Below are 130,184 nucleotides of genomic sequence, written 5' to 3'. Positions count from 1 at the left end.
CTGACTGGTCGCTGTTACTGGGAGATCGAGTGGAGAGGAAGCGTTTATATATCAGTGAGTTACAGAAGCATCAGAAGGAAAGGAGGCAGTAATGACTGTGTGTTTGGATACAATGATCAGTCCTGGAGTCTGTACTGCTCTGATGATGGTCCTCGTCGTGTCTGGCACAATAAGAGACTAACATCCATCTCCTCCTCCTCCTCCTCCTCTGTCTCTAACAGAGCAGCAGTGTATGTGGACTGTCCTGCTGGCACTCTGTCCTTCTACAGAGTCTCCTCTGACACTCTGATCCACCTCCACACCTTCAACACCACATTCACTCAAACTCTTTATCCTGGGTTTATGGTCTCTCCTGGTTGCTCAGTGTCCCTGTGCTGAGTGGAGTGTAAAGAGTGTCTCCTGTTACAGAAACACTCTGACTGTTGAACAGATAGTTCAGTCTGTACATGTCTGTCTCTTTCACTCACAAACACGTTTTCAGATTCATGGATTCAATCAGTTGATGTTTGAAACTCTTCTCAATGATTCCTTGTAAACTTCTTCCTCTTCAGTCACAAACAAACAGGAAGTGATGTCACATGTGTTCCTGTCCACACAGCAGAATGAGTCTATTGCTGACAGTGATGTACAAACAGAGTGAGCATTTCTGAGGCCCAAAATAAACTGAGTAGTTCACTGAATGAACAATGGACTGTGAGCTCAGTTCCTTCATCATTAGTATGGATTATATATGTATATGTATTATATTAGTATCATATATATCAGGTGCTGCTGCTTTCAGTCATTGTGCAAATGTGCTGTTTGTAAGGTTGTAAAGCTGCAGTCAGCTGAGACTGAAGAAGTCACCTGATCAGTGAGCAAACGTTTCTGAAAACGTCCAGATGAACAGAATCAACCTTTGGGATAATCTGTTACACACATCCATGTTTCACTTACTGCATTATATTTCCTCATTGCTGTGCACACAGGCCTGTGGCTTATAACCAACTCCAAGTTCAGACTCAGAGGCTGCTGAAGCTGTTTTCTGGAACAGAGACGTGTTGGATATAAAACCAACTCTTCTTTATGTGTCAGCACTGAGGAAAGGAGCAGCTTCGTTTCTAAGTGTATGAAGGACTGTAGCAGTGTGTGTGTGAGGTTTATTTCACAGACAGAACCATGTCAAAAACACAACTTCAGGTAAAAACAATACAAAATCAAAGAGTCTGATCAGAAGGATTAAACAGAGGAGTGTGGGACTGTTTTTAACAGACAGCAGGTTAAGCCAGGCTGGAGGAGTAAACTGAGCCTCGGTGTGAGCAGCAGTGTGTTTGACAGGAAGCTGAGATAAACAGTCTGGAGCCCATTTAGTGCTTCATATGAAAGTGTGAGGATTTTAAAGCAAATCTAAAATCAAGCAGGAGTCAGTGTGAGAATGATTTGTGCTTTTCCTCAGTCAGATGCTGGGAGTTTCAGTTCATCCATGTTCAGCGTGCTGTGCTTTGTGTAACAGGAGAATATGACAGTATAAATCAAGTCTTCATGTCACTGAAAGCCTCCACAGTCTGCTATGGAGGTGCATCAGTTTGGATTTACAAGAATAACATTTCTTAAACCTGCCACAAGATGGCGCTCCAACAGAAGGGATGTCCACAGTGTAACACAGACACACACATACTGTGTGAATGTGTGAGTGAATGGGCTTTCAACACAAGGCTTCTGCTGCTACCTTTAATTACATAATTAGCTAACAAGAACAAACTGTTAATTACCACCAAAGAACGGCTCCAGATTTTAGCTGCTGACCATTTTGTGAAACGTTGATTACATCAGCTTATTGTTGATTTTTCAACCTTAATATCAGCTGCTTTAAAGGAGCCTCGTTCTCTCGCAGTAACACTTTTCTTCACTAGATGCAGTGCAGGCACAGTCTGTGTTTCTAAACTACACACTAATGTTCATTGTTGTGCAGCTAAATCCTCCCTCTGGATGGGAAGAATCCCTGTCAGGCTTCAAACACCTGGCTTGGTGTTCTGGAGCTAATGTGTCACCTGTGAGGACTCTGAGATGAACACACAGCAGACACTTCAGTTCTCCGTCTGTGTGTCCTCAGTTTCCCAGCATGCCTTGGCTGTGGTGGTGGAGGTGAATGAGGGGGAACATGCTGCTCTGTCAGCACTCAGGTTTCATACCTGGTGATCTCAGAGGACAAAGCGGCGTTACAGCAGCGCACGTTGATGAGACCTGATGCTCTGAACAGTTCAGACTTCAGCCTCGCTCTGAGAAAACAAACGACTGACTGTCAGCAGCAACTACACCTGCTCCATCAGTGACGGAGAGAAGAACTGAGACTGAGAGACATACAGCTGCAGGTCAAAGGTCAGAAACGCCCGCTCTTTGTACGGGTCAGGAGTTAGTACTGCAGAGGTCAGCTTGCTGACAAACCATTTGAAACAGTTTGGAGCTAAAAGCACAACAGCAGAGGAAAGAAGAGACACTGCAGAGATGATGCAAAATATTGTGTTTTGTTCTCAGCTGTCAAAAAGTGTAACACACGTGTTCCAGCACAGCCTTTGTGTACTTTCACTTCTCCATACTGTCCATTGGAAATCCTGTTTGTTAGTTTTTGATTTCAGTCCATGTGTCCAAAGCAAACTTCTGTCCCACACTTTCTCTGCTGACTCTTCACCGATGCTCAGATGATCTCAGATGATTTCACCAGAACTCATCAAAATTCGGGCTCCACAGAAACCCAGACGTCACTAAACAAGCGTAACAAGCAAAGTGAAAACTGGTCGTTCAGCTTTATTGACCAAAGATAAGCTCACATGTCACCTCATGACACAGACACTTATTTCCACAGCATGCATGAGGACTGACAATAAGTGTCTATAAAGCCACTTCTATCTGCCACACCTGTGCTTCTGTCATGGTTGCTCTCCTCTCACTCTGTCATTTATCCACAGTCTGCCTCCCTCTGCTCCGTCAGCTGACGTCCTCTCTACACCACCTGCTGTGTTTTATCCTGCAAAAACACATTTAAGAAGCGTTGCACCGAGTAACGGGAGTAACTGGTATAAAATACATTTAAAGGAGGTGGTGCTGAGTGCTGTGACTGGGGTCCCACCACTGACATCACGGGTGGAGGACATGTTGGAAAACTGCTACAAAGTGCTGTGCAGCCAGCAGAGCTTACAGTCTGTCCTGTGTGTCATACAGGCTCTCACACTTAGTGTTTCTGTGACACATTGAAGAGAAGTTTGTGTTGTTCACAGTTGTGCTTGTACTGAGTGACAGCTGACATGACCTAACAGGAATAATGTGTCTGTGCTGAATGAGAAGTAACACACAATGAAGTCTTGATGCATCTCAATCATCCAGGAAAGTGAGTCTGTTGCTTCTGTTCATCTGGACGCAGCGTTTTGTGGGAGAAACGTGTCGTCATCATCAGGTGACGTCTTCAGTCTCAGCTGCAGGTTTCAGTCTTACAAACAGGACATTTGCATAAAGACTGAAAGCAGCTGCAGGAACGATGGGCTGGGAGCTCCGTTCCTTCATCTTAATTATGCAGATTCTCAGGACCATTGATCAACAACCACTGATCCATGTCCATGAGTCCCATTCACAGAGATGTGGGAATGGCTGCAGTCACAGCATGTAAGATGGAAATAAATGAGAAGTATTTAGCTGAAGTGGATTTGATTTATGTTAGTTCTTTTTTAACTTGTAGTTCTACATTGGAAGATTATTGTGATATTGAAATATAAAAATACATTTATATTCTATTATTTTCTCAAAATAAGCGTCACACTCGTGGAAGCCGGTGTAGCCGCCGAAACGCCTGCATTTATGGAGACTTTCAGCCCCAGGTAGGCCAGTTATGGATCTTCGGATCCACATTATGTTAGCAGCTCCACCGTGAACTGTGTTAAAGCAAACACGCTCACGCCTCACAGACGACAGCTTACAGTCCTGTAGAGATAAAGTGACTTCGTACAGCCCCGACCTGCAGACGCTGTGCGCAGAGGTTCAGGAGCAGAAGTCCCGTTGTAAACATATCACGGCAGACCCGACGATGTTTGCATGAACGCGCTTTTCAGCATCTCTTTATTGACCACTTTACACACACGGTTGCTGTGCGCACACAGCCGGCTGTAGCTTTGCAGCGCACAGCCCGACACACACCAACAACAGCAGAGAGAGCAGAGACTTTAAGGCAGCGAGGCGTGATTGCGGGTGCCGCTCAGGTGCGTCCGCCTCCCCTGCAGCGGCGCTGCAGACCACGCCCGCCACACGCAGTAACCAGGTAAAATACATACTTGGGCAGAATTTTGCAAACATCTATTTTTCATTTTGTAGCAGCATAGAGCTTTTTTCCAATTATTTTTTAAAAGTCAGGTCAAGGCTCCAAAAGCCCAAAGGCGATATAACAGTTTGTGTTTGCTACATGGATCATTGTAGTTCAGCTTTCCTTTGTTATATTTCTTTAAGAGCTCAAAATGTGTTCATTACATAAATAAAATGTAATTTTCTCTGTAGCACTTCATGGATTTCATAAGCAACACACTGTAGTTGTTCACACAAAGCATAAAGGTAAAAACAATATACACAGTGTTATCTTCATTTTAGATGTTACAAAGTATTTGCGGCTCCCAGTGTTTTCCCGAACCCTGACCCTTTGTGTGGAAACCGGGTCCAAAAGGCTCTTTGGGTGTTAAAGGTTGCTGACCCCTGCACTAGGCCCAACTGACACATATATTTGATTCCAAATACAAAAAATAATGTGTAACCTGCTGGAAGAATGTAGGAGGTTGAGACAGGATCTCAACACTTGGTGTCTGCAACAAAAGACAACAATATGTGGGGCGATCGTGGCTCAAGAGTTGGCAGCTCGTCTTGTAATCGGAAGGTTGCCGGTTCGAGCCCCGGCTTGGACAGTCTCGGTCGTTGTGTCCTTGGGCGAGACACTTCACCCGTTGCCTACTGGTGGTGGTCAGAGGGCCCGGTGGCGCCAGTGTCCGGCAGCCTCGCCTCTGTCGGTGCGCCCCAGGGTGGCTGTGGCTACAAGCTTGCCATCACCAGTGTGTGAATGGGTGGATGACTGGATGTGTAAAGCACTTTGGGGTCCTTAGGGACGAGTAAAGCGCTCTACAAATACAGGCCATGTAATGGCAGAAACATTCTCTAGTGTAAATCCTGACTAGTTCATTAACTACAGATCAGTTTCAGTGAACATTATTCACAGAGGGATCTGAGTTCCTTATACCAGACTCTACAGAAACTGTAACACTGTGCAGCTCTGCGACTCAACAATATGACAACAATGTAACACACACTAGAATCATCAAATAAAGCCCCACCACTAGAACTAGAACTAACTAACTAGCACTGGACACTTGCATATTAGAGATTTCTACCACCATAGGAGGCGAGATATCATCCTTGAACCAGAGCATCCAGCCCTCAATTTCGGACATCAAAAGCGACGTGGCCAGGCATGATAACACTTTGACTGAACTACAGGACTGTGCCTTGAACCACTCTGACACCATCGCCACTCTCCAGGCCACTGTGGAGCGTTTGTCTGCGGAGGTAAAGAAGTTAGATGAGAGATGTGGAGCTCTTGAGGCACTCCAGGAGGAATAATTTAAGAACTGCAGGAATACCAGAAGGCACAGAGGGACCCAAGATGACTGAGTTGGTTCACACCTGTTGGCGGAGGCGCTATCTCTCGAGGAGAAGCCACTCATCGATCGAGCACATAGAGTGAATCGCCAGCGTCCCAAACAAAGTCATCTTCCTCGGCCCATCATCTTGAGATTGCACTACTACCACATTGGTGAGGAAATTCTGCTGAAAGCTGCAGAGAACAAGAACCTGATGTATAAGGGTTTTTAAAATAAACATCCTCCCAGATTTCCCTCCCTCTGTTGGAAACGCAGAGCCGCATTTGCAAATATGAGAGGAAGACTACGTGGGATGACCGGCGTCAGGTACAGACTGCTATACCCTGCAAAGCTGTTAGTGACCCATGGTGACGTGAGGAAAAGCTTTACCGATCCCAAAGAGACCGTAGACTACATAATTAATTATGTAACCATAATTAAATGGTCACATCCATCGTTAAACGTCCACACTGATGAAGCAACGACAGGTTTGAAGCCTCTGTGTTTAACATCACTGGGGCTGCGCTGTGACCATGATCATATCCTATCGTCCTGCACACCTCTGTTGCTTGTGAAGCTCGCACACAAGAATTTCGCTCACATGTGATGTACCAGTGTACCTGCACATGTGATGTGACAATAAAAGTGATTTGATTTGATAAACATCTATATCACAACAATTTGACATTTTCTGTGACTTTTCTGAATCTCGGGCAGATGAACTTCCCTGAAGTGTTTCCAGCTGGGCGTCGAGTGTTTGACCGACGCATGAAACGACACGTTTGTGAGTATTTGTGAGTATTTATCACACGGCGTGCTGCGGGGAAAAGCCTGTTGTAACATTCATGTTTTTACGTAACATTTTTGTTTTATCACACAAACACCTCCAACACCTACAGGTCAGCAGGTCCACTGCTGTCTCTGATGGGCCCAAACTTTGCTTGTTCAGCGTTTGCTGCTGCTGACTTTGAAAATCACACCAAACATGGAATCAAATATATCGACTCAGCTTAGACTACAGAGAAGCTGCCCACAAAACTCAAACACAAAAGGCTTTTTAAAGACAACAATCACTTTGACAGACACACAAACACGACTGAGTACAGAGGAGCTGCTGGTTTGAAGCCACAGAAATGTTCAAATGTTTAAACACACTGCAGCGTTGCAGCCGTGATGCATTTGTGCTGCTAAGGCCACACACATCAGCTGCCTTACATTTTAGCACCAGTTCATCTCTGACCATGGCAGCACAGTCTTTCCAGTACAGTGATGTTGGTGGGGACAGTGGGGACTGATTGTTCATTGGCTGTAAGCCGGTCACATGGACGTTTAACTGGTGCTTTGATTGCTCTGTAGTCTGTTGTGCCTGTGAGCTGCTCCTAAAATGAGACAGATTATAATTGTCACCATTCTGTTAATGACTCTTATTATGTGCGCTCTCCTCCACTGTCACACTAAACACATTAAACCTTTATTTTTGTGTAAAGTCAGGATTTATTGGCTCTTCTTAAAAGCGTCATGAAGTGCAAAACTCAGCAAACATTATACAAAAGTAGATTTAGAAGCTGAACAGAACTGAAAACATTTAAAGTGACAGTCAGCACAAATCCAGCTGACATCTCCATCCAACCCAAGTCTTCATTTAAAGTCATTATAACTGTGACACACGTTTGTTACAGTATTAATCCTGCCTGATGCTGCAGGGCCAACATCATGAAACAGGCTCAGCATTTATTTCCATTATGAAACTTTATCATTAAAAACAAACCATTGTTCTGCAGTCGTCCCAGGACTGTCGGTCAAACGTTCTCTCCACATGTTTAAGGCTGAGCTCACTTTATCGTCTGCCTGAAGGAGGGAAGCAGATGTTACTAAACATCACAATAAAACATATGAAATGTGTGCACATGAGGAACGTCTGCACTGTTAAAGCCATGCAAACATCTTCACACATGAAGCAGCAACACCTCTCAGTTTAGCAGCAGCTGGTAAAAGCCACAGTGATCCTGGAGCCTCCCTGAAGGACTCGTTCATCAGTAACTGTCAGGAGGACGATTAAACCTTCTGCACACGTCCTGTAGTTACACACTCGGGAGGAAAGACGACGTCCTCGCTCTGCAACATGATCTGTGTTTCATCCAGGACGCTCAAACACAGACTGGTTTCCAAATATTAGACGCACTGGTTCTTCATGCGTTTCTACCTGAGCACTCAGAGTCATTTCTACAACAGGCCTCCTTCACCTGCTGGTGCCTCTGTTTCTGTGTTTGGCTGTTTCCATCAGTGCCTGATGTTTGTGATCTTTGATCTGTTCTGAAGTCTCTCTTTGTAACACAAATGTTGTTTGGCTTCTTTTGCAAACAAGGCAAAAGAACTTTAATGGATTCATTTGCTGATCTTATTTTCTGATGCAAAGCCGTCCTTTCAACGCTTTAGAAAGAAAACCAAACAATGTTTTTAAAACTTTCCCAAAATGTAAAAGCTATTAAAACCATAAACTTCTGCTCCTTGATCATGTGATTCTTCTTCTAGACTGTCTGTAATTGTTATTGCTGATTGTCAATAAAGTTGTTTTTTATAAGTTATGTTGTAAAGGAAGCTTGTGGCGAGGGAGGAGGGGCGACTAAAAGCAGGTTCATATAGTGGGAAAGTCCTCAGGTCATGTGAGGATATTTACTGATGCGTCAACACTGTCAGATAAAAGAACGGCTGCTGCATTTGTTCTCCCACAAATAAGTTTGGTGATGAGTAAAAGAATTACAGATGATGTGGCAGTTTATACTGGGAGCTGGTAGTGATGTTACTGGCTTTAACTGGGTGGAGGACGCACTAATATGGAGGTATGTGGTTTGCTGGGACTCTAGCAGCGTGCTAGTGAGCACAGGTGATATGTCTTCAGACTCTAGGCAACATATTGTTTTTGATATACTTCATTTACTGTATAGAATCAAACACAGAGGGATAGAAGTGGATTTCTTATGGCTCCCTGTGAATATCGGTGTTGATGCAATGAACAGGACGATGAGTTTAAAAAGGTGCAGCAAGAAGAAGTCGTGCAGGTTTGACTATAAAATACAGTGAAAGTGAGGTGAAGAGTATAATGAAGGTAAAGATGAAGGACGAGTGGCAGGCACACTGGGACAGAGACGGGAAAGGCAGATATTATTATACAGAAAACAGTCGTGTAGAAGAAGCTGCAGCAGAGACCAGGATGTAATCTGGAGAGTCAGAGTTGGTCACACAGGCTTGAATAGCACACTTAAAAAGGTAAACATGACACAGGAAGTGTGACTTCTGTGGACCAGAGGAGACGTTTGACGGGTTGTTAGCGTAGTCAGGATGCTGGATGGAAACGCTGTGCCTGATAGGATGATTACAGGCTGGACTTTGTCTTCCTGTTACAGATGGATCCAGGCCCTGGATGACTGCTGGACACACATGACCCACACTAGGCTGCCTTCATCCATCCTTTCCTCCTTCACTGAGACTCAGAATCAGCATGTATGTAACAGGGTGGGTACCTACAACTACCTGGATGGTGGCAGTAACAGCTACAGTATGTTCAACCCTGATTCTTTTGTCCCCAAACAGAGAAAACCGACTCATAGTGTGTTAAAATATTGATATTTCTTTTTATTCAATCATCTTCCAGAAGAGAGAGACCTCTGCACAGCTCAAACGCCAGTTGCAAGAGCTCTAACATTAGAATCATAAACTGTGCCTCATACAGGTTTTATTTTGGTACTTTACACGTCACACAGTCTCAAACATTGCTTAAATGGCAAGTTCCTCATTTCAGTGTCTTATCTATTAATATGGCTGTGCACTAAAACTTCCTGTTCTTCAGTCTGGCTGAGCACTTAGTTTGTGAGTCAAAAGTGGCCTTGCTCTACAAGCCTTCATTATTAAAGTACATAAAACAATCTAATGAGCAGATACACATTAAAAATATTTCTCTTATCCCTAACAAGTATTAATCAAAGAAGTGAAGTTGTTCATTTTTTAAATCACATTTTAATGAAGATTTGACAAAACAAGGATGAAGTTTGTGTTTTATTAGTTTGATCAGTGATTTGAATCCTTTCATTACAGAGTGAAGTTAAAGTAGACGTGTGAACAAACTAATAAATACAAAGGGACACAACTACTACTCCATGATGGAAAGCTGAAGTATGACACAGCTTTATGAACCTCCTGTTATCCTGGTAGACGAGTACAGCAATAAATCTTTTACTTGAACATCTTCTGGCTCCAATAAGCTTTGAAATGTGACCATGAAGTTAGAGACACACTGACTGAAACCCACAGCTGTGACTGTGGATCACATCCACACACAGTGTAGCTGCTGTCTCTGTGTGAGCCTTTGCACTGCTGCTCGCAGCACCGTTATATCACTCAGCGCTCGCTGCTGTTATTGAATCCACTTTTTACTGTCCGTGCAATCAAGCTCCTCTGCAGAGCTAGAAAATATCTTAGAACCAGTTTATGTGTTAGGGGATCCTTTGCAGTTGTGACTGTTGCCTCTGTTTTTGTCCTTTGGTTCCTGGGAGCCTTTTACATTTCCATCAGCAACAAATATCTGAACAGGCTTTATTGTAGGAAATACAGGATTAAATAGTTGTCATTATTTATTAGATGTTGTTAAAGATGATCAGATGTTTGTTTAGTTTAATGCTGTGGCTTCAGTCAGCATCACTGTGCTGTATAGTTTTATTTTTCTGATCCTTCTGTTAAAGTTGCTGAATAAAAGCACCTCACCGCTGCCTCGAGCCTCCTTCTTTAAAGCAGCAGAGGCTCTTCATTCAGTTATCACAGCTCGAGTTGTTCTGCAGGAGACCGAGAGTACTGTGCTTGGTCCATAATGACATTAATCCTCAAAAATAGTTCTGGCATAATAATTGTGCACACAGTGTAAAACTGAAGAAGCTTCTCAGATGAAATGTCTTCAAGAAACTTAAAAAAGTCCAGACACTTTTGTTTCTGAGCTTCTTAATTCAATTCAATTTTATTTATATAAATCACAACAACAGTCGCCTCAAGGCGCTTTATATTGTACAGTAGATCGCACAATTATAGATACAGAGAAAAACCCAACAATCATATGACCCCCTATGAGCAGCACTTTGGTGACAGTGGGAAGGAAAAACTCCCTTTTAACAGGAAGAAACCTCCGGGACAACTATAGTGTCTGTTTCCTGAAAACTGAACTTTTCACCACACCATTAAGTAGCTCCCTCCACTGACGCTGATCCGCTGCAGGTGTGTGGCATCCTCCTTGGGCCTGGCCAGTCGTCCACAGGCCTGACGGTGCCTGTAGCCCAGCCTCTGGCCACAACCCCAGACACACACACTAGAAATAATAGTCCACACCCCAAGTCCCCGAAACCGGGTTCGTGACAGGTTTGCTATTTTCAGTTTATTTAATATAAACTTTTAGTTATGTCATTTCTTCAAGTAACGATTCAAGACAAAGAGAAGGTAATAAGGCAAAGACGTGGTATTGGCCACTAGTGAAGTGTGTGACTGTCAGGCTGCCAAACAAACCTCTTCTCCAGCACGTCACACTTGTGGAGCTTCCTGGAAACTGTGACTGTAACAAGAGCAGAGATCAGATGTGGAAAGGGGTAATTCAAGTTTAATTCAAATGTATCTGCACCTTTATCTTTAACTTTACCTGCACCAAGTCTGATCTGTTTGATCATTCACATGATCTGATAGCAACTTAAAATTCAAATATAGATCTTGGGCAAGAAACACTGACTCCACATTCATAGGAGACTGAAGACATAAAAATAAAAGAAATAGCCAGTTGAGCAGTGTGCTTATCTGAGGAACTGTTTAATATTAAACTTCGACAACATCATTCATAGAACAGCTTCCAGCTTCTTTTGCTCGGCTACAGTTTGGATGGATTTGCATTTAAAGATGCAACAAGACTAAAATGGTTAGGGTCAGGAGGTCAAAGGTCAGGGCTCCTGTGGGTCTGAGGGCGGCCTCACGCTGGAGAAGGATGAAGGAGTCTGACCTGATCCAGTGTTTGACATGAACACATCAGCACTGCTGTCAGTGAGCCTAACGTCAGCCGTTAGCATCATTTCAGTGTTTCAGTCATAAAAACACTTCCTGTCACTGTGGTGGTTACAGTGACATCATGCAGTTTGTGCTTTGACCTCCAGAGGGCGACAAATCAGCACAGACAGAGAGCTCCATTCAAACTTTGCTGCCATCAGGAATAATGCTTCAAATATCATCATCAGTGTTTGAGCAGCTATGATATCAGGGACAATCTAGACATGTGTGACAATACTGAACATGTCACATGACACACCTCAAACATCATGTGATCCACTGTCAGTCTGCACTTTCATTCATGACTTCAACAGGTTGAAATGAGCTTTGAAGAAACATCAGTGAAATAAATCTTTCATGGATTCATGTGAGCACCAGATGAACTTTGTACCAACAACATCTTCAATAACAGAGTCTGAATGAAGCTCAGGTGTTGATGCTGCTCACTGATTGGACGCTTGGTTTCAGCTCTGCTCTCAGTCTTTACTGCACACGTGAAGGTAGAAAGTGTGACTGGATCTATAGACTGGAAACAGAGAAACATGCTGAACATTTGAAGCTTTGCAGCAGAAATGTTCATGTTACAAACACAGCAGAGCTGATCTGGGATCAGTGTGTTCACACCTGCAGCTACAACAAGGTTTCATGTCTCCACACGTCAGCATGTGAACTTTACTCTGACTCAGTCTGAGCAGTCAGACGGCATATTTTTAAAGTTAACACATCAGCACACACAGAGCTGAGCCCCTCCCACCTGTGCTGAGTTTCAGGTGGAGCCCCGCCTCCTTCCAGGAAGCAGCTCACCTGTGTGTCCGTGTTTAGTGTCCAGGGCCCTATTTCAGGAAGCCGGTTTAGTGGAAAAACTGAGTAAGTATACCCTGAGTTAACGAAAACTCTGGGTTTTCGGTTTCACAAAGCGAGTTCAGATGAAGCCTGAGTGAGTCACTATGACGACACACTCCGTGAAGCTAACCTGCCCCCTAGCAGGTTTACTTCAACTAACCCTGACTGTCTCCGCCCCTTTGTCGGAAACCTGACTGTAGGAAGTGTCAGACATGGCGTGCCCCTTCCTTGAAGAGCCAGTAGATGTTGAAGCCCAAATTCTCCGCAGAGCTCTCCGCCGGGAGAGAGTGATTAGAGCGCGTTTGGACATTTTATCATTTCCTGATGATTTCCTGTGTGAACGTTACCGTTTTTCAGCACAATCTATAATTTATTTGAATAACATCCTCAGGCCTAATATTGCTCATGTGACACATCGCGGACATCCTCTCAGTTCTGTACATATTATTTGTATTGCACTTCGGTTTTCTGCAAACGGGAGCTTTCTGTATAATATTGGTGACGCTGAGCACGTTTCCAAGGCTACCGTCTGTCGGGCAGTCAGGAATGTTACAGTTGCACTGAAACGTCTCCTGTACTCGTTTGTAGTGTTCCCCGGTCATAGACCCACAAGATTTATCAAAGAGGGATTCCACAAAATTGCAGGTAGCAGGATGAACGAAACTTAATTCATGATGTGGTGATACTTGAACTACTACTTAAATTTTACATTTATTTTCACGGTTCCCAGGCGTGATTGGCTGTATAGATGGCACTCACATTCCAATCATTGCTCCTTCAGTAAATGAAGGAGACTATGTGAACAGGAAGTCTTTCCACAGCATTAATGTACAGGTACATAGTTCCCTGTAGCATTTCAAACTAACAAATTATTTCATTATAGTAATGGATGCTAATTTGTGTTCTCTGCACTGTGAAGATCATATGTGATGCTGCCAACATTATCACAAATGTGGAAGCCAAGTGGCCAGGCTCTGTGAGTGGTGGTGGTGGAGGACCCCCACCTGTTTTTCGGGCCTCCGCTTTTTTTCTAGTGGCCATAACGGGTCACATTTGAGCATACAGAGTAAGCAGATATGTACTTGTAATGTGCTCAGATAATTTCAATAAGTGCTTACAGAGGGGAAATTAATGTAGCCTCTAACTGCAATTGATTTACATCGGACAAACAGACAAAGCACTATGGCTCATAATACAATTACACCTTACCTGTTTGGACTATATTTTTATATTTCATTTTTACTTGCTGCCAGGAACGTTTGGGGCCTGTTGGGTTGCACCTGCGCTCACATCACGTCACAAAATAAAATGTATAAAATAAAAAATAAAATATAATAAATAACGTGTTAAATGGGTGGAAATCCCTAGATCAATGTTTAAATTAACACTCACGCATTGACTCTGTCAGCTATGTTTTGCCATGCATGCTCCCTTTCTTTTGCAGCTGAGGCTGTGTTACTTTTTTTCCGCAAAATTTGCATGTTATCGGCATATGCTGCCATCAGAATTTCGGCCTCAAGCGCTGTAAAATACATTGACCGCGCCTTCTTTCCCTCCGTCTCCATGGTGACTCGTTTAATCTGTGCTCCACTAATCAGGGCTTTATGTATCCTCGTGCGTGCGCTTAACTTGGGGTTAAAGCAACTCCACGTTGACTGCACTAATTGTTATCAGCCTTTCTGAAACCGAATATTCCGAGTTGGACAGTTCGGGGTTACTCAACCCTGAGTATCGTTTTTCACTCTGAGTTTTCTAAACTGGCTTCCTGAAATAGGGCCCAGGCGCGATCAATGTATTTCACAGCGCTTGAGGCCGAAATTCTGATGGCAGCATATGCCGATAACATGCACATTTTGCGGAAAAAAAGTAACACAGCCTCAGCTGCAAAAGAAAGGGAGCATGCATGGCAAAACATAGCTGACAGAGTCAATGCGTGAGTGTTAATTTAAACATTGATCTAGGGATTTCCACCCATTTAACACATTATTTTATTATATTTTATTTTATTTTATTTTTTATACATTTTATTTTGTGATGTGAGCGCAGGTGCAACCCAACAGGCCCCAAACGTTCCTGGCAGCAAGTAAAAATGAAATATAAAAATATAGTCCAAACAGGTAAGGTGTAATTGTATTATGAGCCATAGTGCTTGGTCTGTTTGTCCCATGTAAATCAATTGCAGTTAGAGGCTACATTAATTTCCTTTCTGTAAGCACTTATTGAAATTATCTGAGCACATTACAAGTACATATTTGCTTACTCTGTATGCTCAAATGTGACCCGTTATAGCCAACAGAAAAAAAGCGGAGGCCCGAAAAACAGGTGGGGGTCCTCCACCACCACCACTCACAGAGGCTGAGCAGTTGGCCCTCAGCCAAAACAGTGGGCGCCCTGTGGCCGAAGGCATCTCTGCGGGGACATCCTCTGAGTCAATAACCCCGCAAGACACAAGTGCCTACATAGGGGGTAAATTCAAAATAATACATGATGTGCATACATCCTTTCTGCACAGTCACCTTTGCAGTGCTGCTCATTCATTTGATAAACTCTTCACCATAATGAATGTGTTTGTAGTGAAGTTATTTTCCTACTGATTTTGCCTTCCCTCAGTCTTGGTTGTCTTTGAGAGCATAATGACAATGAAGTGTAAGGTGATTGGTATGTTTGTTAATTGCCATTTGGTCCCTTGTAAGTTATAAGTGACCTGTATAAACCTCATATTCTATCAGTTGATGGTGGTGGTGTACTGCATCTGGTGCAGCCTCCTGTTGAGCCAGACCAACATGCAGTTGTGAGTAATACTCCACAGATTATATGAGTTTACAGTAGAACAGCAATGTTGTCTATTTCTTTACTACAGGAAAATAATGAAGAAACATTGACAGCTGTTACAGAGGAGGAAGCAACAGAGACACTTTATGAAGTTTACATCTTTTAATACTTTGTGTACAGGAAACACAGGCGACCAATAAAGCCAGTTGAACAAAAAATCTGTTTATTCGTCTTTCAACATGTTGAGGTGATGGGTCAAAGGAAATGATTGTGACATATGGTGTCTCTGACTGCGCTTCCATCTTGTATGTCCGTGGGAGGGTCAGGATGTTCATGGTTTGTATCACTGCTGATGTTTGGTTCAGAAGGACAGTGTTCTCCTCTAATTGTGGCAATGTTGTGAAGAATCACACATGCCACAATAATGTCACATGCCCTTTCTGGGGTGACCCTGAGTCTTTGAAGGCACTGGAACCGGGCCTTAAGCATTCCGATAGTCATTTCAATTCTGGCTCTTGTCCTGCAATTAGCCAGATTATATCGCTGCTGTGGGCCCGGTTCAGGGTCAGGGTAAGGGGTAAGCAAATAGGGTAAACATGGATACCCCCTATCACCAAGCAAGTAGCCAGTGAACTCTCCTAAGACAGAAGGATACACTTCAGTTCAAATGTCCCTGAAGCAATTGGTCTTTATATATTTTAAAGTATTCTCAACTCACCATGTCCAAATTTTGTGCTCAGTGTACATTCACGGAATATTTGTGAGTCATGGACAGAGCCTGGCCACTTGGCTTCCACATTTGTGATAATGTTGGCAGCATCACATATGATCTTCACAGTGCAGAGAACACAAATTAGCATCCATTACTGTAATGAAATAATTTGTTAGTTTGAAATGCTACAGGGAACTATGTACCTGTACATTGATGCTGTGGAAAGACTTCCTGTTCACATAGTCTCCTTCATTTACTGAAGGAGCAATGATTGGAATGTGAGTGCCATCTATACAGCCAATCACACCTGGGGACCCTGAAAATAAATGTAATATTTAAGTAGTAGTTCAAGTATCACCACATCATGAATTAAGTTTTGTTCATCCTGATACCTGCAATTTTGTGGCATCCCTCTTTGATAAATCTTGTGGGTCTGTGACCGGGGAACACAAACGAGTACAGGAGACGTTTCAGTGCAACTGTAACATTCCTGACTGCCCGACAGACGGTAGCCTTGGAAACGTGCTCAGCATCACCAATATTATACAGAAAGCTCCCGTTTGCAAAAAACCGAAGTGCAATACAAATAATATGTACAGAACTGAGAGGATGTCCGCGATGTGTCACATGCGTAATATATGGCCTGAGGATGTTATTCAAATAACTTATAGATTGTGCTGAGAAACGGTAACGTTCGCACAGAAAATCATCAGGAAATGATAAAATGTCCGAACGCGCTCTAATCACTCTCTCCCGGCGGAGAGCTCTGTGGAGAATTTGGGCTTCACGATCTACTGGCTCTTCAAGGAAGGAGCACGCCATGTCCGACACTTCCTACTGTCAGGTTTCCGACAAAGGGGCGGAGACAGTCAGGGTTAGTTGTAGTAAACCTGCTAGGGGGCAGGTTAGCTTCACGGCGTGTGTCGTCATAGTGACTCACTCAGGCTTCAGCTGAACTCGCTTTGTGAAACCGAAAACCCAGAGTTTTCGTTAACTCGGGGTATACTTACTCAGTTTTTCCACTAAACCGGCTTCCTGGAACAGGGCCCTAAGCTCCAAAAACCAAACTAAACGATCAGGCAGATGGCGGGAACAGTAGGAATTGGAAAATAAAGAGCTTGGTATGTTCTAAGAAAAAGAAGGTTATTTTAGAAATCCACAAAAGATCACAAGATCAAGAAATCACAAGAGATAATAAAGGTTCCAATAAAAAACGCTGATGAATTTTAAAGTATAGTCACATATTCTTTTGGTCAGATTTGGTCATATCCTGCAAAATAGCACTTGTACAGAAGAACAGTTAACTAAAATATACTGAAATGTATGTGAAGTCAAAATGAAAGACAGAGAGATCCACAAAGAAGCGGTTGTAAAGGCCTCGCAAAATATCATCAAGGAGGAAATCTGCTTTTTTATGTTCGTGGATTCCAGACTTTAGGGCAGTCATTGCCTGCAAACGATTCTTGAGTATCTGCACTTTAGTTGAATTTGCCATCTGTGTTGACATAGAAAGCTGAAAATATAACAAGTTGTGCCTCTATGTGATGTATAACTTATCACTGTAAGTTGGGCTGCTGTAAATCACAAAAATAAATCACCACTTTACTGAACCGAAGAAAGGGAGTGTTGTTCGTCAAGCAAAACAGCCGAGAAATGAATGTAGGCGGAAGGAAGGCTGCGTGGAAAAAAATAAATCACTGTCATTAGCTCCTCTTCCTGTCCTGAGTAGTGTAAATAGTTTTGTCAGCACCTTTAACACCACTACTGGGACAAAGAAATGACTCGGAAAAGATAAAATTACCCTTTTAATTTTGGCAGCTACTTTTTCTTGACATCGCTGCCAGATGGAGATATGCAGTGAGCGTCTTCTTAAAATGAGTCAACAGTTGGACAGGTTAGAGGCCAGTTTTATAATTATAATTCTCACTGAGGCACGGCTGTCAGAACCTACAGTGTTACATAATGGCATGTTTCAAAACCGTTTGAGGGAAGTTTTCATGTAGTTGCTCTTGAATCTTAATGAGTGGAAGTGTGTTTTTTTTTTTTTTTTTTAAATCTAAAACAAGGATTCCTTGATCAACTGAAAAGTTGGTATTATGTAATGTTAAAATAGAAAGTGCACCCTCTTTCAAGGTTTATCCATCATCATCAAATTAATCCGACCCTTACTTGGGTCTAAAATAATTTAAGTCCAACCTTAGTAAGTTTAATATTACGTTTATTGAACAACAACAGGTCTGGGGATATTGGGTTTGGTTGATGTTGACTGGACCATTGGATCTCTTTGATTCTTTTTCTGATGGAGATTTGATGGTTTGCTCAGGATAGTTATCCTGTTGCACAGCCCAATATAGGTCAAGCTTTAGTTGTTGGTCAGATTGGCCAATCACACTGTCTTGCATCCAATCACATTTGGTTAGAGAATACTTTGATAATACAGAAAGGTTCATGGTCCACTCAATGCAAAGCGCCCAGGGTGCAAGACAAGCCCATATCATTATCCCTCCACCACCATGCTTCACAGTTGTTATGAGGAGTTTGTGCTTTGTTTTTTGCCAAATGTTGGATTGTGCACTGTGGCCAGACATCTCCACCTTGGTCTTGTCTGGCCAAAGGACATTGTTCTATAGGGCTGCTCGATTATGGCAAAAATGATAATCACGATTATTTTCACTGAAATTGAGATGACGATTATTTGACGATATTTATTTAACTCTTTAAGACCTACTATAGAACCAAGTCCACCAGAGCTTATATTATTTTTTTACATGCTGTAGTGCCATTTGTGGGAGCATTTCAAGTTGCTATACATCAATACAACTGTTATAGCCCATATTTTAATAATATGTATGCATTAAGTGCATAGTAATTACATAAATTGCAAAAAAGTGCAATAAACTACAAAAAAAATTGAAAATCGCTTTTGTTTTGTTTACATATATTTCTACTTGGAGAAATTTAAGAGGTTTATCCCTCAAAACTTTAAATACAATAAAGTTGCAAAAAATAGTTTCCCACCACAGGAATTTTATTTTGAGTGTCTTCATAGTTTTATTTTGGAGATACAGCAATTTTTATACACTGCAGGAAAAACAAAAAACAATCCTATGATGCAAATTTGCAAAGAAAACAGCATGTGCATCATTTCACTGTGGGAAGTGTTACGAACAGCTGATAGGAACGGCAAAGCGTGTTTCTGGAATATTATGTTTTTGTTCCTGCAAGCGCTTTTTATGCAATTTTTGCAAAGCTATATGTGGAACAAAACCGTGACCGAGGACAAGCTGATGGCATCAGATGTAAGTACAACTCCTCCGGTTTCATATGCAAAACAAATTATTGCGCTAGCTTACACGGTTCAGGTTCTACAGGGATTTAAAAATAGTTACGGAAAACGGAGCGTGCTGCTCTGACCGGCTTTAAAGGGTTAACAATGACTTTAAAAAAATAATATAAAATAGTGTGCAACACCACTGAAGTTTTTTTTTTAAACTCTCTTTTCAACCAACGGCAGTCACTCTCCAAATAACTTCTGCTTAGCTTTCCGAGCTTCCCTCGGGTCCTCTTAATCAGTGGTCTCCAACCTTTTTTGCGCCACGGACCGGTTTATGCCCGACAATATTTTCACGGACCGGCCTTTAAGGTGTCGCGGATAAATGAGGGAGGGGCTAATAATCGGCTCAGTCATTTTTAATGATCGTTGAAAGCCCAGATCGTAATCGTGATTAAAATTCGATTAATTGAGCAGCCCTATTGTTCTATAAGTCTTGTGGTTTGTTCAGATGCAGACTATGCTGTGCTTCCATTTTCGTTTGCTTCTGGCTGCACTTCCAGACAAGCTATACTTTTTTTGGTCTTTTTCTAATTGTACTCAGATTGTAGCTCTTGGGTTTTTAGCTGCTGTTTACCCTCTTAATTACTATGGGAGAAGTAAGGGTGTACTTGCTTATATATTTTGGCTTAGTTATTGTGTTTTTGTTCATCTGATGTATTTAGCTAATAAGAACAGAATAATAATAATTATTATTATTATCATTATTTCCTGATAATGAAATATGGTATCTATATCACATATATGCACCAGTGCGTTTCTTTACATTCAGAGATTCAGAGCTTTCCTTGCTCTTGATATAGTCTCTATTTGTATCACTTCAGGCTGTTTAGATTTCATTTGGACTTTTTATGTGTCCAGATGCATTTGCTGCTGCAGTGATTCATCTCTCAGCATGGATATATGCATGCTGGACAAATTCAAGCACACGCCCAAAATCCAACTGGAAAATTTAGCGCAGCCCTGATAAAGACCTGTAGACATTTGGTGAATTTCCTTTGCCAGTCTGTTTAAACATATATAATTGAGCTATTGGGAGATACAGTGCCTGACTTTGTGTTTGCAAAAGCTCTATTAAAACCTCTACTTGGTGTGATTATGAAAAATGGAACCCAACAGGGAAATTATGTAAACAGACTGTTTGATTTGAATTGAAGGTCGAGCTGATTTCTGTTGTTTGTGGCCTGACAAATGGCTATTATGTAGCCCTCCTGCTTGTCCAAACATCCCAAGTGCTTTTAGCATTCATGTGTTTTGAAAGACTCTGATTACACCTTCTATAACATCCAGTGCTTCCAATGCGTCAGGAGACAACAGACCCTTTTCATGACTGCAGATTCCAGAGTGAGGTAATTTTTCAAGGATGAAACCTTGGTGCTTTTGATACTTGAGATATTTTGCGAGCAGTTCATTCTAAAGCTTCTTTTGTGCAGAAAGGTTTTCATCACCTCGGTCATGAATAAGGTGAACAACAGATGCATTTGTTGAATTTTAATCTACTAAGTTGCTTTCAATTCTCAAGAATTCTTTTCTTTTTTTCCTCTTTTTTTTTTTTTTTTTTTTTAGCTTTACAGAGTCAGTTTTAGTCCTCACATCGTTGGAGGTTGATTATTCTGTTGGTAGGAGAAATGAACCAATGATGCAGTTCCCTTATTCTGTACATGTGAGTCCATGCGCCTGTATGACTGGGAAATTACTGCCCAGTTATTTACATCCTCACACTGTCATCTATCTGTACACATTAACACAAGGATCAATCCTGCTCCCCCCCCTGCTCCCCCGCAGCCGTAGTTTACCAAGGCTGCTAATGGGCCTCTATCAAAGCTCAATCATAATGAAACAAAAGGAAATCACATTAGAGCTTCTGTGATTCGGCTAACCAGATTGACACACACAAGGATGATTTCCTAACTGAGATTAATAGTCCCAATCATTCCATTAATATGTATGTTCCGGTGTTGTTATAGATACTAGATTTGCCATGTACGCTGGAAGAGACTGGCGTCAAAGCAGAGGAATGAGGCCAATTATGTACAGTCTGGTTAGCACAAATAGGAAACAAAGCATTACAGGTGCTTGGTTTGTTTCCCTGGAACTGCTCATTAAGATGACGCCAGTGGGGTTATGGTGTGAGGTTAAATAAAGCTGCGGGTGGATCATAGACACTTCACTGAGATCATCCCACTGATCAGCCCACCCACTTTCATCTTTAAATACCTGTGCCTTTGTTTGAGTGCCATTACATTAACTTTTTATTTTCACCAGATTATGAAAGGTTGAAAAAAATTAATTTCAGTTTTACAAAGTCACAGTTGATGGGCTTAGATGGCTTTTTACTAATAGATGTTTGACATAATTGCTTGAAAACTGATTTGATAGTTAACTGAAAAATTGTAGCAAGGCTTTTTTTTTCAGTCTCAATTATTTTCTCCATTACAATTTGCTGTGTTTCATTAAAGAAAACTATAAAAATAAATCAGTTTCCTATAGAGGAAAAATCTCTGGATTGCTCTTTTTATGTAGCTTTTTATTAGAGCTTTGTGTTTTAAAAATCTCAGAAAATATTATTTCTGAGTAGAAGAATTTTTTTTTCCAACCAAAGAAATAAAAACAGTTTTAGCTTCTCAAATGTGATAATTTGTTGCTTTTTTGGTCTTACATGTTTTTGCCGAGCAAGACAAAACATTTGGTATAACAGCTTCTGTTTGCGTTTCAAGAGCAAAGTAATAATAATTAAGAAAATAACAAGTAAATTAAAGGACATTGAAAGCCACCAAGTCTCAAAGTTTTTATGCCTCCAATAAAACAGCAGATCAAGCGTCAGGATGCTGGCTTATCAAACCCATGACTTTTAATGATACTTTAAACTGAATTACTTTACTTGTACCTTCTGCATTAAGTAAATGCACAACATGCCAGCAAACCCTTTGTGAATTATTTAAGTGTATCTAAGGTCAATTAAACCATGTTTTTATGATGGTTTTAAATCCACACAGTACAAAATGTACTGCACAGCTCTGCAACTGTGAGCCACAGAACATGTTCCACAGTTCCTTAATATAGTAACTGAGGCCACATTTGCTATTCAGTAATCCAAATTTTATCATGTCAGAATTTCTAATACGTCTTTAGTAAACAGTAAGTAGGGTCAGTTGACAGCTGCTCCTCTGAGCTCTTTAATTTCCTGCCTAATAGCCACTTCAAACAGAATACATACTCACCCTGTATCGCGCCGAGCGAACACAATGCTCCAGCATTAAACGGGCATGTGGCCAAGTGTTTGATAGGTTGTTTTTCTTTGACTTCGTCTTCAGTTTGGCAGAGTTGGCTCTGTAGATCTTCCCTTTGACTGTTTGCCTCACACTTTCTCTTGTTGGCTTTCTCTTCCCCTCTCCTGTTCTCTCTCGTTGACTTTTTTCCTCTGTGCTCTTCTCTCCAACGAGGTGAAAAACACATTTGCCAAATATAGGTAGGTCATCACACTGTCTCGCATCCTCATCAGTTGCTAAGTACAAAGCACTTCGATGCAAACAGACCGGTCAGCATCATCGGTGCAGTAGGCTCTAGCTCCTCAATATTCCAGCTTCGTTCTGAGAAAAGATGGTAAATGCAACAGCTGTTTGGCGTCAACGTCCATGTGACAAAACTGCTGAGGTGCCTCGATGCTGTTCAGACATTTTTCACAGAGAATGACTGAAAAAGAGCTCCTCGTTATCACGAACAATGATCAGCCGAAGGTCTCTTCGAAGAGTCTTCTCTTTCACTGAAGATGAACTTGTGAGCTCGAAAATCTTCTGAAAAATCAAAGGGAATTTCTTAGCTCCTGACACTTTCTGCAAAGTTATAGCAACTCCACTGGCAATGGAAGTAAGTAAAGCTTCTTCAGTGCTCAGGGCTGCGCAGACAGACTTTTTCCCTCCCAACAGTCTCCTGCTTGCTGCTTCTGAAAACCCTGCTTGGATGCAGGCTGCGCTGTCATCCTCTCTGACACGCAGATTCAGCCGTGAGCAACTACTAGGAAAAATTCCCGCATAGGTTGAAGCCTCCTGTATCAGAGCACTAGGCAATATGTAAGACAAGGGAGGAGGAGGAGGTGAGGAGGTGGAAGAGGTGGAGTAGTAGGATGAAACATAGGGGGAGGAGCCAGAGGAGGAGCTCACATGTCTCAGTAGCAGTTCAGCATAAGCTGAATGTTTGCCTTTGCAATGGCAGACCTGTATGTCTTCATCACAGAGAAATGGCTCGCTTCTCAATCAGCTACACATGTCCCACTTCACGATGGTGTTTGGTAGTCCTGAAAGCCTTTTGACCATGTGCCTCTTGTAGGATTTTTAAATTGCTTTCTCTGTTTGTTTTGTGGGTTTTTTGGAATGAGCTTCCTTTTGCAGATAAGGTTCTTGCTGTAGTTACAAAGTAAAGAGTGCAAACATTGTTTCCTTCTCAAGGAAATGTTTTTTTGTTTTGTTTTTTGAGATGAAAGTCAACTTGCTTAGAGTCTCACTCTATCCTCTGCGAGCCATGGATTAAATCTGAGTAAAAGTTCAACAAAATCTTTTTTACATTTATTGTGACTAAGAAAATAATTATATGTGGATCTAAATAACATTTCTCTTATTTCATGGTATGCTATGAATCATCTCCTTATCAATCAAAATCAAACATAAATAATGCTGATTCAGTAACAGGAACATTTTAAAATAGACAGGCAGTTATAAAGATTCTAGGGTTTTTTTTCAATAACTGCTTAACAAGATTTAGGTCAGTGTTTTTGGCTTAAATTTTGGTTGTGGCTGAAATCTACCTTTTTAGTCTGTTGTTGATAAGGCCATGCAGAAATATCTGTTTGCTGCATTGATTCCCAAGCAGCTCTTCATATTAGTAAGCAGGGCCCACTTAAAAGGGGAGAACTTCTGTGTCTGCTGCTGACATAATGAAACAAACACATTGATGTAAATTGTATCGCATGTTGTCAGCACCAGTCACGCGTGTAACAAGTTGAAGCAACATACTAGTGAACAACAAGGATCTTTGTGGTACTAGATGTTATTTGTGCTGTATTTGTACTTATCTTCAGTATCTATGTACACAGGCTCTGAAGTTGCACTCTGACTTTTTAGAGCTAGGAACAATCACAGTGCAACTGTTATAACAGCTTAATGCACCAAATGACACAGATGCAGATCTTCTCATCATAGCTTTTATCACGCAACTGTTTCTGTTGCCAATGTCAACAAATAATACTAGGTCAGATATGACGTATAACCGCTCAGTGTTTTAGTGACGATATCGGCAGTTAAAAAGATACCTCCATGTTTACTTATTGGGAACAGTCCCTTTTATTCTTTTTACGTGTAATCCAGGCTAAATCCCTAAATTCTTTTCATCCCAGACATAAAAACATTTGTAAGTTATTGCCGGATTTGTTTTCAGCAGCACGAATAGGTCCTAGTCGAGCAAGTGGAAATGATATATTTCAGACCTAATTAAAACGAAAAACAAAATTTTGGCTTGACGAAGAGTTGCAGAAACTTGGTTGGAACCCTGCTGCTTAATTAAACACTAACTGAAAAAGGACATTACGAACTCTAGAGTTAATACAGTAATGTTTATCCAAGTTGTGGAAAAAATGAAGTCACTTGGTGCATAATAAATTCCCGTGCTGGCATAGATGAATCTTTTTCACAATAAAAATAAAGGAATTAGTTTTGAAAATGATTGCTGAATTATGCTTTTATGAAAATGGAGGCCTTTTTTCCTATTATTCATCACCCTGTTGCCCCAGTCAGCCTCCAGACCCACTCACTGAAAGCGCATACAGTGGGGCAAAAAAGTATTTAGTCAGCCACCGATTGTGCAAGTTCCCCCACCTAAAATGATGACAGAGGTCAGTAATTTGCACCAGAGGTACACTTCAACTGTGAGAGACAGAATGTGAAAAAAAAATCCATGAATCCACATGGTAGGATTTGTAAAGAATTTATTCGTAAATCAGGGTGGAAAATCACACCTGAATGACATTCTGTCATTCAGGCTGTGTGTCTGAGGCTGCGCGCCCAGACACACAGCCTCGGGCGCGCGCGGGCGCGCGCACACACACACTGACCCGCCACCAGATGGCGTTTTTTGAGCATTAAAAAAAATTTTTTTTTAATTGCTTAAAGAAATAAAAGAATGCTATTTTGATATATAAGAAACTTTATAAATAATCAATTATATTTTTACGAATATCATATTTTTACGAATATCATATTTTTATGAATATCATATTTTTACGAATATCATATTTTTATTACTTAATTACTTCCTACTTCCGGAGCTCATGAATAATTTAATTACTTCCGGAATAATTAATGACCTGTCAGTTTGACAAGAGGGGTATAATATCACTCTCTCTTATTATTATTGGTCTTGGTGAGGCTCTGTGGCTCTTTTATACATTTTGAACCAATTTGAAATCAGTTCTAGCAGTGCACCCAGCTGAGTGGGATTAGTGTATAAGTAGAACGAAATACCTTGTTGCAGGAACATTTTGTATTGCTTTGTTTTGCAAGACAATACTACCATTTTTAACACATCCGGTGGCTCCATACCTGGACTGGCCATCGGGCGTACCGGGCACTTGCCCGGTGGGCCGCTGGCGATTTTTTGTTTTTATGGGCCGATGGATTATTTTTTTAGGAAGGGTATATATAATGAAAGGTGTTGGATTGGCCAATTGGTCATGATCGACTCTGGGCTGGACCAATTACAGCCGAGGAGGCCGGATGCAACCGCCCCCTTGTTTAGCAATCACGTGATTTTCGCGCATTGCATGCCGGGAACTCGTGGCAAAACAATCCAAGTACCGCATCAAATGCAAGCATTTGCAGCACCGCAAAACGTTCATTCTCCGGTTCCAATACCTTCTTGTTTTTTCTTTCTTGCATTTTTCTTTGCTGCACAAAAAAGGAATGTACAAAACAAAAGGAGAACAATGCCGGTCGGTACAAAGACAGACTCGACGAAAAGACAAAGAAAAGATACGAGGAAAAAATCAAAGGAGTGAAAGGGTCAGACCCTTATGAGCGCACAGAGTGGACAAAAGACGTCAGTGTGCTGCCCAACTTTCACCACGCTCAGATTTATAATTACACGGTTCTTGGAGTGAGTGCATACACTCGTGAAGTTTAGTAACTTCAGGTCACTGCAACAAGTCCAGGTACAGTTTACCGACGGATGGGTACAGGACCTTGAAATGCACCGTGTAGAACGAAAGACCATCGTACGAACAAAGGTAAGTTTACCAGTCTCACAAATCGTCGTCATAAATACACACTCGTTAACCGTTTTGTTGGAGGTTCCATTCTTTAGGGCAGAAATACCGGGGTAACTCGCATATCTCACGGAGGAATAAACCATACACACGTTGTTTAGAGTTTTACATCAGAGGGGCACACCTTCCTCTGCACCACCATTTATTACACACACACTTCCGTATTGATACCTTTCAGGTTAAGAGCACATACATATATGACAGGGCAACACGTTTATTAATATATAACCTTTGAGCTCAACGGTAATTAATTAGTAGTGGAAATAATTTCTGGTAGCATCACAGAAATGTAGCAGTGACAATAATATTGTAATGACCTGGCTGGGGTTGTTAGCCAGGTGCATTCTGGGTATTGTGTTGTCTGTGTTTTCTATCGTTCTGCTAGTTCCTATGTGTTTGATTCGCATGTTGTGTTAGTGTTATGTTAATGTAAGCCACAGTGAAGTTGATGTGTGTTCTGTGGAGTGGGTTGAATTGGCATGGTTGGCTGACACCGCGACTCTATGTGGTGGGAGCATGATAGGGGTTTGGTGTCAGCAGCGTTACGTTGTTGTAGAAAAACATGGTAAATAAACGATTGATGTGAGCCACTACAGCCTCCTGCTGGATCATTTGGGGATTATCAGTCTGCTGCTGAGACGCTCGGGGTTGTGCGGTGTATGACGACGAGTGCTCTCCATTCGTTGCGAAATTTAGCGATAGCTGCTAGAGCCCCGCTAGCCGTTTTAGCTAGTGAGCAGTTTAGTCAGTTCAGCTCCACTAACCCGCGGTTGTTACAATATTGTATGCTGTAATCGTACTGGACAATTAGTGATACAAAACAACTGTTTTACCCTGTGAATAAAAGTATATGTTTTTGTCAATGTACCATGGTAATAACAGAAGTGAAACGCAATATTGTGTCAGGACAATTCACTATTTATGCACAATAAACAAAGGAGCATAGCGCGACAATTTCTGTTCAGCGCCAGATTTGCTTGTAACCTATATCACTAATTATGTTAAGAAAAATGACGTATTAATACTACAAAACTCTGACCTTTGTGGGAATGCTTGGAGCAGACTAACATGTGAGCTGGAGTGTTCTGAGACGTTTTGGTATATCCAGACCATCCGTCAGCTCTTACTTCGGAAACATGGCTTAAAAATTTCTCTTCAACTACGTAATCCGATTAAAAAAAAAAACTATCTCTTTACCCGTCGGCTTCCCGTGGCTGTCATGTGACCGGTGTTCCAGATCTACTGGCGTTTAGATCAACTGGCGTTGGTCGAACAGATGTGTGGCAGTCTTGCGTTTCAGTAGCTCCTACCGACAAACCAGCAAAAAAAACACCAAATGTGTCATCTGTGACACTTGTGAGGTTATCTCAAACACACTCCGTCAGTCTTGATGCTGTTGAACAACAAAATGTTTAAAAATGTGGCGAGTTTACCTGGTGATATCCTCATGCGCGACGCGATCGCGAAAACAGCAAACAAGTAACACCACGCCGATGTTGTTCACGGGACAGCAAGAGTAAACGATCGGGAGACTCTTGTCGTCGTTATCGTTCCCCTCGCACGGTTTATTTCTCCGAATTCAGCGTTTTTGCTTCACAACTACAGCGTGCAGTTTACTTTGTGCACTAACATGAAGTCGAGTCAACCAGCGCCACCTCTGGCCAAGTGCCACAGCCTACAGCCAGATCAGCCTGTGACACACATCTGCACCACGTTTGAATTCGTGTCATGCACATTTGTACCTTTCAATTGTGTCTGTTTGTGCGTCATGCAAATAAACCTTTGGAAAGAATGAAATGATATCATATATTCCTTATTGGCCTACATTTGTACAAAATTCCAAATTATATACACAAAGTCATAGACATCACCACTCCAATTGGTCATCATGATTTTAATATTCTCTTTTTCCATAACAATGAAATACACCTTGGACAAATATGACACATCAATATTTCATTAGTGTTGTCACATCACATCCTGTAAGCATCGTCTGTCTGTGTCTTTTCCCTGAAAATGAATATTTCCAGCCAATATAGGCAATCCATCAACATGGCTGGAGTTATATACAGTCTGTATAAGTGTGGTTAATCTAATGAACATTTGTAAGGAGACGGCAGTTACTGTGAATTCACAGCAGTTACACAGTGATTAGTAATAAACAGCCAGTGAGAGTGAGTGGATATGACTGTTCCCACCACTAACACATGACCATAGCCTACTACTAGATTAACTTGTGACACATCTGCAGCTGCTGCTATGATCACATTGAGTAGAGGCTGAGTGGCTGCACTTACCCCTGGTACATCCAAATCTACCCACAAACATGTTGAAAGATGCAATGCCAGCAATGTGGATTGTCAACACTAAAAACAATCGGTAAGCAAAGACAACAGGGATCAATTTTTTCTGTTTATTTAGCACCCACAACATTTGTAGTCGCCTTCTGCACAGGGGAAGTCCACACACACCGTGTGGTACCACTTTCCACCTTCTGCACAGGGGAAGTCCACACACACCGTGTGGTACCACTTTTCACAGAAGGTGCAATCTGCAAGATTGAATGAGATTGTCAGGGTCATTGTCTGACTGTTTATTACTAATCACCTGCTGTACATTCACAGTAACTGCCATCTCCTTATAAATGTTTATTAGATTGACCACACTTATGCAGACTGTATATAACAACCAACTCTAACATGTTTGTTTGCAGAGGGAAGACACAGGCAGACTACGCTAACGACATGTGATGTTACAACACTGGTGAAATATTAGTGTGTTCACGACATTTTTCGTATGGGCAAAAGTATTGATATCAGGATGGTGATTCTTATGTGTATGTCATTTGGCATTTTGTACAAATGTAGGCTGATAATAAATACATGATATCATTTCATTCATTTCAAAGGTTTATTTGCATGACGCACAAACAGACACAATTGAAAGGTACAAATGTGCATGACACGAATTCAAACGTGGTGCAGATGTGTGTCACAGGCTGATCTGGCTGTAGGCTGTGGCACTTGGCCAGAGGTGGCGCTGGTTGACTCGACTTCATGTTAGTGCACAAAGTAAACTGCACGCTGTAGTTGTGAAGCAAAAACGCTGAATTCGGAGAAATAAACCGTGCGAGGGGAACGATAACGACGACAAGAGTCTCCCGATCGTTTACTCTTGCTGTCCCGTGAACAACATCGGCGTGGTGTTACTTGTTTGCTGTTTTCGCGATCGCGTCGCGCATGAGGATATCACCAGGTAAACTCGCCACATTTTTAAACATTTTGTTGTTCAACAGCATCAAGACTGACGGAGTGTGTTTGAGATAACCTCACAAGTGTCACAGATGACACATTTGGCGTTTTTTTTGCTGGTTTGTCGGTAGGAGCTCCTGAAACGCAAGACTGCCACACATCTGTTCGACCAACGCCAGTTGATCTAAACGCCAGTAGATCTGGAACACCGGCTATTGCAGTTAATAATACAACAGCTTCTTGCCATTTTTTGGGTTTCTTTTTATCGCTGTGTAACTGAGTTCAATTGAACGCCTGCGTGCGCTAGTACCTCTTGCCACAAGTTCCCAGAATCCTTTGCGGTTTTACCCCTGAATGACGTCACATTTTCAATCTTTGACCTGGTGGGCCGGTCTGTAGTCAAAATGCCCGGGGCGATTTTTTTGTCCCAGTCCAGCCCTGGGTGGCTCTAAAGACATTCCCCGGCCAGTTTGATTTACCAGAATCACAGCTACCAAAGACATGATGCATGGTGCTTTTTTATCAAGAATGAAAAAAGTGAATGGAAGTTAATTAAGTTGTGGTTAAAAAGAACAAACTCTCAGAGGGGAAGCAAATTAGAGAGCTCATTTGTCACATTACTAAAGCTGAGTAAAAACTGATAAAATGTAAAACCCTCCTAAACACCAACAAACTGAATAAGTACACATTTGCAGCCTTTGTTCAGTATTCTTCTTAAGTTAGCAGATCTTGTATAATCACGATACCAGCATGTTTGGTTGATTGATTAAACTAAACATATTGACTATTGATGTTTGCCCTTCGGTTCAAGTGTATTGTTGCCCCCAGCTATTCCCCAAGCAGTATCGAAGTTGAAGTTATGGATTTTGAAACGTGTTGGCTGCAGCGGTAGGGCGAAATTTTTACTTTCAGGGTGAAAGTTCTTCAATCCGATTTCACCTTTTTCACTGGTACCTACATAACTCAACTCAATTTTTAGAGGTTTCCATTAGGTGATAATACCTGGTACCAAGTGCTTATTTAATTTTTTTAGGACCTTCTGTGCCAATCTGAAAATGGGTCATTTACAGACTGCATGCCACAGATTGGCCGGTCCATGGCATCGCTCAATGAGTCATGAGAATGTCTCCTTCACAGAAATCAAATGAGGCAAATGGCTGCAAACAAACAACACTGGTTCAATGATCACCATACCATCACCTTGATGTCATCCATTGTTGTGGCATGTGTCGCATCCAAATGACATCATGCGACTTTCGGCCATATTGCTATAATGACCCTAAGCACACTGAGGTGGTCCTCAATTGTAATGGAAAATGATCAAAGCCATCAATAGAGTGGAGCTGAGTAGGTACAAGTGAAAGAGTGGCACTTCATCAACCATTTGCCAACCTTTAGGGGAATTTACATTTTACTCTTGTGACTGGTGGTTGGCAGATTGTCACCGACCAGTCTCTAAGCTTGCTCAACTGGGGCCTAATTCAGCACCACTGCTAATGGAGCTACAAGCTAGGGACTCATTCCTTGTTTGAGTTTGAGTTGAGAGTTGTGCAATAGAACATGTAGAAGTTTCCACTCCTGTGTCCAACACATTTGTCGTGAGCTACCTACTGCATTTTATTATTCTCTGATTCCGCCACACTTTCCCCCTCGTTTGTTTGGTTTGCCTTCCTGATTGTTTTGCTTGCCAGTTTTGGCAGTGTACAGGTGTTGGAATGAAAATTTTAACATTGTGCCAAACCTTAGATACCACTGTTACCATGGGCAACTATCACGATATTGTGACATGATGTTTTTTCCCCACTTCTGCTACAGAAGTAATGATTCACCTCTGTGGCAGGATATAATTTGTCATGTTGCATTATGCAGTAAGCCTACCCTCACCGATATCTGTGGACAAAATACCTGCCACTGAACATTATGACCTTCATGGAAGATAATGTATTGCTAAGTGGATGTTTTATCAGAGTATACTTTTTTCCCTTGTTTTTAGCACAACTTCACCAATTTCCCAAAGCGCATGAAGGACAAAAGTGCTACATTAGAGTTACTGAAATGATCCGTCTGTCCTAAAAAGGAGATTTTCTTTACAGATTATAAAACATACTCAATCTCCTCAAATACAGCTACAACGTCTTGTAAGCATGTGAATGTATAGAGTGGTTATGAGACTGAAATGTCCTACAGGAGAACAATCCTGTGTGTTCTCCAACTGCATCCACATTTTATAAAAATATGAAAAAAACAGCACTTACTGTTACCTAATAACGTCCATGAAAGAAAGTGATGGGATAATTAAACTAGATTCACATCAAATGCTAAATGTGATTGATGAGTTTTGCAGAGAAGTGCTCGAGCTTGAGCCTCTTACCTCCAAACAAGCCAAAGAAAATGCATTCCTAATGAGAACGAAGCCTCGAGTGGATTGGAGCTCTTCTGATATGACTTTGACATAAACACAGCCTCACACAATAACCATTAAAAGTTAAGAGTAAATAGCTTCGGCCCTCTTTATTGTCTCGCCTGGTTTGCTCGGGATTTTAATTGCAATTAGCGCAGACAGTGATTTATCGACGCGTAGTTGGGTTTCAGCGCCATGTCATGTTGGGCTAATTGGTTTGGTTAAAAAGGCGTGACAGGGAGCATGCTGGAGGTGCTGGGGCTCTCAGAAAGACAATCAGCTTCACACATCGCAAATTGGAGTTTCTCTAAACGGTATTTCCTGCACATTTTCTGTAATCTGTGCATCTCATTTTTCACCCTTTTAGATGTCATTTTTTCCTCTTCCTTCAGCCCTCTTCTCTCATTTCTTTACTTAGATTTCCCATTCTGTCTGTCTCCCTTAGCACTGTCAAAGACATATCACATGGGATTTGTCACTGTTATAATAATAACAACACTCAGTTGCTCTTAAGTTTTTTTATCAGTTGCCTTGCTTTATCTCCTCTCTTATCAAGTGAGGATCTGCCACGACAGCCAGTTTAAAAGAGAAGTAATCATTCACTGATCACACTACATTACTCTCGTAGCAAATGGAGGCAGAAGGGCGAGCAGGGGATGTGTGTATTCCTCTTCCAGTCACATAAAATGTCAACATTTCACTGCAAGTGTTAGTGGAGACTGAACAGTGGTATTGCATCTCCTTACATATCCCTCCTGTTTCTGTTCAGCCAGTCACTGCTCCAGCAAAGAAGAGTAATCAAGGTTAAGGTGGGACCGCAGTTTTATACAGTGAGCCGATTTTGGTTGGTGAAGAGGATTATATACATAAGGTGTGGTCCTGTTAACAAGGGTGTGAGTGTTTTGCGTGTCATCTGGTAGGATACCTTGGCTTGCTTAGGCAGATGAGGTAACATCTGGAGGGCCCCACAGAAATCAATACAAGCCAGGACATTTGTGGGCTGTCAACGGGTAGAAGGGATACTGATTATCCCTTAATGCTAGACCACGTTTTAGAATCAGAATCAGAATGGGTTTTATTGCGAAATGTTGAGCAGGTTTACAACATTAGGAAATTGCTGCGGTGCTTAGTGCAAATATACTGTCATATAACGCTTAAATAGACATGAAAATAAAAATAAGAATAAGAATTAAAAGTGCTAAGTAGATAGATATATTCATGAGTGCAGTTGGTGATCAGTGCCAAACATGGAATGATGCAGTGAACACAGCGTAGGGTCATGTGTTAGTGGTGGGAACAGTCATACGGTTATTGTTCATGTGTTCAACAGCAGAGGGGAAGAAACTGTTCTTGTGGCGAGAGGTTCTGGTGCGAATGGACCGGAGCCTCCTGCCTGAGGGGAGCAGGTCAAACAGACTGTGTCCAGGGTGAGAAGGGTCAGCTGAGATCCGAGCTGCACGCCGCAGTGTCCTGGAGGTGTACAGGTCCTGCAAAGATGGGAGTCTGCAGCCAATCACCTTCTCAGCAGAGCGCACAACACGCTGCAGTCTCTGTTTGTCCCTGATAGTGGCTCCAGCGTACCACACGGTGATGGAGGAGGTGAGGATGGACTCGATGATTGCAGTGTAGAACTGCATCATCGTCCGTGTTGGCAGGTTGAATTTCTTCAGCTGCCTCAGGAAATACATCCTATGCCTAGTTTGATGATTGTCTGTATCTGTGATATTAGTAGCAAGTACTTGGTAACCAGCTACAGAGGATCTGTACAGGTTTCAGCATGAAAATATCTTTCAAGTCAGTTCCTTTCGCACTTCTTCTTGTGGTACCCAATCTTGGATCACATTAAAAATGTGAATAATATGCATCACAAAACCAACCACAGTAACCTTGAACATAAAAAAAACATGTTAAGAGTTCAGTTCCAGTTTAACGGGGATCATGGAAATGCCTTCAAATAGTTTGTTTTGCTTAGGCTGTGTGTATCAAGAATACACTTAATATAAAATCATATAAAAGAGAATAAAGAAACAGATTGGAGAAGCTACAAACTAAATGAATAAAGAAATACATTTCAAAGTCCTAAAACACCACTCTCTGATGTGACTTTTAGGTTAGAAAAGCTGCAGTCTTGTTACAGTTTATACAAATTTCTTCAATTCCTCATTGTGCTTATAACCAGGTGGCAGAGAACCAGCGTAGCCTGTCTTTATCATGACTGTACCAAAGCTCGACTGTCACACTGAGCATATCTCAGGAGATGGGTGAAGATGAATAGCGGCGAGGTGAAAGCAGAGTGGCGTTGAGTAGAGCAGGAAAAGAGCAGAGTGGAACAGAAAGGCAGGAGCTAAGCCAACGACAGCGAACAACACATCCCAGATATAAAAGATGAGAGTGGGCCATAGATAGCTCAGCAAAGCTGCGGTTGCGAGCAGAAAACCTCATTTGTTAAAATGGGGTTCAGCCAGCAAGATGTCAAGAGACAGGATACCACATTATACAAAAAGTTACACAATGCCAGTTAAGCCACTTAGCACACGGCATGAGTGAAGCAGTGTTTATTCTCTGAGAATAACTCACCGAGGTTTACTGGCCAGACTTACACACTTAGACAATCATTTAAACTTTGAATTGATCTTTTATCATTTGTGTATAGTGAGGGTATATGTGCTGGCATGGGTTAGGTTCATGGCATTTAACAGAATTTCCACACAGTATGATGAAAAGGTTCCAAAGTTAAATTTATCTTTCACCGATTAAATATAACACAGTAAAACATATCTGGAAAAATAAAACATTGAAGCTGACTAAAAATGTCCTGCAGCTCATTTAATATTTACTCTTGGTTCCCAACAATCACATGGCTATACTTAAATTATTATTATTATTATTTTTTAATGTAACCGTAGACCTCCAAATCACGTAAGTGATCACACGTACCGGTAAGTCCTACCAGAGTTCAACAGAAGTATTAACCGTTTTCATACCGTAATAATAGTAGTTATCACTTTTTTGAAAGAATAACTGTAAATACATAAATAAATAAAAGTGTTACACAATCAAAAATAACAATCACATTTATATAAATTTACTGGGTTTGCTTTAGAGGACGGACAATTACCGCACCTCTACTTTCATAAATGAATCTACACAGCAAATTCAAAAGTGTTAAATGTTTTGGTGTTAATAGTCTTCTTGCAAAAGTAGAGTTAATTTTACTCTAAGCAGAGTCACATTCTTTTAATGTAACTCTGAGGTGTAAAATGATAGTAGTTAAAATCGAGTGTTAAAAATGAGTGTTTCTCTGTCAAATCTGGAGGTGTTACAATGGAAACATTAACTCTTGACCTCTTAACTCTGAACTCCTAGAGGGGCTATGACACCAACAGAGTAAATTCACAGATTCCGCGCCCAGCACGGCTCCAATCGAAGCTGAAGTGAAGCCGTTTCAGAACATTTTGCTCTACATATTTGAGTTGTTTGCCATGCTTGGTAAGTCATTTTTTTCAAAGATTGTTTCAATTATTATTATGAGCTTTTACTTCTGTGGCTCTTTGGAGTTGAGACAAAGCTGTGTGAAAGGCATTAGCCATGTTGCTCGCTGATAGCATAATATTCTGTTTTAGCTAGCTGAAAGGTATTGTTTGCGGGCCAATACCACAGCCTTGAAAAAAGCTTGCATGTGAATTTTCAGTCAAACTTTTGGTCAAATACACCTAAAACAATGTCTAGAATGTGATTTGTTGGTATAATGGTGCTACTTGAAGCCTGAAAACGATCGCCCATAAAAAACACGAGCAAACAGCAGTAGCAGGCGTCCTGACTGGGTTCTACGTTAGCATAGATCCCTCCAGAGTTTTGTGCACACGGTTTAGGTAAAAATGAAAAAGGTTGAGGTTTTACATTTAGTTCAGTATTACCTGTTGCCTGTGTCCTTGTCTTTTGGGAAAATACTTTACACAAGTAATGGCTCAAAGAGGATTCCTTTTTTTTTTTTTACTGTGCTGCAATTGTTTACTGGATTATTTGTGCCATTAATTAGTGTCAACTAATTTTTATTCAATCTCCGCACAGGATATGCTTGTGAAGATGGAATATGAGGGAGAGCAGAAGTGCGTTGAAGTTCCACAAAGGGATGAATGAAGGACATGCATATTGTATTGAAGAAATAAGTGATGAGATGCTGTTATTTGCATTTACCAGCTCACATATGTCAGACCTTTTGATAAACAAAATTCTAATGAAAGTGAGAACATGTATACTGTTACATCTTTCAGAAAATGTTTTGAAATTGTGGTGCACAGTTCAGAATAAATGTTTTTCAAGAACCATTGCATCTTTTTAGTAAATGTTTATTTCCAAAAGAAATTTCTAGAAGTTCAGAACAGTAAAATTCCTGCTTTTTAGAATTAATTAGAAGATAACTCTTATGTAGTTAAACTAAAATACTCTTTGAGAGTTAATATATAAACTCTAAACACCAAGTGTTAAATTATCAACTCCAGACAGATTTGGTGTTTAACACTAAATCAGAGTTAACGTACCAACTCTCCAAAAAGAGTTAAATTAACACTCTCTGGTGTGGACCCATATAGACACTTTAATAGTGTTGAAATCAAATCTGACAGTGTTAATTTGGACATGCTGGATTTGCTGTGTACTTTACAGATTAGAAGAAAGCAGAAATCTGATAGAAAAGTGTTACATTAAAGCTAATTCATTTTGCCTAAATTAAGTTTTTAAAATCCTTAATGCTGTAAGTTAAAAAAAAAAACCTAAAACCTCACATAGGCATTTATAAAACATAACAAACGAAAAGTAGCTAATGCTCAATCAAGCCAGAGCTCAGAGCTGGCGACCAACCGGCAGCCTCGGTATCAGCAAACAAAACTATTATGAGGAAAATCATTTATTTATTTAGAGTGTAAAAAGAAAAAAAAAAGGTAGATATATAAACATACTGGTAAATGATCTAACTTATTGCAATTTGGGGGAAAGTAAAGTTTAATAATATATTTTAATATGAAAATAACATTTTAAATTTAGGAAAAAGTTAATTTTTGTTTGTATATGCTGTCAGTTACAGGCAGGGGGAAAAAGGAAACTGGCCTACAAAATTGCAATCAGTGCATCTCTGTAAGTAGCTTTTAGAGTGAACAGCAACATATAGGTTTGGTATATTACTTTAGTTGTTTAATCTGAAAAGAAAATTAAATTAAAAAAAAAAAGCTTCATGAAGTTTGGTTGATCAGAAATACTTTCTCCGTCTGGAACCTGAAAGGTCCTTTTCCTCTCTGAAAACGTCAAAACTCAAACCGTTTACAGCACTGAGTTTGAGAAACAGTTAATTAAATGCATTTTTTACTATTGATTATTTGAACTTAGTTAAGCCTTTAAAGCATGTTTTCAAGCAAAACTGACTAAATGTTTCCTATTTGTGGATTTTCACTTCTGAAAATACTAAAAAGGCAAAATAATTAATTGACTAATCAATAATTAAGCTCACTGTGGCAGCTTTAGTACAGCTAAACATTTTCAAATGAAGCCCAGATATTATTGTTATATGTGAACTAAATCATAGTACCAGTATTTAGTAAAATACCAGCCATGTTTTTCACACTGCTGGGTGACACATCTGAGGCGGCACATTCCCTGTAGATGTTAGACTCGACTCTGAAAACATCATCAGGGTACTGAAGTTGAGCAGAAAGGAAAAGTCTGCCTTTTTCATTCTCTTCGTTGTCTCGCTTATATGTCCTCCTCCTCTCTTTTTGTGTCTTATGGAGGTTTGACAGAAGTTTCTCTCATCCCTGCTGGCAGCAGTTGCCATGGTTGTATCAGTGCCTCTGAATTACATGCAATGATATTTCCATGGACACAGATCAGGAGGACACTGGGCTTTGAGATGTAGGAGGGAGGCAGCTTACCAATGTCAGCAGATCTCTGTGTTGGACTGAAGGAGACTGAGTGAACGGGATGTTAAACAGAGAGGAGTAGGAAACAGAAAAGGAGGGAGAGTGCTAACCAGGGACAGTTTTATGTTTTAGTACAAATTTAGCTTTTCAGTTCACCTAAGTTTAGTTTATGCAACAGCCACCTGAAGGTATGGTGGGGTCTCCACAATAATATAGAGAAACCCAATGAGCTGCACTTGGCAAAAGTGGAAAGGTAGAGCTCCCTTTTAACAGGAAGAAACCTTCAGCAGATCAGAGCTCAGGGAGCAGCAGCCATTTCTATGGTGGGGATGGATATTTCCAACTAAGATTACAAGCTTATATGTATATATATCACACACGCACGCACACACACACACACACACACACACACACACACACACACACACACACACACACACACACACACACACACACACACTTAAATGATACTGGCTCCTTAAATTTTACTGGCATCAGCCCTAAAAACCGTGATGAAAACCTTAAATGATAGGAAAAAATTAAATAATTGGAAATATCTGTGTGTGGCAGACTGACACAAGTACAAGTACACAAGACCACAGTCTGTGTACTTGAGGCCAGTATCACCTGATTCATTTTCAATATCATACTTTTGTGGTCAACTGATGATTATTGATGATATGTATATAATTTTTTAAATTTTTTTAGAAGTTGCTGAAAACTTCCAGGATCCCAGGGTTGCTTGATTTATCTGTCAATGATTTCAAATGATTTACAAAATTAAGATTTACTATTTCATAACTACACAGAAAAAATATTGTAAAGAAAAGGTCCAACTACAAGCACCACAGTGGCCATAATGCAAGACAGACCCCACTCTTAAGAGCTGTTCTCAAATGCTTTTTACTTCTTAATTAGACATAGGTGTAAAAAACAAAACAAAATACAAATAATTTATATCCTTAGTTTTTCTATTTGTTAGGTGTGTAAAAATTGTCATCACAATTGCGTTTTGAGGCTTGGAGGTCCGTGTACTTTTCGGTATTTGAAGTTTTGTTTCAGAAACCAAAACGAAAAAACGATATTTAAAAGAATTTTCATTTTTAAAATTTTTGATAAAGAATAAAATGGGCGAAAATAACTTGTTTTTTCATTCGGTGGTAACAAATAGCCGTCATACACTTAAAATTAGACGTGCTTTTTTGGATTTCTTCGTGATTCAAATAATGAAAGTATACTAGCGCAAAAACAAAAAAATAGACGCATTTTCAATGTCTGAAACGGGAAGTACTTCTTCTGCGCGCTTTTTTTATGGCGCGCGCACACCGTCCCCCACACAAGAGATCGACGGCCTTAAAGTTACACTGGAATAAACAGAGGATGGACCATTACGTTGTTTTTAGGAAAACTAAGAGAGTGACACTCCGGGACGAAGACATGACTGCAGAAAAACTGGGTCGCATCTTTCAGGTAGATATGTAAACTTCGCAAACTTTGCTTTCAGCAGTTTTTTTATGAACGTTATTGTTCTTCCTTACTGCGGAACGGCTAACGTTAACATTTGGTGATTTCATGTAGGCCTACTTTTACTAATACTATGTCTAGCCGTCTTCATTGTGCTAATATGTGAATTGTGCACATGTGCTAATGTGTAAATAGTTATTCATTGACTTTTACCGGCTACTAGCTAATAAGTAAGCCTTTAGAGCCTATTAACCGTGTGCACAGGAGTAACACGTTAGCAGAGCAACGTGATTTACGGAAACTTTTCTTAAACAGGTATCCGCGCATACTCTGTACATCACGGATGATTCAAACGTGGCTATGTTCCCCGGTGCGGTCTCTGGTGTTTTCAGCGCATTAGACCTTACACCCAGAGGTCACTATGAAGTCCACGGAGAAGACATGGAGTCAATTCCAACAGCAGGTTCCAGCGGGCAGCGTTTTGCATTTATGCGAGCACCAGCTGTGGCAGCGTCTGCACCTTCACGTTCACAGCAGGCTACTTCAAGTTCCCCTATGTCCTCCAAAACATTTCAGAGGTAGGATGAGTCTGTGTTCTTGAATATTAAATTACAGAACAGGCAAAATAAAAAGAAACATAAGGTGCATGGATAGTTGAATTGTTAAGAATAGCAAAGCTGTTTTAGTACAATTTGCCTATAGCAATCACTGAATGGATTTGTGGCCTGCTGTCTTTTACAAGATATGTAAAATTATTATGTTTTGTTTTACAGATCAGTGTACTTTGCAGATGTAGTTGGTGGGAGGTTGATTCCCAATAGAATGGTGGTTGTACGATTCCTGGAGTCTGAGGCTACGCTTCAAGGGATAGTAGGAAAAGTGCAAGATGCCATTGGTAATTACAACCCAATAATTTTGACAGATGCACAGGGCAATGCAATTCTGGAGTCGGAGGGCACAACAGGTGAGCCATAATATTACAGCTAAAGCCCATATCTTATGGAGAGACATGTCTTACCAGACTCTTTGTAATATTTATTGGGTAATATGGTATTGGCTTCTAAACAGGTTTCTTTGGTTTTGTTTTTCATCTGTAGGGTCACAGTACTGGAGACAAAATGCACGAAAAATTCTTGCTGTGCCTGAACAAGACTTTAATTGCCTCCAGGGAACAAAGAGGAAGAAACTGAGGTATGTGAATAAATATGTATATACTATAGGATGAACATCAATATAGAAGAATTAATTTGATTTAAATCCTATAATAGCAGTAAGACATCACTACATAAATCATCATCTATCAGTAAGTGATGTGATGTTTCTTTAAGCCAGTAAGTAGCTTTGACATCTGATTATCCATTTTTATTTGTAGCAGCCGTAAAGATGATGACAGTGCCAGTTTGGGAGAAGTGAGTGACAAAATAGAAGAGTTGGTGTTGGCATCTCAAAGTCTGCCAGCTGTCACAGCAGCAATCAAAGAGCTCACTGATCTTGCAGTTGCCCAGAAAGTCACAACCCCCAAGCTGCAGACACTCAAGGAGGGATTTAGCTGCGTGGTTTGTATGAGTATGTTCAAATGTTGCTTAGTAAATACATTACATCTACACTAACATTTTAATTACAATTAAAACAATGTCAAACCACATTCAATCATTACTTTGGACAAACATTTTTTTACCAAACATAGGCTCTTTATTCAGCAGTGTCCATTTAAATACTTAGGCACAGACAATCAAGATGCAGGTCTACTGTAACATAACATTCAAAAGTTTACATGCACATTTAATTTGGGTTCTCCTTGCAATCTTGACTATGAAAGTATAGCTTTTCAAATTGATTACAATGTCAGTATGGGTGACGGTACACTGTTCACAGTAATGTAAAACTAAAAAGTTCACATTTAAAATGGGACTGTAGTTGCATATATTGAATCAAGTACCTGTAACTTTTTCATTTTTCTTGCTTGCTAATTGAGAAAATGTACTGATTTTGCCCCTCATCAATTATAGACAAAAATATAGACAGGGACTTTCTCAGAACAGCGTGAACAAGAGGAATTACAGAATAACCAAAAATATTCTGCATGCTGTCTGTAAATTTATGTCAAGACTGACTTTGAACCTATAGTTTGAACTAAATTCAACATAAATGGATAACAGTCTCACTTATCTGATTTACTTTTGCAGACATCATTGAGGATCCAGTGTTCTCACTGTGCTGCAGAAGCATTATTGGCTGCAAGACATGTGTGGAACAGTGGCAAGAGACATCACAGCACTGTGCAAAATGCAGGGAGAGTAACAACGGAGTTCTACAAATTACTGGTCTAACAGCTGCATTTTCTGTATTGAAATCTTTTTTTGCAGAGGAGTAATGTAGTGTGTACACACAAATGTTTACAGTCAGTTGATTTTTTTTTTTGTCTGTTCTGTACAGTTTACAGATGCAGTGGTTCATACATTTCTCTGAGTTATGTTTATGAGACAGAGCAGAGCTTCTTTGTATGGCATAAAGTCACCATTTACGGCTCTAAAAAACAAATGTGAAATATCAGGATATTTTTCTGCAAAATGACTCTCTGTTCTAAGTTTGTCCTGTTCGGTTGTGAAGGGATCAACTCCAAAAGTCGAATATTCTTTGAGTGCAGATCCCAAGTGCTGCCTGTAAAGGTCTGCTGCTTCAAGTGCATTTGGCAAGAGCTCTGGAGAAATTCTTCTTTTACACCCATGTTCTGCAAAGTGATTTGGTATGCCTTTTCCTGTAAAAAATAGAGGAGGTGTTTAAATGTTCATTATCAGGGTTGTAAGCAATCTGACTTTTTTTTTTTTTTTTTTTTACCTGGGATTCTATGAGCATTCCATGATTCTACCACACTTGCAAGACCAATGTTACACAGCTGACAGGTTAGATTGGACACACAGTATCGCACAAGGTTATCCTCCATATCTATCTCCTCCTGGTCCATCAGCTGGAGTAGGGCAGTTTTTAGTGGGTAGTTGACACGGTTGTTGATTTCAGGCCAAATCCTTTCAACTGTGTGGTTCTAAAAGAGTTAAAAGAAACATGTCTTAAATGTACGTAGTAGTACACGTAATAGTATAAGAATTTCAGCTGATGTTAATGGTACTTAAATCTTACTCTTGTGGATGAGGTCTGTAAATAAGGCAGTCTCTCCTGATTGAAGCGATGATGTGACAGCATCTCTTGCATGAACAGTGTTAAATAAAATTCCTTTCCATGGTCTACTCGCACCTGGTCCCACATACCATAGGTGATCACTGCAGGTCTGGTACAGGAAAAATAAAGAACATTTATTAACTATTTTGCTTTAAGACCAGCAAAGGTGTTATTATTTTGAATGTATTCATTCATGTTTTTTTTGGGTAATATTTTAGTTGTAGTAGGACAACATATATTTCTTAAGTTTCTTTGCAATGTCACTGTCATGCTCAGACTTTAGATGTATGTCAGAACAATTGAAAGATATGTGGAAATCCAAGAACCTTGTTCCATTCATAAATGAACACTGATTAATTGCAATAAAGTAGTTAAATGATTCATGTGCAATTCCATTTTATTTATTTTTACATTAATAGAAAATGTTGATCAAAATGTTTGGTAAGTTCTTAATATATTATATTCAGGAACATAACCAGACCCATCTGTTGCATGTCTAATTTAAATTCAAATATTGTAAATTTGGGTGCAGCTCATGTCCAATATGACTAACATGTCCATCAAAACACTTAAGATGAAATAAATGGTTTGAGAGGTTGTATTACCTGAAAACATATTCATAGATGCTCAAGTTGTTTTTGATTGGCATTGTGGAATGACTCACAATCTTTTTACTGAATCCATCTACAGCTAAAACATGGGTGACTCCAAACATTACAAGTTTCTCGTTTTGGTCCAGGTGAACCTTGTGCCCCATGCATTCAGCATGGTACGGTGTGGGATTAAGATTCCGAGCTCCCTTACAAAAAAATCACAAAAATAAATGACAGCTGACTGGATAAAGGCAGATTTGATCATACGTTTGAGGAAGAGTCAAGTAACTGTTAAAGCAGGGCGTACATCTGTTAAACAGAATTAGGCCCTACCATTACATGATGTATATCACAAATATGACAAAGAACATTGGAATACAGTTCTAGTGGAAGATTAAATAACATAGGCTACCTGGCGTCTTGCTTCATGATAAGGTTGATGCACCTCTCTTAAAATTGACCCAATTCGTCCCTCTGCAGCATGTACCCCTTTTGTGGACAGATAGCCCTTCATCATTTTGCGGCCATATGTTGGGCCCACCTGTTTAAAATAAAAGATCATGCTACTACTAGAACAACAAATGTAAAGTAGCTTATTCTGAAAGCAAATGTGTAAAGCTAAAGTATTGTGCTAATTAACTGTACAAATACCAGTGAGAGACATCTTTAAAATAACTAACGTTACCCACCACCCGCAAGACGCTAAAACGCGCGGGCGCGCGCACACAGTCTAGACTAACCCCCTTACAACCCAGTTAAGACAACCATACACAGTCATAAGGTGAAGGAAGAAAGTACCTTACCTCATTTATAGCTTGTGTCACCTCAAGCTCCAACCGTGTGTCCGAGAGTCGACAGCTAGTGATTTGCTCAGCACAAAACTTTCTAACATTTCTCGCAGAAAATCCTCTCACTTCCCCGTGTTCATATGACAGACGCTCTGATATAATTTCCGATGACAGGCCTTGTTTTGCCATCTCCATGATCACGTCTGAGTATTTTTCCAACGTCATGATGTCCACACTACAGTGTTTGCCATAAGTTTGCGCATCACTTGTACAGGTTGTTGACCTACTAAAACTTCCGGTTCAGACAAAATAAATAAAGGGCCCTTTCTCGTTCTTTTTTCTTGGGTTTTTCGTTTCTGATGTGCGAAAGGACAAAATGAAAAAAACAATTGTTTTACGTTTTTCATTTTAGCTTTTTAAGTTGAGAATTAAATAAGTGTCTCATTTTCTTTTTTAAATTATACTTTCTGAAACGAAACTTCAAATACCGAAAAGTACACGGACCCTTGGATGGTGTTTATTGAAACGTTAGTCTTGTGGACCACAGTCTACAAGGCTGCATGGCAACTGCTTCCAAAAAGGTCTGTTTTTATTGTAATACCTATACTGATTTCTTAAATCTTGTCTCCAGTGACGGAGCCCAGTGCCCATAAAATGATACTTATGCACAAAAAACTAAACTAAAACTAAACATTTTCAAAGAATAAAAACTAAACTAAAAGAAGCAAACGTACTTACTGCAACTTACTGAAATTGAAATTTCAAAATAAAGAAATAAAAATAGAAATAAATAAGAAAATACAAAACCTTAATCATTATTTAACAGATGGAAAATATGGGTAATTGCTAATAATTAAACAGCTAATGTTAAGGGTGTACAACATTTATGATTGTTTAATACTGAAATACTTTTGTTGTTGAAATAGAGCTTTACTGACCTCAGAAATATTTTTATTTTTATTTTATGAAGCCCTGGGTTTCAGGCTTTAAGATGTTTTGCCAAGCTTGTTGTGCTGCTGTTCATGTGTTCAGCTGCTAGTGGTGGGAGGGGCTTGAAGCATGCCTGTCTGCAGGGGTGCTCTGTTTTTGTAGCTGTAACATGTTAGTTAGCAACAAGTTGCTGCCAGGTTAACTGCTTCCTTTTCCTCCTTTTACTGTGTATGCTAAGTTGGCTGATTGTATCCTGGTTGCAATGCTTTTAAATGGACATTTACAGGTAAAAAACAGTTGCGTACACAGGAGCCTGCCAGTTGTGCTACTTTTGCATGAAACCTTTTTTTGCTAGCAACCAAGCATATTTTAATCTGTCATCCAGTTCATTTTTTAGCCAGTATGTAAACTTAAAAGGGTAAAAAGACAAAAAATATGACGTGTTCTGTTATACCATACTCCCCTCAGCATTCATCCTGTCCCTAATATCTTCTCTGAATAATAATGTGTACAATAAATCAGACAGAACTCTCTCCAAGACCTCTCTCTATAATTTTTAACACTAAAATCTCTAGCAGGTGTCTAACCTTGAATTTTCCTTTAAGTGGAATAAAGTTAAAACAAAAACTCCAGAGGGTATAAAGAAGTCTAGTTTAACTTTATTTTTTGATGGTTTTAGCACTTTTTTTTTCATTGATTAATTGATGTGTCCTAGTTCTGCTAAGTGTTGCGTTATCTCAGATGAGCTGTTCCTTTTAGGTTATCCCCACATTCTTTACTTCACAAAGGAAGGATGAAAATGTTGTGGGATTTAAGAATATTTAGATTTCAGTTAGAATAAAGAAAGACTTCCATTTTGTAGTGTAAAAATTTCTACAAGCGACCTGTTATTCCAGCAAAATGACATCCTCCTGGAACATTGTGGAAATAACCACATGCAAAAATGAGGAGCTGTAAGAGTGGTGCTTCACATCTGACATGTTCTGGATGCTGTTTTTTGACTCAGGTGCTCCTCACGCGCTGTGCTACACTCAAACAACAAGTTTCATCTTGACGGTTTTCTCATTTGTTCATCTGTCTGCTGAGTGTGTGGCACCGCTGCTGTGCGCTTATTAATAATACATCCTCAGTGTCTTTGTAGTGACAAGAGCCCTCAGACCGGTAATGTTGCGAAAGCAGACTAGCTCTGCTGTAACGCTCAAACTGATCAAGAGTTTACACAAAGCTTTTGCCTTCCAGAGAAAAACATCGTAGACATTGTGGACATGAAGGCCACTCTGTTGGTTTGTACAAGCTCTGCAGAGGCAGGAGCTGTGTTTGTGTGAAAAAAATACTAAAGTGAATGTGTCTGTGAGTTTTAGCTTTAACAGATAGTTTGGGGATTACACTGCTGTGGTCATAACGCCAAAACGTTTTGTTTCTGTGCATCGTTTTCTCACAGGGGATTCGTTCACGCATTTCCGGTTTGCAGAAGAAAAAGAATGGGAGATGGACCAGCTTGATATCAGTCAGGTAAAATTATATCACCACCGCTCCTTTTTAAAATTGATTTATGGAGTTTTAAGTCTTTAAAATACACAGCAGTTACAGTTATAAAGAATATTCCGATTAAGATATCAGATTCATACTGTTGTTGTAGTACAGTGTTCATGTGCTTAATGTTGGACAAAAGTTCATCCATTTACTATGAAGACTTTGAATCTGATAGTGCTCTCACTCACCTAAACTCTGTAGATACAAACATTTGTTTGCAGTCTGTGTTCTCATTTGTTCTCCAGATGGCAGGGATTGTTTTGGACCTCCCAGCTCTTACCCAGATTCTTCAAGAAGTGCCTTTGCATCAGAAACTCGACCTGGAGCCCGAGCTGATTCAGGCAAGTGTTAGCTGATGCCCAGCACACTGTGGTTGGGTGTTGTTCAGGAGAAAATGCAAATTACGCAAGAAGGAAACAGAGTTGCTTAGGTAAACTTTAACCACAAATGTTTATATGGAGGAATTAGGTTTTCTGTGTTCTGTGAACAAAATATTTTATTTGCAAATCATTGCATTCATGTATTACATTTTACACAGCATCCCAACTTTTTGGGATTTAGGGTTGCAAGATATAGCATGGAGGCATGTCAGGTTAAATTAAGTATATATAAAAATAAAACAATAGACTGACCTTTTAGTATTTATTGATACATGTCTGGTTATTGTCACCCAGTAGATTAATACACTGTGTTGATTACCTTCTGAGAAAAAAGAAAATATGGCTTCTGTATCTTTGTGTTTTTCTCAGAGACATGCATGACAAGAGCTGTTTTTTGTTTTTTTTTACTTTACCTGATGTTTCAGGTCTCAGCACCAGTAGAGCTGCCCAGTATGACTCTAGCACCTAAACAGGAAGTGCCAAAAATGTCCAAATTCACACCTCCATCCACAGCTTCAAAAAGCCTCAGCATCAGCCAGAAAGTCCCCGTGGATGCAAACCCAGTGGGGGGCTCAGGCTCACAGCTTTCTTCCTCAGCTGCTGCTACTGAGACTCTGGTGGATGATGCTGATGAAGAGCTGGACAACCTGCTCAACTTACAGAAACCAGTGTCAGGTGATGTAGGAAACGAGCCTGTCAGTGGTGCAGAAATGGAGAGCGCTGTTAAAGAGAAGGGCAAGTATATTTAATGATAGTCTGTCCCTGCACGTTGAGCGATGTGGGATAGCCTGGGGGAAATATAGAAGATTAATGTCGCTCTTGTCTTGTCTGTGTGGAGAATAGTAAGCTTCAGTTAGCTTAGTGTAAAGAAAGAAATTCATTAATAATATTATACTGTATATTTACTTTGTCATGCACAACATATATCTTTTTGACAGTTGTGTGAGATCATAATCTTTTAACTGGAAAGAGTAAACAAAACATGGCATGCTAGCAGTTTAACCTTAAAAGTGGCCATTGTGAAACTTTGGGACCTAAAGATTCGATAGCTATAGATCTTAAGAGTTATTATTTTTTATTATTTTGGATTGACTAGTTTTTGTTTTTATGTCATTTGATATTTTGGGTTTTTTTAAATTCAGTTTAGTTTCAGCTAATTTGCAGAGTGGATTTTTGTTTTTTATTGTTGAAATTGTTTGGTTTTAGTTTAGATTATTGGGCTCATTTTAGCGTTTTTAGTTATTATTGTATGACGGTCATGTGTTGTAGGCAACATTTGGAAAAATCAGTACAGGTATTACAAGAAAAACTGCTTTTTGAAAGCATTTGACTCACCGACATTCAGAGTCTCAATAGACAGCCATCAATGGCTCATTAGGCAAGATGTAATAAAATTGTACCCAACTAAAAAATACTAACACTAAGGATCTTTCCTACATATTTTTATTTTAATTAGTTTTTACCCCTCAGCCGTAAAAAACTGATCGCTTATTATCTTTACCCTGCCAGGCGGTCAGGCAACGTGGACCTAAGCATGTAAATACATTTATTTTTTTTAAGTATTTCTTTTTAACAAAAAACAAAACAAAACAAAACAACCTACAATTTTAGGATTTTTTTCCCCCCCACACACGTGGTGTTAGATTAACTACTAGAGAGATAAGATAAGCTACCAAGGATGTTAACTTCCACCTTTTGTGCTGACAAGTTACTTTGGGCAATGTTTAAAGCCTAATGTTAACGCAAAAAAAATTGAAGACTAAGCAGATTGTACTTTACATATAGAAAAATATCCAGCTATTTGCAGTAATAGCTGGATATTTATTAAGCAGCAAATTAAGACATTTTCTTGAAAGCAAATTTTTCAGTTGCACTGAACACTTACCGGCTCATAACTCTGAAACAGAGATTCATACCACAGAAGTATTAATTTTTTTAACACTTAGTATTTTAAATATAATAATGTTACTGAGTTTTAGAGACGCTGGATGGTTGTTGATTTTCTGCTTTGCATGATTGCAATATTCACATGTGGTGTAATCAAAGCACAGATAATAAAGTTAAAATTACTTAGCAGAAGGCAAGTTTAGAGGAAAGACTAAAAATATGTCTCCCATCATGTTATTAACCTGCAGAATGTGAGGAAGTGAAAGACGTGACAGCAAAGCCAATAGAAGAGAAGATGATGGAGGTGATGAAGGACAAAGACATCGCACCTCCACAGTCTGCGCCCAGCAAACAGGAAATGACTGAGGAAGACCTGGAGGACTGGCTCGACAGCATGATCTCCTGACCCTCAGGGAACGTGGTCATGGCAGTTCAATCGCTTCAACTTCCATCCTTTGAAAAATTACGTCCACCTGGAAGTTTATGATGCTAAAGTTTGATGCTTCCTCGTTTCACACGGACCTGCCCCCCCCCCCTCGTGCTGTAAGAGAGGCAATATGTTTTGTTTTGGAGGTGTAAAGGTTGGGACAGTACATCTCGAACATTTGTGAGTGTATGTCAAAACGTTCCTGGAGCACACCCTGTTTCAGAGAGAATTCTCTGTTCCCTGTGAAAGTTTTGACTCTGGAGTGTTTTGCTTCAGAGGATTGGTGACAGACGGGTAGTGAAAGAGGTCACAGACGACACGTTTGGTTCACTGCGTCACTTACTTTATTCATTTTCTTCCCCATTTTCTTCCCCTCATCAAAAAATTTCCCAGAGGAACCCACCCGAGGGATTAATAAAGTTCTATCTAATCTAATCTAATCTAATCTAAAAAAGAAGTGCAGTTTACCAAAGCTACTACATACATATAAATGGCCAGACAAGAGCGGGTAACCAGTTTGTCGTCAATAAATTCTCAACCCAAGTTTTGCTGTTTAATTGTCCGTTTGTTGTGGGGTTCCTCTACTGTAGAAACAAGTGCAGGTGGGCAGGACACCACAGTTCAGGAACAAAACCAAACTAAGCAACATTTACACAAGGATCATCTAGATATTATACAACAAATATTTCTTTTTCTTTTCTTTTTTTTTTAAATGTAAAAGCCCAAAACTAGCTTTACCTAATGTTACAGGAAAAATGATTCTATGTTTCTTTACCTTCTTTTAAATGTACAAAGATGCCTTTTGTCTGCCCTTTGCCTATGGTTAGATTAGTTTAGAATTATCTTTTAGACTTTCTCAGCAAAGACATACTGTTTTGGGACATATTGTTTTAAATTGTTTTATCTCTCACAGCCTTCTCCCAGCTCTCTGCTGACGAGACTAGCGCCACATATGGAGTTGTTTATTTTATTTGTTTTGTATTTTCTTATCCTGTTCTCACTGTCTTTCCTATAAAAATTACCAAGCCACTGTGCATGGTGTGAGTTGTTCTTAGCAGCTCACCCGTGTACACGTTTGATAAAGAAAGTAACTTTGTCTCATTGTGTCTTTATTTCTCCTGGGTTTTTTACAGAGTTTTCCCCCAACATTTCTTGGTCCTTCGGAGCCGGAGCGCCTCCATCGTGTCCCATCTCCGTGACCAGTCCACGTTGTTCGTCTGTCGACAGCCCACACACTAGGTGTGTGGTCAAAGACCAAGGGCGTTAAATTCGAGTCTTGGCCAACGTTCTTAGAAAGCGACCCACGGTGGTGGGGCCCGATCGAGGTGGACCAGACCCGGCGACACTGACCAGGTAGATACAGACACACTGACACAATCTTGCGTAAAAACGTATTTTAAATTCAGGGAATTTAAAATAGCGAAAGTAGCTCGTCTCGACTGGAAGCTCCCCACTTCTGTGGGTTTAAAGTAGCTCGTCGGCTGGTAGCTTGGAGCTCGTCGACTGGAAGCTCCCCACTCTTGTGGGTTAGGTTTGGAGCTCTGGGTAGCTCCCCCAGCTGGGTCAAGGGAATAAGTAGCTCGTCTACAGAAAGACTGGCAGCTCCCCTTTATTATAAGGGTTCCGATCGCGCGAATAAGTGTGAATGTGAATGTATGTGTGTATTGTTTTAATTAACGGAGCAAGCTGAATTTTCACGGTCCAATAAGAGACTGAGCTGCTCCTCCTGTGTTTTTTCTTTTACTGCTGTTCACTGACGTGCTGGTGAGTTGAGAGAACGGTCGAGTTCCGTCTCGTAAAGTTCACACCGCTTTTGGAAATAGTCCGAAAGTAGAAGGGCGTGTGAGCAACCACTCTCGTCTCTAATACCAGCGAAGGTGATAGCAGCTGTATTGTGTATATATTACTTAAACAAAAATAAGTAAATACATAAATAAGATGGGTAATCAAGCAAGTGAAATTAAAACTCACTCCTGACGAGCAGTGGTGAGAAAAGAAAAGTCCAGACGCCGGACAAAAACAGTGTCTGTAAACTGAGAGATTTAAGAAAACAAAATATAAACAGTCAGAAGAACAGAACTCAACTGCCAGTTTAGTAAAACCAGAAGACGAGACACTGTGCAGTGCCCACAACCCTTTTAGAAAGCCATCACTCATTCCTGCAGCCGCATCTGCAGCACCACCCATATCAGGAAGAACTTAATAATCCCTTATTAAGTGAAAACTAGAGATCAAAGTAGTTTGAAGTAGTTTAAAAGGGTTGAAAACAGACCCCACTGAGTAGATATAAATATAAAAAGTACGAAATAAAGATGAAGGGAAAATTACAGTAGAAATTATCTTTAGAGTATTTGAAATTAATAATAGCAAGGATAACAACCTGTAAAGTGATATTAACAATGAAACACAGTTGGCATGATGACCATGCCCAGCATGTATAAAATGAATATAAAGCAAATAATTCACACGAAAATATTTTAATAAAATAAATAAGGTATATTAAGGCTGTGTCACTGTTCAGCCAAGGACAGTGTGTGAAAAGGTAACTGTCTCCACCTTGGGAAAAGGATGATTCTGCAGGTCATCTGAAGCCCTTGATGGATACAAAATAAAATATAAATAATACATTATAATAGAACTGCCTGGTCCGCCATGCAACAGAGAGAACAAATGTGACCGCAGATTGGATGAATTCTAAATTATCTGTTTGCTGAATAAGATGATCCTAACTAACAAATTGGCTCAGTAGTAGTATAGTGGTACACACTGATAAAATATTATAATATGCTATTGCTGTCATATAAGACAAAGAGGATAATATTAACAATGACATAATATTAATATGAAGAGGCACCTTAATCGGTTATGATGTGAGGTGGATAATTGTTAAGCAGTAGTCTGCATCAAGCTTAAGGTTTGCTGAAACTCAGTGTAATGACATGTGAGATGAAGACAATACAGAGAATAACTAAACTAATGAAGTGCATAGAGGCACTTGACCAGCTTGAAACTTATCATTCTAGAATGACACATTGCTGAGATATAGAGCACACCTATAATAACAACCAATAAGCAAAACCCTGTAGACAACAGCTAAAACTACAGGATTGAGAAGCTGAATTAAATATGTAGACACTGCTAAGCTGATGAGCATGTTCCACATTTTCTTTTCTTTTTATTTATTTGTTTCTTTTAGAGCAGAAGCTGCTATTCTGCCCAAAGAAAGACTCTAGGTCTGACCAACCGTTTCAGTCATGGGCAAAAAGATGTCAGTCAATAAAATTCTAAAAGATAATTTATTGACGAAAAATATATCAAGAGATAAAAGATAAAACAGTCCAGTGTCCCACTTATGAATTGTATAAAAACACACAGTCCCAAGGCCAGAGCCAGCTATGCCACACGGCCAAGTTGCACCCCACATGTTGCCTTTAACAGGGTTAGAAGTTGTCCTTGGAGACCCACCACCCTGCAAGCATATAGTCAGTGGTCACTCAAGCCTCTGGAACTCTGCTGCCTTTAGGCTGTGGCATATAATAGGCCCTGGACTGCACAGAGAGACAAAACAACACAGCAGTGTTTGTAGTGTGGGCTATATGTAGACCAGTGTATCAGTGCAATCAAGTACACCTGCCTCTAATTAGTCCAACCCCATTCCAGCCATTGGCTCACCAAAAATGTGACACACACAAAACCACTCCCAACCCAGTGCAACTTCACACAATAATATGGAGCTGAATTAACACAGGCACATTAGTCTACCATGTTACAAGCTGCATGCTATTACAAGCCAACATATGCAGACTTCTGCCTTGTACGGGTGGCAGCATTTTTCTTTTTCTTTTGTGTCCTGACACGTTTATGTTTTTTGTTTTTGTTTGATTATTTTGTTGGTTTTGGAAACGAATTTAAACGAACTTGTGACCATACTTGAGAATCACAGTGACACATAGTGATTAGGCATATGATTGAAAAATGCCTAGGTTTAGAGCTGTGAGCTATGAGCTGTGAGCAATGCAAAGTTAAATATATATATATTTGTATAAATGGGAAACAACCCTAACTTGAAAGTTTGAAATGTGTGAGATCCATGACTTGTTTGAAGAACTAGAAATTATCTAAAAATGCCTTAAGTGAAAATGTAGAGTTGCATCTATTCTCCCAAACCAAAAAAAAAAAAAAAAAAAAAAAAAAAAAAAAAAAAAAAGGAGAAGAAGCATTCTGTAACTTAGAAATAAGGCTGACGTGTTGACAACAGACTAAAACACTAATTCGCAGGTGGCTATCAGGAACAGAGAGGTGAGCAAAGTCACAAACACCAAGGCTGCAGACAGCCACGCAGCAACAGCAGATAACATAGAGACAACGCCTGCTAGAACCGTTTTGAAACCTCAGCAAAACAATTTGTCAGAACGTGCATGACGTGTCAAAAATATAATGCTCAGGGAAACCTGAGACCACACAATCCATTTGGACTTTATTGAGCTAAATGAATGCCAAGGGTAAAAATACACCCTAGTGGTTATAGATGTATTCTCAAAGTGGCCAGAAATCTACCCAGTGAAAAAGGCAGATACAATTTCAGTAGCAAAATGTATGTCTAAGTTGTAGGAAAATAAAGAGATGATTGTAAATGACGAAGAATGTAATGATGTCTATCAAGTGTCTTGCAGATCACAGCCCGGTGACTGGGTTCTGATCAAAGTGCTCCAAAGGAAAAACTGGAGCTTGCAAAATTGCGGAACGACCATCCTGGATCCATCAGAGTCACTGCAGGCGAGTCAGTGAAGCCATCTAAACACAGCTGACGGCAGGCTTGCCCACTTGTTGTGATCTCGCCCGGTGGAGGGGTCAGCTTTCCTGGCCGGGGGGTCTACTCGCGACAGGAGGGTGTGTCCCGTCGTCATGAGGTGGTGGCTCTTAATAACTGCAGTGGCCCTGACCATGGCCGGGCTCCTCATCTTTGCTTCCGTGAGGGACAATAAGTCACGCTACATGGAGAAAAGGCAGACACTGTATGACAAAGGAAAGTACACCAAGTTTCCCCATGGCTATGCCACTAATTTCTGGTGGCAGTTTATGAACACTACAGCTTACTTGAATAATAAAACTGACTGCTATGCAAATACATATACACTTTCTGCCCACCAAGGAACGAGAGGAAGTGTATGGACTGTTCACTCAACGAAACCTGTGCCAGTAACGCGACACTGATGAGCCTCAACTGTCGCTCCAACTACAGCTACCGAATGATACTACAAACAAAGACTCATTACCAGACAGGATGTGCACGGACGGCACCAAGCAGTAAAGGAACCAGAGTTTCGCATCTGAGGAGGAGTGAAATTCTTACAGAGCTTGATCCCCGGCATTGGAGTTGCCGAGGTGCGGGATCATGTGGAAATCAACCGATATGCTCTGCTACGACACATCAACTTGACTAAGACCCTGGGAACCGCCTTAGCAGGAGAACAGCAGGCCATCAGAACGATGGTGCTGCAGAACAGACTGACTCTAGACCTGCTAACAGCATCACAAGGAGGAGTTTGTAAGCGGAGACATTTATGAAGCTTTGCAGAATTTGACCATTCTGCAGAAATATGTCACTGACCACACATCTGGAGCAGCTACACCGCCATGTCTAAGAGTAATGATTTCAAAGATGATAACAACTACAATGACTGCTTATGTTGCCATGCCTCAAGAAGAACAGCATCCCGTTGCAATTCTGTTAGAGGAGAACTTGTAATAACTGCTAATGAATGACGTGGTGATTAAAAATGACTTGTCAAGTGATCACGCACTGATTAAAACATTAGTAGGTTATGCAGGTTTTCATCCTTTTATTTTTTGAAGTTTTCATCCTTGTATTTTTTGAAGTTTTCATTTTACATATTAGGTTTTCATCATTTTTAAATACAAAGTTTTCATTTTAGTTTTTATCCTTTATTTTTTGTAGTTTTAGTTTTATTATTTTTTCTTGTTTATTCCACTTGTTATTTCATTTACTATGATTTTCATTTACTATGTTTTTCTTTTTATTATTTTCTTTTGTTTTATTCTTTAGACCAAATGACTTCCATTTCTGCTATGCTGACATTTTGAAAATTAAAAAATTGCTTAAGATACTTAATAAATAACCTTCACAGACAATTGTTGTATACATTTAAAATAAGTTAAACAGGGGGGAATGTTACAGGAAAAATGATTCTATGTTTCTTTACCTTCTTTTAAATGTACAAAGATGCCTTTTGTCTGCCCTTTGCCTATGGTTAGATTAGTTTAGAATTATCTTTTAGACTTTCTCAGCAAAGACATACTGTTTTGGGACATATTGTTTTAAATTGTTTTATCTCTCACAGCCTTCTCCCAGCTCTCTGCTGACGAGACTAGCGCCACATATGGAGTTGTTTATTTTATTTGTTTTGTATTTTCTTATCCTGTTCTCACTGTCTTTCCTATAAAAATTACCAAGCCACTGTGCATGGTGTGAGTTGTTCTTAGCAGCTCACCCGTGTACACGTTTGATAAAGAAAGTAACTTTGTCTCATTGTGTCTTTATTTCTCCTGGGTTTTTTACAGAGTTTTCCCCCAACACCTAAATTTGCTTATAGCTAATCCAGAACAGAGCACTGCTTGTGTTAGGAGGGGCAAAAATGATATTTTTTCTCTTTTGCATAGATTTTTTTTTTTCCATAAGGCACATCGGCACTTGATAAACACCTAAAGTGAGAGTTGTCTCTGGTCCTGGAAGAACCATCTTCATGTCATCAGACAGGTTTGAACCAGCTTTGAAAGGCAAATCAGGTCTCACTCTTTGGATGTTAACTAGATCATTACTAGCAGCATACATCCATTCACTTGTGGTTTGGGTAGGAAGTGACAGTAACATCCTGGCGCTAATCTAGAAATTGTGCATATTCCGACATTCAGTTGTCATGCTGTAACCCTTCACAATTATCAGATGTCTACAAACAACAAATTGTGCAGCAGGTTGGGGTTAAGCATGTGAAAAAAGGCAATGTGAATCAGAATTAAAAGAATTATTTGCATAAAAGAGGCGTAGTGGCAGGAGACTATTTCAGTAACAACGAAGAACACGCAAACCCGAAATGTCCAATCGTCAGTTGTAAATTTTAGAGTCGTTGTGTTTTGCGTTTGTGTCAGAATTCAGATTTTTTTTTTCCTCTTTACATTTTTCGACACTATGACGGTGTGTGTTCTGGTAACAGGGTGAAGTCAAGTTCAATGTCTTTTTTCCAGGTAGAAGCAAAGTGGAGATTGGGGTTCAGAGCCGCAGACGAGGCGACCCGCTCTAACCCAGCTGGTCCTCATATTGCTTACGGAAGCAGTCTCCAGTGGGGAAGAAGTCCCAGCATCTCTCCTGGTACATCTTCCACACGTATGACTCCTGAAAAGGGAAGGGAATGATTTAAAGGGTCCACGGCTGCACATAGTTTTGGTTATACTCATTCACAGATCTTTTTGTACTGTTCGGTCTTGCTGACCTCTGTCCTCAGAAAACTGTTAGGGCCAGATTTACCTACAATCTGCGTCATCACAAAAACCTCCTTTGGCTTTAAGAAGCTACTGTCGTGCTTTTACTAAAGAGGCGCAGAGTCACCTTTGCAAGTCAAAGACGTGGACACAGGTGTTTCTGTGGCTTGCGTTATTGCATGCATGCATGCCAACGTAGAAAAAAGCACATCTTATTTTGAACTTGATGTGGTTGTGATAGTTGCCGCAAGGACTGTTCATTTATTTGAAATGAGAATGGGAGAGTGGGAGAGACTGGGTGCGTATCTTGCTCAGGTGGATGCCTCAGAGCTCGGAGTGCAGTGCCAGAATTTCTCCTGGAACTCTGGGTCCCACATGAAATGGATTAACTAATAATCCCAATACAAGACACATAGATGCATCTTGTTTTAGAGGGAGTGGAGCGGTTTTCAGTGCTTTAAGCTTGGTCACTTTTCTACATAGAGATCAATATATTATACAGACATCTGTTTGTCTTTTATCAACAGTGTACACTTTTATTTAGACTCCTATATACTCCTACACACCATATTGAAGTATTAATATATTAAAGTGTGTTAGTTTGTTTGATTAATGTCTAAATGTTACGATATGTAATATTGGCTATAGTAATTATCTACAGTGTCTGTCTACACCCTGTCTCATATCAGTGGGTCAGCCCGATGTTGATGGTTTAATAGTGTGGGAGATATTTTGTTAACACACTTTGGGCCCCTTAAACCAACTAATTTGACCACCACAGCATGCCAGAGTATTAGTGTTAACCATGTCTGCCCCCCCCAATGTGTCACTGACCACAGTGTACTCGTCTTCTAATGGCTGCTATCTAACAGCACATCATGCCATGTCTCAACATCATTTTGAGCTGATTTCTTGAATGTAACAGTGAGTCTAATGTACTAAAATGACCTCTAATGTTATCAGGTCTCAATCTAATCCGGAACTGAGAATTTGAGATTCATATCATGGGCGTGTAGCTGATGCCATCAAGTCAATATGGAACAAAATCTGTTGGCAAAGGAGGGTCCACCTTGGTACTATCAATGTGTACCTAATAAATAGTCTGTGTTCATTGTTATAACAGCAGATCGGCCGTTACGCAGATTACATTTTTATACAGTAGAACAGGATCATGACGCAGCCCTCCTCTTGATGAATCCTGTGCGCCACCTGAGTCTCAGACCTCAGGACCAAACGCAGGCGGCAGTAATTTCTGGCAGAAGATTTCTCCCTTATATGAAAGACGTTCAGTTTGTCTTATTTATTTATTTCTTTTTTTTAAGAGAGGAACGCGTGTCTGTGTTTATGCAGTACTTTTGTTAGCACATTAGTCACTCGCTCATGCTCCCTCATCAGGTCTGTCTGTTCTTGGCCCATGAATAGACTGACTGCATTCTTGTTTATAAATCGGTGGCTTGTAAGCAGATTAGCCTCAGAACTTTTCCTTCCCATCATTACGTTTTTGCAATTGCACTATCATGGTAATAAGCCTTGCATAGTAAATCTGGCCCTTTGTGTCACAAATTTCAGATGGTCTGACTGCAAACGATAGAACACTTGTTTAGTTGCATTAATACTATGATGATATATGATGTTGTGAAATAGTTTCATCCCATCTGCAGTGACTATATATCCCGTCAGTAGACAGATTAAGGATGTAGCTCAACGGCATGTCAGTGATTACACTGTTTTTGTGACTTATTCACTCCTAGTAGCTGAATGCGGTCCTTTGCAGCATAAAGGAATAACAACTGCAAGCTTTCTATTTCTTTGCTAAATTTGTATCTTAAGAAAAAGTACACGAACATCAAACAGAAAACCAAGTTGAATCTCAGGTGCACAACAATAACAACTTAATATCAGAAGTCAAAGGAAGCCCACGCATTGCTTCTTTCTCCAGCAAAGCTGTACCTTGTGCAACATTTCAACCCACTCGATATGTTGCATAAGTAAACCTACTGAAGTTAGAGTCTGTTACATTCCAGTTTTTCCTTTTGTTCTTTTGAGATTGGCCACAGACGGCAGATTATGCATATCGTGTTTAAAATGACCAAATACTACAGACTGGTGTTCGCTCACATACCTAACCCGTATGCTCAGTCTCATCCTTGTTAATCAGATACATCAGGAAGAACCTGCAGACAGGAGGCACAAGTGTTAAAGGGGGAAAACTTCAGTCACATTACGTTTGGTCATATTTCTGTACTTACAGGTAGTTGGCTAGGTTGTGTTCTTGTAAGGTGTGAGTTTCAAAGCCATGAGGCGTCCGGTCAAAGTAATCATTCCCAATTCCACAGATGAAACATTTGGTCTGGAAGACAAATGAGTGGGGATTGAAAATTAGTGATGACTGTCATCATCCTATTTGAACCTGCCAATTAGATTTCTGCTAATCAGTTTTTTTCTTGTGAAATATGTTAAAAGAACAATAATTTGAATTATTGAAAGCTAAAATGGAAACAAATGCAAATAGATGCAAAACAAGAAAAAAGTTTGCCATACATTCTGGTCAAGTCACCTTATCAACATTTAAAAACAAGTATTGACCAAAGTGTCGTACAACTGAGAGAATAAAACAATTGGAGCAATAAAACATTATATTACAGACAAATAGGAGAAAAATGCCTAAATTAATTATTGCCTGCAGTTATTTGTAATATTTATTCTCAGTTAATTTATCAGCACATTTATTTATTTGTGCCAGTTTTGTTCCTCTGCACAGTGTGGCTCACAGGAATAGACAATTAAGTTAGTCTGTGGCACAAAGGGATAAACTAACTAATGAAGAAAACACTCAAAAACAATTCGAGTTGGATTGACTGACTACAGGATTCAGAGGTGTGGACTCGAGTCACATGACTTGGACTCGAGTCAGACTCGAGTCATTAATTTTATGACTTTAGACTTGACTTGAAAAAATGTTCTAAGACTTGTGACTTGACTTGGACTTTTACACCAATGACTTGGGACTTGAATTGGACTTGAACTGGTTTACTTGAAAAGACTTGATATTTTACCCCAAATATAAAATTTAACATGCATATTATATAGAGATTGAAAATGTGACGTCATTCAGGGGTAAAACCGCAAAGGATTCTGGGAACTCGTGGCAAGAGGTACTAGCGCACGCAGGCTTTCAATTGAAATCAGTCATACAGCGATAACAAGAAACACAAAAATGTCAAGAAGCTGTTGTATTATTAACTGCAATAGCCGGTCGCATGACAGCCACGGGAAGCCGACGGGTAAAGAGATCGGTTGTTATCGGATTACGTCGTTGAAGAGAAATTGTTCGAGCCATGTTTCCGAAGTAACAAAGAGGCGACTGGATTGCAGCCATTCAAAGATCAAATATAACGTCCTAGAACACTCCAGCTCACAGGTTAGTCTGCTCCAAGCATTTACGCGAAGGTCAGTGTTTTTTAGTAGTTAATACGTCATTTTTCTTAACATAACTGGTGATATAGGTTACAAGCAAGTCTGGCGCTGAACAGAAATTGTCGCGCTATGCTCCTTTATTTATTGTGCATAAATAGTGAATTGTCCTGACACAATATTGCGTTTCGCTTCTGTTATTATGGTACATTGACAAAAACATATACTTTTATTCACAGGATAAAACAGTTGTTTTGTATCACTAATTGTCCAGTACGATTACAGCATACAATATTATTGTCACTGCTACATTTCTACCAGAAATTATTTCCACTACTAATTAATTACCGTTGAGCTCAAAGGTTATATTAATAAACGGTTAACGAATGTGTATTTATGAAGACGATTTGTGAGATTGGTAAACTTATGATACGTACGATGGTCTTTCGTTCTACACGGTGCATTTCAAGGTCCTGCACCCATCCGTCGGTAAACTGTACCTGGACTTGTTGCAGTGACCGGAAGTTACTAAACTTCATGAGTGTATGCACTCACTCCAAGAACCGTATGATTATAAATATGCATATAAATATGCTACGATGAGATAGCTGACTTCATCTAACTAGCAAATGTTGTCCAGGCTACGTTGGTGATACAGTTTTTTTTAATGTGTATGATATTTTTGTCATGCGATTTTAAAGCTGGTCCTACAACCGCATCCAAGAATAACATGCAGCGTATTTTCGGTGAAAATTATTCTTGGAGCTAAGTTTAATTGAGCTGCATTTTAAAGAGGTGCAATTTCACAATTTAATGTTAGTGGAAAATGATTCTATGTTTCTTTACCTTCTTTTAAATGTACAAAGATGCCTTTTCTCTGCCCTTTGTCTATGGTTAGATTAGTTTAGAATTATCCTTTTAGACTTTCCCAGCGAAGACATATTGTTTTGGGACATATTGTTTTAGATTGTCTTATCTCTCACAGCTTTCTCCCAGCTCTCTGCTGACGAGACTAGCGCCACATATGGAGTTGTTTATTTTATCTGTTTATTATTTTCTTATCCTGTTCTCACTGTCTTTCCTATAAAAAGTGCCAAGCCTCTGTTCACGACGTGAGTTGTTCTCAGCAGCTCACCCGTGTACACGTTTAGCAAAGAAAGTAACTTTGTCTCATTGTGTCTTTATTTCTCCTGGGTTTTTTACAGAGTTTTCCCCCAACATTTCTTGGTCCTTCGAGCCGGATCGCCTCCATCGTGTCCCATCTCCGTGACCAGTCCACGTTGTTCGCCTGTCGACAGCTCACACACCAGGTGTGTGATAAAAGACCAAGAGCGTTAAATTCGGGTCTTGGCCAATGTCTTAGAAAGCGACCCACGGTGGTGGGGCCCGATCGAGGTGGACCAGACCCGGCGACACTGACCAGGTAGATACAGACACACTGACACAATCTTGCGTAAAAGCGTATTTTAAATTCAGGGAATTTAAAATAGCGGAAGTAGCTCGTCGACTGGTAGCTTGGAGCTCGTCGACTGGAAGCTCCCCACCTCTGTGGGTTAGGTTTAAAGTAGCTCGTCGGCTGGTAGCTTGGAGCTCGTCGACTGGAAGCTCCCCACTTCTGTGGGTTAGGTTTGGAGCTCTGGGTAGCTCCCCCAGCTGGGTCTAGACAGGGTCTAGGGAATAAGTAGCTCGTCTACAGAAAGACTGATAAGGGTTCCGATCGCGCGAATAGGTGTGAATGTGTGTGTGTGTGTGTGTGTGTGTGTGTGTGTGTGTGTGTGTGTATTGTTTTAATTAACGGAGCAAGCTGACTTTTCACGGTCCAATAAGAGACTGAGCTGCTCCTACTGTGTTTTTCTTTTACTGCTATTCACTGACGTGCTGGTGAGTTGAGAGAACGGTCGAGTTCCGTCTCGTAAAGTTCACACCGCTTTCGGAACTAGTCCGAAAGTCGAAGGGCGTGTGAGCAACCACTCTCATTTCTAATACCAGCGAAGGTGATAGCAGCTGTATCGTGTATATATTACTTAAACAAAAAATAAGTAAATACATAAATGAGATGGGTAATCAAGCAAGTGAAATTAAAACTCACTCCTGCTGACGAGCAGTGGTGAGAAAAGAAAAGTCCAGACGCCGGACAAAAACAGTGTCTGTAAATCGAGAGATTTAAGAAAACAAAATATAAACAGTCAGAAGAACAGAACTCAACTGCCAGTTTAGTAAAACCAGAAGACGAGACACTGTGCAGTCCCCACAATCCTTTTAGTAAACCAACACTCATTTCTGCAGCCGCATCTGCAGCAACACCCATATCAGGAAGAACATAATAATCCCTTATTAAGTGAAAACTAGAGATCAAAGTAGTTTGAAGTAGTTTAAAAGGGTTGAAAACAGACTCCACTGAGTAGATATAAATATAGAAAGTACGAAATAAAGATAAACAAAGGGAAAATTACAGTAGAAATGATCTTTAGAGTATTTGAAATTAATAATAGCAAGGATAACAACCTGTAAAGTGATATTAACAATGAAACACAGTTGGCATGATGACCATGCCCACAATGTATAAAATGGATATAAAGCAAATAATTCACACGAAAATATTTTAATAACATAAATAAGGTATATTAAGGCTGTGTCACTGTTCAGCCAAGGACAGTGTGTGAAAAGGTAACTGTCTCCATCCTGGGAAAAGGATGATACTGCAGGTCATCTGAAGCCCTTGATGGATACAAAATAAAATATAAATAATATAATAGAACTGCCTGGTCCACCATGCAACAGAGAGAACAAATGTGACCGCAGATTGGATGAATTCTAAATTATCTGTTTGCTGAATAAGATGATCCTAACTAACAAATTGGCTCAGTAGTAGTATAGTGGTACACACTGATAAAATATTATAATATGCTATTGCTGTTATATAAGACAAAGAGGATAATATTAACAATGACATCATATTAATATGAAGAGGCACCTTACTCGGTTATGATGTGAGGTGGATAACTGTTAAGCAGTAGTCTGCATCAAGCTTAAGGTTTGCTGAAACTCAGTGTAATGACATGTGAGATGAAGACAATACAGAGAATAACTAAACTAATGAAGTGCATAGAGGCACTTGACCAGCTTGAAACCTATCATCCTAGAATGACACATTGCTGAGATATAGAGCACACCTATAATAACAACCAATAAGCAAAACCCTGTAGACAACAGCTAAAACTACAGGATTGAGAAGCTGAATTAAATATGTAGACACTGCTAAGCCGATGAGCATGTTACACATTTTCTTTTCTTTTTATTTATTTGTTTCTTTTAGAGCAGAAGCTGCTGTAACACACCCAAAGAAAGACTCTAGGTCTGACCAACCGTTTCAGTCATGGGCAAAAAGATGTCAGTCAATAAAATTCTAAAAGATAATTTATTGACGAAAAATATATCAAGAGATAAAAGATAAAACAGTCCAGTGTCCCACTTAAGAATTGTATAAAAACACAGAGTCCCAAGGCCAGAGCCAGCTATGCCACACAGCCAAGTTACACTCCACATGTTGCCTTTAACAGGGTTAGAAGTTGTCCTTGGAGACCCACCACCCTGCAAGCATATAGTCAGTGGTCACTCAAGCCTCTGCAACCCTGCTGCCTTTAGGCTGTGGCATATAATAGGCCCTGGACTGCGCAGAGAGACAAAACGACACACTTAATATAAAATTCATAGCGCAAAACCCATCCATCCCAAACATATCTGATTTCATCACAATACATACCTGCACAGAGAGACAAAACGACACAGCAGTGTTTGTAGTGTGGGCTATAAGTAGACCAGTGTGTCAGTGCAATCAAGTACACCTGCCTCTAATTAGTCCAACCCCATTCCAGCCATTGGCTCACCAAAAATGTGACAACCACAAAACCACTCCCAACCCAGTGCAACTTCACACAATAATATGGGGCTGAATTGACACAGGCACATTAGTCTACCATGTTACAAGCTGCATGCTATTAAAAGCCAACATATGCAGATTCTGCCTTGTTCGGGTGGCAGCATTTTTCTTTTTTCTTTTGTATTCTGACATGTTTATGTTTTTGTTTGATTATTTTGTTGGTTTTGGAAACGAATTTAAACGAACTTGTGACAATACTTGAGAGTCACAGTGACACATACTGATTAGGCATATGATTGAAAAATGCCTAGGTTTAGAGCTGTGAGCTATGAGCTGTGAGCAATGCAAAGTTAAATATATATATTTGTATAAATGGGAAACAACCCTAACTTGAAAGTTTGAAATGTGAGAGATCCATGATTTGTTTGAAACACTAGAAATTATTTAAAACTGCCTTAAGTGAAAATGTAGTGTTGCATCTATTCTCCCAAACCAAGACAAAAAAAAGAAGAAGCATTCTGTAACTTAAAAATAAGGCTGACGTATTGACAATAGACTAAAGCACTAATCCGCAGGTGGCTATCAGGAACAGAGAGGCGAGCAAAGTCACAAACACCAAGGCTGCAGACAGCCACGCAGAAACAGCAGATAACATAGAGACAACGTCTGCTAGAACCGTGGAGAGGAAGGTCACTTCACACGAGATTGTAGGAGTAGGCCACAGAGAAATAATGCAAAACAGTTTTGAGGCAGCCACTTAAGAACTTACAGTTTTCAAAGGACAAATTAGTTGTAAAGTCAGCTGCAGGCCACACAACTGTACAACAATTAACTGCCCCTTTAGAACTAGTACATACAGCAAGTGGCCGCAGGTGCTTTATTAAATGCATATGACCCGTTGTGTCCAGTAAATTTGCTAGGTAGAGACGCTCTGACAAAACTTAAGATAGCAGTCATGCCATTCTTTTCTGGTATTACACCTGAGTGCATGCTAAATGACACCCGCCACATCCACTTTCCAGAAACCGACCGAGTATCACAACATTCTGAGATTTAAACAAACTCCAGGCCCAGATCCACCTTATGATCAGCAAGTGTGGAAGCTAGGAGAACAGCATTTGACCTTACAGCACAGGCCGAAATTGTGTAGGTTACGCAGTAACCACAGATAGTAAAATAATAGAAGCAAAACCACTCTCTTCTTCATGTTCTGCACAGAGCGCTGAGCTGTTAGCTGTGATTTGCGCATGTGAAATACACAAAGATAAACAAATAACCATTTATATAGACAGCCAGTATGTTTTCTCTGCTGTGCATCATTTTGCAAAAAATTTGGAAAACCAGAGGAATGATTACACCAACCGGAAAACCAGTTCAGCATGCCAACCTCTTACAACGCCTCTTGCATTGCTACAGGCAATAACTTTGCTGACAGAGCAGCAAAACAGGCGGCACAAAAGACAAACATCACATTGATGGCAGTAAACACACATCAGATTCCACTGGATGTGTTGAAAAATGAACAAAAAGCAGCAAGCACAGCAGAGCAGGCAAAATGGCTAAAACACGGAGCAGTTCTGACAAACGACTTAATGATGTGTTTTGGCAAGCCAGTGTTGCCAAAATTCCTCCACAAAATGGCGGCATTAGTGACTCATGGCTGTACGCATTTGTCAACGGGGGGACTGACCAGTATTGTCAACTCTCATTTCTACACTGTAAATTCTACACTGTAAATTTTGAAACATCAGCAAAACAATTTGTCAGAACGTGCATGACGTGTCAAAACAATCCACATGAGCTAAATGAATGCCAAGGGTAAAAATACGCCCTAGTGGTTATAGATGTATTCTCAAAGTGGCCAGAAATCTACCCAGTGAAAAAGGCAGATACAATTTCAGTAGCAAAATGTATGTCTAAGTTGTAGGAAAATAAAGAGATGATCGTAAATAACGAAGAATGTAATGATGTCTATCAAGTGTCTTGCAGATTACAGCCCGGTGTCTGGGTTCTGATCAAGGTGCTCCAAAGGAAAAACTGGAGCGCACCCAGGTGGGAGGGACCACATCAGGTTCTCCTCGCCACGCCCACCGCTTGCAAAATAGCGGAACGACCATCTTGGATCCATCAGAGCCATTGCAGACGAGTAAGTGAAGCCATCTAAACTCAGCCGACACAGGCTCGCCCAATTGTCGTGATCTCGCCCGGTGGAGGGAACAGCCTTTCTGGCCGGGGGGTCTACTCACGACAGGAGGGTGTGTCCTGTTGTCATGAGGTGGTGGCTCCTAATAACTGCAGCGGCCCTGACCCTGGCCAGGCTCCTCATCTTTGCTTCCGTGAGGGACAACAAGTCACGCTATATGAAGAAAAGGCAGACACTGTATGACAAAGGAAAGTACACCAAGTTTCCCCATGGCTACGCCACTAATTTCTGGTGGCAGTTTATGAACACTACCGCTCACTTGAATAATAAAACTGACTGCTATGCATGTACCCATATGCCCCTATCCTCGCAGACGTCTGGCCTGTGGCCGTACAGCATACCTGAAGATCGCAGTTGGTGCCTATTGGGCCTGGCAACACATCCAGGCTACGGTACTCTTTGGTCCAAGGCCAACTACAGCATCCCAGCTAAAGCAACCTGGAGGTCATCGTCACTCACGAATGTGCACTGTTCCGGACAGACCTACCTACTGACCTGGCCCCAAGTCTCAGACCCACTGCCTGATGTAATTCTACTGAACAAACTGAACGCATCACAACTGCCAGTATGTGTGATGAACAATGGATCGCGGGCAGTGGGGGAGCTGCCTACACACCTATGTAAGTACATATACACTTTCTGCCCACCAAGGAACGAGAGGAAGTGTATGGCCTGTTCAATCAACGACACCTGTGCCAGTAACACGACGCTGATGAGCCTCAACTGTCGCTCCGACTACAGCTACCGAATGCCACTACAAACAAAGACTCAGTACCGGACAGGATGTGCACGGACGGCACCCAGCAGTAGAGGAACCAGAGTTTTGGCTGACTGGTACTTCCTATGTGGCAATAAGGCTTATTTGTCACTCCCTGAAGGTTGGGGAGGTCTGTGCGCCCTGGTTCAATTATCAGATCACGTCTTCTTCATGCAAAGTGTTGCACATCACCCAAGCAGCCGACAGAGACGTGAAGTGGACATCGCCTCACCCAATTCTTTCGGCATTACAGTGGACACTGGAGTGCCAGGAGAGTTTCGCATCTGGGGAGGAGGAGTGAAATTCTTACAGAGCTTGATCCCCGGCATTGGAGTTGCCGAGGTGCGGGATCACGTGGAAATCAACCGATATGCTCTGCTACGACACATCAACTTAACTAAGACCCTGGGAACGGCCTTAGCAGGAGAACAGAAGGCCATCAGAACGATGGTGCTGCAGAACAGACTGACCCTGGACCTGCTAACAGCATCACAAGGAGGAGTTTGCAAGCTGATCGGGGAGACATGTTGCACTTTTATCCCTGATGGATACGAAGCTGGAGGAGACATTTATGAAGCTTTGCAGAATTTGACCGTCCTGCAACAATATGTCACTGACCACACACCTGGAGCAGCTACAGCACAAGGCTGGCTGGACTGGCTGTTCGGCGGTCCATGGCTGGCTGCTGTAGCAAAACCGTTTGTCCTTCTAGGTTTCATCATGATAGCACTGCTCATATTAGTGTTGTGTGTGTTGCCATGTCTAAGAGTGATGATTTCAAAGATGATAACAACTACAATGACTGCTTATGTTGCCGTGCCTCAAGAAGAACAGCATCCCGTTGCAATTCTGTTAGAGGAGAACCTGTAATAGCTGCTAATAAATGACGTGGTGATTAAAAATGACTTGTCAAGTGATCATGCACTGATTAACACATTAGTAGTTTATACAGGTACAACATAAGGTTTTCTTATTCTTTTATTTTCTTTTATTTTTTGTAGTTTAGTTTTATTATTTTTCTTCATTGTTACTTTTATACTTTCTTTTACTGTACTTTCCTTAATTCTTTTATTCTTTTATTTGTTTTTTAGACCACATGATTTACATTTCTGCTATGCTGACATTTTGACAATTAAAAAATTGCTAAAGATACTTAATAAATAACCTTCACAGACAATTGTTGTATACATTTAAAATAAGTTAAAACAGGAGGGAATGTTAGTGGAAAATGATTCTATGTTTCTTTACCTTCTTTTAAATGTACAAAGATGTCTTTTCTCTGCCCTTTGTCTATGGTTAGATTAGTTTAGAATTATCCTTTTAGACTTTCCCAGCGAAGACATATTGTTTTGGGACATACTGTTTTAGATTGTCTTATCTCTCACAGCTTTCTCCCAGCTCTCTGCTGACGAGACTAGCGCCACATATGGAGTTGTTTATTTTATCTGTTTATTATTTTCTTATCCTGTTCTCACTGTCTTTCCTATAAAAAGTGCCAAGCCTCTGTTCACGGTGTGAGTTGTTCTCAGCAGCTCACCCGTGTACACGTTTAGCAAAGAAAGTAACTTTGTCTCATTGTGTCTTTATTTCTCCTGGGTTTTTTACAGAGTTTTCCCCCAACAAGAAGAGTTAGAGAGGAGCTGATGGTGGTCAAATTTCGGGAATTTCTCCAGTGTGTCGAAAGTAAGCAGAAATTCACATATAATGTAGTCTGGCCATGAAACAATTCAGGACACTAAAGTAAAACTTTGTCTTTTTATGTCACATGCGCACACACAAAACAGGAATAAAGATGTATGATAGCTTACAACTGACAAGCAAGGCAAAGACAGAACCTCTGTATTTTTTATAAAAACATTAGCCATCATTTAGTTGTTAGCTCAAGCTTTAACTATTTTAGTGTCCCCAGGTTAACGGTGGTTTTTCTTTGTTTTTAGATGAAGAGCTGAGAGACTCACTTGGAGAAAGGACTCTTACCAAGGATGAAGAGGCATTTGTGAAGGCTTTGAGGCCTGGTCACATCTTGGCTTTTGCCACCGGGAGCAGCAAGGTTCCAGCCATAGGTTTTCAACCAGCTCCTAAAATAACATTCATTCACGATGAAAGCAAACATCTCCCGATTGCACACACATGTGCAAATGAGCTTCAGCTTTTTGTGAATGAAACAACAATGGCTGATGATGATGCTTTTCATTACTGCTTCTTGGTAGCACTCATGAATGGAGCTTTATTCAGCACCATCTAAACATGTTCCAAAAAAGTGAAATTAAAATGGTGGGTTTGTTAACTCTAATCCTGTTCATTAATTGTAGTTTCAAGTAACTTTGCTTCATACAAGATAGTTGAAATAAATTCTGACTGCATTTAATGTTGAAATGTAATAATTTTCAAAGCTTCAATAGATTTATAAAAATGCTAACTCTGTATTTTCAACAACAAATCAATAAAGTCACTGGTGTAATACAATAATTTTATTAAGCTTTTCTTTTTTTTTAAACAAGGACACTTCAAAACAGTTTATGCACAGAGTATACTAAACATGCTTTGTAGAACAAGCCAGGATTACTTGGACATCTAACAGCAACATTTATTAAGACTATTGCAACTTTACAATGATTAAAACAATACTGTAGATAATCTTGTGAATTGATTTAAAGACTGACTGTTCCGTGTTGATAATTTACACTGTTATACTGTATTACAGTGTGAATTTGATCTTTACTTCAATCTGAATAACTGGTTTTACCCATAAACTAAAAGTGGTTGTAGCCTTCTGAATAGCCTATGAGTCACTGTCAGTCATTAACTCTGAGTCCTTATGTGGCAGGAGGCATCACTGCTAGAGGGGAGGGGCTTCTGCAGTAGTACAAAAACGCATTTGCTGTACAGCATTTAAGAATGCTAAGTGTCATCACTCTTTAGAACATCGCTGGTATCCTGTGGTTGAGATCACACATTTACAAGTTTGTTAAAAATATACTGCTGTGTTCGTTGAAACAATGTTTTACCATTATTGTTGTCTTCTTCAAAAGGGTGAATGCTTGTATATAGCTCTTGTAAATCGCTGTCATTTAATGAGACAAACCTACTTTCAGAGTTTGACAAGGAGAGTATGGAGACCTCTGCTGTAGAAAGTTCTGGGTTGTGACGATGAGACACATGAGTTCCGCAGGCAAAAAGCTGGATGGGAGTTCTATTACCTTCAGTGGAAACAGAGTGATTGTTATATCCAGCTTTGAATTCCTTCAAAGTGCGGTTGATTCGTGGTAGAAACACATAATGAAGGCAAAATAGGTCTGTTGCATTTTCTAAGTCTAGGATACCAAGTGATTCCAATTCATAAAATATAGGTGCATAAATGCGGCTACAGTTGTTGTTTAAGTCTCGGTTGAAACGCTCAATCCTCTGGTTGTGCACAGAACTTCCCATTAAGACAGAGCTTTCACCCCTGCTTGCTCGCATGTCCTCCCAAACCTGAGCGTTCTCTCCTCCGTGATCAGTCCTGATATGCAGGGGTCTGCCAAATTGTCCAACAGCTGCAGTAAAGAGGGCTTTCACAGTCTCAGCTCGATTATTGCTGGAGCACTGAAGAAACATCAACATCCTGCTGTATCCATCTATTGCACCATGAACAACAAACTTCCAACGAATCAGTTTGTGATTTCCATCTATGTGCCATATAAAATTTGGATGAGGCACAGAATATACTCGCCGAGCAACTGCAGTTCTTCTCCTGGATAGAACACCAGCCGAGTCCACCCTCCGCAGTGACTTTCTTACGCGCCATCTTTGAACCACTATGTTTTTGGAACGCAGATGACCCATCAGCATCACTTCTCCAACATTTGGATGTTCAGTTTTTATCTGGGACACTATCTGATCTAACTCATGGTCACTGATTACATTGAATTTTGACTCTGAGATATTATAGTCTTGCAGTAACTTATACAGAGTGGGCCTGGAGATGGAAAGGATAGATGCAGCTTCAGTAAAAGATGTTTTCAGGGAAAGAACATTTTCCAATTCCTCTTTGGAAATCTGAAGCCTTCCTTGGTAACCATCCTAGAACACGGCACAGAAAATCTCAATGAGCACAATTCTATAACAAAAGATGGGTAATTTGAGGCAATTGTACTGTGACAGATTAGCTAGAGTAATATTTTATCAATAGTTTTAAAATATGAAAGTGAGCAATCAAAAGACACTTCACAGCAAAAACAGTAATAAAATATGACGTAAAACTTGTGAATGTTGTTGGTGGTGATGTGACACTGCTAGTGATGGACCCCTAAGAAGATGAAATGTATGTAGAATCAGAATCATTACTTTGACAGGATTTAATTTAAGGTGACATATTACACCAAAGAAAAAACAAAAATTAGTCAGCTAAATGATATGTGTAAGAAGGCCTACCGAGCAGTATGGTATCCCAGTGGAGACGGCAGGTCTACTTGGTCCAGGTGCATTGCTGGATTCCTAAGGAAACATTTACATCAAGAACGACTGTTACGTACCTACCAAATAAATAAATAGAGTTGTATGATGTTCGATCTCTGTCTGCTGCCTACCAAATGAAATAATTGAGGACTAGCTAAGTAATTTAGCTTTGCTAGTTTTGCTAACACTGCTATCAGCCCGTCCAAAATGCTATACAATAAACTTACCAAGTGCTGCGGCGTTTGTGAGGTCGAGGGTGCACTACCGCTGAATCGTTGGATGGCCGACAAAACGGCTCTTCCAATGTTTTCAGCTAAATCGCTGGACATGCTGGTAGGGAATAGTCGAAGCAGCTCATGGCAGTCAAAAGTGACCGTGAGAGGAGCGCAAACACAGAACCTGACCGCGACCGGCACACTTTAGCGCGGGAGGTTTTCTTGAAGCTTTTATTTTGGTATTTCCGTTGACCCGTACAATAAATTTGCATATTAGCTAAATATTTAGTTTCCCGTAACATTTAGATTTAACATTTAACATTTAGATTTAACATTTAACATTTACATTTAAATATAATATTTACATTTAACATTTAGCATTTAACATTTAAAATCCTGTTTTAAATATGAAAAATTACAAATATTTTACTAAATGTTGTAAAAAATGACTCGAAAAAACATGTTTTTGTAAGATTTAGAGCTAAATGTGGAAAAATGTTGCTGTTAATTTCGGCATGTTTCAGTTTACAAACGGCGCCCCATACGATAAGCTGAGGAAACCAAGCATAAATGTGAAATGTATTTATTTTCTGGTGTTCTTGCTGTTGAGCATCGTTGTAAGCCACAATTTTATAAGCAAGGCACAAAGTAGAAAGGTAGTAAAAACACAATGTAGGCATATTGGTTTTCCACAGAGATGTAGAGGGAAGCAAAGGCTCTCTACTAAGTGATGTCTCCTGCCATTGCAAAGGCACTTACAATAATATACGTCCAGTTAGCAGAGCTGTGATGATACTCTGCAGAGTTATGAAATTATTTCAGCTTCCTTAATCTGGCAGCACGACACACATGCTGTACCAGGCAGAGTTTTTATTATTTGCCGTAGGCAGTAAGGTAATGCGGCATGTTTGTTCAGCAGGATGTGGCAAAAACTGTTTGTGATCTACAGCAGCCCGGGTTTGCCTGTAGAGTATAAATTAGATTTTTAATCAGACTACCGTGCACCTTCAGCCGTGAATCTAAACTAAACAACATTTTTCTTTCCCCAGGTAGACATCCCGTCTCACCTTAATTCACTTCTGTTTATGCGTTTCCTTTTAACAATCAGAAACTGCCTAAAGCAAACTTAGACCGGCATACCTTTATTAACGACAGGCATTTTGAGGGGGATGCTGATGACGCCCACCAGGTCCGAAGTGGGAACCAGAGAGCGCAGGATGGCTCTGATACGCAGCGCCTCACCTTTACCTGCATTGATAAGCTGTAAGAGATGCACAGGCACAAAACAAAAACAATCTCTTTCTCATAAGAGTCCCTGTGACAGTATACAGAATCTCATTCTTCAGCTCAGGCTGTTGTCGAAGGCCTTACATGCATCTCAGGAGCACAGCGTCCCAGCAGGTCAATGAGGGCAGAGTAGAAGGACATGATGGCGTTGCCCATGTGAATCACTTCCCCTTCCTCCTCACCAGACCTGAAACAGACAAACACACTATATAAAAATTATACGCACAGTATAATAAATATTATCCTGAACACGAGAAACATTTCTTGGAAGTTGCAGACAAGCTCTGCAGGGTGGTTTCAGGATACGGCGGGCAACAGAGGCGCAGTAAATTGGGCAATTTTGTGAGCATTTATAATAATGTTTTGGCACAATACATGATCTCCTTGCAGGCTATTCTGTTACACATATTGATTTTGAGCAGCTTTCCAATCTCTCTCCCCACTTCAGGCCATACAAACTTTCAACATTAAAATTCAGTCAGTGTTACAGGCTTTGTATACTTATGTAGAAAGGCAGGGACAAACAGCCAATGCCAGGGATAATGTATTCCTTTCTTTTACATATTCTTCCAGAAAAGTACCTTTTTTCATACTGTCCTTAGGCTCCAATTATGATTTAAAATCTCTGATATTTTTTATTCAAGACTTGCTTTAATAACACCTGGGTTGCAGTTGCATTATAAGACTTATATGTTTCCAGTAGTTGAAAAAGGTTTTCATTTTTTTCCCCTCTTTTTTAAAAATGTCAAAGTCATCCGAGATAAATGATCGCTTAAAAAAAAATCTGTGGTTCTTAAATGTGTCTTCAAACACATGAATGTGAATTTAGCTGCTGAAGTAAATTATATTTTGCTAAATAAAGAGTAAATTAAGAAGATTTTCTTGTTTTGGTAGGAGGTTTTTTTTTTTTAAAGAGAGAGAACAAAAGACAATTATTTGATAAAACTCCACTTTCAAACAGCAATTACCTCTCTCTTTCTCTTCACTGTTCTCTTGCTGGGCAAAGGCAATGAAATAAACTTAGATCTCTTTTCCCGTAATATGATATGGCTCTATTTGAGGGTCTAGCAACAAAGAATAATGCTGGTTTAGCTAAGCACACAGGGAAATCTAACTAAAAGTAACATTTCACACAGAGACCCAGATAATGAGAGCCTTAATCACAAGAGACTGGCTTTAGAGTTTCTGAATGGGTTTCTTAGTGTCTCGTGGTGATAAAAATGCTGATTCAGTATATTTTAAACACTGTGGAAAAAGAAAACAAAGAACTGGTGTCGTTTTTACCCAGTAGTGACTCCAGCAGGAGTCTTGGGCAGGTCCAGGGCAGGATCTTCAGAGATCTTGATGGCCTCTTCCATGGCAGCCAGCAGACCATGACCTCCCTCGCCCCTCAAGGCTGGGCCGAAACACTCTGGACGTCTGATGAGCAGCTTCACCACCACGTTGGCATTTTCCTCCACGCTCTCACCTGGTGTGAGGAAGAAAAAAAAAGAAAGGAGGAAAAAAAAGCAGACCAATGGAAAGGAAAATTGTTATTATCCCCAAAAGGAAAGGTGAGAGTCAGCTAGAGTGTAAAACCCCTGAAAGTGGTATTCAGCAGCTTCTAAAGCACCGCTACATTTTTTATCCAGGAAAAGCCGACTCACATTTCCACGTGAGTCCTCAGCAGGACCCTGGCATCTTTAACCAGTGGATTTTTTAAATTTCTGTGCGGTTTTTCATTTCTATTCCAAAAACAGCATCACTGTTAAATCCCCTGCTGCTTTAATACACAATACTCACAATTATACAGATGCAGTAAAATCACCCTAGACTGTTTCTTTGTTGCGATGCCATTTTTTTGTTTTATCTCAATACTTATTTATTGCTCAGTTACACATATTCAGCGACTTAAATAGATTATATTTTCTTTAAAATGTCTTTAAAAAGCATCTCGGGGGTGTCCTCGGGAGGTTGAAGTTATGGGAAAGTTTTTCTAGTTTGTAATAATACTTTTTATGTAACACACTGCACGGTAACTAGTTTTTGCACATTCAATTAAAATCCAGATATTAAACAAGACTCGAATAAAAAACAAAAATCAAGTAAATCATAAATCACACACATAACACAACAGCGCCACATAAATATGTATCCACCAAATATCCTTACCACATACGAATATATGAAAACACTCAATATAAAATATAGTTTTTGTTTTGTTTGCTTTGCTTACCCCTTGCCAAATTCCCCTCCCCCTGTCTGTCTCCTTTCTCATTCCCATGTTGTCTTTATACCACGTGTTCAGCTTTTAAGTATTCTTTGCACCATGTAGGTTTAGCCTGGTGTCTGACCTCGTCTGTTCTCCTGACAAAGTCGAACTGACCACGTGTATACTCAACTGTATGCCACAATTAAAGCCTCTTTGAACTTTAAGATAGCCTCTGGTGTCATGTATATCAGGCTTGGGTACAAGCGGAGGCTTCACACAATGGTACACTCAGATATTGACAAAAAAAACTCTGTGTTTACAGGATAACTCCACAAGCAATGTTTTCCTTCTTTATTTAACATTTTCCAGTCTGTTGCACTTCTAATCAGCATGCTGATGGGTGCAGTCGGCATGCTTTGTTGTGAAACAAACCAAGGGCCAAGTATATCACTGCACCAAAACGAGCAGAGGAACAGAATTGCCAGGGATGAAAAGTCATCTTAGTGCTCAGTATAAAACATACCGTTGCAGAAAACGGCGAACCTCAGGAATGAGAGGTAGCGCTCTCCCTCTATGGGGTTCCAGCCGAGGTCTGGGTATCCCTTAGCCACCAGCATGGCGCAGCTCTGAAGACCACAGCCTGCTAGGTATGTCACCACCTACGGTCAAGCAATTCTGCTTCACTCCTGAGTATTATAATGGCACACTGTCTTTCTGACTCAGTGTCAGCAACAGTGGCAGCTTGAAAGCCTCTGCTGAGCTAAGCTTTTCCAGCTGTCACAAAATCATTCAGCACTTTTCATAGAAAACTTTGGTGGCCTGAGCTTTCTATTCTTATCTGACTTGCTTCCTCTATAATTGTATGTGTCATCTGAGTAGCGCTGCGTTCTAGCATTGACAGATGATTAGCACGTATTCTTCCTCTTCTGTGGCCTCCTCGAACTTTATGAACACTGAGCTGCACATAATTGGAAGAACATGTCTTGTGGGTTGGCAAAAGCCAGATTTTAAACCAAAACCAACATGGTGGCCTGAAATGTGTTGGCAAAAACTTTCGAGATGAAGAATAAACCTAGCAGCAGAATGCAATGCAAGGTTTAGACAGTGAATAAGATCCTGTATCCACATAATTCCCTAATTCTTAATGTTTGACTTTATAAATAACTAAATGGATCCTGCATATGTTTTATAGTACAATCTGTTTTGGTATTTGATGATAATATGAACATGTGATCAGTATACTGGTTGTACATTTAGCTAGTTGTACAGTTCAGTTTCATTCACAACTTTCCAAACTAATTTTAAACACTACATCTGCTAAAACAACAACAAGTTATGGTCAGAATAGAAACTGGCTACAATCTAATGAGCCTGCAAACATAAAGTGCTGTGTGATTTTTAGCTGTGCTGTTGAGTATTTCTTTGAGTAAGGCTGCGATTTCATTCGTCACCAAACCTTCTCCAGATCAGGCTCCTCCAGGGCCAGTGCCAGACCGTTGTTGTCCATCACTGAAGACGCTGCGACATCCAGCGGAGTGGAGCCCCGCATAGCTTCAGAGGCTAAACACACACAGAAACAGGCTGTCAGCAACAGAGCAAACTTTGCATTAGTTCTGCATTAAACAACAGGGGTGTTACGTGTCTGCAGGCTGCATGTTTTCTTTCCCTCCCCTTTTGTTTGCCATTCCCTTAGGTCGCAGACTGCAGGCTGATGTCAATCTGTGTGACGTCCAACTAATTAGAGGAGGGAGGCCCTGATTGGACAACCCAGGAGTGAAACCCTTGATAAGGAGACTCACCTGTGGCTGGGCGTGGCTCTCTTCCCTCCTTGAATTGTTTGACACATGTGTGACGTTTTCCTGCTGTCTTTCTTTTGTTTGATGATTGTGGTGGGAGTAAAGTGGACTAGGTAAGTTTGGGGACCCCATACACTTACTCACGTAGAGCCTTTGTGTTAGAAACACTAGGTAAGTAGGTTGGTGCCACCCATGTAATTTTGAGCTTGTTTTAAGTTGAGGTTTAGGGTTTTTCTCTCCTGTTTGTTGCTTTTCTAGGATAATAGCTCAGCTCAGCTAAGTTTTGGTTTTGTCTTTTTGGTGTTTTTTTTGGCACAACCTAACTGTCCCTTTTTCCCCCACATTTGTTGTTTGAGTCTGGGTTGTTTATTTTGTGAGAGTGCTGCCATTAAACCTTCTTTTCATAACACCTGTACTGAGTTTCCGGAGTTGTTGTGTTATCCCCTCCTGCCCTCGGGGAGATGTAACACAAGTGGGGGCTCGTCCGGGATCTATTTCCCAGAGCTATGAACAACGCTGGTGCTTGGTACAGTGTTACTGCCTTGTAATTAAGTATGGATTTCGACTTAGAAGATTTTATTCGTGCTCCGAGACATGAGAAGCTTGAGTTATGTCGCAAAGACGACTTATTGAGTATTGCGGCACACTTTGATATTCCAGTAAAGAAATATAGCGCGAAGAAGGAAATTAAGGGCATTATCTTACAACGTCTGGTTGAGTTGAAGATCTTGACTGGTTCTGATGTGTGTGATAGTAACGTTCTCTCTGTTGAGCAAGGTGTTGCCCCCCTGAAGGCGGAGGATGGTGCTATAGCTACTCCCCCCAAAGTCCAGGTGGAGCCTACGGTTCCTCCCACTCTACCTCGCTTTGATCCTCTGTCCCCAGACTTTAGTGGGTCAAATGGACATGCTAGACTTAAGGTGCGTCTAGCTCGCCTTCGGCTGGAGGCGCAGGAAAGGGAGCAAACACGTAAGGCCGAGCTTGACCTCAAACTTCGGATACGTCAGCTGGAAATTGAAGCTGAGAAGGAGGTAAAGTTGAAACAGCTAGAGGTGGAAGCTATGAGAATTACACAAAGCCTGTCTTCTCCCAGCTCACCAGTTACTTCAGAACCCTTGCCTTCATCTGGCAGCACCTATAGGTTTGATGTGCGCAAAAATATTGCTTTGGTGCCAACATTTAGAGAGACTGAAGTCGATTCCTACTTTAATGCTTTTGAAAGGATTGCAACAGCATTAGAATGGCCAAAAGAAATGTGGGCTGTGCTGCTGCAATGCAAGCTAATGGGCAAAGCACAGGAGGTTGTGTCAACTCTCTCTATCGAAAACGGCATGAAATATGATGTACTGAAGGAGTCCATCCTTCGTGCTTATGAGCTTGTGCCTGAGGCCTACCGGCAAAAGTTCAGGAATCACAAGAAGTCAGATGGTCACACATATGTAGAGTTCGCGCATGAGAAAGCAGTTCTTTTTGACAAGTGGTGCACAGCAAGTGAAGTGAAGAAAGAGTTTGAAGCGCTTCGTCAGTTAGTCCTGTTGGAAGATTTTAAAAATCTATTACCAGAGAAGCTTGTAATGTTTTTAAATGAGCAAAAGGTTGCCTCACTGTCAAAAGCTGCCGTTCTGGCTGATGAGTTCACTTTGACTCACAGAAATGTGTTTGCATTAACCCCTCGTTCAGGTAAAGTGTTGATCACACGCTCTCCGAAGCCTGATCGTGGTCAGCCTGAAGCCAGAGCTAAGCAACAATTTCTCTCTCGTGAGGTACGTGAAGAAGTTAGCCAGCAAGAAAACACTAACATTTTTCCTGCTTGTGTGGTGACTAGATCTCAGTCCAGGAAGAATGACCTTGATTTGTCTGACTCTTTCCTCGTTGTGACAGAAGAACCTGATAGTGTTAGACCAGAAGCTACGCTAAAAGAGGAGTCTAGAAGGATGTGTTCTCTTACTGACACAGACATAAAACTGCCTGCTTCTAGAGAGGAATTTATTGTTGCACAGCATGAAGACGACTCTCTTCTGAAATGCCGTACTGCTGTACTTACCCGGGAGGAAGCTAAGGTAAAGAAGGTAGCATACATTGTTGATGGGGGTCTCCTTCTGCGTCGCTGGGCTGGTGAAAACTTGGATGACTGGCATACAGTTTATCAAGTTGTTGTGTCAAGGGTTTTCCGCCTGCAAGTCCTAGCGTTAGCACATGATCACCCACTTTCTGGACACCTTGGCGTAAATATAACGTATCATAAGGTCCTCAAACATTTTTTTGGCCAGGACTCAAGTCTGATGTTGTACGTTACTGTCGTACCTGCCATGTTTGCCAAGTTGTGGGCAAGCCAAATCAAGTTATCCCACCTGCACCCCTGTCACCAATTCCAGTGATGGGTGAACCATTTAGCAGGGTTATTGTTGGCTGTGTAGGATCTTTACCAAAATCAAAGTCAGGGCACCAATACATTCTAACAATGATGTGTGCTTCTACTAGGTTTCCTGAAGCAGTGCCCTTGCGAAGAATCACCGCTCCTGTTATCAGTAAAGCGCTGGTCGGGTTCTTCTCTGTGTTTGGTCTTCCAAAGGTAGTCCAGACTGATCAGGGAACCAATTTTAAGTCTAGGACCTTTGCTCAGGCCTTGAAGGCGATAGGAGTGGAACACATTACATCAAGTCCCTACCATCCTGAAAGTCAGGGAGCACTTGAAAGATTTCACCAGACATTAAAATCCATGCTCCGCAAATACTGTCTGGAGACTGGAAAGAAGTGGGATGAGGGTATCCCATTCTTATTGTTTGCTGCTCGTGAAGCAGTGCAGGAATCCCTAGGCTTTAGTCCTGCACAGCTTGTATTTGGACATGAAGTTAAAGGACCATTGCACATCCTTAAAGAACAGCTAGTTGTTCCAACTAAAACATTGAAGAGCATCCCTGAGTATGTGGCTAAAATTAGAGAGCGCCTTAAATCGGCTTGCGCTATGGCCAGGGACACCTTAACTGCTAGGCAGATAAGGATGAAAAAACATTACGACCGGGGAGCAGTTGCTCGTCAGTTTAAACCTGGTGATCAGGTTCTAGTTTTGCTCCCCATCCTGGGCTCTTCTCTAAGAACAAAGTTTTCGGGACCATATGTTGTGGAAAAGAAACTTAGTGAGACCAATTATGTTGTTCAAACACCTGATCGTCGTCGCAAGACCAGAGTCTGCCATGTTAACATGATAAAACATTATCTTACGAGAGAGAGCGAAGATGATCCCCTCACGCCACCCAAAGCTACATCTAGCTCTCCTGTAGCATGCGTAACTTCAGAGATGGCCAATGAAAGCAGTGAGGAGGATGCGGTCCGGCGCAAAGATGCGTCACAAGGTACGAGACTAAGTAATGGTGAGATTCTGTCAGATTTGCACCATTATTTGTCTCACCTGTCATTTGACCAGGCTAAAGACATCCAGAACCTGATTGTGTCGTTCCGGTGTATGTTTGGGGATGTTCCTACCCAGACGAGTTTGATATCCCATGACATTATTCTTACAAATCCTGCACCCGTTAAACAGCATGCATATATACTCGCTCTGCGGTAGAGTATCACTTCCTGTTCCTGCTCAAACACAGTGGTGTTTCTGAGTAGCTTATTTGCTTAGCAATTTAATTAACAACTTTTAAATACATTCTTCTTTCATAGTATAATCTTCACGTGCTTCATCCGAAGCACACTTTCTGTGTACTCACTACCTAATTTCTAGCCAAAGTATTCACTCACTGTCTCTGTACTGTTTCGCTAGCTTAGCTTAGCTCGTAGCCGACTCGTTAGCACCATGGCTACTTCACCTGTCCCTCCTGCACTTTCTTGCTCATTGTGTCAGATGTTTAGTTACTCCTCGGCCTCCTTTAGCAGTAATGATATCTGTAACAAATGTAGCATATTTGCAGCGCTGGAGGCCAGGATTACTGAATTGGAGACTCGGCTTCGCACCCTTCATTCACCCATAGCTAGCCAGGCCCCTGTAGCTGGTGCAGCCGAAGATAGCGTAGGCCCCGCTAGCTGTTCCCCGGCAGACCCCAAGCAGCTGGGGAAAGAGGGCGGCTGGGTCACGGTGAGGAGGAAGCATAGTCCTAAACAGAAGCCCCAGGTACACCACCAACCCGTTCATGTGTCTAACCGTTTTTCCCCACTCGGCGACACACCCGCCGGGGGTCAAACTCTGGTAATTGGTGATTCTGTTCTCAGACATGTGAAGCTAGAGACACCGGCAACCATAGTCAATTGTTTTCCAGGGGCCAGAGCAGGCGACATTGAAGGAAATTTAAAACTGCTGGCTAAGGGTAAACGTAAATTCAGTAAGATCATAATTCACGTCGGCAGTAATGACACCCGGTTACGCCAATCGGAGGTCACTAAAATCAATATTGAATCGGTGTGCAACTTTGCCAAAACAATGTCGGACTCTGTAGTTTTCTCTGGTCCCCTCCCCAATCAGACCTGGGGCCCGTTCTTCGTACGTCGCTCACTACATCCAAGATCAAATGACACATCCAAGATCAAACCATCGCGCTAACCGTGAGCTCGCTAATCCGGTTCTCCGAACACACCTTCCGTTGACGATTAGTACAGCTGGACGCAGTAATGTGACATCACTGGGTGTCGTAAAAGGGGCTACGCATCGATAGTAGAAACATTGATCGGCAACCCTCTGATTGGTCGGCGAAAATGTCGAAGGAGTGCGCTCGGCTCGGTATTTTTCGGCAGCAGAGCAAGAACTCCTGAGTGAGGGATTTCAGGAGTTTCAGAGTTTAATCAGAACGCAAGGGAACACTGCAAAGGCTGCAAAAGCAAGGAGAGAGGGCTGGCAGAAAGTTGCTGACAAATTAAACTCGTAAGTAATTTAATAATAATAATAATAATATATTGGATTTATATAGCGCTTTTCAAGGCACCCAAAGCGCTTTACAATGCCACTATTCATTCACTCTCACATTCACACACTGGTGGAGGCAGCTACGGTTGTAGCCACAGCTGCCCTGGGGCAGACTGACAGAAGCGAGGCTGCCATATCGCGCCATCGGCCCCTCTGGCCAACACCAGTAGGCGGTAGGGTAGATTTATTATATTACACTATATTATCCAATATTATATTACATTATATTATATTGTTATATTATATCCTCTTTCACATTAGAGCCACAACAGGACCCACTAGAACATGGGAACAAGTAAAAGTGAAATATAAGAATATTCTATAGAATGGTAATATTTATCACTTATATTGCTTTTAGTCTCTTGGAAAGAGACCCTGAAATAATCTGTTTGTTTATAACAGCAACCAAGAAAAGGGCAGAGCAAAAAAAGACAGGTGGTGGTCCTGCACCCCCTCGTCAACAAGTTGGTTAAGTAAATAATATCCTCACGGGAAAATCGATATCTCTCAATGAGCACACTGTCGCGCTGAGCTAAAGGATCCTGTCTGTCCCGCAATATATGCTGAATTCTGAGGACTCTCCTTATCAATCTTGCACCTTCCGCAATGGGTTGCTCGCGTAAACGGACAGGACATGGCTGCGACAGGCTTCCCAAATCCACCTTGGCTTTTATAGCCGTGGTCTCTCATCTTGATTACACGAAGTAATTTACAATTACTACTCTGAAATATGAATTACATCTGTAATAATCACATACATGTAATAGAATGTTAATAGTACATTTCCCTTTTTTAGGAAATGACCTGTATGTATCTGTGTGACATCAATAAAAGGATCAAGTGCTGCATTATCTTTAGTTACATTGATGTTATTTATTTATCGCTGTTGCTTTCGTATAAATGAAGCGGACATACCTGCGTGGCCGCGATCTAATCCTGTTTACATAAAGTAAACCTGCTCCCGAGCAGGTTTACGTTTACGGTTCTGTTGCTATGACAGCAAGTCCCGGATGAGCTTCGGGGAACCGAACGATCCAAGATCACGCGAAATCGTCAACAATCTAATCCAGCTAACTTACTTAGCGAGGTACGAAGAACAGGCCCCAGGAGTGACATGTTTAGCCGCATGTTCTCCTTAAATTGCTGGCTGTCTGAGTGGTGTCCCAGAAACGATGTGGGCTTCATAGATAATTGGCAAACCTTCTGGAGGAAACCTGGTCTTGTCAGGAGAGACGGCATCCATCCCACTTTGGATGGAGCAGCTCTCATTTCTAGAAATATGGACAAATTTATTAAACCCCCCAAAATATGACTATCCAGAGTTGGGACCAGGAAGCAGAGTTGCAGTCTTACACGCCTCTCTGCAGCTTCTCTCCTCCTGCTACCCCCCCCAAAAACCCATCTCCATAGAGACTGTGTCAGCTCCCAAACAGACAAAAACCAAACTAAAAACCATCAACAAACAACTTAAACATAAACAATTACAAAGAAAGAACAATACAGTATCCACATCTGAACCAAAGAGTAAAACAGTGAAATGTGGATTATTAAATATTAGGTCTCTCTCCTCCAAGTCTCTGTTAGTACACGACTTAATAATTGATCAACAAATTGATTTACTCTGCCTTACAGAAACCTGGTTGCAGCAGGATGATTATATTAGTTTAAATGAATCAACACCCCCGAGTCATTCTAACTACCAGAAATCTCGAAGCACAGGCCGGGGGGGCGGTGTGGCAGCAATTTTTCACACCAGCCTATTAATTAATGAAAGACCAAGACAGACTTTTAATTCATTTGAAAGCCTGATGCTTAGCCTCGTCCACCCCAGCTGTAAAACTCAGAAACCAGTCTTACTTGTTATCATCTATCGTCCACCTGGGCCTTACACAGAGTTTCTGTCTGACTTCTCAGACTTTTTATCTGATTTAGTTCTGAGCTCAGATAAAATAATTATTGTGGGTGATTTTAACATCCATGTAGATGCTAAAAATGACAGCCTCAACATGGCATTTAATCTGTTATTAGACTCAATTGGTTTCTCTCAAAATGTAAAAGAACCCACCCACCACTTTAATCACACTCTAGATCTTGTTTTAACATATGGCATCGAAACTGAACATTTAACAGTGTTTCCTGAAAACCCTCTCCTGTCTGATCATTTCCTGATAACATTTACATTTACAATAATTGATTACACAGCAGTGGAGAGTAGACTTTATCAAAGTAGATGTCTTTCTGAAAGCGCTGTAACTAAGTTTAAGAATATAATCCACCCACTGTTATCATCTTCAATGCCCTGTACCAACATAGAGCAGAGCAGCTATCTGAACGCTGCTCCAACAGAGGTCGATTATCTTGTTAATAATTTCACCTCCTCACTACGTACGACTCTGGATACTGTAGCTCCTGTGAAAACTAAGGTCTCTAATCAGAAGTACCTGACTCCGTGGTATAATTCTCAAACACGTACCCTAAAGCAGATGACTCGTAATCTGGAGAGGAAATGGCGTGTCACAAATTTAGAGGATCATCATTTAGCCTGGAGAAATAGTTTGCTGCTTTATAAGAAAGCCCTCCGCAAAGCCAGAACATCTTACTAGTCATCACTGATTGAAGTAAATAAGAACAACCCCAGGTTTCTCTTCAGCACTGTAGCCAGGCTGATAAAAAGTCAGAGCTCTTTTGAGCCAACAATCCCTTTAATGTTAACTAGTAATGACTTCATGAACTTCTTCACAAATAAAATTTTTATCATTAGAGAAAAAATTACCAGTAATCATCCCACAGATGTAATATTATCTACAGCTACTCTTAGTACCATTGATGTTAAGTTAGACTCTTTTTCTCCAATTGATCTTTCTGAGTTAACTTCAATAATTACTTCCTCCAAGCCATCAACGTGTCTTTTAGACCCCATTCCTACAAAACTGCTCAAAGAAGTCCTGCCATTAATTAATTCTTCGATCTTAAATATGATCAACCTATCTCTAATGATCGGCTATGTACCACAGGCCTTCAAGCTAGCTGTAGTTAAACCTTTACTCAAAAAGCCATCTCTAGACCCAGCAGTCTTAGCTAATTATAGGCCAATCTCCAACCTTCCTTTCATATCAAAAATCCTTGAAAGAGTAGTTGTCAAACAGCTAACAGATCATCTGCAGAGGAATGGTTTATTTGAAGAGTTTCAGTCAGGTTTCAGAGCTCATCACAGCACAGAAACAGCTTTAGTGAAGGTTACAAATGATCTTCTTATGGCCTCTGACAGTGGACTCATCTCTGTGCTTGTCCTGCTAGACCTCAGTGCAGCATTCGATACTGTCGACCATAATATCCTATTAGAGCGATTAGAACATGCTGTAGGTATTACAGGTACTGCACTGCAGTGGTTTGTATCATATCTATCTAATAGACTCCAGTTTGTTCATGTAAATGGAGAGTCCTCTTCACACACTGAGGTTAATTATGGAGTTCCACAGGGTTCAGTGCTAGGACCAATTCTGTTTACATTATACATGCTTCCCTTAGGCAGTATCATTAGAAGACATAGCATACATTTTCACTGCTATGCAGATGACACCCAGCTCTATCTGTCCATGAAGCCAGATAACACACACCAATGAGTTAAACTGCAGGAATGTCTTAAAGACATAAAGACCTGGATGGCCGCTAACTTTCTGCTTAATTCAGATAAAACTGAGGTTATTGTACTCGGCCCTGAAAAGCCTAGAAATATGGTATCTAAGCAGATTCTTACTCTGGATGGCATTACCTTGGCCTCCAGTAACGCTGTGAGGAACCTTGGAGTCATTTTTGACCAGGACATGTCCTTCAATGCACATATTAAACAAATATGTAAGACTGCGTTCTTCCATTTGCGCAACATCTCTAAAATTAGAAATATCCTGTCTCAGAGTGACGCTGAAAAACTAGTTCATGCATTTATTACTTCCAGGCTGGACTACTGTAATTCATTATTATCAGGATGTCCAAAAAACTCACTGAAAAGCCTTCAGCTAATCCAAAACGCTGCAGCAAGAGTACTGACAGGGACTAGAAAGAGAGAGCATATTTCTCCTGTTTTGGCTTCCCTTCATTGGCTTCCTGTTAAATCCAGAATGGAATTCAAAATCCTGCTCCTCACATACAAGGTCTTAAATAATCAGGCCCCATCTTATCTCAATGACCTTGTAGTACCATATCACCCTATTAGAGCACTTCGCTCTTGCTCTGCAGGCCTACTTGTTGTTCCTATAGTATTTAAAAGTAGAATGGGAGGCAGAGCCTTCAGTTTTCAGGCCCCTCTTCTGTGGAACCAGCTTCCAGTTTGGATTCAGGAGACAGACACTATCTCTACTTTCAAGATTAGGCTTAAAACTTTCCTTTTTGCTAAAGCATATAGTTAGGGCTGGACCAGGTGACCCTGAATCCTCCCTTAGTTATGCTGCAATAGACATAGGCTGCCGGGGGATTCCCATGATGCATTGAGTTTTTCCTTTCCAGTCACCTTTCTCACTCACTATGTATTAACAGACCTCTCTGCATTAAATCATATCTGTTATTAACCTCTGTCTCTCTTCCACAGCATGTCTTTTATCCTGTCTTCCTTCTCTCACCCCAACCGGTCGCAGCAGATGGCCGCCCCTCCCTGAGCCTGGTTCTGCCGGAGGATTCTTCCTGTTAAAAGGGAGTTTTTCCTTCCCACTGTTGCCAAAGTGCTTGCTCATAGGGGGTCATATGATTGTTGGGTTTTTTTTCTCTGTATCTATGAAGCGCCTTGAGGCGACTTATGTTGTGATTTGGCGCTATATAAATAAAATTGAATTGAATTGAATATAGGGTCAATCCCATCAAAAGGGAGGCCATGAAAAAGGAAGTTGAGTATCTGATTAGGAATGGACTTGCCATACCCAGTTGCAGCCCCTGGAGTTCCCCTTGTTTGTTGGACATTAAAGCTGATGGGAGTCCACGGTTCTGTACGGACTTCCGCATAGTGAATGCGGTGACAGTTCCTGACGCATACCCCTTGCCCCTCATCGATGATTGCATTGATGACATTGGACCTGCCACATTCATTACCAAACTGGATATGGTGAAGGGTTACTGGCAGATTCCTTTAACCAAAAGGGCGTCAGAGATATCTGCTTTTGTAACTCCAGACAGTTTCCTCCAGTACACAGTCATGCCATTTGGGTTATGTAATGCGCCAGCTACGTTTCAGAGGCTAGTGAACAAAGTACTGGGTGATGTTCCAAACTGCCGGGTGTACCTAGACGACATAGTCGTGTATTCCAGTGAATGGGCAGAACATCTTGCTACTTTGTCAGCTGTGTTTGAATGCCTCTCAGCTGCCTCGCTGACTTTGAACCTGGCCAAGTGTGAGTTTGGTAAAGGTACCATCCTCTATCTAGGCCAACAAGTTGGCGGAGGAAAGGTATGCCCAGTGGATGCAAAGATCCATGCCATTTCAACCTTTCCAGTTCCATCTACAAGAAGGGAGCTACGTCGTTTTCTTGGGATGGCTGGATATTATCGCCGGTTCTGTAAGAACTTCTCAACAGTAGCTGCCCCATTGACTGCCTTGACCAGTCCATCAGTTCCATTTACCTGGTCTGATGAATGCCAACATGCCTTTGAGAACCTTAAAGGATTGCTTTCATGTACACCTGTTCTCTCCGCCCCAGACTTCGGCCGACCATTCAAGTTGGAGGTCGATGCTAGTGCTGTCGGGGTAGGTGCTGTCCTTCTACAGGAAGATCAGGATGGACTCGACCACCCTGTGTGTTACTTCTCAAAGAAGTTCACTCTTCCCCAGAGAAAGTATTCCACCATCGAACAAGAAACTCTTGCCGTTCTGCTGGCTCTGCAGCATTTTGAGGTTTATCTCGGATTAAGCAGGGAGCCCATAAAAGTCTTTACAGACCACAAGCCGCTTGTTTTCCTTTCAAGGATGTACAATAACAATCGTCGACTTATGAGGTGGTCTTTAATCATTCAAGAGTACAACCTTCAAATCTGCCATAAAAAAGGGACAGAAAATGTCCTGGCTGATGCATTATCCCGTGCCCTGTAGTCTGTGTAGGGTTTTGTTTGTGTTTGAAGGAACCAAACTGTTTGTTTGGTCTTGTAAGGGTGGGGGTGTTACGTGTCTGCAGGCTGCATGTTTTCTTTCCCTCCCCTTTTGTTTGCCATTCCCTTAGGTCGCAGACTGCAGGCTGATGTCAATCTGTGTGACGTCCAACTAATTAGAGGAGGGAGGCCCTGATTGGACAACCCAGGAGTGAAACCCTTGATAAGGAGACTCACCTGTGGCTGGGCGCGGCTCTCTTCCCTCCTTGAATTGTTTGACACATGTGTGACGTTTTCCTGCTGTCTTTCTTTTGTTTGATGATTGTGGTGGGAGTAAAGTGGACTAGGTAAGTTTGGGGACCCCATACACTTACTCACGTAGAGTCTTTGTGTTAGAAACACTAGGTAAGTAGGTTGGTGCCACCCATGTAATTTTGAGCTTGTTTTAAGTTGAGGTTTAGGGTTTTTCTCTCCTGTTTGTTGCTTTTCTAGGATAATAGCTCAGCTCAGCTAAGTTTTGGTTTTGTCTTTTTGGTGTTTTTTTTTTTTTTTTTTTTTTTTTTGGCACAACCTAACTGTCCCTTTCCCCCCACATTTGTTGTTTGAGTCTGGGTTGTTTATTTTGTGAGAGCGCTGCCATTAAACCTTCTTTTCATAACACCTGTACTGAGTTTCCGGAGTTGTTGTGTTATCCCCTCCTGCCCTCGGGGAGACGTAACAAGGGGCAGTGTATCGACACAGCACATCAATCTTGATATTCTCCAGTCTGCATCTTTGAAGCTCAGAATACCAGGTCCCATTAATCAGTTTGTCAACACCTGCCCTTTTTGTAATATTACTCCATTTTAAAAGCGTCAATGCAGTTGAGCAGATACTACAAAACCACTTAATATTGCAGCACAATGCAGGCTATGTTACATATTATTAATTTATAGGAAAACGTGGCTTGTAAGAGGCAAATTCTAAAAGTGTCATATAAAAAGGGCAACAACTAGTGTGTTTTCATTCAACTGTCCTCTTCCAGAGCCAGGTGCTTTAGTTTACGTGTTACACAGGCACGCAGAGCTCTGTGACTCATGTCCTGCTCTGGACGCCTAAATAACCCTCATTTACTGCTCGCCATTCTTCTCTCTATCAGCTGCCTGCCTCTGTGCCCCTTACACTTTCAACTTGATATACAGGCATTTTGAAATCGAGCCTGTTACTCTTCTTCACCAGCTGCTTCCCACAATATCAGCAATAAGTCTGCAGTGGCCCGTAGCAACTATTGGTTTCTGCACACATTATGTAGCAGCAAAAAAGTTTAATTGAGGCAGTATGGAGAATACTCAGGAACATATTCAAATGCCAAGGCATCCTCATAACCAGTGTGTTCTCCACTGTCTGTTTTTGCCCCAGCTTGTTCCTTTCCTTCATATTAAAAAAAAAAAGTCTATTCAATTTCAGATTTTTCATGTATCAGGACATAATAAATAAAACCATCTAATCCTCATCAGGTTCTAAAATTAGGTAAATACTTCCTAACCTGTACCATACGTGACAACATAGCAGTATATATTTAACAAAAATTGAGTCACAATGTCAAAGAAGTGTATGAATAACATAAGTACACCCTTACAGATTTCATAGAATTAAGAAGTTGGAGCCACGTGTTGCTCATCGAATGCACCTAATCGTCAGCAAGTGTGAGCACCTCCATAAATGCAGAGGCTTTGCTGGTCTGAAACATTCAGGAGTGTGTTAATGCAATGCCAGGAGGAGCAAAGACAATAGAATTGGCCTAAAGGGACAACTGTTGTTGCCCGTCAATCTGGGAAGGGTTCTAAGACCATTTCTAGTTTGAAGTTCATCATTCTACAGTGAAGAAGATTATTCAGAAGCATACAAAACTTTTCTCAGGAGTGGACATCCCTGCAAACTAATCCCAAGGTCAGACTGTGCAATGCTTAGAAAAAAAATGCTAAAAGCCCATGAGAAACAGGATTTGGGCATGTTGTAGTCATTGAGGCAACCATGAACTCCTTTGTTTACCAAAGCATGTTAGAGTCAAATAGGAAGCCATCTGTCCAACAGCTACAGCTCAGCTGATGTTGGGTCATGCAGCAGAGCAATGGTCCAAAATGCAGCAACAATTCTACAACATAATGGCTAAAAATGAAAAATCAATGTGTTGCAATGGCCCAGTCAATGTCTTAAGACAGCTGTGCATAAATTAAGTTGTTGTTTTTTTTTTCAAAATAAATAATGAAAAGGCAAAATATACTTACCCAATCCGACGCTGCTGTTCTCCAGCAGGTAGCTCAGGTGGTCAAACATGGCTTTCTGGTTTTGCCGGCTAATACGGCAGAAATAGCACAAGAAGCGACAACAGCTAGCTACCATCTTGGGGAAGGCGATCTCCTGTGGAAGAAAAAAGTAGACTGTATGGATCAATCTGCAGCCAAATAGCCCCAAATAAGCTGCAGTAGGAGCTCAGAAATATTAGAATTCTTTTTAATGTCACTACAGGATGCAGAGTACTAGATGCTTGGGTCTGATAAAGGTATCTAAACTATCATAAAGAGTATCATGGAATCAATAAATAAAATGTATTTCCTGTTTTGAATACAGAAACTGAAAAATTGTTTGACCTTCAAGCCCTTTTGCATCTAATGCTTTTAGATCTGTGCCATCCTCATTTTTCTAAGTCCTCACATGGGCTCAGTCCAAGCCTCAGGCTGAGCATAAATCACTAGAGTCATTTGCTCTGTAGCAGAAATGCAGAAAAAGTAATTGACAGCAGAGGAGGAGAGAAACCCCCATTTTACTTTAGGCAGATTACAATCTGCAAAAATGCACAGCACAGAAAATCACACTTATCAGACAACTGACAAATATTGAACTTTCAATCATGCCAAAGCTTCCACCTCTAAAGGCAGATTTGACAGAAACTTTGAAAGCACAAACAATTTTACTTTGAGAATATACAGCTTAACAAGTTTCTTTGTTGATTCCCCATATGCGGTCCTGCTGTGCGTGACCGGGAGCAAACTTTCTGTCAGTGTCCGAGTTCAGAGATTTATTCCTTCATAATATTCTATAAACCATCTGTCTTGATTGCGTGATAAAACCTACGACTCGCACAATCTCATAATATACAGCACCATGCCACGACTGAAACAACATCAGCGGTAATCAAACAGCAAATATTAAAAACCTGATCTATATTCACGACTGTCACTGTATATGGCCACAGCGAGCGAGGTACACGTATCAAGTGGCATGAAACCAGTCAGGAATTTATGCTATGAGCCTGTGCGATCACAGTGCCAGAGACAGACACGAAGGTCTGAATGTCTCCCTGAGGTCCGTCTGTCTGAGGTTCACTTCAAGCTTGGCACTGGCTGCAGCATTAAATCGCAACCAGCTCTTCCAGCTTCTGTCAGCACCACCCAAAAAGGACAGGTCTGAGTGGCCTCCTGTCACCCCTCTGATACCTTTACTCCTCTGTCCTCTCTATTACGCTGCGGTTTTTCTGGGTATTAAGCTGTTTCTCTTGGCTCACTTCAGCCTCTTTTGTTTTCCTGAGATCGGTATACAACTTATTAAGCATTAAAAGTTCTGTCAGTCACAAACTCAAACTCTTCCCCTAAAACTAAGCTTTGTAACAGAAAATTAACCTGCAAATGTTTTGCTAACAGATTTACTGTATGAGTCATTTTGCAAGCAAAAATACCCAAAACAAAAACACACTTGTTTGGGTTCTTTAAAATTGATGATTTGCTCCTCCTTTTGCTACATTTAATTCATAACTGTCATGATCCTGGGTCCTTTTGACCCAGCGTTTTGTGTTTTCTCTTCTTGCGATTTTGGTTCTGTTCTTCCTCTGTTTAGTGTTTACTCTGTTCTGCCCGTGTGTTCCTGTATTTAGTCCGCGTTTCTTAGTTTGTGTCCTTTCATGTGTAAGTTCCTGTTTTATTGTGAAGGTCTGCGTCTTATGTGAGTGTTTTCAGTTTGCCTCCCTAGTCTCGTCATGTTAATCACTCCCAGCTGTGTTCCCCACCTGTGTGTAATCTGCCTGTGTTCTCTGAGTGTATTTTAGTTGTGTCTTCTGTCCTAGTAGTTGCTGGTTCGTCTGTGTTGTTTTCCCTCGGTCTCCCTGCATCTCTCCATGCGTATTTCCCCGGACCTCCCTGCATCTTCGTTTCTGGTTTGTTTTGTTAGTTTTACCCAGTTTAGGTTCCAGTTTCATGTTCCCAGTGCCTTTGTTGTTTGTATTTCCTTCGTTAATAAATACTCACCTGCACCAGAGCTGCCGCGTCCTGGTCCTAAATAATTCCACACGGCTTGCCCCGGCAAACCGTGACAATAACTGATTTTTGGCTTGAAGGCTAATTATTGACCAAAATAAGGAATGTGAGGAAAGTGGGCGGGGCTCTGAACAACTATGGAAACTTCTTTTTTTGTATAGACAACAGCTTTCATTAACACTTTTCCTTTTATAACCACTTTTTATTAACACAATCTACACATTAATCATGATGAATTGTACCCCTAATTATGGTGAAAGAGGCCACATAACGAATAAGAATCCGTCAAAAACATGTACAAACTTCTTTAAAAAGTTATGAACAGGATAAGGAGTTTTAAAGAACTTCTCCAAGAGTTAAGATTGGGAGCTACTATTTCCATACATGACTAACAAGTTAACAGTTTCAATGAATACGATCCATTAAAAAAGGACTGACTCGATAGTTTGCAGTGGTCAAGGAAAACCAAAAACATGAGCAATGTTAAGCTCACCTGTGACTTGTCTCCCCCAAGCACGTTCACCATGACCTCCATGACTGTCTCATGCATGCCCAGCACTCTCATCAGATTAGGATGCTGGTAGAAAACCTTGTTGTTCATGATGTCGCTAAGAACACAAGAAAGCGATTTATAAAGCCCACAGTACTGTAACCGCGGGAGAGTACACTGTTCACAATGATATATTTCTAGAATCGGGCATTGTTTTTATCGTTTATAACAGTGTGCGCATCATAATATATTTTCTTACCCGAGCCCATCAATCATGAGTTTCTCCTCTTCCTTGCCCATTCGCACTGATAGCAGAGATCTGATTTGACCCAGAGATGCCAGCAGGTTAATAGCATCTTGCACAGATGCGGCACTGATGGTGTACGACTTCTTCATGGCCCGAAGCAGTTCCCCGATGCCGTCATACTGTCTCCTCAGCAGGCTGAACATCACTCTCACCAGCTCTGAGTCTTGAATGTGAGACTCCTGAGCCCAACTGGTTATGGTCTGGGAGATAAGCTCCTTCAGGTTGGCTGGAGAAGAGACAGTTCAGTATTCTTAAATTGAGAAATAGAAGCAGTAAATAAAGGTTGCTCTACAATCATGTATCTGTCAAAGCTTCAGTTGATATTTGTTGTCTCTCAAACCTTTGAATGAGCAAATTAGAGAAAAAATAAAAATCTATGGACCGGGCACTTCAAAAGCATTGTTCATTAGGAAAGATGGATGATACGCTCTTTATTTTTTCTCTTTTTGTTCCAGAGATATACAAAGACAAGCTAATTAAACTGTAGTATAGGTTTTAAAACTGTATATTTTAAACTTTATCTTAAAGTCTCGTGAAACTTCCCTCTTAAGGATGCCAAGCACCAATAAAACAAGGACCAGTGGAGAAAAACTTGAAGTCATATGAAGTTGTAGCTAAATGCTGCACCTCTCAAAACACTGCAATTCCAAAGCCATCGCTGAACCTTGAGCATTTAAGCCAAATAGCGCAACATCTGCTTAAAACAAAGGGCCGGATTCAAGCAGAATCATAATGAGACACGAGACGGTGTAGATGCCCTGAAGGTGAAAGTGTTGCAAATTCACATCTGCTCTGAATCATCTCAAACCATGGCTCACAAGGGAGTCACTGAAATCTTACGCAGTCTGCGTGCCAATCTGCAAATGACAGGCAAAAATATAGAGACATGAGCACTGGCACAGCGCTGTACTCCAAAGTCAGCATAAACCATGAACTGAATTGGCTTAATTAAAGCTCTTAGAAAATGTAAATTAGTCTATTAGTCAGAACTAATTGGGAGCTTTAATATTTTGTCAATATATTGGATGTAACCCCACAATCATCTCCTGATGAGTCTATGAGGATGCTGACAGCATATCTGAAGCACGCTAGAGTGATGCAGGAATATAAAGAGAGGAACAAACAAACAAATTTAATCACAAGTTCAAGCCAAGGCGGTTGATATTAAAGCTGGCATTTAAATCTTGGAAATAAGCTCCTTAGCTGTTGGCAAACTAAAAAAAAACAAAAAGCCTTATGGATGATTCCAAGTTTTTATAACTTCTGAGTAATCTGACTAATTAAACAATGCTGTGAAATCAACAATAGGCGCTTCGATGCTTTTCATCAAAAGAATAAGGAAGCAAAAGTTTTAGAGACAAATTACTGGCTTTAAAGTTTTATAACAGTGAATGAGCGTTACCGTCAGTTAATGAAAGTAATCATCCCCATCCCAAAAGGACTGACTAGGCATTAATTATATATAATCTGACATATAAAGATCCGACAATAAAATTACACGTTGAAAAAATTAGCAGCTCTAACTTTGTCAGGCAAGAGAAGCAGCTTATTTCGCCCGTCCATCCTTTTGTCAGACTGCTTCATCAATTTATTTGATGAACAAAACAGACTCCGACAATGCTGCAACGCTGAGTCAAGTGAAAAAGCAGAATTCAACCCATATTTCACTCACTATAGAACACAGCAAACGTGGTAAAAGTTTTTTTTTTTTTTTTTTTCTTTTTTTTTCTAAATGACATCAGAAACAGCAGTATGCGACATTACGTGATGGCAGAGCTTCAGTTCATCCTTTGTCATTTTTTTTTTTTTTTTTTTTAATAAATAGGACAGGGGGAATGAATGAGAGAGAGAGGGGGAGAGAAAGAAAGAAAACCAAAGGGGAGAAGAGACGGTGAGAAGGGGGGGGAAGAGAGAGAGAAAAAAAAAACTCCTGGGTCACCTGTATGGAGAAAAAAAAAAAAAAAAACAAACAAAAACAAACAGAGGAGACAGCAAACAACAAAGAGCAACATAATAATAGAGAAAACAAAGCACCATCACAATAAACTAGCTAGTCATAGATATCAGTATTTACTAAGTAATAAACGATATTGTGCAGCACGCAAGATAGACAGCGCACAGTGTGCTTTGAGGCAGCAGCCAAGAAAGCTTTAGTCCGCGTCTGTGAATACCCATGTGTGCATACCTGTGTGGATCAGCATGCTTGCATTCCAAAGGTTTCTCCATGTAATGATCTGCTAGGGAGTGTGGGGGGGGCCACAGCCCCGTCCTCCAGGGTGTGAAGCGGGTATGGAGGAGATCAAAACTCCAGACATCCAGAGGCCCCCAGAACACAAGAGACCATGGAAGACCAACAGAGGGGCAGCCGCGCCACTGTCCCAGTAAGAGCTGAGGAGAGTCCCAGATGAGGGCTCGCCCAGCAGCCGCGGAGCAGAAGTCAGGGGGAGTTGCAGTGACGCGCCCGTGAGCTCCGCCGGCCCCCAGCTGCGCCTGAGTGACCGAGCCCTAGGCCGAGAGGCCGGGGGCACCCCACCTCCAAAGGGGCCCGAGCGAGCCCCAGGCCCCAGGCCCCGACAAGCGGCCGCCAAGGAGTGAGCCGGTGTGCACCCGGACGCCCACCCCCAGACACAAAGAACCACCAACACACCGACACCTGAGGGAGTCCGCCACCGGCAGGGGAAGTGGTGGTGGGTGGAGATAGGCCTCCAAACCTTGGAGGGCCTGAAGTGTCCCCAGAGAGGTGGCGTCTGATACCCAACCTGACATATAGACACAGACATACAGGCACACACAGACACAAACATCCATTCCCACCCTCATGCTCTCATATGCACTCACTCCACACTCAACCAACGTGGAGACAGACATAAAGAGACACTGTACACACAATCACACTCCCCAAGCGTACTCTACAAACCGGGTCTAGGTACCCTTGCCCCTGGAGGGGGGAATTGCACCCAGACCCAGGTGGTGTTACCCTTTTCCCTGCGGTGGGGAGAGGCAGACCACCCCGACTCCGCAGCAGCAGGGAGGCCCCACACCCCAGACCGCAGTCGGACGGCCAACTCCTCCTACTAGCCCTCCCGCTCCAGCAGGCCGCAGAGAATGGGGGTGGGAGAAGACTCCAAACCTCCCTCCACCCGCTCATTGTAGTGTTGATGCATATGTGTTCTAAGGTGCAATTAAAACCCAGGAGGGCATGGAGCTACCTGCCAAGGAGCAGCAGGTAAGCGCATAGTCCCTCCTGCTAACCCTCAATGACTAAGTGTATTTAAAATTGAGAGGTGGGCAACGACGTCAGGGGTGAGGTATACACCCTGATGGTGATTTGGACTCCGTGATTGTGCCCACCCCCAAGATCCTATATGTATGTGTAATGAGAGTGTGAATAATGTGAATGTCTAAGCTGTGGGATAAAATTGAGGCAGAGGCAGCCAGAAGGGGACAGGGGGGGGGGTAGCCTCCTCTGCACCCTGGTGACATACCCCCACTCCAAGGCCCTGCATGTGTGGGTGGTTGTGGAGGAGCGGGAAGAGGGAGGCAGCTGGAGATGGGGAGGGAAGGAAGGGAGGGGCAGGTAACCCCTCCCTGGGGCCAGCTCCCCCGCTGACCCCAGTAGGCACTCCCACCCTCCGCGACCCGCCAGGGAAGGGGGGCCCAGGCCCATCAGACCGGGGCCCAGTGCAGTAGCGCCCCCCGGCTCCACAGAGCCCTGGACAGTCCACCCAACCCCACCACAGAGAAAACTGCACCCACCCCACCAACCACACATCTTCCAGACTACATAAGACGGTAAACGCCCAGGCTGAGATCTTCCTCCACCTCTCCTGTATCTCCCCCTCCTGCAGAGAGTTCCTGAGAGAAGAAAGCTCCTGCAAGATGTGACCATCCCCCCCACCAGTTGAAGAGCCCCCCAGGCGGCTCGATGCACCGGCGGCACCCTGCTCCAGGGCCGGGCCCCCATGCACCCACCCGCCCACAACCCCGGCAACACACCAACCAGGACCCGAGCCCCCGAGGCCCGGCCCGGGCCCCAGCCCAGAGACGGAGCGCCCCCAAAACCTCACGCCCATCCCGGACCCACCCAGGGGCAGCCAGGTTGCCAGGTCAGTAACCCACGTCCGTCAGCACAGACCCTCCCCTAGCCCCGCTGCACGCAGCCGCGAGGAAACAGTCACCTGAGAGCCAACAGAGCCCTCAACCGGACGTGACCGCTACCCCGGGTTGAGCCCCCCAAGGAAGATGCCTCCGGGGAACCCCCCGACGCCCTAAGCCTGTCCCTACCCCCTCACCAATCACAACAGTGAAGGCGGGACCAAACTATGACCCCCCACCCCCACTAGGTGATGGAGCTGATAAAAGGGGCCCAGAGCAATTGATCTAATGTGGTGGCAGAGGCTGTGTCAAGACTAATGTAATCTAATAGATAATTTCTATATTGGTTAGAATTAAGATTATTTTTATTTTTCCAGTTCATGAGGACTGTTTTCTTGGCTATGCATAGGGCAGTGAAGATCATATGGGCTATATTCTTTTCTGAAGTGACATTATCTAAGCTGCCCAACAAACACACTAAGGGGGAGGTTGGAATGTTACATTTCAGACATTTTGATAAGTCTTCACATATCTCGCGCCAAAACTTTTGCACTGGTGGACAGAACCAAAGAGCGTGGATGTAATTGTCTGGTGTATTGCCTTGACAGTGTGAGCAGTTGTTGGAAGATGTAAAGCCCATCTTGAACATCCGATGACCTGTATAGTGCACTCTATGAAGTATTTTGTATTGTATTAATTGCAGACTGGGATTTTTAATCAATTTAAAGGTTTTTAAGCATACCTGAGACCAGACGTTTTGGTCTAAGCTGACTGATAAATCTGCTTCCCACTTTGCAGTAGGAAGGGATATTGATTCATCTAATTTAGAAAGTGTTCTGTATATTTTAGATAATAATTTGGGGGATTTAAGAGTAAGAAAATGTGCCGCACTTAGTGGTGTTTGTAATTCAACTTGACTGAGGTTAAATTTCTTTTTTACTATGGATTTAATTTGTTGATATTCTAAAAACCTTGTCTTGTTGATCCCATATTGTTCAACTAGTCTGTCAAATGGAATAAATTCTGTTCCCTCTAATATATGTTCTAAGTATTTAATTCCTTTACAACTCCATTCTGGGAAATTAATCATATTATTATTTTGTAATATGTCAGGGTTATTCCAGATAGGTGTACGTTTGCATGGGATTAATGAAGACTCCGTTATTTTTAGAAACTCCCACCATGCTGTTAGAGAAAAGCTGATGTTGATACTTTTAAAGCATTCATGTCTTTTGATGTTTGAGCTAATAAATGGTAGGTCTGAAATCTCTAGATCCTTGCATAGTGCCTGTTCAACATCTAGCCAGGGCTCAACTAAGAAGGTATGTTTTAACCATTCTGAGATGAACTGAAGCCTGTTGGCTAAGAAGTATTGGTGAAAATTAGGCAGATCTAATCCTCCTCTATCCTTGGTTCTTTGTAGCGTTTTTAAGCTAATACGCGGGGGTTTATCTTTCCAAAGGAATTTGGAAATATATGAATCCAGAGATCTGAACCAATCTTGTGATGGTTTGTTAGGGATCATCAAAAATAAGTAATTTATTTTTGGCAAGATCATCATTTTTATAGTGGCGACCCTTCCCATGAGTGATATGGGTAAAGATTTCCATCTAGTCAGATCGCCTTCTACTTTCTTTAGAAGTGGGATGTGGTTTAGTTTAGTTAAGTCTGAAAGCTTAGGAGAGATATTAATACCTAAATATTTAATATTTCCGGATTGCAGTGGGGCAGAGGAAGAATTATGGAAGGAGCAGTTAATGGGGAGAACTGTAGATTTTGGCCAGTTAATTGAATAATCTGAAACTCTTGAAAACCAGTTTATTAAAGTAATTACCTCAGAGAGGTTGGTTTGTGTGTTTTGCAGAAAAAGCAACACATCATCCGCATAGAGACTGATTTTATGTTCTATGTTCTTACATTTTATGCCCTTAATTGTTGTAGCCTGTCTAAATGCTGCTGCTAGAGGTTCGATAAAAATTGCAAAAAGTGAGGGGGAGAGTGGGCATCCCTGTCTGGTGCCCCTCAGGAGACAGAAGCTGGAGGATGTCTGGTCATTTGTTCTGATACGAGCCGTTGGGGAATTGTATAATATTCTTATCCAGTTTATGAAAGAGTTTCCAAAACCAAATTTGTGTAAAGTTGCGAATAAAAATTTCCAATTAACTCTGTCAAATGCTTTTTCTGCATCTAGAGATAATATTATGGCTTCGATGTTTTTATCGTATGAGTAGTCTATTAAATTAAGTAATCTACGAGTGTTTGTTGAGGAGTGCCGACCTTTTATGAAACCAGTTTGGTCAGGATGAATTAAGAGGGGGGTCATTTTCTCTAATCTCTTTGAGAGAGCTTTGCAGATTATTTTAAGGTCTACATTTAAAAGAGAAATTGGACGATAGCTTGAGGGAAATAAAGGGTCTTTGCCTGGTTTTAGCAGGAGACTAATGTTGACAGAATTCATATTTGGTGGTAGTCTGCCCTTTTCCTCGATTTCCTGCAACATGCTGTGGAATACTGGTGCCAAAATTGTCCAGAATTCTTTGTAGAATTCTGCAGGGAAGCCGTCTGGACCTGGAGCCTTATTATTGGGCATACTTATCAGGGCTTCCTGGAGTTCACTTGGCGTCAGTGGCGAATCCAGTTCCATTGCTTGACTGTCTAGTAATTTTGGAAGAGTTACGTTGTCAAGAAACAGATCAATTTCATTTTTAGATGGGTTTATTTGTGGTGAGTATAAAGTTTCATAGAAATCCCTAAAAATGTTGTTTATTCTTCCAGGATCATATATTGTGTTCCCCGATAAATCTTTAGCAGCACATATAGTTGTTTTTTCTTTATTTATTTTTAGCTGGTTAGCTAGAAATCGACCTGATTTGTTACTGTGTTCAAAATTCTGCAAGCGAAGTCTTTGTATAAGGAATTGTGTTTTTTTATTAATAGTTTCATTTAATTCTAGTTTTGTTTTGCATATTTTGTTCAATGTTTCCTGATCTTGGTGGGACGCGTAGGCTTCTTCTAGTGATTTGATGTTTTTTTCTAATTCCTGAATATTTTTGTTTTCTTCTTTCTTTTTGTGTGATGAGAAAGAAATTATTTTACCTCTCATCACAGCTTTCCCTGCTTCCCATAGAACAGAAGCAGATATTCCGGGAGTGTCATTAAAGTCTAAATATGAAGTCCATTCCTTTTTAAAGTATTTAATAAAGTCTTCATCTTTAAGTAGTGATATATTAAATCTCCAGTTTTTACTTGGCGTAGTATTATTCTTGTGCATTAGTGTTAAAGATACAGGAGCATGATCGCTGACAGCTATAGGATGAATCTCAGTGTCTGAAATGTCACACAGCAGTGAGCTGCTGACCAAAAAATAATCCAGACGAGAGTAAGAGTGATGAACATGCGAGAAAAAAGTTTAAAATGTGAAAATGTACACTTTGAAGAAAGAACTAAGGTTATTTTTTTAATATTTCATGGCAGCCAAACCTCTCCAAAAAGTTGAAACTGGGCCATGTTTACCACTGTCAGGTGACAGTCTGTTAATGTCTGGGAGCTGAGGAGACTAGTAATAATGTCCAGTGGTCTGATAAGGGATTCTAGGGATTCTCTTAATTTTATGATGTGTCCAAAGTTTCAGCTGGTAAAAGATCTGGACTACAGGCAGGCAAGTTCAGTATCTGGACTCTCCAACTATGAGAGCATACTGTTGTAATAGATATAGTTTGCAGTTTAGCAGCATCTTCCTTAAATACGCAAGGACTTCTCTGAAAAAGATGGCATCTGGATGGGTGAATATGTCCCTCTAAAACCTGCATATATGTTTTAGCACTCATGGTGCCTTTCCAGATTGGCAAACTGCCAGTTCCAGAGGCAGTAATTCACCTCCATACAATCAGAGATGCAGTTTTCCACTTTTCTAATTTGTAAGATCGTTTCAAATGTTGGCAGCAGTAGATCAAACTGAATTTAGTGGTGAAAAATAATTGATTGTTGATAATAATAATAATAATAATAATAATAATAATAATAATAATAATAATAATAATAATTGATAGTTTCCAATCCAGTTCTGACAGACAGAAATAAAAACAACATCATTAAGATCAGATCATGGAGCTGTTTGCTGCCTTGTTTCTATCTTCAGATTACAAGACTTTACTACACTAAAGATGCTGACATGTATCTGTAGGAACAACATCATTGAATCTGTAACAACTGGAGCCAAACCAGTGGCTCTGCTGGGATCACTGGTGAGCCAACACTTCCTTGATGTGTTGGCGATGATGCAGTTCTACACCGCAATCATCGAGTCCATCCTCACCTCCTCCATCACCGTGTGGTACGCTGGAGCCACTATCAGGGACAAACAGAGACTGCAGCGTGTTGTGCGCTCTGCTGAGAAGGTGATTGGCTGCAGACTCCCATCTCTGCAGGACCTGTACACCTCCAGGACACTGCGGCGTGCAGCTCGGATCTCAGCTGACCCTTCTCACCCTGGACACAGTCTGTTTGACCTGCTCCCCTCAGGCAGGAGGCTCCGGTCCATTCGCACCAGAACCTCTCGCCATAAGAACAGTTTCTTCCCCTCTGCTGTCGGACACATGAACAATAACCGTATGACTGTTCCCACCACTAACACATGACCCTACGCTGTGTCACTGCATCATTCCATGTTTGGCACTGATCACCACCTGCACTCATGTATATATCTTCTACGTAGCACTTTTAATTCTTATTCTTACTTTTATTTTTTCATGTCTATTTAAGCGCAACTTATGACACTATGTTTGCACTGAAGCACCGCAGCAATTTCCTGATGTTGTAAACCTGCTCAACATTTGGCAATAAACCCCATTCTGATTCTGATTCTGATTTCTGATTTCTGATTTCTGATTGTTGATGCAGATTTCAGGGCTTCCTTTTGCTCCTCCGTTATAACTGTTCTCTCTTCTCAACACATGATGGCACAAAGGAATCAGCAGTGACAAAAATGATGCTGAAGAGAAGCACACACTTCACACATATAACAGACCAGTGCAGTTACACACACCTCTGCTCGACATCAGGCCTCAAAAAAAGACACAAAACACTAACTTGACTCTAAACAGAAGAAACGAGCAGCTGTTTCTGTTCTGTGCTTATTTATATTTGACACACATGCTTCTCTTTGTGCAAACACACATCGCACTATAAGGGTAACCTAGCACACAATGATTGGACAGCACAGTGATGATGCTGGGAGATCCTATACGAAGGAACACAGAAACACTGAGAACTTTAAACATTGATTATATTGAGATCAGCAGCCGACCCAGTCTAGATAAAGGCGAGCAGCTGGGATCGCTGCTGCACCACAAACAGGTTTCAGTGTTTCCATGTGTGTGTGTGATGTCTTTACTTACACTGGTCAACAGACTTTAGTCAACACATCATTGAAAGGTGTTACACATGAAATAAAAACAGTGTTTATTCCTCTGAAGCAGCTGCATTATAACCAATCTGCTCCTTTGTGGCCGTTTAAAACAGCCTTAAATAACTGTTGTTATATTTGTTGCAGCTTCTGCTCCTCTTGGAGAGACGACTCTTGAAAAGACGTTTTTGAATTTCAGCTTTTAACTGGATAAATATCGGATATTTAAACGTCTGCAACAAACTGATTCCAGCTTCTCTTTCATGATAGGAATGTTTTTGTGGCTCAAGATGACCTGATGTCTTTCATGATGGACACATTTGACACATGTTCACATATTATAGACCAACAAGTTCTTCATAGCAGTTTAAATACAGGGAGTCACTTTTGGGCCCAGCAGATAAAACAGAGCCAATATTTCCTTCTTTGTTTAAGTAACGTGTGTCACAGATGTGACCTAGTAAAGTGTAGCTGAACATTAGCAAGTTATTAACACTCTCATGGCGAGCTTTGAATTTAGTGTACGCTAAAGTAATACACTAGCAAAAAACTATTTCCAGGCTCGACTTCCATCATACAGATGATGCTTGTGGCAAAAGAGTAAAGTTCAGAAGCCTTTTTTCATTATGTAATCTGTTTCTGTTCATAAGAAAATCATATTCAAACTGATTAAATAGACATTTTTCAGTAGTTAGCTGCTATGCGCCCGTCTCAGTGTGAAGTGAAGTCTGTCTGTACTGGATCTGGATCCATCGGGGTCCCTCCAACAGCGACACAGTGATCCGGCTCACCAACTGGTGATAACGACCTACTGAGCCTGCTAGCAGGTGCAATCTGAGCCACAGTTATGGGGCTGATAACTGCTAATAACGCCCATTGATGGACTGTGCACACAAACAGTAACACAAAGACTCAATCAAGAACTGATTAATTAGAACATGGAAAACAATGAAATACACATTTTTTATCATGTCTGTACTTTGACAAAAACTCAGCTTTGATATTTGTTTCACTAGCAGGGACCACTCCCTTGGTAACGATAAGCGATGAGGGATGAGGAAGTGTGATTAGTGCTGCGGTTTGGGGAAGGCCTTGAAGGGGACTGGCGACCGCTCTTGGGCCAGGCAGAACCCCCAAAGACAGGACTGGGCATAATGGAGGTTTTGGAGAATGTTGTGAATGTATACCAGGTAGACTTGTGATGACCATCAACCCAGGAGCTTGATTAAGTGGTCAGGGATTCCTTTGTGGGAGGCAGAAGTCGCAACGCCGGTGAGGAAGGGAGGCCAGGGAAGTGATTTGGAGGAATCCCGGAAGACAAGGGGGCTTGGCGAAAGTGTGAGAGGAGCCATGTCCTGATTGGGGCGTGGCCAGATTCGGTGATGAACAGATGATCTGAAGGTAAGGTGTGCTGAGATTTTTGAGGTCGAGGTAAAGGGTTAGTGATTCGAAGGGTCTTAAAGGAGAGTTTATTTTGAAGTAGTATGTAGGCGTGGTGCTGCCCGATTGATTGGGTTGCTTCATTTGAGGATAAAATGAAGCAGTCTTCGGAGACTGGGTGGATGACACACATGCATGGGTGAAGAGTCGGGTGGAACATCGAGGATGAGGAGGTGAATTCGGAACAGCCTAAGCTGAAGAAGGCGATTAGGAACGTGGCCTTGAGTGTGCACGCCAGGACGTAGGACGAGAGGTTGAAGTTGTGATGCGATGAACGGAACGTGTTCCAAGCGGTCCAATAAGAGGACAATGTGCTTGCTGCAAGGCTGTTTTTATATTAGCATCTCCCAAGAAGCGATTGAGTTCTGCGATGGGGTTTAGATCTCGAAAGACGTGGCTGAAAATGGAGGACCTGGGGTCGGAGCTGCCTCTGCGTAGGGCGCCAAGGCTCTTAATGTCTTCGGCCGTAATAGCCCCCAAAGCCGACAGAAGGGACAGCATCTGTGAAGAGCAGGACGTCGTGGGGGGGCAGCTGATCATTGTAGAAGAAGGTGATGCCGTTCCAGTTAGTGAGCAGAAGTTGCCAGAGATGCAGTTCAGCCCTGGGAGAGCTATGCAGCATGGTGGAGTCGAGGAGTGGCGGTTTGGATGCAGCAGGTGAAGCAAGTAAGGTATAGGATTAAGCATCCCAACAAGGAGAGCAGCCATCATTTGAAGCAAGAGAGAGCGAGGAGGACGTTTTGGAGGAGAAGGGTGATGCCTTAACCTTTTGATCGGCAGGGGAGCCTGGAAACGTTTAGTGTCGAGGGTTATCCTGAGGAACTCCAGGGATGTTAAAGGTCCCCCATTTTCTCTTCCGACAAAGGGGCACCGAGTTTGGAGAAGACTGACCTCAGAGTAGATAATCCGTGAGCTGGTGGAGACGTGGGAGGGGGTATGATTGGGAGCCATCAAGGGGGTGAAGCACCTATTTTTTTTTTCTTTAATGAGGAAACTTCTAGTGCTGGAATGTGGATGGTGGTGGAGGCTGGCGGGGTTGAGGGGGCATGCAGGGCGGGAATGCAGCAGTAATGACAGAGAAATCATTTCTTTACATTTGACTTCAATTGTCTCAAATCGAGTATTTAAAGTCTATTTTTGGGGCTTTGATGAGTTGAATCAATGATTTCTACTGTCAGCTGGGATGACTTAGTGGAAAACTAAGCAGCAGCAATGTTTGGAGGCTCACACATCTGTACACATCTGTATGTTTCAGCTTTGTCTTTCAGTCGCAACATGGTTCATCTTCATCTTAACTTCCTGCTTCTATCGTGGTTAAAGCTGATGAATCCTCTGGACATCAAACACTGATGGTGTTATTGGAGCTGAGTGAAGTTTGATGGCTTTATTATCCAGGCTGTGACACATGGCAGCTGTCAGAGCAGAACTCAGGAAGTCAGCAGGTGTGTTTCAATTCAGGCTCTGCTTCCTCTGAAGGTCCATGACATCACAGCGAGGCCACGAAGGCCATCCAGACTCCTAGTCTCCCACAAACCTGTCCTCCTTCTCCCTGGATTTGAAGGACAGGTGGGCCCACCCTATCCCAGGATGCACTGCAGCGATGTTGGCTGCTGTGTTTGCACATGCTCAGTGTGACAGGATGTTGTCTGCTGTGTTTGCACATGCTCAGTGTGACAGGTTGTTGGCTGCTGTGTTTGCACATGCTCAGTGTGACAGGATGTTGGCTGCTGTGTTTGCACATGCTCAGTGTGACAGGATGTTGGCTGCTGTGTTTGCACATGCTCAGTGTGACAGGATGTTGGCTGCTGTGTTTGCACATGCTCAGTGTGACAGGATGTTGGCTGCTGTGTTTGCACATGCTCAGTGTGACAGGATGTTGGCAGCTGTGATGGCACATGCTCAGTGTGACATGATGTTGGCTGCTGTGTTTGCACATGCTCAGTGTTACAGGATGTTGGCTGCTGTGTTTGCACATGCTCAGTGTGACAGGATGTTGGCTGTTGTGTTTGCACATGCTCAGTGTGACAGGATGTTGCCTGCTGTGTTTGCACATGCTCAGTGTGACATGATGTTGGCTGCTGTGTTTGCACATGCTCAGTGTGACAGGATGTTGGCTGCTGTGTTTGCACATGCTCAGTGTGACAGGATGTTGGCTGTTGTGTTTGCACATGCTCAGTGTGACAGGATGTTGGCTGCTGTGTTTGCACATGCTCAGTGTGACATGATGTTGGCTGCTGTGTTTGCACATGCTCAGTGTGACAGGATGTTGGCTGCTGTGTTTGCACATGCTCAGTGTGACAGGATGTTGGCTGCTGTGTTTGCACATGCTCAGTGTGACAGGATGTTGGCTGCTGTGAAAGCTGAATGCTCTCTGGTTAGAAGTGATGTCACACATTAGGATGACTGTGCTAGCTCTCTGTCAGAGTACCAGGGCCTTGCTTTGACCACATGACTCTCAGTACACAGCATGATGTCAGCTGTAAACAGGAAGCAGAGGAGCAGGACTGAGGTAAACCTCTGAGGGGTAAAACTGAGACTGAGCTCCAGATGTTTCCACATGTTTCTGCTCTGCGTGTGTTTGATGATTATTTCAGGTATAGATGATGGAATATGACCAGTCTGATGTCAGCCTGCTTCTCTGACAGCGCCTCGCCTCTCTGTGCTGCCCCCTGCTGGCTCTGATCATAACTGACTGAGTCCTTGCTGCCACTTTATTAGGTACAGCTTGCTAACACAGGCTCAGACCTTCTTTGCCTTCAGAGCTGAGCCTTAAATCTTCATGGCTCAGATTCAGCAAGGTGCTGGAAACATCCCTCAGAGTCATGTGATCAGTGACGTCAGCTTCAGCACTGACAGATAGAAAAGTGCATCCACATAAAAAGGATATATAATAGAAATCAGACGCTGATTTTCATCTTTTCAGACCTTTGTCTGGTGCTAATCCAGCTGTGTGTGTTTGTGATGACAGTAAATAAATGTCAGACTTACAGCTCCTGCTTTACTACATTAAAGTGATCAGATGAGTTCAGCACTTTGACATGGATGGTAGTGAAAGAAGGAAATGACAAATGTAGCACAGCAGCAGCGTTTAACACGTCTGAGCTGGAAACAGGAACTCTGCTATGATCATCATTCATATAACAACTTCCAGCTTCTTTTGCTCGGCTACAGTTTGGATGGATTTGCATTTAAAGATGCAAAGAGACTAAAATGGTTAGGGTCAGGAGGTCAAAGGTCAGAGCTCCTGTGGGTCTGAGGGCGGCCTCACGCTGGAGAAGGATGAAGGAGTCTGACCTGAGCCAGTGTTTGACATGAACACATCAGCACTGCTGTCAGTGAGCCTAACGACAGCCGTTAGCATCATTTCAGTGTTTCAGTCATAAAAACACTTCCTGTCACTGTGGTGGTTACAGTGACATCATGCAGTTTGTGCTTTGACCTCCAGAGGGCGACAAATCAGCACAGACAGAGAGCTCCATTCAAACTTTGCTGCCATCAGGAATAATTCTTCAAATATAATCATCAGTGTTTGAGCAGCTATGATATCAGGGACAATCTAGACATGTGTGACAATACTGAACATGTCACATGACACACCTTAGACATCATGTGATCCACTCTCAGTCTGCACTTTCATTCATGACTTCAACAGGTTGAAATGAGCTTTGAACAAACATCAGTTTAGTGCTGAAATATTCAAACGCTGCAGGAAGAAGAACAACAAAGTGATGACGGATGTTTGTGCTTCAAACAGGAAAACCGGCAGAAATAAATCACCTTTAGATAACCTGCCAGAGCTTTGGGAGTTTCCAAGATGCACTAGAATGCAGCACAGAGTGTGTTTGTTTCGGTGTCCTCAGATGCCTCTGTGGGTGTTTCCTTCCTGTTCAAACTTTAATTTCACTTTCCTGAAGTAAATGTTTGTGACTGACGCTGTGAAGGTAATGGAAGCAGTCTGTAATGTTTCCCTGGCTAACATCAGTATAACTTCTGCTTTTTCGTGATTGTGTGTTTGCTGGTTTCAATTATTATTTCCACTGTAGACTATCTATAGCTTGTATATAAAAGATGGCGGCAGAGACCGGGTTCATACATTTGTTTGTGTTGAAGTCTGAAGTTTTGTCTTCAGTTCCTGGAAGTTTCTGCTGCTGTTTACAGAAACATTTAATGTCCAGGATGTTTGTAGTTTGAAGGAAAAAAGACTTCATGATGAGTCAGTCATGATATTTTCAGTGATGATCTGTAGAAAAGTAACAGTGAAGACTTTTTCAGTTCTCAGTGCAGGGTGGAGTTTGTGGTTCTGCATGTGGGGCAGTTTGTAGATGGAGGCAGCAGCTCTGTTCATTTTGGGACTGATGTAAAAATGCTTGCTGATGTTTCCTGTTGTCTAAAAGTTGATGCTGCTCACAGATAAATGAGTGTTTTCAGCCTTTGATCAGTTTTTGCTGCCAGAACTTCCCTGATGTGATGGATGTGCAACTGGAAACATCTGGAGTTAGTGTTGAAATGTTGACAACACGATCAGCAGCTTGAACAGCAGATTTCCTCTCAGTGTTTGAGGATTCAGAGCCTTTTGTAGACTTCTGATCACTTCCTGCTAGAAATGTTCGACTCTAAAACTCTGAAATGATACTGCTGACTTCAGAGAGGGTTCAGCCTTCACAGTGAAATAAAAGTAAACGTTCCTGTGCAGTGAGCTCCCTCAGACATTTGATGCACTCAGACAAACAGCAGCTTCACTGCATTTAGTTCATGTTTGTCTGTTTGGACACAATCACTGCTGTGTTTTAGTGTCTCTGCTGGAACTGCACAAAACTCCTTCATTCACCATCCCAACACTGAGAGGATGGGAGACACACAGAGTCACATATTTCACGTTCTACCTCTGGTAAAAATCTACACAGCCATCGCCCTGTACAAGCCCATCAGACTGTTGTGATTTCACAACCAAAAGTGTGTAACCAAAAGGGGTTCAGTTTAAATGGTGGGTCTGTGCCTCCTCCCACTGACCTCAGAGGGGAGAAAAAAATGGCACTTTTGTTTTTAAATGCAATTGCGTCAAAAATACTTGTTTGCTATTACAACGCTAACTTTACCGGACATTAAAATGTGCCCAAAGACGCATTTTTGCATTTAAATGTCCTAAAACAGTGAGCGGTGACTGGGCGGACTGCCAGCATTCTAGCCACTAGACAGACGTGTTTCTATCAAACAATGACATCAGAATAAAGTAATCTTTACAAAAAGCAGACGGGGTAATGAACTACACCTGTATTTCTATTTTGTTAAATGCACGAGGAGAAAACCTGATAAATACGAGCAGTAAGGCTTGTTTGTGTGTAACGCATCACATTACATTACAAAATTCGTCACCTTTAATAGGAAAACACATTTTTGGTGGTGTTTTATTCGAGAGAGGTGAATACTAAACCGATATACTGTGAATTGTGTGAATTGTCTAATATATTGCACCTCATCCTAGTCTGTGTGACATCAGCACACATAGCAACAGCTTAGCAACCACACTTCCTGTTTTTAACATCGCTGCGACCACAGGATGTTGACAAGCTTGATGAAATTAGAAACTACTTCCTGTTCTAACACAGGCAGATGTGCAGAGACAGTTCTCAGCTCTGTGGGTCTGCAGGTTTCCATCTGAATGGTCTCCGATGCACACATCAACATCAGCTGTGTGCAGCTCAGTTCCAGCACAAATCTGCCGCTCCATAGTTCACGGTAACGGACTCACAGCTGGCCCAACGAGGCCGAGCGTGTCCGCCATGACCTGTTAGTGCGTGATCAGAGTCCAGGAATCAGACGAAACACACTGAATGCGGCCTGAGCTATTCCACAGTAACTGTTACTTAGTGTAGCCAGATGGGTTACTCTTCACTGCTCTCCTCCCTCTCTGCTGTTCAGCTTGTGTTGAGTGAGCTGCGCTTTCATTTAGCTCCCGATCATAATGTCCTGCATTCAGTGATTTGCAATTAATATTAATGGAATACGCTGCTTGCAAACATAATCAGCCCTTTGCACATTTGCAAACTTAATCCAACTGGATAAACACCACAATGTTACCTTCAAAGCAACCTTATAGTTGGACGACCTATAAGAATAATTCAGAGTGAATAATCACCAGTTTTAGTGTGGAGCCTTTAGCTATCAAATACGAGCTTGAACAAAAACGACAGCCCACAGGGGCGAGAGGGGGATTTGCTTTAAATATCTTAGTGACCAATCAAAAAGAAATAAACCAAAACGTGTCAGAGTAAAAAAACATTTTTCTCGAATCTCCAGAAAAAAAATGAGGTAGTATTTTTTTCTGGAAAGGGAAAAAAATCTCTCCACAAATCTCCTTTAGTTCATGAACAGATGTTCTGCTTCACTTTCAGGGTACAAACAGAGGATTGTTTGGTCTCAGTCAGACTGCAAGGACTGCACACGAACACTGGTGACCGATCACCTGAATTCATCTCATCACTGTGAGTCCGAGCTTGTTTATTTGACTGAAACACAGACAAAGATGTTCCTTTCTCTGACGTGTTCAGAATCTGTTTGTCATCGTTTCGTTCGGAGCGCTCGCTGTGGAAACGTGAGTCACAGCTGCTCGCACACACGGTGCTCCATGTTCAAACTGTTTTTTAATAAATAATAAAGCTGCAGAGCCTTTTGAAGGAAACTTTTTAGGTAAAGTCTCTCTTATTGGAAAAGTCCCACAGGGTGGAGCACTGGGGCTGTAACAGTGGACGACATGATGGTGTTTGTATCACGTTTACTGTCTTACGAACAGAGATGCTCCCACAGACAGGAACACGTTCTTCTCTCTCTTTTTGTTCTTTAGTTTGCAGACACCATGGGCGCTCGGCAGTCCGTCATTCATATTACGAACAAGACTGAGGGCTACACCCTTCAAAACCCCAGGTGACCACACTTCTTACTGTGACTGAGATGCTGCCTGCACATCACCTGACACCTCACTGATATCACTAATAAAAGTAACAGAAGGAATCAGGTACTCTTAGTACCATTGATGTTAAGTTAGACTCTTTTTCTCCAATTGATCTTTCTGAGTTAACTTCAATAATTACTTCCTCCAAACCATCAACGTGTCTTTTAGACCCCATTCCTACAAAACTGCTCAAAGAAGTCCTGCCATTAATTAATTCTTCGATCTTAAATATGATCAACCTATCTCTAATAATCAGCTATGTACCACAGGCCTTTCGTGATTGTGTGTTTGCTGGTTTCAATTATTATTTCCACTGTAGACTATCTATAGCTTGTATATAAAAGATGGCGGCAGAGACCGGGTTCATACATTTGTTTGTGTTGAAGTCTGAAGTTTTGTCTTCAGTTCCTGGAAGTTTCTGCTGCTGTTTACAGAAACATTTAATGTCCAGGATGTTTGTAGTTTGAAGGAAAAAAGACTTCATGATATTTTCAGTGATGATCTGTAGAAAAGTAACAGTGAAGACTTTTTCAGTTCTCAGTGCAGGGTGGAGTTTGTGGTTCTGCATGTGGGGCAGTTTGTAGATGGAGGCAGCAGCTCTGTTCATTTTGGGACTGATGTAAAAATGCTTGCTGATGTTTCCTGTTGTCTAAAAGTTGATGCTGCTCACAGATAAATGAGTGTTTTCAGCCTTTGATCAGTTTTTGCTGCCAGAACTTCCCTGATGTGATGGATGTGCAACTGGAAACATCTGGAGTTAGTGTTGAAATGTTGACAACACGATCAGCAGCTTGAACAGCAGATTTCCTCTCAGTGTTTGAGGATTCAGAGCCTTTTGTAGACTTCTGATCACTTCCTGCTAGAAATGTTCGACTCTAAAACTCTGAAATGATACTGCTGACTTCAGAGAGGGTTCAGCCTTCACAGTGAAATAAAAGTAAACGTTCCTGTGCAGTGAGCTCCCTCAGACATTTGATGCACTCAGACAAACAGCAGCTTCACTGCATTTAGTTCATGTTTGTCTGTTTGGACACAATCACTGCTGTGTTTTAGTGTCTCTGCTGGAACTGCACAAAACTCCTTCATTCACCATCCCAACACTGAGAGGATGGGAGACACACAGAGTCACATATTTCACGTTCTACCTCTGGTAAAAATCTACACAGCCATCGCCCTGTACAAGCCCATCAGACTGTTGTGATTTCACAACCAAAAGTGTGTAACCAAAAGGGGTTCAGTTTAAATGGTGGGTCTGTGCCTCCTCCCACTGACCTCAGAGGGGAGAAAAAAATGGCACTTTTGTTTTTAAATGCAATTGCGTCAAAAATACTTGTTTGCTATTACAACGCTAACTTTACCGGACATTAAAATGTGCCCAAAGACGCATTTTTGCATTTAAATGTCCTAAAACAGTGAGCGGTGACTGGGCGGACTGCCAGCATTCTAGCCACTAGACAGACGTGTTTCTATCAAACAATGACATCAGAATAAAGTAATCTTTACAAAAAGCAGACGGGGTAATGAACTACACCTGTATTTCTATTTTGTTAAATGCACGAGGAGAAAACCTGATAAATACGAGCAGTAAGGCTTGTTTGTGTGTAACGCATCACATTACATTACAAAATTCGTCACCTTTAATAGGAAAACACATTTTTGGTGGTGTTTTATTCGAGAGAGGTGAATACTAAACCGATATACTGTGAATTGTGTGAATTGTCTAATATATTGCACCTCATCCTAGTCTGTGTGACATCAGCACACATAGCAACAGCTTAGCAACCACACTTCCTGTTTTTAACATCGCTGCGACCACAGGATGTTGACAAGCTTGATGAAATTAGAAACTACTTCCTGTTCTAACACAGGCAGATGTGCAGAGACAGTTCTCAGCTCTGTGGGTCTGCAGGTTTCCATCTGAATGGTCTCCGATGCACACATCAACATCAGCTGTGTGCAGCTCAGTTCCAGCACAAATCTGCCGCTCCATAGTTCACGGTAACGGACTCACAGCTGGCCCAACGAGGCCGAGCGTGTCCGCCATGACCTGTTAGTGCGTGATCAGAGTCCAGGAATCAGACGAAACACACTGAATGCGGCCTGAGCTATTCCACAGTAACTGTTACTTAGTGTAGCCAGATGGGTTACTCTTCACTGCTCTCCTCCCTCTCTGCTGTTCAGCTTGTGTTGAGTGAGCTGCGCTTTCATTTAGCTCCCGATCATAATGTCCTGCATTCAGTGATTTGCAATTAATATTAATGGAATACGCTGCTTGCAAACATAATCAGCCCTTTGCACATTTGCAAACTTAATCCAACTGGATAAACACCACAATGTTACCTTCAAAGCAACCTTATAGTTGGACGACCTATAAGAATAATTCAGAGTGAATAATCACCAGTTTTAGTGTGGAGCCTTTAGCTATCAAATACGAGCTTGAACAAAAACGACAGCCCACAGGGGCGAGAGGGGGATTTGCTTTAAATATCTTAGTGACCAATCAAAAAGAAATAAACCAAAACGTGTCAGAGTAAAAAAACATTTTTCTCGAATCTCCAGAAAAAAAATGAGGTAGTATTTTTTTCTGGAAAGGGAAAAAAATCTCTCCACAAATCTCCTTTAGTTCATGAACAGATGTTCTGCTTCACTTTCAGGGTACAAACAGAGGATTGTTTGGTCTCAGTCAGACTGCAAGGACTGCACACGAACACTGGTGACCGATCACCTGAATTCATCTCATCACTGTGAGTCCGAGCTTGTTTATTTGACTGAAACACAGACAAAGATGTTCCTTTCTCTGACGTGTTCAGAATCTGTTTGTCATCGTTTCGTTCGGAGCGCTCGCTGTGGAAACGTGAGTCACAGCTGCTCGCACACACGGTGCTCCATGTTCAAACTGTTTTTTAATAAATAATAAAGCTGCAGAGCCTTTTGAAGGAAACTTTTTAGGTAAAGTCTCTCTTATTGGAAAAGTCCCACAGGGTGGAGCACTGGGGCTGTAACAGTGGACGACATGATGGTGTTTGTATCACGTTTACTGTCTTACGAACAGAGATGCTCCCACAGACAGGAACACGTTCTTCTCTCTCTTTTTGTTCTTTAGTTTGCAGACACCATGGGCGCTCGGCAGTCCGTCATTCATATTACGAACAAGACTGAGGGCTACACCCTTCAAAACCCCAGGTGACCACACTTCTTACTGTGACTGAGATGCTGCCTGCACATCACCTGACACCTCACTGATATCACTAATAAAAGTAACAGAAGGAATCAGGTACTCTTAGTACCATTGATGTTAAGTTAGACTCTTTTTCTCCAATTGATCTTTCTGAGTTAACTTCAATAATTACTTCCTCCAAACCATTAACGTGTCTTTTAGACCCCATTCCTACAAAACTGCTCAAAGAAGTCCTGCCATTAATTAATTCTTCGATCTTAAATATGATCAACCTATCTCTAATAATCAGCTATGTACCACAGGCCTTTCGTGATTGTGTGTTTGCTGGTTTCAATTATTATTTCCACTGTAGACTATCTATAGCTTGTATATAAAAGATGGCGGCAGAGACCGGGTTCATACATTTGTTTGTGTTGAAGTCTGAAGTTTTGTCTTCAGTTCCTGGAAGTTTCTGCTGCTGTTTACAGAAACATTTAATGTCCAGGATGTTTGTAGTTTGAAGGAAAAAAGACTTCATGATGAGTCAGTCATGATATTTTCAGTGATGATCTGTAGAAAAGTAACAGTGAAGACTTTTTCAGTTCTCAGTGCAGGGTGGAGTTTGTGGTTCTGCATGTGGGGCAGTTTGTAGATGGAGGCAGCAGCTCTGTTCATTTTGGGACTGATGTAAAAATGCTTGCTGATGTTTCCTGTTGTCTAAAAGTTGATGCTGCTCACAGATAAATGAGTGTTTTCAGCCTTTGATCAGTTTTTGCTGCCAGAACTTCCCTGATGTGATGGATGTGCAACTGGAAACATCTGGAGTTAGTGTTGAAATGTTGACAACACGATCAGCAGCTTGAACAGCAGATTTCCTCTCAGTGTTTGAGGATTCAGAGCCTTTTGTAGACTTCTGATCACTTCCTGCTAGAAATGTTCGACTCTAAAACTCTGAAATGATACTGCTGACTTCAGAGAGGGTTCAGCCTTCACAGTGAAATAAAAGTAAACGTTCCTGTGCAGTGAGCTCCCTCAGACATTTGATGCACTCAGACAAACAGCAGCTTCACTGCATTTAGTTCATGTTTGTCTGTTTGGACACAATCACTGCTGTGTTTTAGTGTCTCTGCTGGAACTGCACAAAACTCCTTCATTCACCATCCCAACACTGAGAGGATGGGAGACACACAGAGTCACATATTTCACGTTCTACCTCTGGTAAAAATCTACACAGCCATCGCCCTGTACAAGCCCATCAGACTGTTGTGATTTCACAACCAAAAGTGTGTAACCAAAAGGGGTTCAGTTTAAATGGTGGGTCTGTGCCTCCTCCCACTGACCTCAGAGGGGAGAAAAAAATGGCACTTTTGTTTTTAAATGCAATTGCGTCAAAAATACTTGTTTGCTATTACAACGCTAACTTTACCAGACATTAAAATGTGCCCAAAGACGCATTTTTGCATTTAAATGTCCTAAAACAGTGAGCGGTGACTGGGCGGACTGCCAGCATTCTAGCCACTAGACAGACGTGTTTCTATCAAACAATGACATCAGAATAAAGTAATCTTTACAAAAAGCAGACGGGGTAATGAACTACACCTGTATTTCTATTTTGTTAAATGCACGAGGAGAAAACCTGATAAATACGAGCAGTAAGGCTTGTTTGTGTGTAACGCATCACATTACATTACAAAATTCGTCACCTTTAATAGGAAAACACATTTTTGGTGGTGTTTTATTCGAGAGAGGTGAATACTAAACCGATATACTGTGAATTGTGTGAATTGTCTAATATATTGCACCTCATCCTAGTCTGTGTGACATCAGCACACATAGCAACAGCTTAGCAACCACACTTCCTGTTTTTAACATCGCTGCGACCACAGGATGTTGACAAGCTTGATGAAATTAGAAACTACTTCCTGTTCTAACACAGGCAGATGTGCAGAGACAGTTCTCAGCTCTGTGGGTCTGCAGGTTTCCATCTGAATGGTCTCCGATGCACACATCAACATCAGCTGTGTGCAGCTCAGTTCCAGCACAAATCTGCCGCTCCATAGTTCACGGTAACGGACTCACAGCTGGCCCAACGAGGCCGAGCGTGTCCGCCATGACCTGTTAGTGCGTGATCAGAGTCCAGGAATCAGACGAAACACACTGAATGCCGCCTGAGCTATTCCACAGTAACTGTTACTTAGTGTAGCCAGATGGGTTACTCTTCACTGCTCTCCTCCCTCTCTGCTGTTCAGCTTGTGTTGAGTGAGCTGCGCTTTCATTTAGCTCCCGATCATAATGTCCTGCATTCAGTGATTTGCAATTAATATTAATGGAATACGCTGCTTGCAAACATAATCAGCCCTTTGCACATTTGCAAACTTAATCCAACTGGATAAACACCACAATGTTACCTTCAAAGCAACCTTATAGTTGGACGACCTATAAGAATAATTCAGAGTGAATAATCACCAGTTTTAGTGTGGAGCCTTTAGCTATCAAATACGAGCTTGAACAAAAACGACAGCCCACAGGGGCGAGAGGGGGATTTGCTTTAAATATCTTAGTGACCAATCAAAAAGAAATAAACCAAAACGTGTCAGAGTAAAAAAACATTTTTCTCGAATCTCCAGAAAAAAAATGAGGTAGTATTTTTTTCTGGAAAGGGAAAAAAATCTCTCCACAAATCTCCTTTAGTTCATGAACAGATGTTCTGCTTCACTTTCAGGGTACAAACAGAGGATTGTTTGGTCTCAGTCAGACTGCAAGGACTGCACACGAACACTGGTGACCGATCACCTGAATTCATCTCATCACTGTGAGTCCGAGCTTGTTTATTTGACTGAAACACAGACAAAGATGTTCCTTTCTCTGACGTGTTCAGAATCTGTTTGTCATCGTTTCGTTCGGAGCGCTCGCTGTGGAAACGTGAGTCACAGCTGCTCGCACACACGGTGCTCCATGTTCAAACTGTTTTTTAATAAATAATAAAGCTGCAGAGCCTTTTGAAGGAAACTTTTTAGGTAAAGTCTCTCTTATTGGAAAAGTCCCACAGGGTGGAGCACTGGGGCTGTAACAGTGGACGACATGATGGTGTTTGTATCACGTTTACTGTCTTACGAACAGAGATGCTCCCACAGACAGGAACACGTTCTTCTCTCTCTTTTTGTTCTTTAGTTTGCAGACACCATGGGCGCTCGGCAGTCCGTCATTCATATTACGAACAAGACTGAGGGCTACACCCTTCAAAACCCCAGGTGACCACACTTCTTACTGTGACTGAGATGCTGCCTGCACATCACCTGACACCTCACTGATATCACTAATAAAAGTAACAGAAGGAATCAGGTACTCTTAGTACCATTGATGTTAAGTTAGACTCTTTTTCTCCAATTGATCTTTCTGAGTTAACTTCAATAATTACTTCCTCCAAACCATCAACGTGTCTTTTAGACCCCATTCCTACAAAACTGCTCAAAGAAGTCCTGCCATTAATTAATTCTTCGATCTTAAATATGATCAACCTATCTCTAATAATCAGCTATGTACCACAGGCCTTTCGTGATTGTGTGTTTGCTGGTTTCAATTATTATTTCCACTGTAGACTATCTATAGCTTGTATATAAAAGATGGCGGCAGAGACCGGGTTCATACATTTGTTTGTGTTGAAGTCTGAAGTTTTGTCTTCAGTTCCTGGAAGTTTCTGCTGCTGTTTACAGAAACATTTAATGTCCAGGATGTTTGTAGTTTGAAGGAAAAAAGACTTCATGATGAGTCAGTCATGATATTTTCAGTGATGATCTGTAGAAAAGTAACAGTGAAGACTTTTTCAGTTCTCAGTGCAGGGTGGAGTTTGTGGTTCTGCATGTGGGGCAGTTTGTAGATGGAGGCAGCAGCTCTGTTCATTTTGGGACTGATGTAAAAATGCTTGCTGATGTTTCCTGTTGTCTAAAAGTTGATGCTGCTCACAGATAAATGAGTGTTTTCAGCCTTTGATCAGTTTTTGCTGCCAGAACTTCCCTGATGTGATGGATGTGCAACTGGAAACATCTGGAGTTAGTGTTGAAATGTTGACAACACGATCAGCAGCTTGAACAGCAGATTTCCTCTCAGTGTTTGAGGATTCAGAGCCTTTTGTAGACTTCTGATCACTTCCTGCTAGAAATGTTCGACTCTAAAACTCTGAAATGATACTGCTGACTTCAGAGAGGGTTCAGCCTTCACAGTGAAATAAAAGTAAACGTTCCTGTGCAGTGAGCTCCCTCAGACATTTGATGCACTCAGACAAACAGCAGCTTCACTGCATTTAGTTCATGTTTGTCTGTTTGGACACAATCACTGCTGTGTTTTAGTGTCTCTGCTGGAACTGCACAAAACTCCTTCATTCACCATCCCAACACTGAGAGGATGGGAGACACACAGAGTCACATATTTCACGTTTTACCTCTGGTAAAAATCTACACAGCCATCGCCCTGTACAAGCCCATCAGACTGTTGTGATTTCACAACCAAAAGTGTGTAACCAAAAGGGGTTCAGTTTAAATGGTGGGTCTGTGCCTCCTCCCACTGACCTCAGAGGGGAGAAAAAAATGGCACTTTTGTTTTTAAATGCAATTGCGTCAAAAATACTTGTTTGCTATTACAACGCTAACTTTACCGGACATTAAAATGTGCCCAAAGACGCATTTTTGCATTTAAATGTCCTAAAACAGTGAGCGGTGACTGGGCGGACTGCCAGCATTCTAGCCACTAGACAGACGTGTTTCTATCAAACAATGACATCAGAATAAAGTAATCTTTACAAAAAGCAGACGGGGTAATGAACTACACCTGTATTTCTATTTTGTTAAATGCACGAGGAGAAAACCTGATAAATACGAGCAGTAAGGCTTGTTTGTGTGTAACGCATCACATTACATTACAAAATTCGTCACCTTTAATAGGAAAACACATTTTTGGTGGTGTTTTATTCGAGAGAGGTGAATACTAAACCGATATACTGTGAATTGTGTGAATTGTCTAATATATTGCACCTCATCCTAGTCTGTGTGACATCAGCACACATAGCAACAGCTTAGCAACCACACTTCCTGTTTTTAACATCGCTGCGACCACAGGATGTTGACAAGCTTGATGAAATTAGAAACTACTTCCTGTTCTAACACAGGCAGATGTGCAGAGACAGTTCTCAGCTCTGTGGGTCTGCAGGTTTCCATCTGAATGGTCTCCGATGCACACATCAACATCAGCTGTGTGCAGCTCAGTTCCAGCACAAATCTGCCGTTCCATAGTTCACGGTAACGGACTCACAGCTGGCCCAACGAGGCCGAGCGTGTCCGCCATGACCTGTTAGTGCGTGATCAGAGTCCAGGAATCAGACGAAACACACTGAATGCGGCCTGAGCTATTCCACAGTAACTGTTACTTAGTGTAGCCAGATGGGTTACTCTTCACTGCTCTCCTCCCTCTCTGCTGTTCAGCTTGTGTTGAGTGAGCTGCGCTTTCATTTAGCTCCCGATCATAATGTCCTGCATTCAGTGATTTGCAATTAATATTAATGGAATACGCTGCTTGCAAACATAATCAGCCCTTTGCACATTTGCAAACTTAATCCAACTGGATAAACACCACAATGTTACCTTCAAAGCAACCTTATAGTTGGACGACCTATAAGAATAATTCAGAGTGAATAATCACCAGTTTTAGTGTGGAGCCTTTAGCTATCAAATACGAGCTTGAACAAAAACGACAGCCCACAGGGGCGAGAGGGGGATTTGCTTTAAATATCTTAGTGACCAATCAAAAAGAAATAAACCAAAACGTGTCAGAGTAAAAAAACATTTTTCTCGAATCTCCAGAAAAAAAATGAGGTAGTATTTTTTTCTGGAAAGGGAAAAAAATCTCTCCACAAATCTCCTTTAGTTCATGAACAGATGTTCTGCTTCACTTTCAGGGTACAAACAGAGGATTGTTTGGTCTCAGTCAGACTGCAAGGACTGCACACGAACACTGGTGACCGATCACCTGAATTCATCTCATCACTGTGAGTCCGAGCTTGTTTATTTGACTGAAACACAGACAAAGATGTTCCTTTCTCTGACGTGTTCAGAATCTGTTTGTCATCGTTTCGTTCGGAGCGCTCGCTGTGGAAACGTGAGTCACAGCTGCTCGCACACACGGTGCTCCATGTTCAAACTGTTTTTTAATAAATAATAAAGCTGCAGAGCCTTTTGAAGGAAACTTTTTAGGTAAAGTCTCTCTTATTGGAAAAGTCCCACAGGGTGGAGCACTGGGGCTGTAACAGTGGACGACATGATGGTGTTTGTATCACGTTTACTGTCTTACGAACAGAGATGCTCCCACAGACAGGAACACGTTCTTCTCTCTCTTTTTGTTCTTTAGTTTGCAGACACCATGGGCGCTCGGCAGTCCGTCATTCATATTACGAACAAGACTGAGGGCTACACCCTTCAAAACCCCAGGTGACCACACTTCTTACTGTGACTGAGATGCTGCCTGCACATCACCTGACACCTCACTGATATCACTAATAAAAGTAACAGAAGGAATCAGGTACTCTTAGTACCATTGATGTTAAGTTAGACTCTTTTTCTCCAATTGATCTTTCTGAGTTAACTTCAATAATTACTTCCTCCAAACCATCAACGTGTCTTTTAGACCCCATTCCTACAAAACTGCTCAAAGAAGTCCTGCCATTAATTAATTCTTCGATCTTAAATATGATCAACCTATCTCTAATAATCAGCTATGTACCACAGGCCTTTCGTGATTGTGTGTTTGCTGGTTTCAATTATTATTTCCACTGTAGACTATCTATAGCTTGTATATAAAAGATGGCGGCAGAGACCGGGTTCATACATTTGTTTGTGTTGAAGTCTGAAGTTTTGTCTTCAGTTCCTGGAAGTTTCTGCTGCTGTTTACAGAAACATTTAATGTCCAGGATGTTTGTAGTTTGAAGGAAAAAAGACTTCATGATGAGTCAGTCATGATATTTTCAGTGATGATCTGTAGAAAAGTAACAGTGAAGACTTTTTCAGTTCTCAGTGCAGGGTGGAGTTTGTGGTTCTGCATGTGGGGCAGTTTGTAGATGGAGGCAGCAGCTCTGTTCATTTTGGGACTGGTGTAAAAATGCTTGCTGATGTTTCCTGTTGTCTAAAAGTTGATGCTGCTCACAGATAAATGAGTGTTTTCAGCCTTTGATCAGTTTTTGCTGCCAGAACTTCCCTGATGTGATGGATGTGCAACTGGAAACATCTGGAGTTAGTGTTGAAATGTTGACAACACGATCAGCAGCTTGAACAGCAGATTTCCTCTCAGTGTTTGAGGATTCAGAGCCTTTTGTAGACTTCTGATCACTTCCTGTTAGAAATGTTCGACTCTAAAACTCTGAAATGATGCTGCTGACTTCAGAGAGGGTTCAGCCTTCACAGTGAAATAAAAGTAAACGTTCCTGTGCAGTGAGCTCCCTCAGACATTTGATGCACTCAGACAAACAGCAGCTTCACTGCATTTAGTTCATGTTTGTCTGTTTGGACACAATCACTGCTGTGTTTTAGTGTCTCTGCTGGAACTGCACAAAACTCCTTCATTCACCATCCCAACACTGAGAGGATGGGAGACACACAGAGTCACATATTTCACGTTCTACCTCTGGTAAAAATCTACACAGCCATCGCCCTGTACAAGCCCATCAGACTGTTGTGATTTCACAACCAAAAGTGTGTAACCAAAAGGGGTTCAGTTTAAATGGTGGGTCTGTGCCTCCTCCCACTGACCTCAGAGGGGAGAAAAAAATGGCACTTTTGTTTTTAAATGCAATTGCGTCAAAAATACTTGTTTGCTATTACAACGCTAACTTTACCGGACATTAAAATGTGCCCAAAGACGCATTTTTGCATTTAAATGTCCTAAAACAGTGAGCGGTGACTGGGCGGACTGCCAGCATTCTAGCCACTAGACAGACGTGTTTCTATCAAACAATGACATCAGAATAAAGTAATCTTTACAAAAAGCAGACGGGGTAATGAACTACACCTGTATTTCTATTTTGTTAAATGCACGAGGAGAAAACCTGATAAATACGAGCAGTAAGGCTTGTTTGTGTGTAACGCATCACATTACATTACAAAATTCGTCACCTTTAATAGGAAAACACATTTTTGGTGGTGTTTTATTCGAGAGAGGTGAATACTAAACCGATATACTGTGAATTGTGTGAATTGTCTAATATATTGCACCTCATCCTAGTCTGTGTGACATCAGCACACATAGCAACAGCTTAGCAACCACACTTCCTGTTTTTAACATCGCTGCGACCACAGGATGTTGACAAGCTTGATGAAATTAGAAACTACTTCTTGTTCTAACACAGGCAGATGTGCAGAGACAGTTCTCAGCTCTGTGGGTCTGCAGGTTTCCATCTGAATGGTCTCCGATGCACACATCAACATCAGCTGTGTGCAGCTCAGTTCCAGCACAAATCTGCCGCTCCATAGTTCACGGTAACGGACTCACAGCTGGCCCAACGAGGCCGAGCGTGTCCGCCATGACCTGTTAGTGCGTGATCAGAGTCCAGGAATCAGACGAAACACACTGAATGCGGCCTGAGCTATTCCACAGTAACTGTTACTTAGTGTAGCCAGATGGGTTACTCTTCACTGCTCTCCTCCCTCTCTGCTGTTCAGCTTGTGTTGAGTGAGCTGCGCTTTCATTTAGCTCCCGATCATAATGTCCTGCATTCAGTGATTTGCAATTAATATTAATGGAATACGCTGCTTGCAAACATAATCAGCCCTTTGCACATTTGCAAACTTAATCCAACTGGATAAACACCACAATGTTACCTTCAAAGCAACCTTATAGTTGGACGACCTATAAGAATAATTCAGAGTGAATAATCACCAGTTTTAGTGTGGAGCCTTTAGCTATCAAATACGAGCTTGAACAAAAACGACAGCCCACAGGGGCGAGAGGGGGATTTGCTTTAAATATCTTAGTGACCAATCAAAAAGAAATAAACCAAAACGTGTCAGAGTAAAAAAACATTTTTCTCGAATCTCCAGAAAAAAAATGAGGTAGTATTTTTTTCTGGAAAGGGAAAAAAATCTCTCCACAAATCTCCTTTAGTTCATGAACAGATGTTCTGCTTCACTTTCAGGGTACAAACAGAGGATTGTTTGGTCTCAGTCAGACTGCAAGGACTGCACACGAACACTGGTGACCGATCACCTGAATTCATCTCATCACTGTGAGTCCGAGCTTGTTTATTTGACTGAAACACAGACAAAGATGTTCCTTTCTCTGACGTGTTCAGAATCTGTTTGTCATCGTTTCGTTCAGAGCGCTCGCTGTGGAAACGTGAGTCACAGCTGCTCGCACACACGGTGCTCCATGTTCAAACTGTTTTTTAATAAATAATAAAGCTGCAGAGCCTTTTGAAGGAAACTTTTTAGGTAAAGTCTCTCTTATTGGAAAAGTCCCCCAGGGTGGAGCACTGGGGCTGTAACAGTGGACGACATGATGGTGTTTGTATCATGTTTACTGTCTTACGAACAGAGATGCTCCCACAGACAGGAACACGTTCTTCTCTCTCTTTTTGTTCTTTAGTTTGCAGACACCATGGGCGCTCGGCAGTCCGTCATTCATATTACGAACAAGACTGAGGGCTACACCCTTCAAAACCCCAGGTGACCACACTTCTTACTGTGACTGAGATGCTGCCTGCACATCACCTGACACCTCACTGATATCACTAATAAAAGTAACAGAAGGAATCAGGTACTCTTAGTACCATTGATGTTAAGTTAGACTCTTTTTCTCCAATTGATCTTTCTGAGTTAACTTCAATAATTACTTCCTCCAAACCATCAACGTGTCTTTTAGACCCCATTCCTACAAAACTGCTCAAAGAAGTCCTGCCATTAATTAATTCTTCGATCTTAAATATGATCAACCTATCTCTAATAATCAGCTATGTACCACAGGCCTTCAAGCTGGCTGTAGTTAAACCTTTACTCAAAAAGCATCTCTAGACCCAGCAGTCTTAGCTAATTATAGGCCAATCTCCAACCTTCCTTTCATATCAAACATCCTTGAAAGAGTAGTTGTCAAACAGCTAACAGATCATCTGCAGAGGAATGGTTTATTTGAAGAGTTTCAGTCAGGTTTCAGAGCTCATCACAGCACAGAAACAGCTTTAGTGAAGGTTACAAATGATCTTCTTATGGCCTCTGACAGTGGACTCATCTCTGTGCTTGTCCTGCTAGACCTCAGTGCAGCGTTCGATACTGTTGACCATAATATCCTATTAGAGCGATTAGAACATGCTGTAGGTATTACAGGTACTGTGCTGCAGTGGTTTGTATCATATCTATCTAATAGACTCCAGTTTGTGCATGTAAATGGAGAGTCCTCTTCACACACTGAGGTTAATTATGGAGTTCCACAGGGTTCAGTGCTAGGACCAATTCTGTTTACATTATACATGCTTCCCTTAGGCAGCATCATTAGAAGACATAGCATACATTTACACTGCTATGCAGATGACACCCAGCTCTATCTGTCCATGAAGCCAGATAACACACACCAATGAGTTAAACTGCAGGAATGTCTTAAAGACATAAAGACCTGGATGGCCGCTAACTTTCTGCTTCTTAATTCAGATCAAACTGAGGTTATTGTACTCGGCCCTGAGAATCTTAGAAATATGGTATCTAACCAGATTCTTACTCTGGATGGCATTACCTTGGCCTCCAGTAACGCTGTGAGGAACCTTGGAGTCATTTTTGACCAGGACATGTCCTTCAACGCACATATTAAACAAATATGTAAGACTGCTTTCTTCCATTTGCGCAACATCTCTAAAATTAGAAATATCCTGTCTCAGAGTGACGCTGAAAAACTAGTTCATGCATTTATTACTTCCAGGCTGGACGACTGTAATTCATTATTATCAGGATGTCCAAAAAACTCGCTGAAAAGCCTTCAGCTAATCCAAAATGCTGCAGCAAGAGTCCTGACAGGGACTAGAAAGAGAGAGCAGATTTCTCCTGTTTTGGCTTCCCTTCATTGGCTTCCTGTTAAATCCAGAATTCAAAATCCTGCTCCTCACATACAAGGTCTTAAATAATCAGGCCCCATCTTATCTTAATGACCTTGTAGTACCATATCAGCCTATTAGAGCGCTCCACTCTCGCTCTGCAGGCCTACTTGTTGTTCCTAGAGTATTTAAAAGTAGAATGGGAGGCAGAGCCTTCAGTTTTCAGGCCCCTCTTCTGTGGAACCAGCTTCCAGTTTGGATTCAGGAGACAGACACTATCTCTACTTTTAAGATTAGGCTTCAAACTTTCCTTTTTGCTAAAGCATATAGTTAGGGCTGGACCAGGTGACCCTGGATCCTCCCTTAGTTATGCTGCAATAGATGTAGGCTGCCGGGGGATTCCCATGATGCATTGAGTTTTTCCTTTCCAGTCACCTTTCTCACTCACTATGTATTAACAGACCTCTCTGCATTGAATCATATCTGTTATTAACCTCTGTCTCTCTTCCACAGCATGTCTTTATCCTGTCTTCCTTCTCTCACCCCAACCGGTGGCAGCAGATGGCCCCGCCCCTCCCTGAGCCTGGTTCTGCCGGAGGTTTCTTCCTGTTAAAAGGGAGTTTTTCCTTCCCACTGTCGCCAAAGTGCTGCTCATAGGGGGTCATATGATTGTTGGGTTTTTCTCTGTATCTATGAAGCGCCTTGAGGCGACTTTTGTTGTGATTTGGCGCTATATAAATAATATTGAATTGAATTGAATAGACGAGCAGTAAATTTCTTCTGAACACTGACATGATGTTGTCATCTCAGCAGCAATAGCCCTGTCCATGTTTCTTTCTCTAAACAAACTCATCCACCTGACTCATTATGAGAGTTAGGGTCCTGTTGGAATAAGAATATTAATTCATATTTTTCTTTTTCCTCACTAGTCTGCATCTTGTTAGCGGACTCTGCCAAATCCCTTTGCCAACAAAACTTGGGCCTTCTGAATGTGGCAGCGCTCTGTTCTCTAAGACTGGCGGCACAGCGCGAGGATCTGTTGGAGTCTTCACCTACGATCTCTACGATACAGCTGCAGACAGAGCTGATAAGAAAATAGCCGTCCTGTTCTCGGTTCCTTTTGACTACGGCCTGTACTCTAACTGGTGCGCCGTCGGAGTCTTTGACGGGGAAACAAACAGTGATAGTGCTCTTTATCATAAGATGTATCGCACTCCTGAGAGAGGGTTTGTCAGAGGAAAAGCTGATGGCTATGATCTGACTCACACAGATATTAATGTCACCATTAAATCCAGCATGACAAACTTCAGCGTTGCAACGCTGAAAGTTGAAGTACACAATAAAGTAATTGAATAAAAAATAAAGTAATTATGCAAATATGAGCTCTGATTGTTTTTGGGGCAGATCTTGAGGAAAGGCCTGATCACCCTTCATTAGTATTATTTTTACTTATCACGATAAACAGATATAAACTTGAGTTAACCCAGGGTTTCCCCATCTTCCACAGAAAACGGTCCTTACAACACAACAGACATTAGGAATAGTGATGAAAAAGGAGTATAAAAGAAATACCAGTAAAATACAATCCTGTTGTAAAAGCGATCAACGCTCAGTATAGCTGTTTATTTCACAGGTGTGGTTGGTTGAACAGGTATCGAGGTGTGTTTCATGTTTGTGGCAGTGTAACAGACTCATCAGCAGAGCAGAATCATTTTCTGATCACACGAACACATTTCACCCAGCAGATAATCAATATGTCACTGAAAGCACGCTTTAAAAGACATAACCTGCTCCTGACAGTTTGAGTTTATGTTCTCTCAGCTGCAGCTGTTTGCGATTGTGAACCAGCTCCGTAGGACAGAAAACTCAGGGTTAACCCTGAAGTAACCCGAATGAGCAAAATTCTCTGGAGTTAAAAGTTGTTTAAGAAGTGAGTTCTGTTCCTGGGCTCCCACAGAGCAACTTTTTTGTCATTTTTTTTGTCAAAGCTGCCCATTTCATTTCAAAGCTGTGACAGACTTTAGACTGATTTGCAACACACACAAAAACACACATGCAAGGTGGAAACACTTTCAGTTTTGTTATGAGTAGGGGGGTGGGGCAACATTGCTGCTCAAATTCCCTTCTGTTAATTCTATGATTTCCAAAAAGTCATGTGATTGCATGGTCTCATCGTCCCTCCTCTGAGGGTATAAAACTGTGCAACCCTCCCTTCTCTGCCTCCTCAGCATCACAGAGCTTCCTGATACAATACAGGTAAGATCACTTGAAATGCTGGAATCAGGGGATCAAGATAAAATTACAGATTACAGAAAGAGAACATTTAACTAATTGAAAATGAAGATCCTGATTGTAATTATTCTGCTAATCATCAGATCGGTGTGAACAGAAAGATTTACCAAATGTAATTCTTTAGAAATAGATGGGATTAATTTTTTTTGTTTTACTCCAGAGCAAGATTTTCCTGACACCTCACTGTGTGGATCTCTGTCATCAACATGGCAACGTAAGTACAATAAGTACAGTTAAGAGATACAGTTATCTTCATGTTTTAATATATCATCATGCACATTATCACCAAAACTGATCGTAAAACTGTACAATTGAGTGAGCTTATCCTTACAATATTGATTTTTATTTTGGTAAATGTATTTGCATTTTAGCCTCACCTATGAGCTTGTGCCAAGGTGAGGTATCTGGTGTCCAGAATTCATAAAAATTGCTATTCCTCCTGAAGTAATAGTCAGAATTTAGGTTTTCAGATAGCGATCACATACAGTTAGGGGTGGGTTTAAAAAAACTGATTTCCTGATTAAAATCAAATTTAATTTGAATGTGATATCGAGTCATTACATTTTGAAATCGATTTTTAAATATAAATGTTGTTTTACTACCAAACAGCAAAAGTCAGAGTGAATTCATGAGGATGTTTATGTGAAGCGTAGTTTGGATCTTCTTTTGCTGCTGGTTCAGTCAATATTCTTTGGAGAGACATCAAACCAACAGCTTTAGAATCAGCGCAAATCAGGGTGTGAACACAAAGCTCGACCCGTCGGCAGATCAGAGTCAGCGAGCTGTCGGCTTTCAGCCCCGACCGTGTCCGTGCTGTCGGGTGAGAGAGGCGACATCTCACTGATTCTGATCCGCAGGTCTGCGCTTTGTGTTTACGTCTTTGTGCAGAATCCAAGCTAGAATCAATTTTAATAGATAAATCGATAATCAAAACCCACCCCTAGAAACAAGTGGCTCTCGTGTCTTTCACTATGTCATTATAAGTGGAGCTTATGAAGCTCAAGTTTTGTGGCTTTTCACAGGCGCTCAGTTTTATGGCTAAATCGCATAAAGCTGCTTCTGTGATCCAGGGTGGGGATTTAATAGTGCTGCCTTTCTAGTTTTAAGAGGAGCCACTTTATGGTAAATGGCCTGCATTTGTATAGCACTTTTCTAGTCCCTAAGGACCCCAAAGCGCTTCACACTACATCCAGTCATCCACACATTCACACACTGGTGATGGCAGCTACATTGTAGCCACAGCCGCCCTGGGGCAGAGGCGAGGCTGCCGGACCACCACCAGTAGGCAAACACGGGTTAGTATCTTGCCCAAGGATATTCGGCATGCAGCCAGGAGGCAGCCTGGGATCGAACCACCGACCTTCTGATTAGTGGCTGACCTGCTCTGCCACCTGAGCTACAGCCACCACACAGAGCTCAAATTCTTAGACACTGCGAATTGAAGGAGGCCACATGCCATTCAATATCATCAGTTTCAGGTAGATTATTATCAAACAGTTGCACAAATTCCATTGACACAGCTCAGCTGCTTGGCAGTAAACACTGATCATCATTTAAATCCATAGTGATTCCCTGTCTCCATCAGTCTGTGGAGAGGTGCTGCTGCTCTCCTGCTCACTGCCACGCTGACTGCAGCCTGAACTCGCTGCTGTTCCACAGTAACTGCCGTCAGATTAATTGGTGATGGTCAAACAGATGTATCATAGTGTCTGACCTCTAAAAGCTCTTGGAGGTTGGGCATCTTTATAATTACAGTGCAGGTGGATTTATAGATGTAGTAAAAAACTGAATTAAACATGTTGGCTTCTTTTGGCATCAAAATCCCTTTTTTGTTGAATCTGCTTAAACAGGAAGCAACTATGACTGCCAGTTTTGCATAATAGTAACGTAAAGGCTGTTGCACTTGTTATTCTGACTTAATTAGAACAGCCAAAAATATCATATGAAATGTGAATCGGTCTGTTAATTACTCAGAACATTAACAGATAATTACTTATCAGTTAGCAGGTATGTCAACAGACGAGGTCAGATGTTGAGATAGAGGAAACATGTTACAAATAAATAAAACACTGATGAACGTAGTTGTCAGAGACCAAGCAGTAAGACATAGAAGACGCAGGTGTTTAATTCAAAACTGGGGTTTTATGACCCAAAAATAGGAATAATAATTAACAAAGCCAAAACTTAAACAGGCAGACCAATAAAATAGGTCAACTAAATAAACTAAACTCCAAATAACAACTAACAAAACCTCAAACAAACACAAGACAAACTGACCTGCTAAAATGACACATGAGGGAAACAAAATGGCTGCCATATAACCAACTAACACAAAACAATTTAACAAACTCCAAACACCCTCCAGGCAATGAAGGATGTGGTTTAGTCCAACGAGGTTGTCGGCAGTAGTTCCGATCCCCAAGTCCTTTGCCACACCTTTTGCCAACTGGGAAGGAGAAGCCAAGCCCCAGGTAACTCAAACAAAGAAAGGTGTATAACATAAAACAGAACTTTGACTTTGCAGTGTTGATATAAACTAAACTCATAAAATCAACTAAAATAACTCCATATATGGAGTGCACACAACAAATCTCACACATCAGCATCACAGATATCAACACATGATGAAAAA

At 41.4% G+C, this 130,184-nt stretch overlaps 7 protein-coding genes and 3 long non-coding RNA genes across 16 annotated transcripts in view; 5 read left to right on the top strand and 5 right to left on the bottom strand.

Moving 5' to 3' along the window:
- LOC308405186 (protein NLRC3-like) overlaps positions 1–1,142 on the top strand; it is a 22,584-nt gene extending 21,442 nt beyond the window's left edge. The window contains exon 10 of the mRNA XM_080895648.1: positions 1–1,142. This exon is cut by the window's left edge and continues 155 nt beyond it. Within this exon, the coding sequence (XP_080751774.1) occupies positions 1–378 (378 nt within the window). The 3' untranslated portion in view covers positions 379–1,142.
- A 9,622-nt stretch (positions 1,143–10,764) lies between these two features.
- Positions 10,765–28,319, bottom strand: LOC308405194. Its single transcript, XR_013973288.1, has 3 exons — positions 28,118–28,319; positions 27,882–27,990; positions 10,765–12,240 (listed from the first exon to the last, which is right to left on the bottom strand). It is a non-coding gene; the product is annotated as an uncharacterized lncRNA (long non-coding RNA).
- On the bottom strand, positions 15,650–16,437 carry LOC308405195. The gene is made up of 3 exons (XR_013973289.1): positions 16,245–16,437; positions 16,048–16,159; positions 15,650–15,967 (listed from the first exon to the last, which is right to left on the bottom strand). It is a non-coding gene; the product is annotated as an uncharacterized lncRNA (long non-coding RNA).
- Positions 28,320–35,746: 7,427 nt separating the features above from the next.
- On the top strand, positions 35,747–49,800 carry LOC308405191 (cell death regulator Aven-like). 2 transcript variants are annotated; one of them, XM_080895657.1, is made up of 6 exons: positions 35,747–35,825; positions 36,408–36,505; positions 46,642–46,712; positions 46,979–47,074; positions 47,539–47,788; positions 49,249–49,800. In XM_080895657.1, the coding sequence occupies exons 2-6, from the start codon at positions 36,430–36,432 to the stop codon at positions 49,404–49,406; spliced, it is 651 nt and encodes a 216-aa protein (XP_080751783.1). In that variant the 5' UTR covers positions 35,747–35,825; positions 36,408–36,429; the 3' UTR covers positions 49,407–49,800. The 2 variants fall into 2 exon arrangements, with proteins under 2 accessions (XP_080751783.1, XP_080751782.1); XM_080895656.1 differs by having other exon boundaries at positions 47,539–47,848.
- Positions 36,557–42,226, top strand: LOC308405190 (uncharacterized protein). Of its 3 annotated transcripts, none has more exons than XM_080895655.1 (6): positions 36,557–39,718; positions 40,028–40,290; positions 40,486–40,676; positions 40,810–40,903; positions 41,085–41,268; positions 41,899–42,189. In XM_080895655.1, the coding sequence occupies exons 1-6, from the start codon at positions 39,560–39,562 to the stop codon at positions 42,040–42,042; spliced, it is 1,035 nt and encodes a 344-aa protein (XP_080751781.1). In that variant the 5' UTR covers positions 36,557–39,559; the 3' UTR covers positions 42,043–42,189. The 3 variants fall into 3 exon arrangements, with proteins under 3 accessions (XP_080751781.1, XP_080751780.1, XP_080751779.1); XM_080895654.1 differs by having other exon boundaries at positions 36,558–39,718; positions 41,088–41,278; positions 41,899–42,226; XM_080895653.1 differs by having other exon boundaries at positions 36,561–39,718; positions 41,085–41,278; positions 41,899–42,226.
- Positions 42,166–44,702, bottom strand: LOC308405189 (uncharacterized protein; the record flags this gene model as incomplete). Of its 3 annotated transcripts, XM_080895652.1 has the most annotated exons (6): positions 44,286–44,702; positions 43,895–44,023; positions 43,495–43,688; positions 42,851–42,998; positions 42,551–42,755; positions 42,166–42,470 (listed from the first exon to the last, which is right to left on the bottom strand). In XM_080895652.1, the coding sequence occupies exons 1-6, from the start codon at positions 44,493–44,495 to the stop codon at positions 42,166–42,168; spliced, it is 1,191 nt and encodes a 396-aa protein (XP_080751778.1). In that variant the 5' UTR covers positions 44,496–44,702. The 3 variants fall into 3 exon arrangements, 1 of the variants encoding a protein (XP_080751778.1); XR_013973285.1 differs by lacking the exons at positions 42,166–42,470; positions 43,495–43,688; positions 43,895–44,023 and having other exon boundaries at positions 42,613–42,998; positions 44,286–44,384; XR_013973286.1 differs by lacking the exons at positions 42,166–42,470; positions 43,495–43,688; positions 44,286–44,702 and having other exon boundaries at positions 42,613–42,998; positions 43,895–44,270.
- A 12,793-nt stretch (positions 49,801–62,593) lies between the features above and the next one.
- On the top strand, positions 62,594–69,610 carry LOC308405188 (uncharacterized protein). Of its 2 annotated transcripts, XM_080895651.1 has the most exons (3): positions 62,594–68,130; positions 68,786–68,861; positions 69,116–69,610. In XM_080895651.1, exon 1 carries the CDS (start codon positions 66,489–66,491, stop codon positions 68,046–68,048), a length of 1,560 nt encoding a protein of 519 aa, XP_080751777.1. In that variant the 5' UTR covers positions 62,594–66,488; the 3' UTR covers positions 68,049–68,130; positions 68,786–68,861; positions 69,116–69,610. The 2 variants fall into 2 exon arrangements, with proteins under 2 accessions (XP_080751777.1, XP_080751776.1); XM_080895650.1 differs by having other exon boundaries at positions 62,594–68,861.
- A 1,235-nt stretch (positions 69,611–70,845) lies between these two features.
- LOC308405193 lies at positions 70,846–71,876 on the bottom strand. Its single transcript, XR_013973287.1, has 3 exons — positions 71,843–71,876; positions 71,592–71,654; positions 70,846–71,240 (listed from the first exon to the last, which is right to left on the bottom strand). It is a non-coding gene; the product is annotated as an uncharacterized lncRNA (long non-coding RNA).
- Positions 71,877–72,900: 1,024 nt separating this feature from the next.
- Positions 72,901–105,052, bottom strand: LOC308405507 (ryanodine receptor 3-like; the record flags this gene model as incomplete). The annotated part of the gene is made up of 9 exons (XM_080896181.1): positions 72,901–73,091; positions 73,202–73,304; positions 74,402–74,585; positions 75,832–75,967; positions 76,765–76,868; positions 90,344–90,476; positions 92,859–92,973; positions 93,115–93,388; positions 104,335–105,052. The coding sequence occupies 9 exons, from the start codon at positions 105,050–105,052 to the stop codon at positions 72,957–72,959; spliced, it is 1,902 nt and encodes a 633-aa protein (XP_080752307.1). The 3' UTR covers positions 72,901–72,956.
- Positions 105,053–110,507: 5,455 nt separating this feature from the next.
- On the top strand, positions 110,508–126,616 carry LOC308405506 (uncharacterized protein; the record flags this gene model as incomplete). The annotated part of the gene is made up of 11 exons (XM_080896180.1): positions 110,508–110,583; positions 110,943–111,022; positions 113,705–113,794; positions 114,154–114,233; positions 116,930–117,019; positions 117,379–117,458; positions 120,155–120,244; positions 120,604–120,683; positions 123,380–123,469; positions 123,829–123,908; positions 126,190–126,616. The coding sequence occupies exons 10-11, from the start codon at positions 123,841–123,843 to the stop codon at positions 126,614–126,616; spliced, it is 495 nt and encodes a 164-aa protein (XP_080752306.1). The 5' UTR covers positions 110,508–110,583; positions 110,943–111,022; positions 113,705–113,794; positions 114,154–114,233; positions 116,930–117,019; positions 117,379–117,458; positions 120,155–120,244; positions 120,604–120,683; positions 123,380–123,469; positions 123,829–123,840.
- Between the last annotated feature and the right edge of the window lie 3,568 nt (positions 126,617–130,184).

The sequence above is a fragment of the Rhamphochromis sp. 'chilingali' genome (genome assembly GCF_963969265.1).
Source record: "Rhamphochromis sp. 'chilingali' genome assembly, chromosome: 11".
Lineage (NCBI taxonomy): Eukaryota > Metazoa > Chordata > Actinopteri > Cichliformes > Cichlidae > Rhamphochromis > Rhamphochromis sp. 'chilingali'.
The sequence above is the reverse complement of the archived record's forward strand: the minus strand, read 5'-3'. Positions and strand labels throughout refer to the sequence as shown.

What these genes read in the sequence shown, in the direction of transcription:
- LOC308405188 (XM_080895651.1), top strand. Translation starts at nt 66,489, where the DNA reads ATGAGGTGGTGGCTCCTAATAACTGCAGCGGCCCTGACCCTGGCCAGG.
- LOC308405191 (XM_080895656.1), top strand. Translation starts at nt 36,430, where the DNA reads ATGAGGGAGAGCAGAAGTGCGTTGAAGTTCCACAAAGGGATGAATGAA. An exon ending in ATATTGTATTGAAGAAATAA is followed by an intron (nt 36,506 to 46,641) that starts GTGATGAGATGC and finishes GTTTTCTCACAG; the next exon opens with GGGATTCGTTCACGCATTTC. An exon ending in ACCAGCTTGATATCAGTCAG is followed by an intron (nt 46,713 to 46,978) that starts GTAAAATTATAT and finishes TTTGTTCTCCAG; the next exon opens with ATGGCAGGGATTGTTTTGGA.
- LOC308405190 (XM_080895653.1), top strand. Translation starts at nt 39,560, where the DNA reads ATGGCGCGCGCACACCGTCCCCCACACAAGAGATCGACGGCCTTAAAG. An exon ending in AACTGGGTCGCATCTTTCAG is followed by an intron (nt 39,719 to 40,027) that starts GTAGATATGTAA and finishes TTTCTTAAACAG; the next exon opens with GTATCCGCGCATACTCTGTA. An exon ending in GGAGTCGGAGGGCACAACAG is followed by an intron (nt 40,677 to 40,809) that starts GTGAGCCATAAT and finishes TTTCATCTGTAG; the next exon opens with GGTCACAGTACTGGAGACAA.